Consider the following 144,179-nt stretch of genomic DNA (forward strand, 5'->3'; position numbering starts at 1 on the left):
CTTTAAAAAATCACTGAGTTTCTTACAAAGTCAGTTACTTATCCTGTGCTCTGTTTACAAACATTTAAAAGGTAAAGTTTGAAATATGAACCCCCTATCCCTCTTCTTCCCCCCCTCCCCCCATAAACCTCTTCAGGAAAAGATTTTCTAAATGAAAGGCACTCCCCTAGAGAAGAATTCGTGTGTCTCGCAGCATATCCTATCTTTATTTAGGACTCTAAATGAACTAAGTGGAAGATAATTCCAGAACCAGATGTTTTGCCAAACGCTCCCTGCTGCCATACCCCTCCTATTTTAAAGTAGAGGGCTTTCATCATTTTACCAGTCAGTCCAAAGATCCACTACCGCCTTTGAGCTTGCAGAAGATGCATTATCTTGTGTGCCTGAAATTTCATGTGTTTAAAATGCCACACCTACTTCAGACGCAACTCTGCACTGCAATAAGCTGACATGGCAACTCTATTCCAAGCATGTCAGTTTTGATGTGTTGTCACTTTTAAGAACCAGTGTGGAACAATATCTCACTTTACATAGGATACAAACTAGTCCTCAAATCACCAAGACTTTTGGTTACTAGTGATTTGGGCTTGATTTAAACTAACATCATTTATGTATCCTTTTGCCAGTCCCTGAGCCGTCCACTCCCTACATAGTTACTCGCTATTTAAAATGAAAAAGTGAACAACAATATTACTAGTATATGAATTTTGTAACTGTTTTGTATTATAGTCTGCATTTTGTTTGATCTTTCATCACATAGGCTAATAACTTCCATGGGTTGGGAGCCTGAGGCACTACATACAATAGTGGCCAAAGTGGATAGGGAAGACCTGGTATGGCTAGAGCATGAACAGGTGCAAGACCGATGTGTCACAAAGTCTGGTTAATCAAATAGCTATCTGCATATATCATAGTTGTTAGTATACTTACTGCTATTCAAATAGTAATAAAGATATTTTTACAGACCTAGTCAACAAATGGATGGACTGATAGGACGTATCCTTCCTCAGCACTAGCACTGACTTTACCCTCTTGTTTGTTTTTGCCAGTGTGTGTTCCTAGCTCTCTCTCTCCCTACTTACAGTTAAGGTTAGGACAGAAATGTCTTTTATTTGCCTGTAAAGCAGGATGCTGTATAAATAACTGAATCAAACAGCTGGAATAGTTAGTTGTCTTTATACTTAGTACAATGCAAAACCAAGTAAACTTAAATATATTGAACAAGATAGTGGGCCTGTCTATACATGTGGACCTCAGTTGTGCAGAGGAAATAATGAGTATTTAAGGGGGGGGAAAGCCATCAACACAAACCCCTTAACTTACAGAAGCAAATCATAGCCTGTCTGCCCCAGCGTGGAACACTTAAGCATTTCAGACCAAAGTCCCACAAGATGTCACTGCAACCTAATATGGCAAATGACTGACTGCGAGGACCTGGCGCAAGTGGCAGCAATTACAAATCAACTCCAGCTCTGCAAGGCTGTGAGGCCAGGAGGCTCGCGATGGATGAGTGTCACCCCCTGCACTCAGTGACGGCCCAGCACTGCCTTGCGCTGTACAATTCTTGTGGGGGCCCGGCCCCAGGCTGTGCTACCTCGCCCTGACCTTGCAGGCCCAGAGGGTGGTGAAGGCAGGTCCCGGCATTAGCCTGCTGTGACCCAGCACGGCCCAGTGCTGTGAAGACTCCCTGGCCGAGTGGGGGCAGGGCCAGTGTGTCGATGTGGCCCTGATGCTAGCACACCTTGGCCATTATGGTCTCAGCCTCAGGGGAGGAGCCCCTCCCCTGCCGGAAAAGGAGACTGGGCGGGGCAGGGACCAGGACCAGCCTTTGCGCTTGGTTACCTAGGCAACTAAAGAAACCTGCTGGGCACCAGTATGGCCCTCCGTGATTGGCTCCAGCAGTGAGGGCGGAGGCGGGAGCTCGTTGGCCGACGAGGCTGCTGATTGGCTGCGGCGGAGCGCCTTCCTGTCGGCTGTGATTGGTGTGTGGAAGCTTTCGGGGGGGGCTCGGCTGAGCTGGAGGCGGGAAGGCTCGAAGAAACTGACGCGCGGGTGGAGTTGCCCCCGGCTCTCTGAGGTAACCGGCCCGGGCAGTTGGGGCGGCCTCCCACCACACCCTGGACACTGGCCGGGAGGCGTGGCCAGCTACCGGCGGGGAGGGGGGCTGCATTCAAAATGGAGGCGGGGCGGGCGTTCGCTGTGAGGGGGCTGTGGGAGACCGACTTCCTTCCCCCGGGGGGGAGCTATGGGAATCCCCCCTTCCTCCGGCCTGGGGAGAGCTCACGGCGATGGGCCCCTTGTGCGGGTTGGGGGGACGTATGTAGCGCCCCAGCAATAGCTCCCCTGGGTGGGGGGGGTGTCGTATGGGGGAGACCCCTGGGTACATCTCCCCTCTGGTCAGGGACCTGGGGGAGACCCCTGTCATCTTCCTGTTGCTGGGTTGAGGAGTGTGTAGGAGGGTCTCTCTCCACCCCTATTTGCCCTTTTTTTAAGTGGGGGAAAGTGTGCGAAGAAAATAAAGAATAGAAAAAAAAACCAACCCCCCCCCCAAACAGACGTGTTATTCCTCCCCCCCACCCCACCTATGTCACGGACACAAAACTTTTCACTGGCGCGTCAATATCGATACAAAACTTCTTACTGTTTGTAAATAGCAAAAACAAAAATATCAGCAGAGACTGGGGCTAAATAAGCTGGGGACCAGCGTCCTGATAGGTTCGTTCCCCTTCCTGCGTCCCTCTCCCTGAATTTGTCTATTTAGAGCTAAAGCTCTTCTGATAGGGACCTTGTTTTCTCGCATAAAGCAAGTTTAGCAAACTTTGGGCACAATACAAATAATTGTTTTTGCTTCAGAGGGACCCAATGCCTTTCTGAGTATATCTGAGGGAAATTTTTCTAAACCTGGGACAGGTGACTGTCCCTTTTTCGGGGGCCAGGGTAGGTTAGGTTGTAATTTGAGGGTAACGGTCCTCTCTTTTTTTGGTAGGTAGAGTCCTTCCTGCGAGATTGTTTATGATGGTGCTGCGTATACCAATCGTTATGATGGCCTTTTGATGGTGGTCCACTGAGACTGTGACCTTTCAGTTAGGGAATTCATCAGTGAAAGGGATGTTGCTAAATTTGGTCCCAAATTTTAACTTTTTGTAAAAAGAAGTTTTTTGTATAACCTATGACCTGTGGGAATTGTTTTCTCAACCTTAAAAAAATATAGTGAAGAGTTATTTTTCAACAAGCTACTCTATATTTCCCCTCAGTGTTTGAAATCCAAACATTGCAGCTTTTGAGCATGAAACTGACTATATACCATTTTCAACTTTTACTTTTCATTGTCCAAAGTGAGAGATGTGCAAAAAGTTATCACTGTAAATAGTGACAGGTAAATTATATTTTCTCTTTTAATAATTACATTATTAATAACCTAGATAAGAAATGTTTATTTAAAACATTTGATTTTTAAACTTATAGCGTCCCTTTTAATGTTTATAAATTGCTATAACTATGGAAAATCTTATCTGGAAACCATTCTCAGCCATATCACCACAGGATGCACTGTCTTGGTGTTCTAGCTAACTAGTAAAACTGAGGAACTGATTGCTTGTGATTATTAAAGATCCTGAAGTGTTATTCACAGGAGTTGGGGTGCTAAACCAATATCCTGGCCAAAGTCCAGTTGGAGTGATTTTATTCCAAAAGGTAATACATATAGTATGTTAGTAATTATTATTATATCACTTAAATTACTGAAAAGTCATCAGATGGTAATAACTTGCTGTCATTACTAAGGTGGGCTAAATTTGAACTGGTGACCTATAGGTGTAAAGCACTATATTCCCACCATAGCCAATATCCTGAACCACCTAGTCCCCAAATCACCTTAACAGTTTATACTCAGTTTTATCTGGTGCCTTATATTGTTTGCAGATTTCTGATAGCTGCTGAGGTAGAACTGATTTGTCAACATTTTTCGTTTTTATTGCAGACATAAATTTGAAATAAATAAGGGAAAAGAAACCTGACAATGTCTTTGGTCGTGTCAGAATATACCATTGGTGGGGTGAAGATTGTCTTTCCTTGCAAGGCTTACCCTTCACAGCTTGCTATGATGAATGCAGTAAGTAGACTTGTCATTAAAATCTATTGGTTTAATAGTTTATGTAGTGTTATAATTTTGAACCTGTAGTAAATTAAAAGTTTAAAAGGGAATTTTAGATATGAATTCAGAACCTCCAGTATCTCCAGTGTTTCCATTACAATACAAGCAACAACATCCCGTATTTGCATATATGTGAGGGAGAGCTCAGTTATATTTTTGGAGTATTAGGGTGAATACACACTCCTAAACGTTTATACTAAATATCTTGTTAAATAGGTGTGCACGTGCCTATTTAACTAGAGATTATGTATTAAAATCATTATTTGATATTGCAAATGCAGAAGGAGAAGGCTTCAGCAAAATGCCTGCTATCTTTTGATCAAAAGATACAGTACCAACCCAGTAAGTTTTCATTTTATTGATGGAATAGATGTTTTATCTTCCACATATTACATTTAAAACTTAAATTATGACAAGGAAGTATTTAATGGCCTGCCATCATTCTTTGCTCCTATGACATTAAGGATAAACAGATTCTGACTTGGGCCTGATCTACAGTAAAAGGTTAGGTTGACCCAGCTACATCGCTCAGCAGTGTGAAAACTCTACATCCCTTAGCAACGTAGTTAAGATGACCTAACCTCGGTGTAGATAGTGCTAGATTGACAGAAGAATTCTTCATTTACGTAGCTACCGCCTCTCAGGGAGGTGGATTACTTATGCCAATGGGAGAATCCCTCTCATTGGCAGAGGTTGTGTCTACAATGAAGCACTATAGCTGCAGCGTTTCACTGTGTAGACAAGCCATTGATCAGGTGTTGCTGCTATATGGGAAAGTAGTCGACAATCCCATCTGAGTCACTACTGAACCTATGTTCCAGAATAGTGAGAGGTGTTGCAAATGTCTGTAGTTAAGAGAAAACCAAGACCTAATGACCACTTGTGGTCCTGTGAGATTTTTTTTTTTTTTTTTCAAAAGTATGAACTTTTGAGGACCTCATCGAATTCCATTTAGGAAATTACTTTCAGCTTGCCTTTAAAAAAAATAATCCCTGTGGTGTCATCTGGAGATGTTCTTCATTTTCTTTCTTAGTTACTGTCTTGTTGCTGACACAGAAGATTACTGCACTTCGCTGATGGGAGTGTGATAAATATATATTTACACTCCTTCCCCTCCCAAAGAGACAACATGAACGTTTACTTGTTAATTCTTCTGAGCTATTAACTTTTTATTTTTTCTTTACAGATTGTTAAGGGGTTAAATTCCAGGCAACATTGTTTGTTGGAGAGCCCCACAGGAAGTGGTAAAAGTTTGGCGTTACTTTGTTCTGTATTATCATGGCAGCAGTCTCTGCATGGTAAGTTATCTCACAATGCCTATATGCCCAGTTTCAATTAGCAAGGATTGTCTGCATTAATAAATAAATTAGGTCTGTGGATAACCTCAGAAATCTAGTTTCAGGAATGGACCCAAATCTCCTTGTCAGTCCTTATGCCAATGGTTGGTGCCAGCTTTATGGACAATCAAGATAGTAGACCTAATCAGCGTTATTTTCATATTAAAATGGATATGGCTTTGAATGTTATATTAAGGTGGCAATATAAGTATCAGGATAGTTAAAGAAAATGTTTTTGGTTATCTGAAATTGTGAACTGGAAAATGTGTGTGTTCCAGCTCTGTAAATTATTGTAATTGTTTTTAACTATTATTCTTTATTGAGTTTTCATAGTATGCTTAGTCTATACAATACATAGAGGAAGATGGAGTCCCTAACCAAAAGGCTTATAATCTAAGTAAAATACACAATACAGACTACACCCATAATTTACTAACGGACCAGATCAAAGTGCAAGCCCAAATTAGTACATAGTAATATTAATAAGTCTCCCTCTGTTTACTGTTTGAAAGACTTTGTGCTGCCTTCACTGGGGAAAACTGAGTTTACATGTGTTTTCTTTATGTAGTGGAGATAATGTCCTTATTTCTGGCTAGGACTCAAAACCTGCTAAATTAGGGAATTTTTCAGTTTTTCTTATACTAGCGTACAACCTTGTATACTATGGGTCAGTATGGCTTGTATACCCATTCAGAGGAACTGTGATGGATCTTATCTATATATGTGCATCTTTTTCCTTCCTGTATAATGCTTACTCTATTGATTAAGATTGTGGTTAGTATTAACTCAAAGGGCCTGTTGTACTTTTTTTGTAGCTGAATGGGTAGGGTTTCTGTAAATGACTTCCATATATCTGTTTTGTAAAGTTGTGCAACTGTCGTGGGCCCAGTGACTACAAGCTATAGCTCCGACAAAATCTACTGTTATCTGATTTTTTCCTACAGTACAGAGAGAGTCTATTTCTGCAATATGGCTCTGTTGTTATGCTTTTATAACAGAAGATGAATGACTTTCTCCTGTCCTGTTTTTAGAGAAGTCACTGGATGAGTTCTCATGTGAAAAGGAGTGCAAAAAACCAGAGACTTCATTGCCGTGTCACTGTAGATGCCATTCGCAGGCTGTGGCTAATGACGCTACTGCAGATGTGAGCCGAGGTGCTTCTTGTTCTTTCACTACTTGTAAAGCAGCAACCTCCGTAAAAAGTGAAACACCATCAACAGACAAAGGTAACTTTCTGTTTTTGTGGGGGGAGGGGGGTGGACATCTCCTATGGATATTCAAGTTTTGGGTTCTCATGTCTCCTATGATTGCTAATGCCACACAAGTCAATAACTTATCAAGAGTGCTTCATCATGCTTTCACCCTCCATCTTTTTTCTGGGTCATTAATGGCTCCTGGCTTTAAAGTTCCCCCTTTCTTCCAAGTTTCCAAATCAAAAATATGTCATAGGATAGCCCTACAGGTGAGCGTGTTTATGGTCTCTTATGCTCAGTAGTGGTTGCAAGTGTTCTCCTGCATTGCTTCTTACTAGTTTGAAGTTCAGGAGCCTATAGTCAGCTCCCCATCAGGTCGCTAGCACTGCACTATAGTCCAGTCTACCAAAAGAAACCTTGACGCAGAAACGAGTACCTTTATAGTTTTTACTACCTGTTGAATATTAAGTTCTGGAATTTGGAATGCAGGGGAAGTAGATAATTGGTAGTTTGTGTTCTGGGAACACCCTCATTTGAATCCTCCTCTTCTTTTCCCTTTGTGATTCACAGGACCACTAGTTCTGGAAATTTCAGTGGAGGAGTACTACTGTGCTTTTGCAATGAAGTATTTTACCCATGGCTCTTGCTATTGAGTGTTACCCACTACATCCATGTGATCTTGCCAGTTTTTCTCAGTAGCAAGTACCAGGGTCATTGTATAAATACATGCTATTTTTTTTTTTCTTTTGGTCCTGGCCTTCGGTGTAAAAGTCAGCTTTAAATTGCACTTCTCCCTGAAAGTGTTTTGCCCATTGTTGTAAAAGGATACACTTAAGATTGCTTTAAGTGAAAGAGTGGCCAGGAGGGGGGAATTTTTCTGATTATTTTTCTCATTTTGTTTTCTTTATGCATTTGACAGCACTCTTACGTGGTCAATTGGCAGCATTTTTCTCTGTTATTACTTGGCACAGGGAGTAGAAGAGCATTGAGAAAATATGAAGATGTGATTTGTAAAACCATAAATTGGCAGGGGACTAGAACAAGTGTAGTACCTGAAAATACTTTTTCCTTTTAAAAAAAAAAACAAAAACAAAACTAGATTTCAAGTTGGTGGTATCCCTTTAAATAATAATAATAAACAAACCTGACTGACACAGATGAGAGATTTATTGGAATAAGGTTGCCATCCCTGGTTTCTCATATAATTTCTGTGCTAAGTACACAAGTAACAAACTCTTAGATAAAATCTCAGGAAAAACTTCCGAAGTGTAAGAACAGTAGGACAATTGAACAGACTGCCTAAGGAGATTACTTGGCAACAGGGAGTAGAAGAGCATTGAGAAAATATGAAGATGTGATTTGTAAAACCATAAATTGGCAGGGGACTAGAACAAGTGTAGTACCTGAAAATACTTTTTCCTTTTAAAAAAAAACAAAAAAAAACAAAACTAGATTTCAAGTTGGTGGTATCCCTTTAAATAATAATAATAAACCTGACTGACACAGATGAGAGATTTATTGGAATAAGGTTGCCATCCCTGGTTTCTCATATAATTTCTGTGCCAAGTACACAAGTAACAAACTCTTAGATAAAATCTCAGGAAAAACTTCCGAAGTGTAAGAACAGTAGGACAATTGAACAGACTGCCTAAGGAGATTGTGGAAGCTCCTTCGTTGGAGGTTTTCAAAAGGAGGCTGGACAGCCATCTGTCTTGGATGGTTTAGACACAACAAATCCTGCATCTTGGCAGGGGGTTAGACTAGATGACCCGTGCGGTCCCTTCTAACACTGGTTCTGTGATTCTATCTACATTTGGTAGTTTGTGAGACTACATCGTTGTAAATCAGGTTGTATAGGGAATACTGGGAAACAAGTTTAGAGGAAACAGACTTGTACATAAATTAAATAAAGGATCAGTGTAATTTTTCTGTAATTCGATATTTCCTTGATTGAAGGTTTTTTTTCTATTGCAGTCTAATCTTTCTTCATGCCCAATTCTACAATGAAGCCACATTCCTCTGTTACTGATGGCAATCTGTTGCCGTTTCAATGATTTTGCTGTTACAGTTCAGCATTATGATTTTAGTCATAGGTGCCAACGCCACGAAAAAAAATAGTGGGTGCTTAGCACCCACCAGCCATCCGCTGATCAGCTGTTTGGAGGCAGGCAGGCAGGCAGGAGGCGCTGTGGGGAGGACAGAGTAGGGGTGGAAAGAGGCGGGCGGGTCCTTAGAGGAAACGGTGGAGCGGGTGTGGAGCCTCGCAGCAGAGGAGGGAGGAGCCCCAATCTGGAAAGAAGAAAGTCAGTGCCTATGATTTTTAGTAGAAGGATGTGACCTATGAACAGGATATAATCATTGCTGTTTCAAAGTAAAAATTTCTTCTGGTTAGCCACAATAGCAGGGACAATGACAGAAGATCAATGGAAAGTTAAGAGATACGTTTAGATATAAGAAACTTTAAAGCTTCATCTGCTGTGACAGACCCTTTAAAAATATTGTAAGGATTAAATAGCTGGTCTTGTGAAGTGCTGAGTGCCCCCAATTCCCATTCAGTTCAGCACCCTGCCAGTTTAGAACCCTTACTGTTTGTTCTTCTAACAAGATTCACTACCAAATTAAACAAAAACCCTTTGTTTTATCATCATAGTTCTATATTTAATATCATTTGTTGAGAAAACATAACTCACAGTTGACTAATTCCTGACATTGATAGATAAAATTTATCTTTTTCTGGTTAAGGTTTATAGATGGCACAAAAGATCAGTACCCTGGTAGGTATGTTCCCTCAGCAAAAAAATAAACCAGACACATTCTTTTTAAATGTGAGGTTAATATGATTGTCATTTTAAAATGGTGTGGGTTATTTTAAACTACAGAACTCCCCCTATATATATATATATATATATATATATATATATATATATAATTATAAACTTATATAATTTTTTAAAAGTCAATCATTTTTATTACTTGTTTAATAATTTACATCTTCAAAGCATTTTGCCAACAATTTAATTTAAAATATATTTATTCCTTATCAATATAGCCAAAATCAATTTTAGAAGGGAAACTAATAGCTAGTGCAGTGCTTGTTATGTTTCTTCTGTTAGGAGGCCTCCCTTAGCCCAACCATTTTTTCCATGTCACATAGTAGTAAAATACTAAATTAATGATTCTTCCTATATAAATTTGACTGCATTGTAATAAGGGAAGATGGGGTCTAGAAATGTCTACCAGTATTATAGTCCACCTTGAGTCTAAACTATTTTTTCTGAATAAGTTTTATGAGTGGAAATGTTATTTACATTTATTTAATATACTTTTAGTAATGAATACTCCTGCTACAGAACATAATGCAAAAGTCACACTGTCTTCAAAATTATCTGCAAAGAAATGGGCATCTTTACATGCAGATGAAAATGACGACTTTCAAGTAGACAGGAAAAGGATACGTTTATTAGAAACTGAGCAGCAGGTGAGTAAAGTTTATTGGCAATAAAATAATCCAGGCATAGCTGAACAAGGTTGTCAAATATCAATATTTCAGTGCTAGAATTAGAGATTACTTGGTCATGTCACAGCCATAAATTAGATTATTACTTTTTTTCTTCATTTTTACTATTACTTGTTACAAAGGAATCCATTGTTGTATTCGATTTTCACAATAACTTGTCATGCAGATAAATTACTTGGTGCATGCTAGTACATGGAGAATTTAAACACTCTGTCTCTCTGAAACCTACTCACCAACAGTTGCTCTTAAACGTTAAGTCAAAGAAAAGAATGCTTAGGCATGAAAATGCCCTTCCACATATGTGCTAAAAATCTAATATACATTATAATGCCTCTTGATATCCTGCCAAATTCTTATCACTAGCTTTTTACATGGGATGAAATTTCTCTAAAGTTTTTGTTTCATTGTCAATATTGGTATTACAAGTGCCTTAATTTTTTTTATATTACTGAGGTGCACTCTAGTCATCATTGTATTGTGTTTTAATATTGTATCAGAGAACTGCTTTTAACTTTTTTGAAGAGTAATTATCTCCGGGTAGATTTTTTCCTTGCCATTCATATTATGGATGTTTCTGTTGTGTGTCTGTACAGTAATTATACTAGTTTTATCAAAACATATAACAATGGGAAATAATACAAGAAGATATTCAGTAGATGAGACCTAATCACTGATATCTATGTCATTAATAACTAAAGAAAAACTAAGTAGCGGTGGAGGATTCTATTTATTTCATATACTATTCATTTTTCTGCTGGCAATTTCAGCAATAGAACCAGCTGCTGCATTTATAAATTATACAATATCTTTTTTTGCCTATTGGTTGCAAATTTTGTTGGCAATTTAGGATATTTGAAGCTCACCTTATCCCCCACCATTCTCTTCTGTAGTCATTTCTTCCTTTGCCATGGATGTCTTTCTAGTCTGGCGTAATGTATCATAGAAACTTGTAATAATTTATATAATAATTTTCAGTAACTTTCATTTGTAACACGACCTCCTCTTCTTGGCCCCCATCCTGCATTGGAATCTGCTACTACAGGTACCTATGCCCAGATACCTGTTTAAATCAGTAGGACTTAGGCCACAATCTTACAAAGAGGTGTAGATCCTAATTCTGCAAGAAATGTGTCCGGTTTCTATGATTAACAAGTACATTAACATAAACATACATTTTCATCTTTGAAACTAGATGTAAATTTTGCTTACCAAAGTCGTTGTGTGACTGGGGAAGGTGGTGGTGGTGGTATAGTTTTATTTCACTAACTGTTTTGTCCAAGGAAGGCTCAATAAAATATCACTCCAAAATGATAGAAATTGTTCATATTCATTTATTGCTTTTATTTAACAAAACAAAATGATTTTTTTTAAAAAAGGTGTTATTAAGCTGTATATTTGTCTTGATAACCAAGATGTATAAATGTTATAGTAACTTTTCTTAAATTATTAATTTTTGGTTAGCTTACGTTAGATGTGGTTAAACTGATGTGTATTAACAATGCACTGAGTTTCTGAAACAGGCACAGAATGAAGAAAAAATTAAAATTATTACAGTAACGTTTGACCACTAGTTTAGCTCTGATTTAATGCCACACCTTTGCCTGTTGTCCATTTGAGTGTTGCATGTTTTCCTAACAGGTAAGAAAACGTCATTGTTTTGCAAAAGGAGTGCAGTTTGTCGATGCTTTGGAAGTTTATCAACAGCGAAGAAATGGGGAACTGACTGTTCACTCAGAAAAAATTGCTGCTTTCTCTCCAAAAACAGTAAGTAGCATGGGTCTTGTAGGACATTTATTAGTTCAAGAAACAAAGACAAATTTTGTTGCTATAAAGAAATTGTGCATGAAAGGCCAGTTTAGAAGATGATTTTCAGAAAGCATCCTGCTGCATCAGGATCTGGTATCTTGAAGTTATTTTGCTGACTCATCCCATGATACAGTCTAGAAAGGACTGGAGGGACAGTCTTCTGGTAAAAGTCTGCAACTCTGGAATGCCCTTTCCTCTCACTTTTAGTCTGAGTACTTCTGTGGAATCCTTTTGGGCAAGACTGAAGACTTTTTTGTGTCACTTTTTGTTTGTGTGCTGGAGGTAGGATGTTTCTGTCTTGTCTTGCTTTTATCTGAAAAAGTAGCACACTTAAAAACATAAGAAATTGCCATGTTGGGTCAGACCAATGGTCCATCTTGCCCAGTATCCTGTCTTCCAACAGTAACTGGTGCCAGATGCTTCAGAAGGAGTGAACAGAACAGCTCAGTTTATTGAGCGATCCATCCCCTGTCGTCCAGTCCCAGCTTCTAGCAATCAAAGGTTTAAGGACATCCAGAAAATGGGGTTGCGCCCCTGACCACCTTAGCTAATAGCCATTGATGGACCTATGTTCCATTAACTTATCTAATTCTTTTTTGAACCCTGTTATACTTTTGGCCTTAACAATATCCCCTGGCAATGGGTTCCATAGGTAGACTGTGCATTGTGTGAAGAAGTACTTCTTTATGTTTGTTTTAAACCTGCTGCCTGTTAATTTGATTGGATGCCCAATGGTTCATGTGTTGAGTAAAGGTGTAAATAACACTTCCTTGTTTACTTTCTCCACAACATTCATTACTTTATAGACCCCTATCATATACCCCCTCAGTCATCTCTTTTCCAAGATGAACAGTCCCAATCTCTCTTTAATCTCTCCTCATATGGAAGTTGCTCCATACCCCTAATCATTTTTGTTGCTCTTTTCCATACCTTTTCCAATTCTCTGTCTCGTGGCATTATGAAATTTTCTGTCTTATTATCTATCCCTTTCCTAATGGTTCCTAACATTGTTAGCTTTTTTGATTGTTGCTGCACATTGAACAGACGTTTTCAAAGAAATATCAATGATGTCTCCAAGATCTCTCTTCTTTAAGTGGTAACAGCAAATTTAGATCACATAATTTTGTTTGTATAGTTGGGATTATGTTTTCCAAAGTCCATTGCTTTGCATTTATCAACACTGACTTTCATCTCCCATTTTGTTGCCCAGTCACCCAGTTTTGTGAGATCCCTTTGTAACTATTCGTGGTCTGCTTTGGACTTAACTATCCTGAGTAATTTTGTATCATCTGCAAACTTTGCCAACGTGCTGGTTACCCCTTTTTACAGATCATTTATGAATATGTTGAACAGCACTGATCCCAGCACAGATCCTTGGGGCACTATGAAAACTGGCTGTTTATTCCTACGCTTTGTTTCCTATCTCTGAACCAGTTACTGATCCATGAGAGAACATTCACTCTTACTCCTTCACTCCTTGCTTTGTTTAAGAGCCTTTGTTGAGGGATCTTGTTGAAAGCTTTCTGAAAGTTCAATTACACTGTATCACCCTTATCCGTGTTTATTGACAGCCTGAAAGAATTCTGATGGATTGGTGTGGCATGATTTCCCTTTACAGAGCTGTGTAGGCTCTTCCCCCAACAAATCATGTTCATCTGTTTGTCTGATAATTGTTGTGTGTCTGATAAAACTTGTTTTGTAAAGGGGCACAGGTACCTAAAAAGTTAAAATGGATTACTATTTTCTAACATTGTTACAAATTGTCACTTTTCCTAGCAGAACTTGCAAGAAAATGCAAGTTTCTTAAAGGAAGCAGACTCAGAAATATGCAGTGGTATTTGCAGAATTCCCCACTGGAAATCTGTTGCAGTTTTTGGTGTTTGAGTTTTCTTCACTTTATTCGGAGGGAGGTGGTGCAGGGTAGGGAAGTAACAACAACGTTGTTCAAGCTAAACCAAAATAAAAGGAATATGAGACATATTCCTAAAGACAGTCCTACAGGGCTGATGCAGGAAAGTTGGATCACGTCAATGATATATGAGGCTACTTAACGGCCTTTTTAAAACTTCCCAAGGACACTCTCTTTCTCATTTGTTTTGTGGACTTTTAAGTAATTCCCAAGTAATATACATCTCCAGGTAATCCAGCACTAGAATAAAATATAGTCATTTGCATTGCATAGTGTATTAAAATCCGATAAAAGAATCAGTCCGTCTTTGGAAACACCCCTGAGCTGATGACCAGCTCCAGTTTTTTCTGTCTGATACACACTCTGACCCTTTGTATACATCTTTCTGAACACTGACTTAAATTTTTTTTTTTATTTTAACTGTACACTTCTGGGTCCAGTTTGCATCTGCCTTTTTGAACTACAAAACAACCCAAAAGTTGTAATACTAATTTAAAATACTGGTAGTTAATTATTTTCTTTTTTTACAAAAGAGAACCAGTACTCTTGTTCATTTTTAATGGGCAGTAATATTATGGTTTTGGAAAGCTTCAGAGGTTTTCAAGTGGCACTTTTAAATGCCTCATGCCACTGAAATTCAGTTGGCATTGTGAAATCTGAAGGCCAGCAGAGTGTGCTGTTGGTTTTCAAATAAAAATCTTTTCTTGCTTTATTGACCTTCACATTTGAAGGAGACAGTGTTGTGGATTTGCATAAAAAAATTGAAAGATGGGTTAGGGTTAGGGTTCTAGAATTTTTTATAAGTAGTGACAGTAACTAAGAATTTGTAGTGTTTGAGAAGCATTTTGCAACTCGTTTTTAAGGTAATTTACTACTTATTTTAAAATAATTTTAAAAAACCACACTGAATAAGAGAATTATCTATTATCTTTCACATCAGAAGGACATCTATATTACTTTTGGGTTAACATTTGAGCAGTGCATTATAATATGCCATCTATAGGCCTCGTCTTGCAAATGCTTACAGAAATAATGCTTACTACCTGAATAACTTTGTTGACGTATGGAAGGCTACTCGAGCAATAATAATGAAGCCGAGAAACTTTGGGCCCATGTTTGTGGCTATGGTTTCCAGATTTGGTAACAATTTGCGTAGTCTTACTCTTGGGAGTTGATGAGGTGTGATACATTATGCCTATAGTCTTTTGGGGTGGTGCAAAAGCTAGTATTGGATTACAAATTTGGCACCTCCTAAAGTCAGGAAAAGTAAGATCATCTAAAACAAGACAGAGGATGTGTTTGGGATTAACAGTGAAGGGGGAAAATTCATGGGTGCAAAGCTTGAAGACCTATTTGGACACATCTTATGTAATATAAAAAGAAACCATAAAGACTTCAGTAAATGTATTTTGGCATGGTAAATGTGAAAAACTTTCTCTCATTGTACTTTTCTGGGAATGTCATTGGCACTGGGAGCAAATACTGTAATTTTTGTGTTCTATTCCTGAAAGAACAAAGATGCACCCTATGAAGTTGGTCTCATTAAGTCTTTTGAAATTCTTAAGTTTGCAAGACACAGGGGTCTCAGATTTTAAAGTCTCTGTTTAACTTCTGTTTAAGTAATTGTTGGTTTTAAAATAATTTATAATCTAGTTCACAATTGTCACCTTGAATAAAGAGTTTGATTAATTTAGTTCAGGACTATGGAAGGCAAGAAAAAAATGGTGAACTAAGTTAGATAATGAATGGGTGCACAATAGCAGCATTATTAACTAATTAAGTATTAAAATGCCAAGCTTTAAAAAATAAAATTAATATGGAAAATGAGGCATCCATATCAGGTGATGGGGTTTTTAGAGGACACAAAAGGGTGAAATGCTCTCTAGTAGAAGGATTCCAAAAATTTGAGAATTATGTAATTGTGTTGTAGCACATCATATTTCTGGATAAATGTATCAACTTTTCCTCCACATTTCTTACGGTTCTTCTAGAAATCAAAAGCGAAAAAAACAAATTCTGAAGCTGCTTCGAAGTCTGTATGTGGGCTCAAAGTTTGAGACTATATGTATATTTTGAAATCTAGGGTGCAGCTCTGTACTACTTCAGAAATAGAGTCCTTTATGGTTGTTTAAAACAGATGATATTTGAATTTGCCACTATATCTGACTAGACTTCCAGTATAGTTTTATCTTTCAATTTAACAGATATCTAATTTCCTTGTTGCTTTTGTGGGAAGGGCTGTAGTTGTGGAAATTTGCAGGATTGAGGGTATGTGGAACAATTTCTCTTCCTCGTTTATATAATTGTGCTAAAAATAATTAATGGTATAAGTAGTAGCTATCAGCTGTGAATGAGAAGTTGCAATCTATTTTTAGAGAGATATTTGTGTTAATGGTAACAGTAGTGATAGATACTATAATGAATAGGAAGAGGGTGGTCTCTTCAAAAATATTGGCATAAAAATAACAGAATGTTTTATGATGGCAAGAAAAGGAAGTGTAAACTATTCCTTGATAAACAGTATTATTTATTTAGAGAATAAATAATATTACACGATGCCTTACAATAGGTAGAATGTACCACACAAATGATGATATCTCTGCTCCAAAGAGCTAAAAATATAAAGGCATATGCAAGTAAAGTACATAGCAAACAAATTGACAAATGGTCATTATAGCATCTTCTGAAATAGCTACAGATGTTGGTAAAGAAACATCTGCATCAAATATTATAATAAAAGCACATGGAAACTGAGAACATTTCTTCCATAACTATCGGTGTATACAGATCACAATTGCTTGGGAAGATGCTGATGATTGTTCCACCAAGTAGCAACACACATACACTTACCCTTTTATTTCCTTACATTCAGGCAATAAGGGATACCATTCAAACCCCCAGGGCACTGTAAGGCTAAAAACACAGTTGAGAACCTCTGATCATATAAGAGTGAGATTATCAAGCAGTAAACCCCTTTTGCCCTTATGATCTTTCAAGTTATACATGTGGATTAATTAATGTGAAGTCTGCAGAAATTTAATTAACTCCTTTTTTGAACAGCCAGTTAAGATGCTCCTTGAATCACAGATGTTTTGCAGTACAGAATTCTGTGAAAACTGCTTAATGTAATTGATTGGGTGGTTAATGAAATGTTGAAAATGTTTCAAAACAAGTTAGGATAGGGGTGTGTGTGTGTGTGTGTGTGTTTTGTTTGAAAGATGATTTGCCTAATGAGAATCTAAATCTCAAATCTGGTTGGCTAACAAGACCATGTGGCTTATTTTCACTACATAAAATATATTTTTAATTAACCTGCATTTGGCAGGCTGCTAATCACACACAATTCAGAATCCTGGGTATTTTAGTAGACTAGAATATCTGACCTGTGGCTGAAAAATGGTTATTTATGTATATTCTTGTTACACAGTCCTCCAGGTAACTGAGCAGAGCCAGAAGAATTTAGAAATGTAGTAGACGAAACAGACAGAATGGTTAGATCACTCTTTCTCCTCCCTGCCACTTGGCATTTACAGGGGAACTAACATGGGAGGCCAGATTTCCTTTCAGCCTCAGCTCAGGCATAGTGGTCAGTTAGCATATCTAGGATTTTTAAGTACAGGTAACCAATATGTTTGGTGAACAGTAAGTAAGGTTATGTCTACACTGCAGTTAAACACCCACGGCTGGCCTGGGTCAGCTAACTCAGGCTCGCTGAGCTAACGGGCTGTTTAATTGCAGTGTAGAGGTTCAGGTCCAGACCTGCAGCTTGAACCCAAATATCTACAGCCCTTTAGCCCGAGCCCCATGAACCTGAGTTAGCAGACACAGGCCAGCTGTGGGTTTTTATTTGCAGTGTAAACATACTCTAAATGTCACTTGGCTGTATCAGGCTTTTCATTATATTAGGCTACTAGACAACATTTTCCTGGCATTGTTTCATAAACAAAAAATACCATGGTAACTTTTAAAGCTCTTTGAGTCTAATATGTTTCCTTTCTTTTCTCATTCTGAGAATAGCAGGGTGGGGAGATGAGGCAGTCCTCTCTCTGAGCATCCGTATTTATTTCCTCTCTGTTTTATACTCATTGACTGCTGGGCTGGCCTTAAGCACAAACAACTGTCGTTGGAGTTCCATGCAAAATCTCAGCGATGTGCAGCCCAATTTCCTCCACCTCTTACGCTTTCTGGTAACAAGGCCAGATGGGAAATCAACTCACTGCCCAGTTCCTTCTTCCATCAGAGAAACTAGAGGGGGAATTCACTGTCCTATGTTTCTCTGTGTCTACCCCATTGAGAGTTTGAGAGCTTATTCTTGCTGCAGATTTTTAGGCCAGCTCTACTTGACCATAATAATGATACATATTAGTGTATTTATGTAGCTCTGGGATAGAAAGACACTTCTTATGATGGTGGGTGAATTTTATTCCCGTTTTCAGATGAATAAACTGAGGTAAAGGGTAGAGTACACGATTTATCAAAGACTACAAGGACGCATGTGGCAATCAGCAATAGAACTCAGTCTTCCTTATTCCTAGTACCTTGCTTTAATAAATAGCTGTGCAGTCTCCCAATGGCCCTATCTCAGGTCACTATTATTCTAGCTATGGCTGACACTTAGAAGCCTCTCAATATCACAGTCCAACAAAGTGACTATTGAGCAATGCAAGATACTCACCGTTCTTAGGAATTGAATGCATAGTCTCAGAAAGACTTTTAGCATCTGCTAGCACAAGAATCTATCCTGCAGAAATTGGAATTGGTCTTGATTCTCCTAAAGGGGAGTGCAGAGCACTATAAATTGGCCAGTTTACCTAAATAAATAATTTCCCTTTTTAATATGTGATTTTTGAATGTTGAAATGGTAAGGGATTCCCAGAAGTTCAATAACATGGCTTTGATCACAGTCTTTGGAAAAAAACATTTTGGCTCCTGGAGGACGTAGTTACTCTGAAGAGTTTCCATTTGCATAGCTCTGGTTCCCCCACACCATTCGATCTAGCAGAGGAGTTGTAAAATATATTCTTTCTCTATTATTAAAGGGAAAATTAAGGTAATTTCCTAAATATAATAGTTTCCCTTGATCCCACTGAAAAGGTCTTGAGAAAAATCACTAGAGTATCCTCCAGTTACATTCTCACCTTTTTCTGCCTTTTTTGTTGAAGTACACTTCAGTCGGCAGTGAATCTAAAACATGCTTTGCTGGCCAGAAATAGACCCAAAAGTGAGAGGTGCTCTAATGGTCTAGATAGATTCTTCATTCTCATCGGCTTTCAACCATGTCTTGAAACTCCTCTGCAGAGAGAGAATTTCATGTACTTGCTGTTTTTTATCTACATAATGGGTTTTATTGAAATCGCATCATTAAACAGGATACATTATGCGCTTTGCTTTGTATTCTGATGAAGATGTGTCCTAGAATAGAACCATGCCATGTAGCACTTTATAATACTTTTGCATATTTGTGGAATGGTGTGATCTCTCAAAGCAACATTAGAACAGTTTTTTTTTTAAATGTATATTTAGTAAATAAACTAATCTGCTTTTCTTTTACTTTTTTGAACCCCAGCTGAAGAGGGAGCAGAATGATTTTTTTTTTTTTAAAGGACATTGGTTTATTTTTAAAAGTGGAAGGGCATGAAGTTATTTACCAACTACGGCCTTTTATTTATTTTTTTAAATGCAGGGGAATATTTTAAGGGGGAATTTATGTTTGATAGCAATAGGCAGTTCTGGAATAGTAAGGCCTCATCTACATTTAAAAGTTTTCTGCTTTAACTTTGCCAGCGTAGTTAAATAGACAATATCCCCCCAATGTGCACACAAATCAGTATAAAAGTGCTTATGCTGATATAGTTTATTTCATTTTACCAAAGTGGAATAAGCTAGATCAGCATAGAACTTCTTATACTAGTAGCATCTGCATTAGGGCTTTTACTGGATAACTGTTGGTAAAAAAAAAACAACAAAGCAACACAAAAACTATTGACATAGTCATGCCTGTAAAACTTGTTAAATGTAGACAAGGCCTAAGATTTTAATTTCACTTCTGGGTGAATCTAGTACAATTTTAGACCCTGTTCCTGTAACTGTCACTGCATAGGTCTCCCAGGATGGAGCTAGTTGCAGGAGCAAGACTTAAGTTTAACATAAGAATTTCAGTCATATTTTAATTTTTGGTGATGGGGGGAGTTCTCTCTTTATTAATAAAGAAATTTAATACAACTCTAAAACATTTATAAACTTAAGCAACTGTGCCATTAATTTAGAATCTTAAAATGTCATGTATTACATGAAGAAATGTATAGATGAAAAGAACTGATATTTATTATTTATTTTTGTTGTTGCACTTAAAGATCCGAACCAGGATTGAGACTCTATTGTAATAGGAACTGTAAAGACACATAGTAAGAGAAGCCTTACAATCTAAATATTCAAGCCATTGAAGGCCTTAAAAACTAAATATACAAGAAAAAGGTGTAGGATTCAACAGACAAGCAGAGTGATCAGGATGATGGTTGGCAAACATCCTATTAGTTCCATGATTTCTTTGAAATATCGTCTTTCTCCTCTCTTGGTCCACTTACGGAACTCTTGTTGCAGCTGTGTGGGGTGCCTCTCATCAACTAGCCATAGGGGTTTTTAGTGATTGGAATCATAGAATATCAGGGTTGGAAGGGACCTCAGGAGGTTATCTAGTCCAGCCCCCTGCTCAAAGCAGGACCAATCCCCAGTTTTTGCCCCAGATCACTAAATGGCCCCCTCAAGGATTGAACTCACAACCCTAGGTTTAATAGGCCAATGCTCAAACCACTGAGCTATCCCTCTGTGTCAAAACTGAAGGTTATTTTTAGCATTGGGTAAGTGCTAATTCTGGACTGAAAATTTATTTATTTGTGATGGTGTTAATGCAAGAATACATACCATATACTTATTCACCACTCACTTTCTTAAACAAATTTTCAACGGTCATTTTTGGTGAGACATCCACAAAACAACGTAAGTATGTGCTGCCTTTGATAGGCATGGAGGAGCAGTTAACGAATAAACACTCTTCCCTATGCATTGCTGATGTAGATGATATTAGTGTAAAATAAAGTTAATATAAAGAGCTATATTAATTTCAACACCTTTTTGTCAATGCTCAAAAATAAGGAGTTTATTCATGCAAGTAGTTTTCCTTAATGTTGACTACGTGTGTGCCTTGATTGGAGGATAAACACCTAATGTTTCCAGATGACAAAGAAGTTTTCTTACGTTATTTAATAGCTTAGTAAAAACCGTGGAAAGTTTTTAAAATTATTTATTTTTATATATGTTTTAAAATTTGGACAGTGTCTTTTTAGAATAAGTGTTTCTCACAGAGTAATTTTTCTTAACCAGTGGGATAATGAAACTTTCTACATTTAATCTCAGTGTTTTATCCTATTTGATCATTCCTGCATGCAAGGAAATTTTTTAACTTAATGAGCTGTAATTTTCTTGCCAAATAATCCCTTTTTGTGGCCTAACAGAGAGGGAATAGATTGTCTGTTGCTTAGAATTTTTTAAGTAGGTACTTGTGTTTCCATTCTAAGAGTTGTTTGAAAGCAAGATATGCTTTCTTCTGGTCTTGTTTGTTGATGCAGTGTTTTGTTAAGATGGGAGGATGTTACAAATCTGACAAGGCTTACCTGCTGTTATAATAGTTTCATTTTATAGCTGATACTTGTGGGATAAGTCCAAAATTTTCAAATTTAGGTGTCTAATTCTAATCACCTAATTAAAAGTAGCTTTTCAGAGTTGCTGAACACAGGAGCTCTCACTGACGCCTACTGGAGCTGTGGGAGCTCTGAGAAACGTGCTATTTTTTTTTAAAAAATGCCTGAAAATAGATTTTTAGTGCCTATAACATAGTCTTAAAAATGTTGGACTTAGTGTACATCTCAGAATAATTTTTGTTACATTATCTCAGTTGTTACATTCATTTTAAGACTTGATCCAGTTTGTAACATAGCCCTACTCCTGCAAACCTTACTCATGTGCTTAATTTTACTCACATGAGCTGTCCCAGTGTGGCTAATGAGGCTACTTGCCTGCGTATTTGCAGGATTGGGGCTTTATAATGTACAGTGTAGTATGGTTATAGGTAGAATCAATATAATCTACACATTTTACTGAGAACTCTGTTCCTTTTAAAATTGCTCTCGGTTGTATTGTACAAACAAAACTCTATCTAATAAGAGCAGATGTCCTAAATTCAACTCCTTTCTTTTTTCCTTTTAATAATTACCATAATATTGCAACATCATACTCCCATCTCCAAAAAGCTCCTCAACATGGTACTGAAAACTCTGGCCCACTGATTTACTTGGGGCCACCAGTATTAAAACCTATTCTAATAAAAAGAAAAGGAGTACTTGTGGCACCTTAGTACTCCTTTTCTTTTTGCAAATACAGACTAACATGGCTGCTACTCTGAAACCTATTGAGCCTTCATTCTAATGGTTTTTATGTCAGGCATTGAAAACAATTTGGCCACTTGTATTGACAGGGCCAAATTGTTTTCAATTACATTTGAGGAAGAAGTGTGTGACAGCTGATTTAAGGCATGGCACAGACTGTGGTGTAGTGCATTAGATCTTCTTATGCACTGTGTAATTGCTTTGAAATTCATACCTAGTTAAGGTGCTGCCTTTCCCATTGTTTGAAAAAGAGATATTATTTTTGTATATTGAGAGAAGTATCGGTGCCTATCTGCCATTGCTTGTTGCCGAGGTAATTTTATAAATATCCCAATGATAATGTTCTTGATTTTTTTTTTAAACAGATTATCTGATGTTTATATACCAGGAGCATCTAGTAGTGGTCCCAGCCAGGATCATAGCCCCACTATTGTAGGCACAGTCGAACACACATGAAGGGAGTCTCTGTCCTGAAGAGTTCAGTCTAGGCAAATGACATACAAAGGGTATAGAGATATGGCAATAAAACATACCATTTATATACACATTTCCTTTAATTTTTTTTATAAATATTCATCTATCCCCATCTGTCCCTAAATTTAACTATAATTCATTAGCTAATTTCATATAAGCTTTATATTTAGAGGAGGTTCTTGAGAAGGGATTTGAAGAAGGAGAGGGTGTAATGGTCTTACAGATCACTCTAGGGAGGGCATTCCATGCATAAGTGGCATTTTGGAAGAGAGGCATGGGGATCTTTGTAAGAGAAGTTGATAAACATGTGGGTGACACTGGCATTGTTGGCAAAATGTGGGAGGCCAGGCTGGGGAGTTGCAAAAAGAGACAACTGCAGAGAAGTAGGGTGGAGCAGAGTAGTGAAGGTGGTGTTTTGATAGTTAAATAATCTCTAAGGGCAGGTCTACGCTACAGGGTTAAGTTGACCTAAATTACTCAACTCCAGCTACGTGAATAACATAGCTGGAGTTGATGTAGCTTAGGTCGACCTTTTGCCGTGTCTACACCGCGTTGGGTCAACAGAAGTGTTTCTCCTGTCAACTTACCTTATGCTTCTCATTCCAGTAGAGTACCGGAGTCGACGGGAGAGTGATCGGCAGTCGATTTAGCGGGTCTTCACTAGATGCGCTAAATCGACCCCCGGTGGATAGATCGCTGCAGCATCGATCCACTGTAAGTGTAGACAAGCCCAAAGTATTAGGGTGTGTTCTGTCTTCTGTGACTGATCCTGATTATTGTATGCCAATAAAAGTCTCCAAGGCTGAGACTTAAAGAAGGCCTAAACTAAGGCCATGTCTACACTAGTGATCGCACAGTTGTACCGATGCAGCTGCACCACTGGAAGATCGCTCATGTAGCCGCTCTATGCTAACAGCAGAGAGCTCTATGTCAACATAATAAAACCACCTCAATGAGCGGCAGTAGCTGTGTCGGCGGGAGAAGCTCTCCCGCAGACATGGCACTGTGCACGCTACCACTTATGCTGGCAAAACTTATGACGCTCAGGGGGGTGTTTTTTCATGCCGCTGAGCGACATAAGTTTTGCCAACATAAGTGGTAGTATAGATATGGCCTAAATTTGTAGCGTTTCTGTTGGATTCTGTTGGAATTGTGGCTATGCAGCCATGCAATATTTTGTATCTTTGTTTTAGGGATCTTTCCTCTGGGGCAGTACTCTATCACAGTGCTCTTTAATTTCCTTTTTTCATGGAACATTCTCAGCATTTTTCTTTTGCAAGATGGAGTAAGGTAGGGAAAAGGGAAATTTCCTATTCCTTTAATTAGTGGCACCTCACAAAATTCTGTATATAATTACGTATCTGGTTTCCAAGCAACCTAACATCTCTTTAAACATAAATACATAAAAATTAAACAAACGATCAACAAAACCCACAAAATCCATACAAATGAAAGCTGAAATTCCGCTAATTTTCAGTTGTGGTGGTGTTGCTCCTGTGTCTGCATGATGATTGTAAACTAGAGGTAGTCTGACAGCAACAGGAAAGGCATAGCATGTTATGAATTAGAGTGCAGAGATAGGAGCAAAGGTGGGAGTTGAATTTACAGTCGTAACCAGGATAAGTGAAATGTTCCAGGGCAGCCTAGCCTATGTTATACATAATAATGAACCCTCTTAAAATGGAAAAATGTGGTGGTAGCTGCAGAGTGCTTGTCTGCAGTTTTGTAACATTCTTTTTAGACTTTTGTAATTTATTACAACTTTTGGTAATCTTCTCTTTCTCCCTGACTGTGGCTGAGGCTATAGCTACACTAAAGCACTTACAGTGGCACAGCCGCACCCAGGCAAGCTGTCTAGTGTAGCTGAAGAGAGAGCTCTCCTATTGACTTAGCTACCATTGCTCATTAGGAGTAGATTAAATATATCTTCCGCTGACATACAGGTTGAACCTCTTTAGTCTGGCACCCTCAGAACCTCAGCGGTGCTGAACCAGAGAATTTGCCGAACCATGGGAGGTCAATACAGTATTGTAGTGAGCGTGTCTCTTTTTATTTTTATTTCACTGAGGCGAATAAACAGAACAACATACCGATGTGCCCTTTTCCAGTTTCTACAACAATTCCACCTTTTGCTGTGTCAATATTGACACATGCTTATGCTTAGCAGCATTACCAACACTTCCACTGTTTGCTGGTCTCTTAGAAGACGTATTTAGGGTTAAATTAGAGCTAATTAACAGGACAGAACACTGAGAGCCAGGACTGGCGGCTGTAAACAAACTTTGCCTGACCATGCGAAACTTGGCCCCACCCATGATAAGCAGACATTCGGCTAACTAAAATCATGCCGGACCATGGATGTTTTGGACCAGAGAGTGTCGGACTAGAGAGGTTCAACCTGTAGCGTTGTCCACACTGGGGCTTAGGTCGGTGTAACTTATTCACACCTCTGAGCGATACAAGTTATACCAACATAAGTAGGAGTGTAGACAAAGCCTTAGTGATTAAACTGTGTGGTGGTCAGAGGTGCCCTGATTACAAGACTAGCCAAAACCCAAGTTGTATAGAGGAGTCAGTGGGGTTTTATATATGTGACCCAGAAATATGGAGTACCATCTTTTTAATTTAACTGTAATGAAAACACAGACAATATTTCCTCATACAAAATCCTTTTAAATTTAGGAATTAATTCATGGAAAAACTCGTGTTAAGAAACAACTGGAGTTAGTTATGGGCATAATGTAATGTAACAATGTGTGTAAGTGGGGAGGTGGAAGAATTAACCAAAAGGAGGTGGCATAATGGAAAACATTCTGTTGGAAGACAGTTTGGTTCAATAGATAAGACACAAACATGGGAATCAGGAAACTTGAGTTTTATTCTCAGCTTTTGCTGCATGCCTTTGGGAAAATTGCTTTAAGGAAGACCTTTCCACTGTCCATAAGGGGGAAGGTATTCTTAGTTCCAATAGTAATGCATGATTTTTCTGTTCTTTTTTAATCTTTATAACAATTAGTGAGTTGTAATGCTAGTGAAGGTGCTGGATTGACTTCACTGGAGATGGTGTTTATTGACAGAGTGACTGCAGCAAGGGTGCTGGCAGTTCCAGCTCAGCATCAGTGCACCTCTGCTTTAATGTGCAAGGCCACTTTTGGGCAGAAAATAGAGTTTTGCCCATACACTTCTCAGTAACTTTGTCACAGCTGTGGGTTTAAAAGGCTTGGCTGGCTAGTCACTTTCTTTTTCATTACAAGAAAACAAAACATAACATGATATATCAAATTGCTTAATACTCACTGCTGTGGTGGTGCTGGCCAACTGAAACATACTGTGAGGAGAAAAAGGCAGCTGTCAACTCTAAATGCAAGCCAGAAATGCTTTTGCTTTGGATAGCAAGACTTGATACACTCTTAATAATAACTACTGTTAAAAGTATATAGAAACATATGTATTAAGCAGCTTGTGACAATCTTTCTTTTCCTAAAAGAAAACAAAATTAATGATAACTTGTAGTTTTTTGCATTATGTGATGACACAAAGGACAAGAGGAGAGCAAAACACAGGAGGGAAAACTATCAGTACAGAATCTGAACTGCCCTCCTCTCAGTCTACAGCTATCCAGACTAAAATGGGCCTCTACATTTTTATTAGAGCTGTTGATTAATCGCAGTTAACTCCAACGATTACCTAAACAATATTAACTGTTGTTTAAAAAATTAATCACGGCTAATCGCACTGTTAAATAATAGAATACCAATTGAAATTTATTAAAATTTTTTGGATTTTTTTCTACATTTTCAAATATATTGATTTCTATTACAACACAGAATACACAGTGTACAGTGCTCACTTTTTATTACTATTTTTGACTACAAATATTTCCACTCAAAAAATGATAAAAGAAATAGTATTTTTCAATTCACTGCGTAGAAGTACTGTAGTGCAATCTCTTTATCGTGAAAGTGTAACTTACAAATGTAGATTTTTTTTTTGTTACATAACTGCACTCAAAAACAAAACATGTAAAACTTCAGAGCCTACAAGTCCACTCAGTCCTACTTTTTGTTCAGCCAATTGCTAAGACAAAGAAGTTTGTTTACATTTACAGGAGATACTACTGACTGCTTCTTATTTACAGTGCCACCTGAAAGTGAGAACAGGTGTTCGCATGGCACTTTTGTAGCCAACGTTGCAAGGTATTTACGTGCCAGATATGCTAAACATTCATATGTCCCTTCATGATTCGGCCACCATTCCAGAGGACATGCTTCCATGCTGGTGCTTAAAAAAATAATGCGTTAATTAAATTTGTGACTGAACTCCTTAGGGGTGAATTGTATGTCTCCTGTTCTGTTTTACCCACATTCTGCCATATATTTCATGTTATAGCAGTCTCGGATGATGACCCAGGATGTAAAATGCTTTTACAGCACATTTGACAAAACGCAAAGAAGGTTTGAGATTTCTAAGGATAGCTACAACACTCGACCGAAGGTTTAAGAATCTGAAGTGCCTTCCAAAATCCAAGAGGGACAAGGTGTGGAGAATGCTTTCAGAAGTCTTAAAAGAGCAACACTCCAATGCGGAAACTACAGAATCCGAATCACCAAAAAGAAAATCAACCTTCTGCTGATGGCATCTGACTCATGATGATGAAAATGAACATGCGTCGGTCCGCTCTACTTTGGATCGTTATCGAGCAGGACTTGTCATCAGCATGGATGCATGTCCCCTGGAATGGTGGTTGAAGCATGAAGGGACATATGAATCTTTAGCGCATCAGGCACGTAAATATCTTGCGATGTCTGCTATAACAGTGCCATGCGAATGCCTGTTGTCACTTTCAGATGACATTGTAAACAAGAAGTAGGCAGCATTATCTCCTGAAAATTGTAACCGAACTTGTTTGTCTGAGTGATTGGCTGAAGTAGGACTGAGTGGACTTGTAGGTTCTAAAGTTTTACATTGTTTTATTTTGAATGCAATTATTTTTTGTACATAATTCTACATTTGTAAGTTAAACGTTCATTATAAAAAGATTACAGTACTTGCATTAGGTGAATTGAAATATACTATTTTTTGTTTTTTACAGTGCAAATATTTGTAATAAAAATAAATATAAAGTGAGCACTGTACACTTTGTATTCTGTGTTGTAATTGAAATTAATATATTTGAAAATGTAGAAAACATCCAAAAATATTTAAGTAAATGGTATTCTATTATTGTTTAACAGTGCGATTAATCGTGATTAATTTTTTTAATCGCGATTAATTTTTTTTTAATGGCTTGACAGCCCTAATTTTTATAAGCCTTGTTGGACATTAACACAAGGTAAACGCATCCTCTTGTGATACTAGTAGTGTTTTGATTAAATGAACTCTATTCAAGGGACACCATCATAGGACCTAATCACATCAGCCACACCATAAGAGGCTCGTTCACCTGCACATCTACCAATGTGATATATGCCAGCATGTACCAACAATGCCCCTCTGCCATGTACATTGGCCAAACCGGACAATCTCTATGCAAAAGAATAAATGGACACAAATCAGACATCAAGAATTATAACATTCAACAACCAGTTGGAGAACACTTCAATCTCTCTGGTCACTCAATTTCAGACCTAAAAGTTGCAATTCTCCAACTAAAAAACTTCAAAAACAGACTCCATCGAGAAATTGCAGAATTGGAATTAATTTGCAAACTGGACACCATTAAATTAGGCTTGAATAAAGACTGGGAGTGGATGGGTCATTACACAAAGTAAAAACTATTTCCCCATGCTAATTTTTTCCCCTACTGTTACTCACACCTTCTTGTCAACTCTTTGAAATGGGCCATCCTGATTATCACTACAAAAGGTTTTTTTTCCTCCTGCTGATAATAGCCCACCTTAATTAGTTGGTCTCATTACAGTTGGTATGGCAACACCCATTTTTTCATGTTCTGTGTGTGTGTGTATATGTATATGTGTGTGTGTGTATATATATCTATATATATCTTCCTACTGTATTTTCCACTGCATGCATCCGATGAAATGGGTTTTAGCCCACGAAAGCTTATGCCCAGATAAATTTTTTAGTCTCTAAGGTGCCACAAGTACTCCTCCTTTTTTTTTTTTTTTTTTTAGGTTACAATATTTAAGTCACATTTGAGGAAAATATATTACACTTTATATTCTTGTTTCTCTCATTTATATTCCAAATTCTTTATATATATAGTATTAAAGAAGTATAGTGTATATACACATAGTATAGTATACACTAAGTATAGTATCTACACATATATACATCTTTTTAAGACTGACATTTTATTTGTCAATAACTCTGATGTGTTGATCTTTATTTTCGTTTATTTCAGGAAAATAGATACAAACAGTATACTGTGGTGCTACCCTCATAGTCATGATTAATTAAACCATTCAGTTTTATACTATTTACTGTGTTTAGCTTTTGAGCCCCATTTATTGCCTATGAGAGAACTAGTGAGAAGCACCTTCCAGTGCTATATCAAGGGAATGTCTGTAGACATAATGAAGGCCGGGCCCTTCCTGTCCAAAGCAATTGACTGTCTTTAGCCTCTGAGCCTGGGAACCCATGTTTGTTCTTGAACTGGGGATTCTTGCAAAACAGTGCAGTTCTAGTATAAATCTAGATGAGAAATTATACCCTTGTTGTACTCTCTTGGTTAATTATGCAGAAGCATTGGCTTTGAGAAACTGGGGCAGCTGTGTTAAGGAATCCCCATTTACACTAGGTAAAAAAGTAAACAGTAAATGGAGAGTAGTGTAACAAACACTTGCGGTATCAAAAAACAACTGTGAAAAGAATCTGTCTTAATGTGCTAGCCCACTGCAGTTTAACATATTGCTTACAACCTTCACAATAGAGTTTGAGTGACTTCAGTTACACATTCCAGGAGACTGGCAGTCTGTTACAATCAGAGTCCAGACTCTAAAGCAGGCTAATTTACGGCAATGGGATGAAGAAAGTTGTGGATTTGTATTACACACTCTCACCTGACACCGTATCTGATCCCTCACCCGCTGATTGACATCTTGAATGAGCTCTTTGAAGCAAGTTCCAGCTTAATTAAAACGTTTGCTTGGTTAGCAGTGATCTGTGAAAGCCTGTGATAAATATTGAATCGGGTTCACCTGCTGGTTACTGTGAGTGGATAAACAGCTGCTTTGTGCAGTTTAATCAAGAGACTGTAGCAGCAGAATACTACTCCTTTTAAAAGAGTTTTAAAAAAGAATAGCTGAAAAGCTCTAGTAATGTCACTTCTGATATCTTACTAGGGTGTGATTGTGTGAGATTTCACACAAAAGGTATTCACCACTGTATCATTCAGATGGCTTTGTACCCAATGAAATATAGAAGAAGATATCAAGAAGTCCCCTTATCTCTGTGCTTCAAAGATCATAGCCTCAGTGTTTGTTTAACCTTATTTTACACTTAACTCTCTCAGTGTATTTGACTCTTCTTTTATTATTCATAGAATCTCAGAAATGCAGGGCTGAAAGGGACTTTAAGAGGTCAACAAGTCCAGCCCCCTGCACTGAGTCAGGACCAAATAAACCTAGACTATCCCTGACAGGTGTTTAGCCACCATGTTCTTAAAAACCTCCATTGATGGTGATTCCACAGCCTCCCTTGGAAGCCTCTTTCAGAAATTAACTACCCTTAATAGTAAGAGAGCGTTTCCTAATATCTGACCTAAATCTTCCTTGCTGCAGATTAAGCCCATTATTTCCTGTCCTGTCTTCAGTGAGCATGGAGAACAGTTGATCCCCGTCCTCTTTATAACAACCCTTAACATTAATTTTAAGACTATCATCCAGTCTTTTTTTCTCAAGACTAAATGTTCCCAGTGTTTTTAACTTTTCCTCCTAGGTCAGGTTTTGATATTTGTTGCTCTCCTCTGGACTCTCTCCAGTTTGTCCACATTTTTCCTAATGTGTGGCACCCAGAATTGAATACAATACTCCAAGCTGAGGTTTCACCAGTGCTGAGTAGAGTGGGACAATTACCTCTCAGGTCTTGCATATGACACTCCTGTTAATACACTGCAGAATATTACCCTTGCCTTTTTTTTTTTTTTTTTGCAACTCTTGACTCATATTTGGTTTGTGGTCCACTATAACCCCCAGATCCTTTACAGAAGTACTACCACCTAGCCAGTTATTCTCCATTTTGTAGTTGTGCATTTGATTTCTCCTTAAGTGTAGTACTTTACACTTATCTTTATTGAATTTCATCTTGTTGAATTCAGACCAATTCTCCAGTTTGTCACAGTCATTTTGAATTCTAATCCAGCCCTCTAAAGTGTTTGCAACCCCTTTCAGCTTGGTGTCATCTTCAAATTTTATAAACACACTCTCCACTCTATTATCTAAGTCATTAATGAAAAAATTGACTAGTACTGGATCCAGCACTGACCCCTACAGGACGCCTTCATTTCTTTGGACAAAGGAAAAGCAAGCCCCAGAAATAATTTTTTTGTTGTAGGAAAATGGGGCACATAAAAAGGCATTGCTCCACAAAAAAGTCTCAAACTCTCAGAAGTGGGACTGTAACTCTGGGAAAGCCAGGCTTTGCAGTGTTAGGGAAACTTGGACTAGCCCGGGAAACTGCTTTCTGGACACCAAGAGAGATGGGAGGTCAGTCGGGTTTCAAATGTCACTTTTCCTGAGGGAGAGATCCAGATTCTAGTCTCAGCCTGTGCAAAGAGAACTTGGGGAATGTACTGTTTTTTTTACAGGAAACAAACCAGACACAAGGGAGAAAAGCCCAATGAGATGCTCTGAGTAACGGGGATTCCTTGAGTGTGGGTGACAGAGAAAGGGTAGAACTTGTTTCACGGGTTCTGGAAGCTCAGGACATGCTGATAACCAAACCCCTGATGTGAGCACCAAACACCTTGACAAACTACACAACCAGATGAAACCACTCAGGCAGAAACTGGATGATAGGATACATGCAGCCCAGAGTGACTGGCTGAGCAGCAAGAATGAAGCAAGCAAGTAGAGATCATCCTTGGAAAGATGAGGAGGCTTCTATAAGCCAAAGGCACCTGTGTTTTGGATTTAAAAATCCTACTTCAGGAATAAGGCCACCAGGAGCTGGTCCACATCACTGCTAGTGGGCATAATTGGGCCAGGATACTTTGTGGCACAAATACAAAGGAAAAGGCAAGGTGGAAGCTGCAGTTGGAGAAGGTGGCCCCTGATAATGAGACATCTAAGAACCACATTATGTGCAAGAACAAACACAAGATCATGATCACAGATGTGGAAGAGCACCTGTATCACAAAGAACAACAGCGGCTGGAGTTGGGGTTAACTTGCAGGAAGCTTGGGGAAGCTTCCACCCATCCATATGACCAAAGAGCTGAGCTACAAACTCATGTTGGAGAACTTAAAAGACAGCTGGCCCAGAAAGAGGAGGAAGTGCAAGCAGCCGTGACTAAGATGGAAGAGGAAGAAAGCTAGAAGAACATGGCCCAGAAAAAATATCTGTAAACTGGAATCTCAGATTAGTGAACATCAAGGACACCTTGAGCGAGTACATAGGAACAAAGCAAAAACTCAGACGCAGGAGCTGAGGAAAAAGCTGAAGGTACTGGGAATGGAGCTAGAAGACACAGTAGACTCCACTGCTGCATAGTGGGAACTCACATTAAAGTGGGAACAGAAAATGGCTTTCGTAAAGAAGACCCTGAATGATGAGGCAAAGACCCATGAGGCACAACCCAGGCGATGAGAGAGAGGCAGTTACGAGCTATGAAGGAGCTGACAGAACAGCTGGAACACACCAAATGAGTGAAAGCAGGCTCTGGAGAGTGAGCAGGCAGAGAGCTGTTCAGTGAGGTGAAGGTACTTCAGCAGGGCAAAGAGGACTCTGAGTTCAAGTTCAAGAAAGTAGAAGTCCGGCGCCAAGATCTGCAAGTAAATAAGTTGACTGTAAGAGAGTGTGGATGGAGCTGGCTAGGAAAGTTACCAGACATCAGTGCAAGGTCACAGGCCTTCTGAGCTGATCAGAAAGCACGTCACTCAAGTCAGTGACAGGCTGAGTCACAGCCTCAGGATTCTCAGGAGAGGTTGCAGGAGGAGAAGTGCCAGAAGCTAAGCCTCAGCACTAAGCTAAGGCAGATGGAGGAAGAGAACAGCTCCCAAGAGCAGCAAAAAGAGAGCAGGAGACCATGAGATCAACCTCCTGTGTACGAGTCACTCAGTTCTAGCAATGGAGGAGCAAACCTGTGGAGAAGAGAAGGTAGTGAAAGGACACGGTGTGTCTGGGAGGGTGGAGGGGGATATTACTCACCTAATAACATGGGTGGAAGAAGAATGCAAATGGGTACAATTAAATGAAATCCTAAAAGCCTCAGGCAAGACTGTGCAGACCTTTATAATTGAAACCCTGAGAGGAAGCTGGATATTGTTTTGGACTTTCTCAGTGTAAGTGTATATGTATCTGACATTTGCATTATTTATCATCTAAGTATGGATGTGGAAAGGTGGTTTATTTTGAGTCCCTCTACCTAGGAACAAAGGAATTGTCAAACTGGATCAGACTCATAGTCATCCTGTCCAGTATCATGTGTCTAACAGTGGTTAGCACCAGATGCTTCTAAGGAAGGTGCAAGAAACCTGCAAGAGGTAGATGTTGGATAATTCCCTCCCATCCCCTGAAAGTCTCATCCTACCTCCTAATAGTTCGAAATTGATTTAAGCCCTGAAGCCTGAGGATTTTACATCTCCTGCAAAACATTTTTAAGCATTAACTACTATAATTTTGGAAATTTTTGTTATCCATATAAATGTCCAGTCCCTGAGAATCTTGCTAAATTCTACAGTGAAAACGATAAAATTTAACCTTAGATGGCGTAAAACAGTTGGTAGCTCAACTATTTTTTTAGCTAAGTGTGGATGGAGCCAAACTGTGTTATAACCAGTTATTTTAAAACTTCCTTCCTTAAACAAGTATTTTCTACCAGGATTAAATCACTTGGTATTTTTAAACCAGTTATCAGAGTTTGGCTCTCTGGACCAACAGTAACACAGATGGAGTACAATCATATTTAACGTCTCTGGGTAAACTTGGGTGTTTTCATAGTGTGGAACAGGGCCTTATGGATAAATTAGATATTGCCCTTAATCTTTCCTTAAAAAAATGTAAGATTCCTCTAATTCTAAATAGTCTAATGAGAGTTATAAAATGATAATGTAGATAAAGTTGTTCTAACTATTTAACTTGTTTTTACCAGTTACTATCTTTGTGTGTATCTAGGAATTCTTTCAATAAAAAAGATTTAAAACCCAAAAAAGGTACTATATAATTTGGGAAATGCAGGAGAAAGATATTTATTGAGCACGTGTGGTGTACCAGACTGTTCAGATGCAAGAGATGTGCTCTCTGTCCCAGGGAGTTTACAAGCAAAATAAAATAATAGACCATACAATTTATAACAAACTCAAGAGCATTGTTGTAGCAGCAATATAAATATAACAAAAACTCATTTGAACCCTTTCTTCAACTTCCTGCCAAAACAGAGAAAAACATGGGCCTTGTGGTTAACAAACTTGGGCCCTGAAGGTTAACAAATTTGGGCGTTAGTAAAATAAGTTTTAGTATTCAAGTTAACTTTCTTTCCTCACTATTTCTCAGTTGCCCTGAAAGGAATATGACAGATACTTTTGTTGTAGCTTAGCAAGCTCCTCTCCTTCCTGAAATGCAGATTTATAATTTTTACTGCAGTAGTCCCCAACTATACCGTAATTACCTCTTACAGTGAAAAGTAACTAGGGCTCTTTTTCCTCTTTCTACAGTAATGGGAGACTACAATGTAATAAATTATGCTAAGTCACAACTACAATGATATAAATAGCTTATGGTACAGAAATGCAGAACCCAAAGTGTCACTTATGAAAATGTTAAAAATCTCAGCTATTTCCAACTTTTTTGTTTTAAGAAAATCTCTGCAGAAATTTCCATGACTGAGTATTGCGAGATGTAGGGTAGCATGAAGGAGAAGTTGCTGCTTTAACCATCCTGTTGCCTTAATTATTCCTTCTTTGTGTTGTTTGATTTCCAGAGATATTTGTCAGTTTGGGACTGATTTTACTGTGGTTTAATCATAAAATGGAAATTTCTTTACATTATGGTCTACCAGAAATCTAGTCTGCTGAAGTCCCAAACCAGAACTTTTTTAAGGAAGGTAAATCCTATGATGACATTTAGATTCTCTTTATTTTTAAAGGCTTGTTTGGGTCCTCTGCAACAGAAATATAAATATTTATTGCTGAGGATCCCAAAATAATTTATTTTTAAATATAAAATGTGTGTGTGTGCGCTTGCATGCACACAGGCAATGCATCCTCCAGAAATTTTTCCCGAAACTTACCTTCCTCAACGAAAGTTAATTTTGAGGGCCTGAACAAGTAGAACAGTAGTATCCTTTTTCAATTGTTAAGCTTAGAGGGGCGAAATTTTTTTTGACTAAAAAATGTTTTTAGAAAATAAAAGTAAAAATAAACCACATTAAACCATGGAATTATGTGGCTATATGCACCTGGGTCATAAATTAATTGTACTCAAGCAAGGTTGGGGAATAGCTTGCCTAAAACAGACAATCCTCTTTACTGATTGATCTGTATGCTGTTTACTTTAACCCACTTGTCACGCAACTCATGGAAACCCGAAGCTCAATTGTTTTATGAAGTGCTTCCTCATGTGTCAATGCCTAACCTCTAGGCACTTTCAATTAACTTTCAGTTTTAATATATTTGAAAGATCTTTCCCAAAAAATTTCTAACGGAGAAAGAGCATTTGAAAGTGTGAAGCTCCAGTTTAATGCAAATAAAGGGCTCACCTTCTCAAATAAGAGCCTTCTTAATGTGTGGGTTTTTTTGTTGTTGGTTAGTTGTTATACAGGCACCTTTTTAAAGTGGGGGTTTTTTTCTTTGCTGATGGCGTCTGTGGCTTTCAGAAATGTTATGACTGCTGCAAAGCAGTTATATACTTTTACTGGTTACTATAAAATCAGCCTGAGTTTACAGCTTTCCTGATTTTTTTGTTTGTTTTGTTAGTAAAAGGTAACATTTTAAAGTTGCAGTAGTGAGTGAAGTGCTTCTGAAAGCCAGTATTATGCCAATTTCAATCCTTTTAAGAAAAACGTGGAGGTCACCTGTAAAATATTGTAATTTATATACACCCCACACATATGCAGGCATTATGGTTTTAATTTTAGCTTTTTAATAAAAAGTTTCTTTGAAATTTATTTTTTCCACAAAGATACAGTAGAAAGAATTATCACTGTTGGTGTTGTACATAAAGAATTTGAATTGCATTTTCCAATCATCTTGACTGTATAAGTAGAGTGTAAGACAGCAAATATTACTGTACTTTGGGAAATTTTTGTTGTACTGGTCTAGATTTCTCTAAAATTTACATTTAGTAAAGTAAACGTTTAGGCCTCACGTTATCCTCCCATAAAGGATTAATGGTATTGCATCATCTCTGAGGGAAAAATATGAATTCAAATGAAAGGGGATAGATATGAGCAAAAAGGCCTGCACAGTCAGCAAAAGTAAACTGATTCTACAGCTTATTTACATTAATTCTCTTAGTATGTTAATAAATATCATTATTTCAAAGATCAAAATAGAATATAGATCAAAATATCATGATATAATTTGCATTCCAATTTTCTGAGAGTATAAACTGTCGGATATTGCCGCATATGTAACATACACCACATGTCAGCTGTTTCCTGCTTCAGTGCTGACAAGAGCCCCATTCATAACTCTCTTCTTTTTATCCTTTCAGTGAATAAGTAATTATTCAATATAGAAGGCAGGATATTTGGAACTGGCTATTTAATGTGGCAGCACACCGTAATGAAATCTGCTGTTACTGGCAACCTGAGAGGGGAATGTAACAATTCCAGCATGGCTGTAACTTTATCTGCTTTGACGGCCTGTTTATTTGGCACATCAGTGAACCTTTTATCCCAGTGAGTGACAGCTCCAGAAGGGTCACATTTACATCCATTCTATCATGTATTGTAATATTTAATGGCGGACAACGCTGAGTGGGACTCAGGGTAATTCGAACTTGCTTTTCCACAGAGTAGAGGCTAAGAGACAGCTTGATCCCCAGTATTGTGGTGTAACACATGCCATGACTTAGCGTTTGTTTATGAAGGATAATCAATTAAAAGCAGGGGAAAAAACTTTCAGCTGTCAAGTACAGTTTGTTGCTACCTGCGCCATCAAACTAAAAACCAAGTGCAAACTATTTTACGCTCTTAAGACATGCTGATCAGTTTTTCACTATTGCATGTGCTTGTACAGACAAGATACTCTTCTTAGAGATATCTTAACATTTTCTTTGTATCCTCTACCTACATCCTAATTATGAGTCTTCCCAATAGTTCATGTTGTGGAAGAGATTGAGGAGGATGAATTTCTCTGTGACAAAGTAATTAGAGTGGGGAAAAAAACCCAGTTGTCCTGCTATTCCAAATATTTTTCCTGGATTCAGTTCTGCTAGTTAAGAATTATGAAACTGTTAAGGCGAAATGAGAGTATTCACTAGAATTGACTAATGGCATAACACCATGATGAGTGTATTACTAATGGAGTATATGCTTTGAAGCCAATTTAGTGAAATTTGATTTGCAGATGAAACAATATTAAAACAAAGTTTTCAGTATTAGTTTTAATGTGGTTGCCCAGTCAGGTCTTGATCCTAAGGTGCTGCAGACGCGTGTCCTGATCCAGCAAAGCTCTTAAGCACATGCTTAAATTTATGTATGTGAGAAGTCTCTCTGACTTCAGTTGCACTATTCACATGCTTAAGTGCTTTACTGGATTGAGGCCAGAGTGCTCAGCACCTTATAGGATCAAGCCCTCAATGGAAAAGTAATTTCCTTTAGCTGGCAGTCAGTATATAAGTACTTGTTCAAATTAAGAAACATAATAAACAATCCTTTTCCCCCACATTAATGTTCCTCACTTTTTCTTCATTTGTCTGCTATGAAACAAAGGCTGCCATCTGGTTTGAAGACAGCATGTGTCTCTTGTATAACACGCTTTTACTCAGTCCTTAAGGCCTGGGAACTCCTAACGCTAGGTGTCCTGCATAACTTGCTACTAAACTTTCCTGGCTTTTTTCATTGTAATAATTTGTCACAGGTAAATTAGAGGTAATTGGCCATGCTTGATGACAGAAAATAAACCTAAAGTAGAAAAACTTTCCTCGTGCATTGTAAAAATTAGTTTAAAATTCTTTTTCTTTTCTGGCACAAAGGAATAAACAAATTAAAGTGTCATGTACACACTAACGTTATTTTACTGGCATAGCACTTGAGTTTAACCACAGTCTGGTTTGTGTAAATCCTGGAGAGACAGTGAACAGTACCAGTAAACCTTTCTATATGTAAAATTACTAGATGGTATAACCAAGGATATGTATCAACTTTGGTACTAAATTTCATATGTTTATTTCAATGGCACCATTTTAATTTCCATCAAAGCAATGGCATATTAACCTGGACATATTATACTGACTGGCAAAGAATATATAAAGAAAAGAGCAAATGGAGAATTTGGTAATCACTTAAGTTTTTTTACTCGAAAGGTATTCTCTTTTCTATGATAACTTTTTTAGAAATTATTTTGAGATTTTGTAATGTTTTGTGTATACTTTTAACTTGAGTCCACTATTCAAAGTTTGATAGATTAATTAATGGGAAGTTTTGAACTACCCTAGAGGAAAACTCTCAGTGGTCAATATGGAGATTTGGTATATGCAGTTTGCAGTGGTAATGTCCTCATAAACTTTCCTTGTTTTGGTTACAGTCTCCTGGCCTCTGTACACAGTGTTCCTGTTCTTCTGCAAAAGAAAATGGTAAAAATGTTAGTTATGCAAAGAGGAAGGAAAATGGAGGAAAGCCACACATCCCCAAAATATTTTTTGGAACTCGAACACACAAGCAAATAGCTCAGATTACTAGAGAGCTGCAGAGGACAGTATACTCCAGTGTCCGTATGACAATTCTTTCTAGCCGGGATCATACCTGTGTTCATCCAGTGGTATCGAGAAGTAGTAACAGGAATGAAAAATGTGCAGACTTGCTGGAAGGAAAAAATGTGAGTAGTTTTGTTTCAGAAAATGAGCATTCATTAAAAAATATTAATGAAAGATTTAGCTGCCTGAGCGGCTGGATTGAGTAACATTCTAACTTCTTAATGGCACGCTGGTTGGAAGCCCTTTTGTAACTTCTAATTCATTTTGTATTAGACCATTAATCTTCAGTAAATCTTGGTTCACAGCATCAAAACTTAAAAGGCATAATAGATGATGACAATATATGATTATAGCTTTAGTTTGGGAGCTTAATTATAATTGCAATAACCTTTGCTTTCTCAAAACTTATTTCTTTTTTAAAAAGTGAAATATGCTGATGATGATTAAATAATCCATTCAGGCCTGATTTCTCTCTGCTTAGTGTTTTATTTTATTTTATTGAGTGTATCTGGGCATTGAAGATGATTAGAATGCATGGGGGTAAAATTATTGTAGTAATTCTCTAGTTGGAACAAACTGTTTACTAATTCAAAATTAAGAGGATAGGGACTTAATTACCTGTGTTATGTAAGTAGTAATTTAGAGCCTTTCTCGTGTGGATAACCCACCACAAATCTGGAACAAATAATCTGCTAATGATGATAGCAGAGATACATTGTGCTTGTTCACACTATGATATAAGTGTTCTTGATAACATAATTTGTTCATTGTCATCTTGGTTAACCAAATTTAGGATTTGTGCTCGCCATTTCAGAGTTGTTTTAAGACTATCTTGTTTCCTTTCCACTTTTGCAGCCTGCACTTAAAATAAATAAATAAAACTAAACTGCAAAAGCACAGCAGAATTTATTTATGTACAGGTAATCTGCAAAGCCTAACAAAATTACCCATTTTTTTGCTTCTTCATAGTGTATAAGCCTGAAATGAATGTTCCAAAAAGTAGTGTGTATCTGCTTGTTTTCACATTTAAAATTCCTTGTTTATGCTGGAGGACAACAAATAGTTGGCTTGGCTGCACGTCGGATTGAACAAGACTAAATTTTAAGAAATTGAGGGGGATGGAATTTTTATATCACTGTTTAACACCGTTTTGTTTTATAACACTTATTTTAATTCAAGCTGCTGACAAATACTTAAGAGAAAAGCTATTTGTGCAGGTTTCAATCCTTCCCTTAGTTCCTGTTCCTTCAGTTGTGAGCTGAAAAACTCTTATTCCAGTTTTCTAGTCCTTCAAGAAGTCCTGCAACAAAATGTTGATACTGATAGTTATAAGGCAAGTAGAACATTTTTTCCAGCTGCCTCTATTCCCTGTAAGGAAGCTAAAAATGGCACATACACTTTTTTCTTTTCTTTGCTGGTCACTTTTAAAATATATCAGCACCACACATACATTGATCATAAACGTAGGAAGATTAGTTGGGAGTCATTATATGCCAAAAATATTGTGTGTCTAAAAACTTAAAGGTTTTAATAATTGTGAGTATGTTCATCCAGTAAAAGGTTTTTGCTGGTTTCCACTGTACATCTCAGACTTTAGAAAACTATTGAGGCTGATAGGAACAGCTTTTGTTGTCTCCACTGGCAAATTGTATGGTCGTACTGTACCTAGTTTCTGTTTTGTCCTCTTGTTGGGGCTTCAGGTTTATTTTGTATTCATCAAGTATAAGTGAGCATTTGCTTTTTATGCTCCCAAGCGCTAAGGGTAAGTTGTAGTGGTAATGAGAGCCAATTACACTGTCACTTTAGGTGTCTATGTTAACCAAGACTATATTACAGAAGTGAGCTGATAAACAGATAACTGACAATTTGTGAGCGAAAAGGCACTAAGTGTGATAACATTTCAACTGACAATCTGCCCCTTAGGGTTGTGTTACACTGTTAAAAACGGTATGGGCTTTCCTGTTCATGTTATCAATCTTCATATGACTAGGCAGCCTTAATTGCCTCTAGACTAAAGTATATATTTCCAGGGATTTATTCTCTTCTTGGTGGTTTTGTTTGCTTAAAAGTTCATCAAAGAAAAGATAGGATTCACAGTAACTAATTTTACAGTAAAAAAAAAAAAAAAAAATACCACCTGTACTCAGACTGACTAGAACAGAGAAATAATAGTTGTTTAGTTATACCTCAGGGACACTAGTGTTAACCAGTATTTAAAATTTCAAAATTCTCCACTCCTCCCTGTAATTCCAGTGTATCAGCTCCAACCCATAAATTTAAGATTTGCCTGTCCAATCTCTCCCCTACCCCTCCAGGAAAAAAAAAACAAATAAACCCAAACCAACCTTGGAATGATGTGCTTTAACACACCTGAACACCAGTGGAAGGACTGCTGTCAAAGTCATGAGCAGAACAACTATTGTTTGCTTTTATTGTTGAACACAACACCCTCCTGGGCTGTTAGCACAGAGAAGACATACAAATGAACAAGCTCAGGTGGATTCTAATGTGATTTAAATTCACTAGACATTTCTGTTTGGTAATTTGATGATGTAAGAAAGTTGATATACTGCTGGGTGGATGTGAATGTGCCATATTATTTTATTCTCTATCCTTCCCGGTTGAATTAACCATATGTATTTGGATTTATTAATTAATTGCTCATGATTTAGAATCCATCCCACCCTCTTCCACTGCCAGGTTGCTATTTGTAAAACAGATTAAAAATTTCTTTGGGTTCACTGGGGAAATACTCTGAAATGTACCTTACAGATTTATGTATGATAGGTTATAGATTCTGTCATATTTGCCTGCTTTGTTTCTGCCATTATATTTGTTGTTGTTATAGTCCAAAAGATAACAAGCACTTTTAAAAATACCTCAGTGATCGAGGTGAAGTAAAAGATTACAAAATAAGGGGGTTTTTTTTTGTTTTGTTTTTTGTCTTACAAAAAATGTAAGTTCACGTACATCATTGTTCCTAGTACAATATTTTGTTTTCAAACTCTCACATATTTCCTTTTAGAGTGGGTCCTGTGTTTACTACCATGGTGTGCATAAAATTAGTGAACATCATGCTCTACAGTTTGCGCGTAAGAAGTGTCAGGCTTGGGACATAGAAGATCTAGTAAGCCTGGGAAAGAAGCTACGTGCATGTGCCTATTTTGCAGCTCGAGAACTCATGGTGGGGGCAGATATTGTATTTTGTCCTTACAACTACCTGCTGGACCCACAAATAAGAGAGAGTGTAAGTATATTTGTAAGTAGGGCTTGGTCTAAAGTAGGAACTTATGTATAATTACGTCGCTCAGGAAAATCCGCACCCCTGTGCGACATAGTTATGCCGACCTAACCCTTGGCATAGCATGCTATGCTGACAGAAGGGTTTCTCCCATCGACCTTGCTACCGCCTGTTGGGAAAGTGGATATCTATGCTGATGGGAGAAACTCGCCCGTCGGCCTAAGTAGTGTCTTTACTACGTATTATAGTGGTGCCGCTGCAGTGTTGTAAGAGGAGACAAGCCCTAGATTTTGTTTGTTGCACGGACTGAAGTTAAAGTGAGATGAATAAAGAAAGTGATAAAGGCACATGGTCAACTTAAAACTGCATTCCTGTCTGAATGCTTGCTAGTTTACAAGTAACATCTAAATTAAAGAGATTAAAGAATATTTTTCTTTTCTTTTGCAATTTCCTTATTTTGTACATATGACAGTACCTCTGGTAATAGTCAGTTTCACTGTTTTTTCCATTGTAGCTAATCAGTTGTGTGGATTTTTCACACAACAACAGAAGGGAAACTTCTAGGATGGCATAACTACAAGAAGTGGGCATGGGGGCTTAGGGAAGGTATAAAAAGTGAAAATACTTTTATTTAATTTTAAAATAAATAAATAAATAAATATTTCAATCACATTTCAATCTGGCTGTACTTTTTGCTATTAATTATACAGTACCATAAAAGTACATTTTACAAACTCTGCTCCCATAGTATTTACAGGTAAGGACCAAATTCTGTCATTTATGCTGGCACCAGGTTTCAGTTTTGTGAAAAACCTAGCTAGTTCCTATGCTGCAGAAATTCTGTCAAGCTCTGAAAAAATCACTTTTCATTGCTTGCACAAGTGACACAATTTGGACAGATTTTTTTTTAAACATGAACCTACTTGCTGTTGTTTACTCATTTTACTGGACAATTGTTGTCTTTTGCAGATGGAGATTAACCTAAAAGACCAAGTAGTCATTTTAGATGAAGCTCATAATATTGAAGATTGTGCACGGGAGTCAGCCAGTTATAGTGTTACAGAAACACAGCTGAGATTTGCTCGAGAAGAACTTGATACCATGGTCGTCAACAACATCAGACGGAAGGACCATGATCCCCTGCGGGCTGTGTGCTACAGTCTGACGAAGTAAGGCTTTTTAAAAAAACAAAACCTACTGTTTATAGTCCTTTTTTCATATCATGTACTGGAAGATACGCTGCATAATTGACAAGAAGACTTACAGATATACCTCAAACACTATAGTCCACAAGCCAGACCTCTTGTTTTTCTGATTTTGGGCACCCAAAAAGGATTTGCAGCATTTATGAAAATTAATTGTCTAATGGATCACGGGAATATTTTCAAAAGTTCCATTTCCAGAAGTAACTTAAGCTCCTAAGCACCTAACTCACTTTTTTTCAAAATGGGATTTAGGTTCCTAGGTCATTCAGGTGCTTTTGAAAATTTTACTCCAAGACGTTGGGCAAATCCATCTAAATTTTCTGTGCATTTCCCCATCAGGCCAATCACAGGGATTTTGTGAGAATTAATGTTTGTAAAATGCTTTGTGAGCCTTCTATGGAAGATGTTGTATCAGTACAAAATAGTGTTAAGTCAGCATTAGAGAAACTTATGTTCCCAGAGGAAATCTTCCACGCTGAAGGTAGAGAAAAATTCTATGCAAACAGTGTTTCAAGTGTTGAGAGTAGACATTCTCTGTTGGTTTAGTAAAAGACAATTGGGGTTTGCTTTAACTAAAGGCAGCGCAGGTAGCAACGCCGATAGTTAGGGCTACACAACACTTTTTTCATTTGCCTGTAATTTTGCCAAGCACAAACAGTTTGGGCTGATAAAATTGCCCATGCAGGATGTCTGCCTAAGGCTGATTTTTTTTTTTTTTTTTTTTAAGTTTCACCTAATATAACTCAGCCATTTCTGAGAACCAGGTCAGGGAGAAATGTTCTTTTTCCATGGTTTAAAAAAAAAAAATCTTACAACTGTTTTGCTGAGAAGTGCCTCCATGCTTTAGAACAAGAACTTGAAATTTGGCAAGTGGGGTCACCTTGGTGTCAAGCATCCCTGTGAAAATTTGCCCAAATCTGGCCAAGTTATAAGGCTCTGAAAAATTGCAGTGTGCACATGCTCAGTAGAGACATGTTAGTGTTTGGCAGCTAAATTCTCCAAAGATTCCGTCTGCACTGAGCATGTGCTACTCTCTCTCAGCTTCTTTTATGGTGAGACTCTGCTTGTTTTGGCCCCACAGACCAACTAGGCATGTTCTCTCCCTTGGCTGCAGGAGCTACGTAGGACTTTCCCTGCAGTTGTTCTTTCCAGTAGCCACTGTGAAGCCATGCACAGGAACTGATAGCAGGGAGAATCCTGTTTTCTCAGTGCTCTCCCTGCTGGTGCCCATGTGTTGTGGAGGGGGAGGAGGCAGCAACCTGACTTGAATGCACAGGGGTGAGGAAGAGGGGCAAGGCATAAGGAATAGGAGCCAGAGGTGGGGGTGGGGTTATGAGCAAGAACTGGCAAGGAGGAACAAGGACAGAAGATAGAGGAGGGGAGAGGAAATAAGAAGCCGGGGGGGAGGGAGGGAGAGGGGGAGGGCGAATGACAGGGGCCATGGTGTGGAGAAGATCAGAATGGGTGAAGAAGAACATGGACAAGAGTTGGGGGCAAGACAAGGAGATAGAGCAGGCGGACAAGGGCACAAGCTGAGTGGGAGGGGGACCGGGGTAGGAGGTGAACAGGGTGGGTATAGAAGCAGAAGAGGGCAGGGAGAGGTTGGGAGAACAGTGGCAGAGGGGTCTATAGCCACTAGAACCTGGAACTGAACCCATTATTGCTGAGTCTTAACATTCCTTTGCTCTCTAGTAGATAGCTGTGAAACCCTCTGGTAAAATGTGTCTCTCTGTTTCCATCTCCTTCTTGTGCCAGGTCCTCAGAGAAGTAATAGCCTTCTTCCGTTACCAGTTACTCCATTAGCTTAAGTGGTAGTGGATAGTGTTGTGGATCTAAAGATCCCAACCCTGCTGATGTTGTGGAGGATGCACATTCTTGTTGTGGTCAGGGGTGAAAGTAACGTCAAAGACTTACCGGTCCAGGGGCCGGGCCTCGGGCAGAAGGGGCGGGGCAGAGGGCAGTCAGGTCCTGCAGCTGGCAGTGGCCTGCACTGCCTGGGGCTCCAGTGGTGATTTAAATGGTCCGGGGCTCTGGCCACTGCCACAGTAACAATAGTGGCTGTCGGAGCCCCGGACTCTTTTAAATTGCCAGCCCCGGGGCAGCAGTTCCTTTTGCGCCCCCCCCCCCCCCCAATAGCTGCCAGCGGGAGGGGGGACAGTAATGTTAAAAAAGCCACGGCAGCGCTTTAAAGTCAAGCGGGTAGGGGCCGGAGCCTGCAGCTACTTTTTACAGGTCTGCCATACCGCCCCGTACCGGCTTCCTTTCACCCCTGCATGTGGTTCTACACGATGCAATTGTGTTTTTTCAATGTTTAAGTTTTTTTAAAACGTAGGTATTTTTGGTTAAAATTTCCTACATTAAAAGAATGCGAAGGTTTCAGAGTCGAGCACTTGAGTTAGGAAATGCCAGAATTCAGGTTGCCTATGCAATACTGGGTTGTTTTTTTCCCTGCAGGGCCTGTCTGTTAGTGCACAGGATGGATGGATGGGACTGAATCATGGTTGTGTAGTGAATGAAGCTCATGCCTGTAGGACCTCTGCCTCATTTGTTGCAGAATTTGGAAGGTTTATGGTGAATGAAGCAGGGAACTGCAGGAAGAGAAAGCATAATTTTGTGGTTAAGGCAGTTTAATGCCACCACAGAGCTGATTGGAAACTGGAATTCCCATTCTATGGGAAATTCTGAAATGTTAAGAATAAAACTCATTCTGAAATGGAACAAACAATTGAAATTTCTTGCAATTGAAAAATTCCAAAGTTTTGTTTTGAAAAATATAGAAATAATATTTCTTTTTGACCTTTCTAAGTGTTTCCAAGGCTCCCAGATTTGCCTGGATAATTTGGGCTTTTTGAGGAGCCTGAGAACTAGGCCGCCAGCAGCCCAGACTCCCAGCAGTCTACCTGCCTGAGAGCTGGGCAGTTTATGCAATCTAGAACGTAAGAACGGCCATACTGGGGCAGACCAATAGTCTATCTAGCCCAGTATCCTCTCTTCCGACAGTAGCCAAAGCCAGATGCTTCAGAGTGAATGAACAGAACAGGGCATTTTATCAAGTGATTTATCCCAGTCGTCCTGTCCCAGCTTCTGGCAATCAGAGGGATAGGGACACCCAGGGTATGGGCTGCATTCCTAACAATCTTGGCTAATAGCCATTGATGTTTCTTTCCTTCATGAACACATCAAATTCTTTTTTGAAGCCAGTTATATTTTTGGCCTTCGCAACATCCCCTGGAAGTAAGTTCCACAGGTTTATTGTGCATTGTGTGAAGAAGTACTTCCTTATGTTTGTTTTAAACCTGTTGCCGATTAATGTAATTGGATGACCCCTGGTGAAGATGTAAATAATACTTCCTTATTCACTTTCTCTACTCCCTTTTTATAAACCTCCACCACCCGCCACCATTTCATTCTCCTTTGTATTTTGACTGTACAGTGCTGTATATAGTAGCTGCTAACTGGTACCCAACTGTGCATGTCCAAATATTCCAATTAAGTGATTGCCTCCTTCATCAGAAAGCTATCTGAATAGTGGAATAACAATAAGAAATAACAAAAGTGGCTTTGTTTATATTAACTGAGCTTATCTTAATTACATTAGGGACAAGCATTTTGTTATAATATTGGTCTAGGAAGTGTTGCTCATTTAGGAAGTCCTTGTTTTTATTAGAGATTAGGTACACCTTCAACTTCACCCTCTTTTCTTCTCCATTTGGTGCCAAGGGTTAACATTTGTGTGCCACTGAGACAGAATAATTTCCCTGTGGCTACTAATTCTCCTTTGATGGGTCTTTCAAATGTTAAACTTCTTAGCAGCAGAGGAGAGCAACAAGGCTGGAGATTTGACCGCCTCCGGCCTTTTAACCTTATCAGAAAAACTCAAGTTGATTCTCTTGTCAATTCTGCCAACCGTAGGGAAAGCAGCGGGTGGAAAGCAAGAGACTGGGTGTAAATGACCAATAATTAGTATTATCTTTTTGCACAAACTGGCAGGTCTGAGCCCGTTAAGTGAGTAACCAGCAAAATTCTACGTCCGTTTAAAAAAAGTCTCCTATGTTTGATTCTAGAAAGTACTTAAGCACATGTTTTAGTGCCCTTTCCTACACCTGAATGGGTTTGCCAGTTCCCCTAGTGGAAACACAGCTTATACTAGCAAAAGGGTTCTTGCATCCAGTCTTTCTTCCTCTGTGGCTGGAATGAAGGGATGTGGTTTAATTAGGCTGATTTAACTTATCTTGGAAATACTTAGCATGTATGGTGCAGGTTGTCACTCTTTCCTTAATCATACCAATTACAGGGGTAATGAATGGTCTGTAAAGCATAATAGCTTAAAATAAGGTTTGGTGCAAGGCTACACAAATGTTTCCTATGCATTCCTGACCAATTAAAGAAACAAGTTATATTTTTATGCCCTTTTTAAATAAAGTTAAAAAATAATATATGGAGCGGGGGGGAAATGTCAACACTAAGGGACAGAGTTTTCTCGACATCCACCAGCATACATCAGAAGTAGCTCTCATTAAAGTCAGTGCAGTTCGATGGTGTAAAACTAGCAGAAGGGAGAACAGAATCAGACCCTACAGGCAGAGCCCTCAACCTTTTCATTAAAGATATTAAATTAAAATAATTATTAATAATATCACAGGAGTATGGTGCAATTTGTGAAGTTCATTCAATTTAGCTTCCTGAAAATTGTCATACAAGATCATTGAAATTAATGCAGGAATTATTTAAAATTTTTATTACTCTCTTCATTTGTAGTTGGCTACAGGAAAGCTCTGGTCAACTTAAAGAAAGGGGATATGAAACCTCCTGTAAAGTTTGGAGTGGAAAGGAAATGCTCACCATTTTGCACAATATGGGAATAACAAATGCTACATTTCCTATCCTGCAGGTAGAGTTTTATGTTACAGACATTATTATAAAAATGCATAATATTATTTGGTTTCATGTTTTAAAATACACTTACACTACTTGTACTCTTTTAAATCCAGTCTAGTTTCTCAAAGCTGTTGTACAAAAGTGTGCATGATGAAAATCAAATGTAAATCCACAGAAACTAGTACAGTCACACCTGTGTAAAAGAAGTGTGAGTGGCGAATCAAGTTTTAAATCTACTAGAGTAATTTATTTTCAAAGTAGCAGACACTGAGCTTATTACAATGGTCTTATAATTACTTTATTTCTGTTCTATAAAAGAATAACAGTGATCAGATTATTATTCAAAAAATGTGACAATGGAATGACTCTTAGTTCTATCTTTACTGACCAGCTGCATTCAGATTGACTAACAAATCATATTTACTGCATGCTTCAGCCAGTCCTTTCTTTCTGTACAGTACCAATCACATTGAAAGCACTGAGTTAAGTACTAAGATTTTTATCTTCAGTCTAACTTCTCTAGCTGTATTGAGAGAAGTTGTTTTAAAATACTGTGGTGAATACTTGATTTGTATGCATTTGTTTTGGGAATATTTTTAGGATGATATTAATGAGGAGTTTGCATGTTGCAGAAACATTTTGCTGCTGTCCTTGAAAAAGAAGAAAAAGTATCGAATCTTCATGGAGGAGATGAGCTTATTGAGGTTCCTATTGTGAGCCCTGCCACTCAGATTATGCTAAAAGGGCTATTCATGGTTCTACTATATCTTTTTAAAGATAACAACAGGTTGGTGGAAATATATAGGCTGAATTATGGACTTTTTTTCTTTCTCCTTTTTACCAGATATATTTAAATTGCAAGTGAGTGTATTTTTGTAAACATCTGATTGTTTATATGAAGATGGAAAGATGGCAAGTATAAATATTTTCCCCAAGACATTTGGGTAGTTTTGGTATGCATGATAAAGAAAAAATGAGCATTTGTAGGAGCCAAGCAGAGTGGAGGCATGCATAGTACAAACATGTTCCTGCTTCTTTGCCAAGCTGTCTCTTTCTCAACTATTCAGCACCTCTGCTATTTATTTCAGTGTCAGGTTTCTCCTGAGCAAAACCTACCGATTAAACAGGATTGTGCCAAAAAAATTTCTCATGTGGGTAAACATCCAATAAGTAGTAGGTTGATATCACCAAATTAATTTTCTTTTTTATATAACTAAAATGTTGAGAGTGGTTTCTCTAAAGGTCAGACTAGAATATTTTCTTGGCATGTTGCCTAACTCCAGTCTGCACTTTAGATCACTTTAATGTTAATTTAAAATAATTAAACTACTCTTTTGATACCTTCACTCTTAAAGCCAACTGTAGCTATTAAATATTTTGTTTTAGAACTAATTCTGTAATACATGGCTTAGCAATTATAGAGGCTCTTTATGTTTCTTAAATGGAAAGTCATATAACTTTTGAACCTTATATCTTAAATCATATTCTCTGTTTCTAGTGTAGAGTACGTTCTTCCGTATATTGAATGCACAGTTGCCAGCTCATTTTATTATAGGCAGAGTTTGGTACACCATTAGGCTGGATGTTTAAGGTGGAACCACACTGTGTCAACACTGGTTTTGGTTTTTCAGAGTTTAATGCTGAACCCACATGACAGATTTATGAAATATACATTTAACAAACACAAGTGCAGGTTACGTCTATTTACCAGTTATATTAATTTACTTCTATATAGATTTGCAGATGACTACAGAGTTGCTTTGCAACAAACATATGTTTGGACAAATGAAAAGCAACTTGATATTCCAGATAAAAATGCTTTCTTTGCACAACCAAAACATCAGAGGAGTTCACGGCAGAAAACAGCAGTCCATACGCTTAACTTTTGGTGCTTGAATCCAGCTGTGGTAAGCTAAGTACAAAGTGAGCCAGAAACTCCTTACTGACCCTCATTTGATCACAAATACAAATATTATAGTTTGTACTGATTTTACTAATTTGTTTTTTTAATTTTCCTTAGGCCTTTTCAGATTTAAGTGGTAATGTCAGGACAATTGTTCTCACGTCTGGTACGCTCTCTCCAATGGACTCATTTTCTTCAGAACTTGGTGTGAAGTTTACTATCCAACTTGAGGCAAATCATGTTATTCGTAACTCTCAGGTAAATGTTTGCAACATTGCTTTCACTCCTGAAACTTTAATATTCATTATAAAATAAGCAATAAATGGCAAGTTAAAATGAAGACCATATAAACTTGTTCTATTTCTATAACTCAAAATGGAAAGAGTAAAATAGACATTTACTTGCATTGAGAAAGTTGTCAACTAAGTGTTTAAATGAAACTATGGTTGATACATAATAATCTTAAATAAAAGTAGTAATAGTAAGTAAATATTATTTCACCAGTACAGCTAAAAAGTAAACACTACTGGTAACAGCACCTATCACTTTATTGTGACTTGCTACACTCCTTTCTCTCTCTCTCGATTTTATATTCTTGTTCCTTAGCATTAATCTGTTCAGAAATAATCTTAGTATTTTATTTACTTTAGTTTTTACATTTCCCTATTAATTTGGTATAAATATGTATATAACATTGAAATATTAATACAACAGGTTTGGGTTGGCACCATTGGGGCAGGCCCCAAGGGTCGGAAGCTGCATGCCACATTCCAGCATACAGAGACCTTTGAATTCCAGGATGAAGTGGGAGCACTTCTGCTTTCTGTGTGTCAAACTGTTGACCAGGGGGTCTTATGCTTTTTGCCATCTTATAAAGTAAGGAAATTTTAATTCATATTCTTCTCTCTTTTAAAAACCCTACTTAAAGATTCGCTCTCTAACTTTTTATCCCTATACATAAACATAGAGACAACAGCAGTGTCCATGTTGGAGTTGCTCGGATCCTGTAGTTGTTTGGTTACAAGTTTGTTTTTTGTGCAAGGTATGTTTTGTTTCATTATAGGAATAATAGGAAAAGGCGTACTAGTCGCACCTTAGAGACTGGTGCCACTAGTACTCCTTTTCTTTTTGCGAATACAGACTAACACGGCTGCTACTCTAAAAGGAATAATAGGAATATTGTTGTTTTGATCACAGTCATCCAGAAAAGACTGGTTTGGTCCTCAGTGCAAGTGTGCTTATGTGCATTTGGCATGTGGTAGAAAAGGATCTCAGTATGAAAATAAATCTTGGATAGAAAGTGTCACAGTTCAGGGCAACTTCGCCCATATTCCCCCTCCATGGTCTAGCAAGGGCACCTACTCTTAGGCTTCCAGCTCCCCAGCTGTCTCCTTTCTTTGGCAGACACACCTCTTTCTTCTTCCAGACCAAGGTATTTCCAGACTGCACAATTTCCTGCCTGTACTGTGAATTCCCCAGTACGATAGTGTATACCAGTCCTTTCAAGGTGGTGGTGCCTCTTGGGACATGTTACAACCTGAGTGAATTTGCCCAATTCTGCCTGGAGGCTGTGTTCCCCCTCACCCATGGAATTACATACAACCCCTGGCCCACAGTGGTACATACACTTAATACAGTAAGATTTAACTTAATTCAGTGAGGTTTGTTCAGGGTATTGGAGGAAAGATGTTGCAGAAAGATATGATGTTCAGTGTTTTTCCTTGAACAGTCTAGGTTTTTAAAACCAGTTTTAAAAAAACTCTTACCATTCAATTGCCTATCATCAAAGGCAACTTTGTCATGTACATTGACTCAGCAATTAAGATGCCTTTTGCATTATCTTTATATGCTGTTTGTATATAATATACAGCCATTTCATTTCTCCTTCTTTTGATTATTGTTTCATTTCACTTTGCTATGGATTTTAGCAGTATTTTATTGAATCAAGTGGAAATTGGACAAAGCCCACTGTCCCAAGGGATCAATTTTCTTTATTTCAAAGCATGTATTACTAAATTTTATTGTTGATAGGAGGGTGTATCATATGGCTAAGACTATACCTCAGTGATAAAAAATGAAAGTTTGTATTCTTTTCCCATAGTTTTTATTGTTGTACAGAACTCAAATTTGAGGAACAGTATAAATGTGCAATGTAATTAGGAGTACAGGTCTGTTTGTTTCATCCAACTGTAACTGTGGTTGGATTGCGGTAAACAATTTAGTAAAATCAACAGTGGTTTAATGTAAACCTTTTAAAAATCAAACGTGGTATCACTGGAAAAACTGCACCATTTGGAGCCGCTGATTCAGTTCCAGATTTCTGACCGTTTTGCTGATGTCAGATGTCCCACAAGGAAGAGTAATTTAAAACCTGAAGGAATGGATAAAAAGAAAATGTCCTTTTGTGTCATCAGTGCAGTTACTAGAAATAACCATTAGGTGACCACATTAGACCATACAATGTAGAATTGGTAGAAAAAGGCAGACTACGAACTATAATCCATCATTCTAATTCACAAAACCACATGTATAAATGTGCAAGACTAGCAAGCTGAAAATAAATCTTAAATTGTCTTCTAATTTTATATCTAAAATTGAATCCCAGGCATTATTTCAGTTCGTGATGTATTTATGTAGAGCAATAGTTGTGACAGTGGTGCTGTATATGTTGTGTGGAAGTTGTTTTGTGTGTATGAACAAAAGATATTTGCTAAAAGATTTCTTTTTTGAGGGTAAAACTTATCTCAATTGAAAATGCTTAGAGACCTTGAGATCAGAGTAAGATCTGGCATATTTAGTAAGAATGAAAGAAACTGCTGATCAGCTCAGGTTGTCCCCTCCCACTTAAAAAATCTCAATTGGCCTTATGCTTCACTGAAAGGACTACTGACAAAAAAACATTAACTGCATGTCTACACTGCAATAAAACACCTGTGGCTGATCCAGGTCAGCTGACTTGGGCTCAGGCTGCAGGGCTATAAAATTGCAGTGTAGATATTTGGGCTCAGGCTGAAGCCTAATCCCTGGGACCCTTGGGATCTCAGAACCTGGGCTCCTGCCTGAGCACAAATGTCTACACTGCAGTTTTAGAGCCTCACAGTCCAAGCCCTGTGAGCCCAAGTCAGATGACCCAGGCCAGACATGGGTGTTTTGTTTGCAGTGTATACATACCCTACGTGTTTTTTCTTTGTGGAGGCACTTCCATGGACTTAGTGAAGGTATCGATAAATATAAATTTCAGAATTACTTAAAACTCCAAAATACAGACAGACACCTACAGAAGTATTAAATATAAATACGATGTTAGTATAATCATATGGGCCAGATTTTAAATGGAAAAGTCAGGAAATGTAATAGTTTCCCACGGCAACTTGAATTCAACTACTTAAACATATCTAGTATTTTGTTATACTATATGTGGGTTCAACTTTTAGGACTTTATAAACAAAAATATGCAATAAAGGCCTTACAGTTACTATGGAACAAGTGATTTTTCTAACTTTTGCACATTTAGTATCATCATCATCCATGGAGCGTGGAGCTCCAGATACACACTCGTATCTATTTATATATGTTTTGATTTATTAAGAAGTGCCTACCAATATCTCCAGGCACACGGACCAAATTTTTCCAACTGAGGGGCTTAAAGTGAGGCACTGACATAAAAGTAGCCTGATTTTTATAAATTGAAGTCACGAAGGAACCACTGAGCTAGAACATTCCACCCAGCCAATAGCAGAGCTTCTGTGTGAGCTGTGGAGGCTCAGTGGCTCTAAAAATGATAAGTCTAGACAAACTAAAAATTCACCAACAAAACTAAAATTAGAACTGAACATCTTATCACATCACTCAGAGACTCTCCCCTCCTGGTCTAACTTCATCAAGCTAAAATTCTAAATAAATAAATCCGTATTACAGTACACTTGGATTCTAAAACTCAAGCCCATCAAACCAGTAAGAGAGAAAAATGTTCCCCTCTCACTCCAGAGTATAACCTGGGACTGAAATAAGAATTGTGTTAGCCCTCAGAAAAACTAACCTATTCCAATAGGGAATGTGAGATCCCACAACAATGATTTAGCAAGAAAACATTACCTTAGAATTTATTCAGATAATATGAATCCTACCTAAATGTAAATGATGCAATCAAAGTTTTCAGAACATAAGATTTACTATACCAGATACAGTCCTTGAAACATAGAATCTTGCCTCTGAAAATCCTGATAGAGAACCTCTGAATACAAATTGGCAAATTGGCAATTACGCAATGCTGTACATGATGATGGAGAGAAATTTCTTCTTACTCCTGTGATAACAAGTTTACAAAATCTAAGATTTTTTTCCCATTTTTTGACCATATTAATTTCCCAGTCCTACAAGACAGCCCAATGCAGAAGGAAAGAAATAGCATAAAAAGGGGCAGCAGTAGAGAAATATGGGAAATGTAATTTTAAAATATCCTTATTAGTCAACAGAATACTGCATCAGGAAGTCCTCAGGTTAACATAGGAAAGCAAAGGTTAAGACATAGTCCCCAACACCAGGGATCTCTTGAGCCAGGCTGCTGTAGGAACCATCTTGGTTTTCCTTTCTCTGTCCCTCCCTTTGTCAGGCCCAGGTGAGAGGTGCTGTCTCTCTGCGAGTCCAGTTTGTGGCATGAACACCTGTCACTGTATCCCTTTGTTCTCCAGTGCAAGGCCCTTGCTCTCTTTCCCTATTGAGAGGTGAGGAAAAATCTCCTCTTGGCCATTGGTAGCTAGGTGTGACTGTCCCAGCCGTTGGTGTTTCCACTGTCTCTTCTGGATCTTCCATTCACATGTGGAGGCCCTATTCAGTTCATTAGTGACTGTGGTCTCCAGCCAGGCAGCTATGTGAGTCCAACATCTTGTCCTTTCCCTTCATATTCTGTGCACAGTAGTACAAAGTACAGAGGGGAAACTGAGGTACACTGTGGAATAATACAAATATTACCAAAATTCCCCTATTTGTCACAAACATCACCTCATTTTTTCCCCAGTGGATAAACTAGTGACCAGATTCAAACAAGCACACTCTTAACCTCATGTTTTGGAATACCTCTGAAGTTTAAGGCATTGTGGTGATTTGCTAAATACATGTGCATGTCTCTCGTTTATGAAACCTGATAACCTGCTTGTTAGTTCTCAAAGGGAGAAGCATCAGGAGTTGCTACTTCATAAATGGAATTAAATTAATTTCCCATAAAAGCACGTTATGTATTTCATTTAAATTGACATGAAGTGCTACAGATCAGTGTAGCACTTCTAGCACTTTAAATGTTTTCTTCCTTATTTATATAAAGAGAAGGTGCCAGGTTGAAACTAGCCTCTGAATATTAGAGTTTATAAAATATCTGTGTATTGCCTATTTTGGGGAGAGCTCTGATGCTATGATTTAACACTCAGGCATAAGTGTAAAGAATGGATGTTGTAATAGTAGTTATTGGATTTGGGAGACGAAGGAACCATGCTACTTGATGCAGTTTGTATCCGTGAACAATGTCAAGTGACTAGAGCCAGGAAATAAGGAGTAATCTATTATCAGTACCTGTGTGTTGCACCTTTGTTACATGGTGTCAGAAATAAAAACCATATGTGGCAAAAGTGGAGCAAATGAAACCACCTGAATCCCCCAGTCTGGAAAGAAATAATTAGGAATCAGCTATAATGTAAGTAATACTTAGCCTTCTAAAGTACATTTCTCTCTGAAGATTTCAAGTTACTTTACAAACATTAATGAATGTGTCCTTCCAAAACCATGTGAAAATAGAAAAGCGTTATCCCCATTTTACTGCTGTGGAAATTGAGGTGCCAAGAAATACAGTGACATACTCCAGATCACATAAAAAGTCTAGCAGAAAAGAAACGCCCCAGACTTCTTGTGCCCTGACCTTAAGAACAAGTAGCAGCAAGTTTGAAAATGTTGATGTGCTAATAAGTAGATGCCAGTCAAAGACTGCATTAAAGTAACCATATTGAGAGGAAGCTGGCTGCTGCTGATAAAACATCTCAGGTGAAATTTATGTGACCAATGCTCATTTGCTATAGAAACTAGCATCGTGGTTATTTACTGCTTCCAGTGCTAACAGGTGTAAAAAGCATCCATTAAAGGCCTCAATTTTTCTGTCAGTTGCAAGTTTCAATTTAGGTAGACTTTCCTTTGGGAGAAATCAGAGTCTCTTGCATGTTTCTCCTACTTCCATTGGATTGGAATGGTGATTTGCCCACATTCCACTGAAGACTGGCCCTTAAAAATAGATGTTTAGAATCTATATCAGAGTTTCTCAGTGAACAGTCTGTCGACTGGTGCCAGTCCCTGAGATCTCCCTGACAGTTTAGGAAGGCAGTAAGCGGGTCCCTGATATCAAAAAGGTAGAGAAACACTGATCTGTAGGACATTACCCCACCATACTATAAGGATTTTAATGTATATAAAATTTTGACCCCAAACTACTTTATAGTAACCCATTTTAAAAAAAAGTTTTTGACAAGATATTTTCCCAAGATCCAGTAATATCAGCTGTATTTTCTCTCTCCCTTTCCGTATACTTTGTCATATTAAGTGGACTAATAAAAGAACAGATAGAGTAGTTACACATTTTATTATTCAGTTTGCTAAGCTTGATTCATTCTTTAACTTTTGTTGTATCGTATTGTATCATAACATCCTTGTAAAAGGAGCTTATAGTATCCCACTAAAAATGCTTTCTCCTTATACATCTTATATGAATAATTTCTGTAAATTACTGTTGTCAATCACCAGTAATACTTTGAAAATTCTATATATATAATTCGTTATTCCAGATTATTCCTCCTTACGATAGATTTTTGCATAGAGAAGGTAAATATAAATATATTAAAGGAACAAACACTTTTTCATTCCTAAAGGTACCACTGTGATATGATGATAGAACACTATGCTTGCACAGAAAGTATGCTATTGGTCTAACAAAACATTGAGAATATATAAATCGGTATATATTTTCACACAATTGAAATATTTCAAACATATGTGAGATTTTAGTGTTTGGTCAGTTGTGAACAATGAGAAGTAGGGATTTCATGATGGGTATTCGTTGTTCAGAATGCAGCCTATATATTTACAATGAAAAATTAAATTGAAATATATTTGTCAACTGTGCCTTTTTCTACTAACTATGATTTCATAAATTCTGGATGTTCATACTCCATGCTGGAAGAGCTCTTTTTGAATGAAGTCCCAATGAAGCAATTATGTGCAAGATATAGCAACATCTATGGCAGAAGTACAATGACCTCATTCAGTGGAAATGTCCTCCTGTTCATCTAAAGGAGTGACATCCTTTTGTATTAAAAAAATGTACCCTTCTCAGCCTTTAGACACACATACATTCAAAAACATAATTTCAAACATAATTGCATTGAGAATGTCAACTTGACACTAAGCTGGTCTCCAGCCCCCCAAGTTCTCTTATTCCTGCCCCTGCTGCACCCTGTGATGCAGGGATACCTGGGAGGCTTTGGGGGGAGTTTTGGGGCTGGTCCCCACTCACCGCCCTGACAGTGCATGCTGCCTGGGCATTTCTGCACACGCAGGCCCATGGAGGTCAAGCAAGAGATGGTGGAGTGGGGACCAAGCAACTGCCTGCTGGGAAGATGAACAACAAAGCTCCTGGCTCAGCATGGCTATGGGAGGGATGTCTCCCAAATCCTGGCAGCTGGGAGCCGCCTCCTGCCTGTCAGCTTTGCTCCCTGCTCTGGGTAAGCTCTGCACAGCAGCGAGGAGGATCTGGAGCTGCTGCCATGGAAGACGATGAGGAAGTTTTGGGGCTGGCTCCCACATGCCACCCTGACAGTGCACACTGTTCAGGCGCCCCTGCATATGCAGCCCCGAGGGCAGAAAGCAGAATGGGGACCAGGCGGCTGCCCTGCAGGGAGGGGGAGTGACCAGCATGTTGGGGGTCATCCCTCCCCTGGCCATGCGGAGCTAGGAGTTCTGCTGCTCTCCCTCCCTGCAGGGCAGCCACTTAGTCCCTGCTCCACTCTCTGGCCCTTGCTCATGGGCCCCCGCTGCCCACCATGGGGCTGTGTATGAAGGATTGCTCGGGCTGCATGCACTAATGGTGTGGTGAGCGGGAACCAGCCCCAAAACCTCCCTCCAGCCTTCTGTAGCGGTGGCTCCGGCTCCAGCTCCTTCTTGCTGTGGGGAGGTTTTGGTGCTGCATTCCTGGGTGCCCCTGCAAACGCAGCCCAGGAGGGCAGGGAAAGCCTGGAAGCAAGGTCCACAGGGTGGAGGGGCACCCAGCGGCTGCCTTGCAGGGAAGGGGAGCAGTGGACCTCTTGGCTCAGCACGTCCAGTGGAGGGATGACCCCCAACATCCTGGCAGCTAGGAACCACCTCCCGCCTGTCAGCTTTGCTCCCTGCTCTGGGCAAGCTCCTCACAGCAGCAAAGAAGAGACAGAGCAGGAGCTGCTGCCTCCATGAGAGGAGCAGGAACAGGCGGTGCCCTTCTCCAGGCACTAATGCCGCTGCGCTGCCTGCCTGCCATGCTGCTTATGTGCCATTGGGAAGCTGGGGATACATCCGGAGGACTTCTGGGACCTGAGTCAAGCCAGGGCCATGTGCACACAAGAAAGCAATAGGGCTTGGACCGTACGTCCCAGCTTAACACTGACTCAGACCCTAGGTCAGAGCCCTAGGCTAGCACAATAGGTGTGTGGACGCAAGGGGGATTAGGCTTGAGCCTGGGCTCAAGCCCAGGCTTTCATTGCTGTGTAGAACCCTTAGAGCTCTTCAGGAGACTTAAGCTGATGCATTTGCTTCTTGAGAGAGACAGAGCTGAGTTGACTTTTGGGACGTACCACTTGCACTTACTTCAATGACATTTTGCCAGCTCTCTCTTCAGAGAATTGCTGCTATTTCTAATCTCTGAATTTTAAAATCTTCAGAACTTTTCTTTGAATTTTTGCAGTGGCACTTTTAAAATTTTATCAAAGCAGCTGCTAAATTAGGTCTTGTCCATCATTTCTGTGCAGATGACTTCTTGAAAGTTGCTACAGCCCTGCTATTTCTACATGGTATAAGTTAACTAAATATAATATGAACAGAGAAAAAGTAATTGTAGGGAGGTTTGATTTTTTTTACCCTATTCAAATAGTATTTCAATAAATAAAAACAAGCCTTTTCTTAGTAATACCACTATTTAAAAAAATCGCTGCATATTACATATGCCAGATATCTGAGATTAATAACCCAGTATAGTTAAATATACATATGAGATGGAAACAATGCATCTCACACACACAAATATCTCATAGCTTCGCATCCTGCTCTTATATTGAACCTGCAGTAATGTACAGACAATCAAAATTCTGTCACTTTTACTTTGAAAGTAAATTAGGATAAATTTTACAGTTATTAAAATGCAAGTCAAGACACAATTTTTGAAGGTTAATACATTACTGGAAAACAAACTGATGATATTATGGAACAAAAATGCATTTATGTTAAAATCAGTAGCAACTCTAGCAAAAACACTCTATAAAAGAGAATATCAGAAAGTGAAAAGATTACTCAGAAATATAAGATGCTTTTAAACAAGATTAAGATAAGGGCCATTAGAGTTCATGTCGCCGACCTGTCTGCATTAAGATATATCTTGCCTAGTGCCAGCATCTGAGATGATTCATTCAATATGTGTCATATCAAAGTCAAAGTACCCGGCAAGGAGAAGAATGCTAATGCTTATAAATTTTAGTGATGATCCATCATGATGAGTTAACTGACCTTTCTTTGGGATCTATTTACAATAAATTGTAATATTTTAGTCCTTTCTATGAGCCCCTGTTGATTTCCTTTGACTGTTGATTCATAACTTTTTAAATAAAATTTAAAAATAAGATAATTGTTCAAAGTGTTTTGAGTTTCTCAGTTTACAAGCTTCACCAATATAAAGAAAATTATTAATCAGTTGAGTATGATACATAGTTTTCTTCGTTTTCCTCTTTCTTCATTTCCTCCTTTACCTTTCAAAAGGCAAATGTCTTCCATTGATTCAGACTTTAATCATATTTCCTCTCCATGTGATATTCAGGACCTTTTTCAATATGTTTTAACTTTTCAGTTGGTCTGGCAAAGTTCTGCTTGACAGTCGTAGGGTGATGGTGTGTACTATACAGTATTCTGTACCAAATAGCTGTATATAGTGTGTAGACAAGATTTCAGCGATGTCATGGGTTCTAATCTAAAATGATATAAAATAGTTTAGGGTGTTTTTTTCTTGTGAGTCTCTTAGAAATTGTTGAACTTGATTCAGGCTTTAAAACTATTTTATCTAAAACCTATTATGCATTTACATCCATAATTGCTGTTTTTTAAACTGTAATTTTCACAGCAGTTGTATTATTGTGTATTGCAATACAAAATTGATAATTCTTTGAAGTTCATTCTGTAACTATGGTGCCATATCAAATCATTTTGCTTTGACAGATCAATAGCAAAAGCAGTAATGACATGACACAAGTAGAACAGATAATATCTGAAAAGCCACCAATCCTTTGTTATATTGCATTCACATGAGACCTTTTAGCCATATATAATTTCCAGCAATTGATCCATTTTTTGTTGTGGGGTGTATTTTTAAAATGGAAAAGAATGGAGAAGGCTTGCGACTTGTTCATGTTTATCAAAACAGTTTTAAAATATCATCCACTCTACTCCGCTCTGATTAGGCCTCAACTGGAGTATTGTGTCCAGTTCTGGGCACCACATTTCAGGAAGAAGGGGGACAAATTGGAGAGAGTCCAGAGAAGAGCAACAAAAATGATTAAAGGTCTAGAAAACGTGACCTATGAGGAAAGGATGAAAAAATTGGGTTTGTTTAGTCTGGAACAGAGAAGACTGAGGCGGGACATGATAACAGCTTTCAAGTATGTAAAAGGTCATTACAAGGAGGAGGAAGGAAAAATTGTTTTTCTTAAACTCTGAGGATAGGACAAGAAGCAATGGGCTAAAATTGCAGCAAGATTGGACATTAGGAAAAATGTGTCAGGGTAATTAAGCAAGGAATAAATTGCCTAGGGAGGTTGTGAAATCTCCATCATTGGAGATTTTTAAGAGCAGGTTAGACAAACACCTGTCAGGAATGGTCTAGATAATTAGACCTGCCTCTCAAGGTCCCTTACAGTTCTATGATTTTATGATCATATGTTTGTCAACTGCTAGACAGCGTGACATGGAGTTGTCTGGAGATCCAGACCTCCTAATATATAATGTACTGACTCAGGTTAATAATTTGAAAAATAATTTTACTTTCGCAACACTAACAACTACAATATAAAGACAAAAATAAAATATCTGGCATAAACTGGGCCCTACATCCCTTCAGTTCCTGGAGTACCTTTCTCTCCCACAGCCTGCCCTAGACTGAGATCTTTCTGCTAAGGCTTGACATTATATCCTAAAGAAGGTTCTCATCATATCTTAATCTTAAAGGAGCAGACCTTTCCCTGCTGGAGTTCACCTAGCCCTTCACCAGGCATTACAATTGGGAAAAAAAAGGAAAATACATTGAAATAATGATTGTCAATATTTACAATAGGTAAAGTAAAGGGAGGAAAAAAGAAACCGACTAATGCTACTTCTAGGATATAGGTAACTAATGAACTCTGGTTCCACCAGGGAGAAGCCTAGAAGGTTACAGAATTCTGAGCCCAGCTCAGTTCTTGAAATAGTAATGTCCTTAACCAGATGAATTTAATAAACACACTTTTAGGTCACCATCACAGGTGGAATTGAACTTGAGATCAAGCTATAAAGATAAAAATATCGTTACATGCAATTCACAGGTGGTATGGCTTTTTCTGAAAGTTCAATACCACCTCAGGCTCCAAATGCAATTTCCAGATACAAGACCTGGAACTTGTACACAGGGAAGGGTAAGAGATACAGTAACTCTGAGAATGCATTCATTCCCTTATAGGTAGTTCATTGAACAAGGTTTACAAATGTACAACTCACCAGTATTCTGGAAATTTGACTTATTAATTTGTTGATTAAAACTTTTAAAAAGGAGTCAATACTAGTCTGCAACAAGGTTTTGGAATAGTCAGTTTTCTGAATCTTGGCTAATTGTCTGACAGATTATTTAAAAGAGGATTTTTTTGTTAATACCTGTCCTGAATTCTATCCTTTTTCTTTTTGTGGCTTATTGCAAAACCAAGTGATCTTAGAAGCAGAATCAAGCTGCAGCAATATCTTTACTTCACACGTTGGCCTTGAATGTTGATTTAAATCTGAGATTTCTTGCTGATGCAGTGCATCTCAACATGAAACTCCCTCTGTAAAGAAGTGGAGATTTTAGTTTTTGATCAAAACAAAAGTCTGTCATGATAGGTGTATCATAGGCTTTCTTTGAATTGTTATAATTCAGTAGAAATGTGTACTGAATCTAGAGAGAGAGGAATGGACTTTCAGTGTCCTCAGTTATAGACAGCTGATATAGATCTCATAGCTTGGTTGTGGGCAGTGTTCATTTAGGGAAAATAGCTTAAAATAGGAAGATAAAGCAAAGTATGAAAGAATTTAGGAAAATGTATTGGCTTACAAAGTGGTAATTGTATGCACTTGCATGAGAACAGATATCCAACAGTTTTCTGTTGGGAATAATCAAAGAGTAGAGTTTTGCAGAAAAGTTTTTAAAAATCTTAATTGATTTTGCAAGGCAGGCCAGCTATTCACTAATGAATACTTCTACAGAAGTTGAACCTTATGAACTAAATCTTTCTCTTCTGGGACACATTCAGTTCAAAAATGAAACTTTAAAAGTTCTCTCTTTTGTGCGGCTGGGAGTGTGAAATTGTTTCAGTACTTTGCCATTAGACATCCGTGCAATCTTGTTCTGTAAGTCATTTAAGTGTAAGTTTTTGCACTTAAATGTTGTGGAGAGGCAAAGGTTGTACAACTTTAAATACTGTGTTCTTGTTAAGAAAAATTTGATTTCTGCTGCTGCTGTCAGTAGTTGCATCTAATGTTTTCGAACAGTGGTGTGCAAACTATGGCCCGGGGGCCACATCTGGCCCTCCAGATGTTTTAATCTGGCCCTTGAGCTCCCGCCGGGAAGTGGGGTCTGGGGCTTGCCCCGCTCTTGCACTCCAGCTGGGGAGCGGGGTCGGGGTCTGGGTCTTGCCCCACTCCACACAGCTCCTGGAAGCAGGGGCATGTCCCCCCTCCGGCTCCTATGAGGCGGGGCAGCCAGGGGGCTCCCCATGCTGCCCCTGCACCAAGTGCTGCCCCTGCAGCTCCTATTGGCCAGGAACCGCAGCCAGTGGGAGCTGCAGGGGTGGCGCCGGCAGACAGGGCAGTGCATAGAGCCCCCTGACTGAACCTCCCATAGGAGCTGGAGTGGGGACATGCTGCTGTTTCTGGGAGCTGCTTGAGGTAAGCACTGCCCAGAGCCTGCCCCCCTGAACCCCTCCTGCGCCCCAGCCCTGATCCCCCTCCTGCCGGCCAAACCCCTCAGTCCCAGCCCAGCACACACACACACCACCCCCCGTAACCCCAACCCTTCATCCCCAGCCCCACCCCAGAGCCCGCACCCCCAGCTGGAGGCCTCCTGCCCTCCATCCCCCAATTTCGTGAGCATTCATGGCCCGCCATACAATTTCCATACCCAGATGTGGCCCTCAGGCCAATCAGTTTGCCCACCCCTGTTTTAGAACCTAGTAAGAAAACATTTGAATATATAGAAGAAAGTTTTCATAGTTTTTCTTGTGGCTATCAAGGTTTCCACTAAATGGTTTTGGAAAGATGTCTCTCTGTCTGGTGCCAGAGTCCAGACTTGGATCATTTTTTATGTCCGATGCAGACTTGGCTTCATTACCTTTTACACCTTTATGAGTCTGATGCATAAACCATTTCCCTTAAGGTACATTTTGCATCCACTGCTGATTTCAAAATAATGAGCACAATCTAAACTATTTTCTCTGCTGTCTTTAGTCATTACATTCTGGGGGTGATGTTGCATGTAAAACCAGTACATCGGGAATTTGGAATTATTAGGATAAGTATCTCATTCTGACTGTATATAATGTTCACTTTATTAGAGACCCCCAAACTTATGGAGGATGATGGTGGTTTGTTTTTTAGACCATAATGTTGTCATGGTAACATGAGGTCACAGAATTGGATCGTTTCAAAATGTCCACTAAACTTTACAAAACCATATTAGGTTTTGTATATCCATTGTAAGTAGGTTCTGGGGTGGTATCTCATTGAGGTTTACTTGGAACGGACTTCAGAAGTAGTTCTATGTTTAAATTTCTATAACAGGATCATAAATCTCTAGTACAAAGCGGAGGACCTCTTAGCTTGCTCTTTTATTTTCTTTGTTGAATAACTTAAACTTTTTCTCCCTTTTGCTTCTTTTTCTGTAAGTACTGTATGTGTTACAAACTTTTGGAGTTTTTAAAATTTTCTATGGCCTGATCCTGCAAACACTGGATAAGCAGCATTCATGGAAATGGTGATTTTCGTATCTTGCCAGAAATATTGATTAATCAAAGTGAAAAACATTGCTTTAGTTCAGCAGCACTGTCTATTGTAACCATGACTTATTTAAAACTTGCTATTGCTCAATTTTTTTTAACTTCTGGCTGTGTGTAACTTTCATTTAGTGTATGGAATAAATGGTCTAAGGGGATTGTTAACTGAACCTGGAACCTTTCACCTCTTGATCACTAGCTCAACTCCAGTACAAGTTTTGTAGTGACCAAAATAAGTTAACCATTGGGTGCTGAAGAGCTGTCTAATGTGAAATAAATTAGATCGTTTCAATCCAGTCACTAGATAACCGATCCCCACATCTTGAATTGGCACTACTCTGCACTCAAGTAAGCAGTCTTGGGAGAGGCATTCAAGATTGTGTGGGCATAGACTGGTTTATCCTTTACTAACAGAGGTCAGGGTTGAGTCACATTAATAGGGTAGTGGGGGAGAAGCATGCGTTGCTAATCTCTGTACTGTACCTGCTGTGTGCATAATGGACTTCGGGTATATTTTATCTGGCACTTCTACAGGTACTTATTTTGCTTTAAAACAAATACTGAATTTAAATTTTCAGGTACACCTTTACATGATAGATTCTCAGAAGCTCTTAATTCAGATTTTGAGTTTAAGACCTTTAGAACTTATCCTAGTATGTATGTGTCATAGCTCTCATAGTCCTGTTTCATGAGAACTGGGAAGAGTGGGTGATGATGATGTGTGCTTAGATATTATTTTAGTTCCTTTCATTCGTGAAGGATCAAGCAGCTGTGTAGTGACTGTTTAGGTTTATGGTATCAGAAGGGTAGCCGCGTTAGTCTGGATCTGTAAAAGCAGCAAAGAGTCCTGTGGCATCTTATAGACTAACAGACATACTGGAGCATAAGCTTTCGTGAGTGAATACCCATTTCTGACGAAGTGGGTATTCACCCACGAAAGCTTATGCTCCAGTACGTCTGTTAGTCTGTAAGGTGCCACAGGACTCTTTGCTGTTTAGGTATATGTCAATCATTAAATTCTTGGCAGTAGTATACACCCCTTGACAAACTGCCTTGGAGATGTTAATTAGTTTTATTAAGAGAGGGAGTGGTGGCCAAAAGAATGGGGCTATCCCTTGCTACTTCCAAAAGACCAGGAGAACCTTTAAATTCAATCTAAGCTGTCACCAGGGAGAAGTAGAAGTTACCTCAATTTAACCTTGGACAGTGTTGCACTCCTCTGGTATTTCACTGCAGTATCTGCATTTGATATGAGCGCAAGTCCTTCAACGTACTGTCTGCTGGTCCAGAGGGAAATGTGCTACCAATTGGGCCATCTCAGGGTACTGCAGGTGAGTTAAGAATACAGTTTTGGTATTAATTCTGAATGTCTGGCTCTTCCTGGTTTAAGAGGGACCTTTTATTTTACTGGGGTTCGTGAGAGTTTTTAGTAAAAATAATTTTTTTGAGAGAGAGGCAGCAGTTGCATGGTGGATGGTACATTTTTCTATTTCTTCTGAAATTTATCTATTAATAAAAATGAAAGGTGATGACTAGATTTCCATCAGAGGCACTCCCACAAACAACTGGTGTACACATAGTTCTTGTAAATAAATTTAAGAAATCTAACAGGCTTTGTTTTCTTCCTGACTGTGACAAAAATAAAGAAGATTAAAAACCTTCTGACAACTTTTACTTATTTAATGAATTAGGTCTATAAATTTACAAAAGATGGTAGTCTGTTTCGCTAGGCCTATTAAAAGCATTAAGATTTGAGCACTAGCTGTTAAAATGAGTAAATGGCAATATTACAAAGTTAAACAAATGCCAAAAAACATTTTCCAGAATACTGGGATTGTAACAATACCATTAATGAGGGCAAAGAGGTTTTAATGCAATTTTCACATTCTAAAGTTTCAAAAAGAGGTTTTGAGTTAGTACATTATTAATGTGCTGAACATCTGGAACTGTGTAAGAGCCATAGACATTGAGCAAGTGCAGGGTTTCCCTACTAGGTCTGATGCTGACTGATTTCCTCCCTAGTGAGATGCTTGTTTTAAGAAGTTTGAGACAGTAAAATGACAATATCCAGATAAGAGATAAACATTCCACAGTGTCTCTTTGTGAGATGTAAGGAAATAAATGAGAAACCCTTAAGTTTGTGGAGTCAGAAGGTGAATTTTGGAAATTAAATATGAAAATTAGATTAATTTACACCTCAGGTCATAGTACTTGCTGTCACACTGGAACTTTCAGGTTTTGTTTTGGGACCTAATAATTACTTACTGAAATTATGGGTAATGTAGGTTGGATTACATGCTGGATGGCTTTTTCCTTTTGCATTTTAAAAGAAAAAAAATTTTTTTCCTGTTCCTGTGTAAACATCTATTTATTTGCTGATGTTTACTCATTAAACACTTTTGGGGACAATCCTGCAAACTCTAAAGCATGCAAGTGACTCCACTCATATTATTATTGCCATTGACTTAAATGGGAGTATTTGCATGAGTCACTTTATTCACATGTTTAAGTGTTTGCAGGTTGGGATACCTTTGTTTGCAACTTGCATGTTTTATTACAGAATATTTTTCCCTTTTAGGTGATGTATGAAAATGCTGGGAAAAGTCAAGGTTACATAGTTTTATGTATAATTTTCATTTATCTGTATAGTCTGTTACTATCTCTAATGACCTAGCCAATGAAATGTGATTGTTTTAAATGTCATAATTATGGCTAATATCCAAAATTGAAGAACATCAGGCAATGGGACAGAAAATTATCAAGTGGAGTGTGAGCTAGCTAGGCTTCTAAATAGGCTGGTACAATAGAGATATGTTTGTAAATAAATACTGGTGTTCACTTTCTACATAGCGTTTACTCAATATTCTTGAGGGTAGGATTCTCTTCCTGTGGAAGTAGAGCCTTAATTTGTTTGAGCCAAACATCTGCAATTACATTAAGTACAAAAGAAACCTTAAAAAAGAAAAAGAAAAAAGGTGTGGGAACATTATGCTGTCATATTTGCTAACCAAAATTCTGTATAAATATCTATACAAAAGCCGAGAGAAATGATGGAAGAGTAACTAAACTAAACGTAGGAAGTGCCATGTGTCTCTTGACCGGCCCTGAGGACCTGATCCAACGTCAGCTGAAGTCACTGGATTCTTTCCAGTGACTTCAGAGTGCTTGGTTAGGTCCTATGATACCAAGATGACCCCTTTCTGGCCAACGCTGATTGAAAAGGAGGGTCTTTTGCCAGTTTCAAAAGCTGTATCTTTTGCCTTATTCTATTTAGAAGCATAATAAAACTAGTAAAGTTATTTTAATTTGATACTTTATGCCTGGCACAAGAGATGTTGTTTTGAGGACAAAAAAGGGGACCAAAGAAGCCAGATTTTTAGTGACTTTAGGCACAAATATAGATTTTTTTTTTTTAATGTAGAGATGGAATTTGTTACTAGTTGTCCATTGTTTTTCAAGACTACTCATTGGTGGATTTCTCTCTGATCTTTATCTCAGCTTCTGCTTATTCCATGCATGGTTTCATGTCCATAAATTGTATATAACATCTTTACTTTCACTGTTTTTACCTTCAATTTTTTCTCATTTAACAGTTTCAGGCGCTGCGATATAACTACCTTGCTTCAGGACATTGCACCCATTTCACAGAACAATTTTCAGAGTTACTCTGCAACACTCGCTGACTTTAACTCCTGCAAGACAGGGTAGCCTTTACACATTTGTGATTCCTGAAACTTAAAGAAAGCTGGAGTTTCAGCTTTTCTCTTTCACTTGGACGTAGTTGAAGAGTATGGTGAAAAATGATTTCAGTTAGCCATCTGCTGTGTGTGATAGGAGCTGTACCTTCAGCCATCTTTTCACAACTGCACCTGAGGTGAGGGGGGGAAAAGGGAAAAGCAAGCCTGAATGATATTAAATCCAGTATGGTGGACTGGAGACAGGAATTAGTGAACATGTATGTTACTTGCACACACACAGCTGCATTAAACAACGAGTCTTCTGTAACTAGAAATACAATCTCTGTCCTCACATAGTCTGTTGTAAGCCCTCTACTTTAATGCCATCTGCTCATTCAAGTCATTCCACCAATCTTCAATTTAGGAAGGAAATGACAGTTAACATCCTTGTAAAATCAATTTCTGTACCATCCAGGAGGCCCACAGCAACCATATTTCATTTGGCTCAGAAAGGCAAAACAAGTTCAGAATAGCACTTCAGATGAATAACTGAAATGCTGTTAAGTACACAACCGTAAAAAATAACTTAAATTTTTTAAAGCTGATATCTGGTTTGTTGTATAGAATAGTTATTATTTCTTCACTTGCCTCAGATCATTTTTTAATCTGTCAAGTTGATTTCTTTGCTTGGTTGGTTACTACTAATGGCTAGCACAGGTATTGGCCATCCAGGTTTCATACTGAGAAAGCAGTTGCAAAAAAGTGATCCTAATCCATTGGTTGATATCAGGTATTTTATTTAACCCTTTTGCTGTCAATCCCTACAAAAACATCTCTTGAAAAGTGACTGAGTTTCAGCAGAATATTTGTATTTGTTATGGCCTGGCTGTAATAAGTAGGCCTTAATTTAATCCCTTTCTTTACTGGTAGAAATAATGAGAGAATTCCAAAAAGCTTCTGAGGATTCCAAACGATATGAAAATCTTTTGAGGGAATGGTAAACTAAAAATGTTCAAGGAGAACGGGGTTAACTACCTTTTTCCTTTTTGGGAATCCTGTAGCAGAAATAGAAATCTGAAGCTCTGATGGCATGCAAACCTGCTTATCTGGAGGAGTGGTGCAGACGCCTGGGCTAGTTTAGAAAAGGCAATACAGTTTGGGTTGGAGGATCAGTCGCCCATCAGGAGCTTGTATGCTCTGCTTGTAGTTCCTCTTTCCTTCCAAAACCTGGGTGTTTTGTGGATCCTGACTTCTTCCCCAGTCCAAGACATTTTAGTTGTTTATGGGAGATGAGATGTACCTCAAATGTCTTGGACTGGGGCAGAGATCAGTCACAGAAAGGAAATAATCAGGTAGCAAACTTTCCATTTCTCCCACTGGAGTATAGCAACAGAAGCCATATTAGGTAAGAAGCTTCTCAATATAGCTTCTTCCTTTTGTGAGAAGAGACGGTAAGACACTCATTTGTTCACAGTATCAGAACACACACAATTTTTCATCACTTGCGACAACACTAGTCACTGGATAAAAAAGCCAACGCTTCTCAAGAACTTTTGTCCTTACACGATTACACGAGCTACCTTTTTGTAGGAAGTATTCTTTGTCTTGCTGTGACCACTTCTATGTCTCTCTTGCTCTCTCTTTTTAATTACCTTGATGTTATCTCTCAGGTTCCATGTAATTTCAGTTTTATTCTTTATTTGTGACTACAATGAAAGTAAAACAGTCTATAACATTTGTCAGTTTACCCTTTTTTGGTTCTTTATGCAAACTGTTTTATTTTTAATGCACTCATCAACATGGTATCGAAGCATTATATAAAAAAATTCTATATATCTGAAGATACTCATTTCTCTCCTCCCTACCTAAAGCCACCTTCATAAATGAGCTTGGTGCATCTTTTAATGAGAAATGTTGTCACCATGTCACTTTATCTGGGGAAGATCATCTTGAAAACATGAGTCTTGCACTGGACCTTATAAATACCAAGAGATGAACTCATCCTGATCTTCAGTGGTGGAGTATTCTATAGCCAAGGTTCTGAACTCTGAGGGCTGTTAGTTGAAACATCCTCCATTAACTCAGCCACTGCAGTTGAATATGGAAGAAGAGGTGGTCTTTCAATTCCCTATTAAGGCTTACCTGGCTCTTTAGAGATAATTACCAGGAGCTTGAAATGGATCTGGAGTGCAATAGTCGAACAAGCTTTTAGTAGTAATCAGTGTAGTGCTGACCATATAAAGCAACACTCAGATGGGTCACTTACCTTATAACTCTGAATCCTTGAAGGGAACTTCTTTTAAAAATAGAGTGAAGTTCTGTACTGTGTCATTCCCCCAGCTACTGTAATAATGGTAGTAAAGTTTAATCATTAATTCATAGGAGAGCTTTTTCTTGAGCACATTTAGACTTAAACTTTGCAAGCTTTTAAGTGATCTGAAAAAGTATTATTGGACAAAATGTTTTTGTCTTCATTGCAGTCTTAACCTGGGCTCAAATGCTGTTTCTGATAACATGTTCTGGGTTCACACATCTACCTGCCTCTATTTGTGACACACAGCAAGGCAGACACCGCGCCCTAAGGCATAGGGCAGACTCTGAACGAGCTTATCCTCCCTGTTGCTAACCCAAGTAACTACAGTGAAAACATGCAGCCACGGCCTGTCACAACAATCAATACATGATGATCCTCCAATTTCTTCCCACAAGCCCTCAGACATCCATGTCTGAATACTGTCTTGCCATTTCTCTGTGCTCTGACCCCTGACCAGAAGTGGTTTACCAACATATGCCACGGCTCAGCATCCTTGGTCCCAGCCAACTGCTTACCTGTTTGCGGTTTCTTCAGCCTCATTCATCTCCTGTGTTTGATACAGCAGAAGAATATCCAATACGAAGTCTGTATATCAGTGTGCAGCCACCTTACTGAAGGATGACACCAGAATCTTGGTGCATTTTTGAGCCAAAGCGAGCAAAAATCATGACTTTAATTCTTCAAAGAATGCCATTGTACAGTTCAATGGCATGTCTCAGCAGCTGCTAGCTGATCATGGGATCATGCGGTCAGGACAGCAGTGCAGGGAGAAGATATAGGGACTCGAGCTCTCATGCTCCCTTACCTCTCCCCCCAAAAAAAACCCACTAAGAAGATAGCCAGTCCAAAAAGGAAGAGGACCTCATCCTGGAAAGGATCTTTGGCCTCAAATTTCAAGATCTCTTCCTTGATCTAGGCCAGGCAGAGCACAGCAGGATGGAGAGGCCCCACACAGAACCAGGATGGGCACAACATCTGAGCTGGGTAAAATGGGAATAACCATCTTTATTATCATTACGAAGATTATTACAGAACACTTGAGTTTTAACTTGTGGGCCTAGCTGCTACTTCAGTTGTGGGCAGATGCAGCGACATTGCACTTAGCCAGAATCCTTCCCTTCACTTCTCCCACCTATGCTACTTAAAATGACAGATGAGCAGAGAAAAAATGTGGAAACTGGCAGCTGACAGAGGCTGAATGCAGTAGCATTTTTAATAAGAAAACATTAATACAAAAATAAAAAGCTTTATGACCATAGCCAAGTCATTAATTTTTTTGTATTTGCTCAGTAAAAATTCCAGGTGGTCTCTGAGGTTGGTAAGGCAAGCCTCCTTTTACCTCTGTAACTGGCAAGCCATTTACAGTCATGTATTAGTTCATCTGTCACAAGGTGCAGAAAGATTTCCTTTGCATAGCTTGAAGGCTTCCTCCCTGAGGCCTGGAATAACTGGTCCTTTTTCCTTCTGGTACCTGCAGAAGCGGAACATCTTGTAAGGTCGCAGCAGCCTGAAAAGGGTTTAACGTAATCACCAATGCTGTTCTGTCTCCCAGGACCTGTACACTACTCAGCCTCCCATGCCTACCTTCCTTGCCCAAAAATAAATCTTTGATAGAGTTTGAAGTTAAAATTAACTCACTGTTTCTTTTCCTGGGAATACTCCTTTGCGCAGCTTCAGAACAGGCAGAAGTTTGCTGGGCAAGAGAATCAGCAAAGAGAACAGCATTCTTTTGAGAGACGTTATTTTTTTATTTGTGGCTGGGTATGTGAATTATAAAATTATAACATATTCACAAACTTTTCTTCCCTCTGTCAGGACCAAGTGCAGCAGTATCAGACTTGTTGAGGGGTGGGACAGAAGCCTAGAAGATCTGAGTGTCAGTAGTAAAAGGTTTCAGACTTTGAGGTCAAACTGATGCAAGTCCAGGGATGACTAGCTATCATCTCGCATTCAGTATTGAGAGGTCGACTCCTGTTTCTGATTGGCCTGTGATGTCAGCCTCCATTGTCCACTTGTTACATTTTCAAGCAAACACCTTTGTTTTTAATCCCATGCTGTTCCTCATGCTTGGGGGGAGCTCCCCATAAACAACTGTAAAGATGCCTCATTAACCTCCTTCAAATTCTTCCTTAAAACTCTCCTTTGCCATGATGCATAAGAAGAACTTGACAAGGATTGTCACTGGTGTACTGAGACCACCGCCTAACATGTCGACCAATATTGTCTCATTGTTTCCTTGAACTCCCCTATCAATTTGTCTTTATCCATCTGTTGTCTTATTTTATGTTTAGATGGTAAGTTCTCCAGGGCAGGGACTTTTTTGTTCTGTTTGCACAGCACCTAGCACACTGGGCTTTTGGTCTGCCACTAGGGCTGCAAGTGCTACAGTAATATAAATAATAAAGGATCCCAAAGTTTGGTCTTAAGAGATAAAAAGTCCGTATTAGACCACAGTTGCTATGTAACGAGAAGAGCATCTGCAACACCACAGGAATAATTGTGGTGACTCTGTGATAACTATTACATAAGTGTAACCCTGCATAAAGGAGGTCTCTACTTTTCTCTATCTCTATAGTTCATTCTAAAATGTGTTCATTTGTAGCTTAAATCTCCTCATATTCTGTTAAAGACTTGGGTTTGTAAACGATTTTTAAGAGGATTTTAAATTCACTTTTAACTCATCTTCCCCATTTTTTTTGTAGAGTTGTAACAGTGTAGGATATCTGCATGTAAGCAGCAGTCTCCTTATACAGCTGTCTATTACAACAGTCCTTGTCATATATATCTACTTTACTGTAGTTGGGAACCCAGCAAAATTCCATTCTGAACATTCAAGAACACATTTTTGTAATACCCTAAATGCTTTCCATTCTGGGGTGGTGCTACAATGAGAAGTAAGTGTATTTAGATTATATATAATTGATATGTGACTTACTAGCTGTCTATAAAGATGATTTTATCCTTTATATTTAGTGTTTGAGTCAGGATATGAGTTTAATCACTGTCACCGTATTTTCTGTGAAAAAATATTTTTACAGTGTATTGTCATTGTAACAGGGCTCGACTCACCACTGCGGCACCTCCTGCTGGCCGTCCTGGGAATTAGCTCTGGTTCGCCCGTGTGCCTTCATCTAATGGCATCTTACAACCGTCACTTCTGCCATGAGCCATTGTCACTCTCAGGACCTCAGGGTCCTCTTCTGGACACAGCCCTCCGGCTGTGCCCCACTCGGTTCTCTCCCCCCCCCCCACCTTCTGCGGGACGCCAGCAGTCCTCTGTCCAGCCACTTGTCTCAGTGGCAGGCTGCAGTCTAGGGTCTAGTCACCTGTGTCAGTGACAACTGGGGCCCAAGGGGGGTGGGGACCAGCAGTCATGCACTGCATCACCTCCAACCCCTGCCGTCTGTTTTCTTGGGCCACTTCCCCGCAGCCGTAGCACCTTCTCCGCCCTTGTATCAGGACCTCAGTCTGGCAGTGGTCACTCGTGCTCCCCTGACCCCACCCAGCACTGATTGGACCATGGTGCTGTCTCTTCTCCCTCCTTCAGGGCAACCAGTCCTCCCTCCTCAACCTCCAAGGAGTGACTGAAGCTACTCTGTTCAGCAGCCCTTCTTATATGGCCCAACCTGGCCCTGATGGCTGACTCTCTAAACCTTCTCCTGATTGGCTGTCTGTCCAAGCCCTTTTCTAATTGGCTGCTTTAACCCCTCTTCTGCCAGTGTGTGGCAGACGCCGCACCATAGTCATCTATTATAAAACTGGAGTGTGCAGCTGCTCCCAAGAATGTGAAAATGAGAGCTAAGCCATGGGTGTGGAGGAGCCACGGTAGTCCTGACATAATGAATATGTACTGCACTTGGGCAGTTGATATGTGGGCCAGCTGCTAGAATTCCCTGGGGCAGCCACTGACAGCAGTTAAAATCTGTGTTTAATTTGCATAATGCTAATATGGTGCTGTTGGCTCTCGGGAGACTTTGAGGTATGGTTTGGGTGCTAGCCTATCCTTATGCCATACATTGGAAAGGGGGGTGGGTACCTTTTACAGCTTATCGAACAGTTACAATGATCAGCAGGAGCTTGCAATTTCTAAAGTGCCTGTGGCACTTGCTTTTTACATGGGGCAGATACTTTCTAACAACATCTGCATGGCACATAAAGGAGAATCTACAGCGACAGTCAGTGGCAGATTATTAGACATAATGTCTAAAAAATTACATGCTATACTGGTAGATGAGTTTTTTTCACCTGAATTTCACACCCTGCATAGCAATGTAGTTTAATATTTTATTACACTGTTAGTTTAAATGTCTTGAAACATACAGCATCAGAAATATAAAGTAAAAATCCATTATTGTTTCTCACTTCTTGGTTCTGGCTTGTTAAATTGCAGCAAGCTGAATTGGAGCATCTTGCTTAACAAGTGGTCTGATTAGCACATTTTACTTGCACGTTGTTCTTACTATTTAAGCAGGAATTGCATGGGAAATGAGGTTTGTCACAGTCAAGACATTTGCCATGCTCATTTTTTGAACGAGTCTAAGTAGTAAATAATAATATTTTGCGATCCTTACATTTTTCTCCTCAAGTGCTTTCTACTGAAAAGAAAGGAATAAAAACAAGAATTAGCAATAAATAAGAGTGCAACCTAGAAACATTTCTTTGTTAAATAAAAGTGCTGTATACGTCTTGCCTCGGTTGCTTTGACCTTACCATTGTTCTGTACCACTGCAGCCTACAGAGTGCCCGCTCCCTTTGGCATTTCTTAAAGGTTCACTGCCTGATGTGATTTGAGATGTGAAAAATCAATGTACCAGTAGACTGATCACAATCTTACGATGTTTATATTCAAACTCCTGTCTTTGAGGTTTATTATTAATGCATTAATGAACAAAGGTAAGATGTCAGCTAAAGCAGATAAATTTGCAATGTTAAACAATTTACTGCAGTATTGATAGCTTTCCGTGACCTTGTAAATGTACATAGGTTGCATTGTGTCAACATTCATACAACTCAATGGACAGGTGTCGCACACCCCAAATGCAATTAATATTAATTTTCATCCTATAGACTGTCCCTAGTTTCTTATAACTGTACAAATCGCTATCTGAGAGCCTAGGACAGAGGCGAAGGATTGCATTAGCATATAGATTAGACTGATTTTCCCCCCTTAGTATTCTATCCAGGTCATGTTTGAGACGGAATGAAAAGGTTTGCACTGTTTCAGCCCATACTGTGCTGTTCTGTGGGAAGGAGGGGGAGGGGAACCCTTCAGTTTTACTTTACACTATCTGTAAATTCATATATAAAATCCTAATTTGTGTGTGTCCGTGTAGTAAACACTAACAACCTTAACGAAGAGTCTAAGAGCATCTGTTGTCACCTTGATGGATGTAACTCCCCCACAAAAGAGAAAACAGCGCTGAGAATACATATTTAAGCAGCATATTGTGCGTGAGCACATATAACAGCACATAAAAAATTGGGATTGCTGTACATATTGAAAATCATATATTGGGGTGTCTTGGTAAATTTTTTTTGTTCTACTTTAATGTGAAGATAATAGGCCTTTGAAATCCATTCCTAAAACTAAGCTCCAAATCAGGTGGGAAGTAGTTCATATTTACATTAAAATTTAGTCAGTGATATAGTATATTCAGTGCATTCTAATGCAGATGGCAAAAATTCACAAAATCATCTTTTGTAAATTGTTTAAATTTTTATATAAATATAAAGAGTTGCAAGAAAACAGATTTTTCATACTCAACACTTGTATAATTTTGATCATATTAATACAGTGGGTAAACTCAAAGGAGTTAAATAAATCGACAGTTAATGAATGACTGTCCAGAATAATGTTGCCTTGTTCTTTGACTGTATTATAGTTCTTTTTGCTTGGTAGACAAAAGGGAGAAAACATGGGCTTCTTTTTCTTACTGTGTTCAGAGAAAGAATATTTGCTAGTGGTTAGATCAGGACTTGGAGTCAGGATTCCTAGGTTCCATTCCCGGCTCTGCTGCTGGCTTACTGAGTGACCTTGACCAGCTCTCAATCTCTCATGCTTCAGCTTTACCTGTTTGTAAAAGAAGTTTGTTGTGAGGCTTAATGTTTGTGAATTGCTTCAAAATTCTTGCATTGAAAGTCATGAGGAACAGTACAAAGTATTTTACTATATCTGTTTACTATAGGAGATGGATCTTACACCAAGATAGGGAGTGGGGGGGTTATTAATATCAATATTTACAGATAATTTCAGTATAAAGAAAAAACATCACCATTTTCCATACCTTATCAGTTCTTTATATGACTGTTGAAAGCAACCAAAATATCATCATTCCACACTCCAAACAAAGGAAGACCCCAACTGGATTCTGATTCTGTACAATTGGTAAGTGGCACTTTCTCCGATGAAGTGAGTTGTAGTTCACGAAAGCTTATGCTCAAATAAATTTGTTAGTCTTTAAGGTGCCACAAGTACTCCTTTACTTTCTCTTGTGTAGATTCAGAGTTTACTAGGCTTCTCTTAAGTATATTGTCCAACAAAACAGTTCATCTATCCAACTTCGCACAGATATCTTTGCTCACAGCGTCTATGGAAGCAAAAATCTTATTTAATGTCTTCAAAGCAATGATTTAGGATGACTAAATGGTGATTTTTGCTGGACCAGTATAAAATTTCAGTGTCTTGAATTTGAAACGCCTTATAATTTCATCTACTTCCTTCCTTCTAGGTGTGATCACGAGGTTCAAGTCTGGTCAGAGAAATAATTTTTCAGAATCAGATATTCTCAAATCACTGCTATTCCTCTTCAGATTTCCTACCTTGCAGGAATGTAGTAGTATCTCTTGACATGAACAGTGTAGGATCCTAGTGTATGTTAAATATGACTGCTGAAAAAAATCATACAAAATAGATAAGGACTGGTAATTCCTTTCCTGCTACATGTGTATGTTTTGGGCCCTTTATTTAACTCTTTAAAGGCTTTAGGCCAGATTCTTAAGTGGTAAAAATCAGCACAGTTCCATTGAAATTCATGGACTTGCACCAGTGTGCACCATCCGAGAGTCTGGCCTTCAGTTTTCTCTCCTTAACTAAGTTATTGTACATTGTGAGATGGGTAACACTTTTTTTGTTGTTGTCCCTGTTGTAATTCATGCTTTAATCTCTAAGAGATCCTATCTGATCTCACTTTTTAAAATAGTATTGTTAGATACATTGGTCTTGTCTACAATGCCCTGCAGGTATGTAGACATAGTGTTTGTTAACTTTGGCAGATTGTTTTAAGTTAGTAAGACTAGTTCCTTAGTGTCTTCTACTTTACTGATTGCTATTGACTGAAGTGCATGCTACTAATATCGATATCATTGGTGAAGGATCATCATTTGCGTTGGCTTACTTGTAGAAAGTCTTTCTCGCTTTGCATTTCAGTATTTTAACATTGGTTGCATTCTGTAACTTGGGCCCAGAACTATCCTAACTTATGTTTGCTGATTAACCCCACCCCCACACACCAGAAGCTTTTAACCAGCTTTGAGAGGCTAGTCTGATATTTTCCTTTTAAACTGTATTAACTTTCCTTCACGTTACCCAGTTAGAGTTGACCACTACACAAAACTCTTGGTGTTCAGGGATTGAAAATGGGAGTTTTTTACATTGAGTTCTGTCTCTGACTTACTATATGATAGGCAAATTGCTTAACCTTGTTTTTTCTTCTTCAATTTCCCATTCTGTAAATGGGGGTAATCATAACCACCTTTATAAAGTGCTTTGAGATCTACAGATCAAAAGTGTTATATAAATACTTAGTTACATTATTTTTTCTGTTAACAAGATAAGGAGACTAAAAGACAGATCCTGCTATTACTCTTCTACTATTGGAATCAGTTCCCCATGACACACATCCAGCTACTTCAATTTACGGTGTCAGCTGCACAGCATTCTCAGGCTTGGTTGGCCCAAGGCCTAGGACTACGAGCCTGTTTTGAATCAGTTTTCCCACATGGCACTGTGCTTCACTGCTAATGTGCCACTAAGCCAATCTTGTCTGTCTCTCTCATTTTTTTTTTTTTTGTTTGTTTGCTCTGGAAAAAAGAGGTCAAGGGATGATTGAAATTGGTTTTTTGACAACGGGTGAGGAAGAGGACAGCAGTGTGGAATGCTAACCTTGTTACAGAATATATATTTTAAGTCACATTTGATTTGGAAACAACTTCTAAATAGTCCTTTTAAAAATACTTTCACTGACAGCATTCTTTGTAAAAGAGATTGTTGTCTCATTAGCAAGCAAAACAGTATAGCTAGCCCAAGGTAAATGTTTATACACACAAGTACTACTGTAGCACAGAAAGCTGTTGTCTTAGTCGACTTTAGAACCACAAAAGAACCAGATTGCTTAGAAATAACCGTGATAGCTTTAAATGATTCAGTGTTTCAAAGGTTTGCCAATTTGTTTTGAGAAAAATATGTAAATTGTTTTGGGAAAAAGTACAGATTTTGCATAAATGGCTACTTTTAACAGTGGAAACAACATATTAACAGTGTTGTTCTGGAGTCTTTAGCGTGCAAAACATTTCATTTTTCATTACTGTTGTCGCCATTCATATTTTCCATTATTTAAGGGGCTTATTGAAAAATTGATGGTTTGTTGGTACCAGAGAGACATCCTGTAGGTTGCAGTGTTGATTTATGGCACATGGAACACAGTTCAGTGCTTCAGTTTCCTGCTGGTGAGCGGCACTTTGTCATTGTCCCTAAAGAAAAATCATACCAGTGAAATCCCTTGTGTTTCCCCCAAGTTGAGTGATGCATACTCTTTCTTCAAAAATGATGATGAATTATTCACCTTTTATTGTGCTAGGGTGTGCACATAGTGATCCTAACCTTGTTCATAGTACAGAGCTTTTCACCATATACAGGGTTTAGTTTAATTATGTAGTTGTGTTGCATTTTTTTTTGAACACACTATATGTGCCAAGCCTGTGTGGGCCAGCCCAGATTTTACTCCAAGTTTCCTAGAGTATGCAGATGTCTCTCATGTAGGTCTTGGTCATAATGTTGTATGGGGAGAATATCTGGTAGTGTTTTCTTGCAGAAAATTGTTTCCTGAGAAATATAGGTACAGTATTTCAAAACTGAAAAAGATTTTCTTTTTCAAATGAGTTCTTGAAGTTTATAGATCTCTGTCTACTGTGAGGAGGTTTGTCTTTAAGGTGATTCTCTGTTTTTGCAATAGGGTGCAAAAGGTCTAAATGCATCAGTCTCTTGGGATAGCACTTAATAGTATGGATTTCCTGTTGAGAGTAGCTTTCTCTTGGGATGTGCTTAAAGAAAGCAGGACAAGAGGGCAGAAGATTCCGCAATAGAGGCCCACCTGTTAAGAATATTAAAAGCTTGTATGATCTTTCTTCATAACACTGGAAGAAATTTAAAATGTCAGAAGGAATGTGAGATTTGGATAAAGGTCTATGTTCAGCTTCTTGAATCCCATCTATAAACTGATGACATCTCACAAATAAAGTCTAACTTCCTTTTTAGGAAAGAAAAAATTAAGTGTTTGATATCCACTTATTTTTTAAAATCTTGTCTGTCGGTACCAGCCTGAGTGATCTTAAAATCATTTTATTTTTAACTATTTTCACTTTAAATGTATAGACCTTCACTGTATAGGCATGAGTTATTTTCTTACTGTTCATTAATTTAGGGGATCTTTCAATTCATTTTAATTCTCCAAATTTAAAGTACCAGTAAGTAGTCAGGGGAGGCAGTTTGGCACAGGCCAGACCATCCTAATCTAAGCTCTTTTTCAGGTCCTCTGTAAGCTTGAAAGTTTGTCTTTCTCATCAACCGAAATTGGTCCAGTAAAAGATATTACCTTGCCCACCTTGTCTCTCACATTTTAATTGTCAGATCTAACAACGAGAATAAACTTTTATTTAGGAAATAATTAAAAAGTAGAAATGCAAAACAAGATAAACAATGTTATAAAAATTCAAGATGAAACTCACATGTAAAAGATGCACAAGTGCCCACCCTTTGAAATATTATACGTACAATATTTGTGGTATAGGTGACATAAATTGGTTGCTGCTTTTAGTTTTAAAGAATATTTTCTGCAGATATTTTTAACAGATATGTGTTTGGAAGGGGAATAAAAACTAAAATACACCTACTTTATTAAATATTGTATAGTGTCTTCCATAGTATTTATCTTCATAGATATTGAAAGGTAGGGGGCTGCAGCAGCATGACCACTCCCAGTGCAAATTTAATGGCCTTTCCCACTTCCTTCTGCACTGGCTGCTAATGGGCTCAACTTCCCAGGTGGCAGGAGGACCTCTTCACCCCACATAGGAAATCATAAGACATAAATTGGTCCAAATGCCTTCCACTCCTCTCCTACACAGTCCCACTTCTATCAGCCTCATTGTCGCAGTTCTCTGTGTTCTTCTGTATGCTCCCATTCAGTGTCCTCCTTCCATTCTTGCCTTTGTTCCATTTTTATTGCTCCTGTTACTAATTACTTCTTGCAATTCCCTCCTGATCCCAATCCTCCCCCCAAATTAAAAAAAAAAGTGGTACTAAGAGATGGGTCCTTCATCACCTGAAGATTTTGTTTCTGCATTGTTGTACTCTCCTTCTGTCCTTTGAGTTTTTCTGTCTTTTTAAAATTGTAACCTCTATGGGATGATGTGTTTCTACTGCACCTATCACAAATGGTGTGCTGACCTTAACTGGCCCTTTGGGAGCTACATCAATATTAATAACTAACAACAATTGGATTTTTCATGGTATAGATTTCTAGTGATTTTGGTGTGTTATATACATTGGGTTCTAAATCTTTTAATAGACAAGCTTGGCAAATTAGTATTTTTGGAAGCTTTGAGCATGAGTATTACTAGCGCAGTGTCCTGCCATGACTTTTTGAAGAAATCATATTTAGTATCAGTCTATAGTATTAGTGTTGAGAGTTTTATATAAAAAGTAGGTGGACCCTGATCAGACATATTCTTCAATAGATCCTTGAAGACATTTGTATTTAATACCACTAATGTTTAAGGAGTAGGCCCAGTATATCTATCAGTGACCGCCTGCATGTTGGGATTGTATCCAAAACACACACCTGAGTAAAAATACCTAAAAGAAAGAACAGAGAAACAGGTCTTCCTCCTAATGCTGTTTTGCTTTACCAGTGTCTCATTCCTTCTGTAACTTCCCTCAAGGAGTTCCTTAAGAGAAATACTAAAAATAATCTTTGCAAAAAATGACAAAGTGGGTGCTACGTTCATTCTTAATTCAAAGCTAGAACATATAGCCATGCAGTTAACCACTGCGGAGGACTGATTAGGGCCTGAGGCCAGTAGGAGAGTGGTCTGGACAAAAAGATACAGCTGCAGATAAATAGGTGATTCAGCAAACTTCATCATCATGGAAGTTTATTAAAGGAGATGTAATACCAATGGAACTAGACGCTGTATAAAAATGTCAGTATTCTGAGATCATCAGAGGATTACTTTCATGGAAAATATGATCTTCACTATTTTAAGATCCTGTCTGCTTAGGCTGCGTATAGATCTCTTCTGAGAGGAAGGGAAAAGGCAGCTGATGTAGCTGCAGTTATGATCATGCTACGACATATGAGCAACCTGGACTAGTTCTTGCAGACGGTCCAAATGGTGAGAGACATCCTGTAGTAAGAAAAGAAAACTGCATTTGTGAGAAATAAAACATACTTTATGGTTATCCCTGTGAAGAAAAAATATTAATTTGTATTTTAAAAAAATTGGTTGAAATTATTGTTAAAAGGCTTTGCATTTGTAGAAAGTGTAATGTTTTTATAATTATACCAAATGCTTCTGCAAGAGCTGGCCACGGTATTTTACATACAATTAGTAGTTATAACGACTGATGTGGAAGACTTCCAATGGGATAGTAGTTGGTTAGTGGAATGTAGAACTCGTACGTCAGCAGTTCAAATCTTTTTATTAGATGTTGGTCTGTCCCGTTCTTTGAGAACAGGAGCCTATTCTACAAAACTCACCACCACAGTTGGCAGTTGGTACCCTTACTGGAAGTTTTATTAGGGGAGCCAAAAATTGAATCACCATGGAGACCAAACTACCTTCTCGCCCAAAGTTATGGTTTCTCAGATTAGGGATCAGCACTTTGGGAAAACTTTCGCTGCTGTAGCCCATGCTGTGCCACTTCAGTGAATGAAAAGACATCAGTTTCTAGGGCTAACTAGGCATCTTTCACAAATATTAAATTTATATATGAAAAAACATTATATAATGTTCACCAAGGTAAGTCTGCTTCACTTGCTGAGCTCATGGCAAACACATACCTCCTTACTCGGCAAAACTAAAACTACCATTGATTTTAATTGCAGCTTTGCTGGAGTCAGAAAGGAGTGCTGGATAGGCACCACTTTAGTTAAAATGAACTTTTAAATTGATCTCTCCAATGGTGATTGCCTCATTCCGTGGCCTAGGCAAGTGGATATATCAGTCTCTTCGTGAACTGGTATTATAGAATTTAAAGTGGAATCGAGGTTTATGGCTAATGTTTTGGGATCTGGACTGATAAAAACACAACAAAGAGATCAATAAAAAAGAAGAGCTGTCAGACAAACACAGAAATGTGAATGTGTAATTTCCCATCTGACAGAAAAAGGCAATGTACAAAATGTAGTTAAATATAACCTAGTACGAAATTTAAAGCAAAGCTATTAAAAATATTCCACCTCTCGTACGGTCTGATTTTTGTTGTTTTTGTTAAATAACTAATGTGCTTATCACATGTTCTAGGCAAAATCAAGCAACTTTTAATGTTCTGAATGTTAGTAAAAAGCAACAAAATTATCACAAAGTTAAGTTTTAATAATTTTGGTGGTTTTTTTTTTTTACTATATCATAAAAATAATTAGATTTCTGTTCCCGAATTACTTCAAAAAATCTATATCAGTAGCAGTCATCTTGTCCCTTATGATTTTTTTTATGATGTTTATAATGAGTTCTTGTAATTGAAATGTTGGAATGATTTATTAGATTTATGCTTGAAATTAGTATCCCCAAATATTTTTATTTTTATGTGGTTATCTGGAAGAGTTTTATGTGCAACTCAGCCAAATGTGAATAGAGCACTAACTTGAAAGGTGAAAAACAACAGTGTGGAATTAAACTTTTTTTTTTTTTTTAAAGTGGACTGTGGTCTGGTTGTGTTCCCTCCTCGCCAATAAGATTTCCAGGCAGCTGGAATTGCCCTTGCATGCGTTTTCCTTGGTCTGTTGCTTGTGGTTTATTTCATGAACCTGTAGAATTTATGGCCATCTTCACAATTTATAAATTATGAAAGGGCTTGAAGAGCACAAATTCAAGTTGACAGCCTCTCTTGTCTCTCCATGAATTTCATAATCATTGATGAAATACTTGTGCACCCTATACTTGTACAGAGGGATGCAGCTGGGCACAGTTTCTGTACACCTGCAGTTCTTTAAAATGTTTCTGGTACTGTGAGGTTAAAAGACTCTTCCAAAATTGGAGGGCAGCGGGGAGTGGGAGAAATAAGTTTATAATAGTCTTGAGACAGTTTGTAACTTCCCAAGTGTGGAACCAAAATTATATACTTAAACTTTCAATAAATTAAAAATTCACTGTGATCCTCTTCATGTGTCAGAGCCTTGAGGCATTCTTTTTTTCCCTTTGTTTGATACCCCTGATCTCCAGGTCCTTTTGTCACAGCTGAATGCAGACTGGATGTTAGGACTCCTTTTGGAAACAATCAGTGTAATCAGTTATAGGGAGTGACATAAATTAATCTTTGTCCCACACTTCGCCGGAAACCCCTGCCCTTGCTGTCCATAACTAAAAATAGAACCCAGAACTAAAAATAGAACCCAGAACTGCAGCATGGCAGTGTAGAGTATTGCCACTTGGCCACTATTTTTTAACTAAAAGATTTTTCAAATGTATTTAAAATTTATAATTACATGATAAATATAATTTAAGGCCCTGTAATTAAAGGGAAATATTTCAAAATATGGAACTTTAGCTGTTTTTAAAAGTTACTCCAAAACTCCTCCCGACCCCCTCCCATTTATATAACCTGTAAATGAAATTATATTGATGAACTGATTCTGAAGAAGTTATAGAATACAATATTATAAGAATATTGTGCATTTTTGTGTCTATCTCTTATATGTTGACGGATGGGCTGGTATGAGCCCCTTTTTGAACAAGTGGTTGTTCTTGCTGTCCCAAATACACTGTATCCATTTGAGTTTCACCAAAATTGGGGTTTTTTGAAGCTTGGCTGCCAAGCCACTGGGTTGGGTGCATCTGTATTTTCCGTTTCTGAAGTTTTATGCTGACTCTGTGTAGAACTTCTGTTTGACCCTTCAAACACGTTTCCAGCCCACTGGAGACACACTTTGATTTTGAAGCAATGCTTATTCAAAAAGAAAATTCTGGTAGCAAACACATGAAGAGCTCTGCATGGGAAAAGGCTTTTAGATCAATGTTAGTCCCTTGAGGATCTCTGACTTTTTGCACTAACAATGGTGCCGATACTGTGATTTTTATTAAGCAAAGCCTAATGGCTGTTTCTCCACACCTTATTTCCAAGTAACAATTAAATTGATTCAGAGATGCTAGACTGGTAAGTTTGATAAAATGGACTTTGTAGCTTTTCAAAACCCTCCCTGTACAAATAAGGGGAAGAAAATGTGGAAGTTCCAAAGGGGTAGGTCTTTTATGTATAATTGCAAGCTTTCAATGGGGTACAGGATATTTGTCTAAGATTAGTGGTTACATAGGCAGTGGGAGAATAGGTTCATGGGCAGTCATTGGGTAATTAAAGAAAGCACCTCAAGATCCACTTGTTTTAGAAGATTATGATATAGTATCTAAATACCATGATGACAAGCCCATTACAAATGAGAAGGATGCACTACTTCATTGCTGTAGTTTGCAGTGTAATAAAAGCCAATGGTTATTTAACTGCTGATTAGTTCCAAAGCTATTATCTGAATCCTTCCTGCACCATCAGATGTCTCTTGGGAATGAACAAGGCTCCATCATCCTTTCTCTGTGCATATTCTCTATGTTGTTAAATTCCACAAATGTTCCCTCTCTAAATGCTGCTAGATGCCCATTTAAAACCAGCATGAAAATATTAAGAGCATATTCGATGTAAGGGATTTCTGAGTAACAGGCCCTCGGAGTGGGGCATATAAAGGAGAACAATTAACTGATAGTTTTGTGTTCTCCTTTAGACTCCTCACCTCATTCCCAAGGACCTATTCCTCATAAATCAATCAACCAGGGGATAGTGCAAAGAAAGTGACTGTTTTCCCATAGTCTTCTGCGCAGTATGATTGCTGCAGTTTAACTTGTCAGCTTCCCTTTGCTTAAGATTTTGGAAATTACACTCATGTAGCGTTAGCAAATCTTTGGCTTTGTTGCATGGAATAGGAACCCCCTTGCCTGCCCCTGAGATTGGAAAAGCGAAAAAAGGAATCTGGGAAAGGAACATATCTATGAAGTAGGATATGAGGACCACAGCTGGAGGCTGCGGAGAGAAATGGTAAAAGATGCAGAGGAAACCTCTTCTCTCATATTTCACAAGATATTGGAAAGCTTCAGCGGCCGTCTAAAAAACAAGAAACAGCAGAATTGGGAGACAAGCCTAGATACTAAAAACACAGCTCCTGGGGAAGAACTTGCAACTGTTTTAAAATTACAAGGGGAAAAAAAATCAAATAAACATCCATCAGCTTCTGGGAAGATGGCAGATTCTACTTGCCTAACAAGATTTTCTCCTTTCTTGGAGGAAAACCTCATTTCATTTATAGAACCATTAGAGAGTCCATATTTAAAGGGTTTAATAAAACATATATAGACTGCCTTGCCCTGCAAAAACTATTATTCCCCTGGGTAGAGAAAGTGACTGACTGTGGGCATTAATGGCCTCCTCCTGTGGTTTCTGGCATTATACCCCACTCTTATTTGTGTTTTTCCAACCCAAAGTGCTATTGTTTTTCATTATAACCCTGCACTTGAGTTCACAGTTCCTATGAAGCATGGATGTGTGTGATATTTTATTTATTTTTATTTATAGGTATCTCTATAGCACTCATTATTGTGTCTGTGTGTATAGTGTGAGTGCGTATCATGTTTATAAAAGCATTTGCATACCTTTTCTATATACGAGAAAGATCCTGTATATGGCAAATACCATTAAAATGGAATAAGTACATTTTATATGAAATTGTTTTAAGCTTGCCAAATATTAATTATATTCATAATCTGCATTTTTACATACAGAAGGTAGACTTGCTGGTGTCGTGGCAGATATTAACTGTCAGTTAAAAGACAAACCTGAAGTCATCAAGGGCCAGTAGGGGCTCTGACTGTATTCCTCAAAGGGGAGAGGTAGACAATGCTGCTTACATTACTGTGTAATCCATAAAAGTGGAAAGAACTTTGGCTTTGCAGATGGTTTCTGATGGATCTGGATGAAAGATGTTCTAATACACTCTTTGCCGATAGTGAGTGGAAGTTATTTCTTTTTAAAATGAGAAGAATACAGTAGGATTGACTGGGTGAATTTCAGATTTTTAAAAAATCTGTGGAGATTTATACAGTGTCTACAGTTTATATAGATAAAATCTTTGAAAGTGGGACCTATTTATTGTTGATAGAGTGTGAAATTTTGAAGCAACCCAGTGAGAGGTTGATTACCCTGCTGCATATTAATTCTCCTTATTATCATGTGGGTTTTGCATTAACAAGAAGTTGAATCATTCTGTTTGTAAACTTTCTGATCCAGAGTTTCTAGTTGTTAATTTGTGAACTGGAATCAGTGTTTTACATATTATAAAAGCAAAACCTACCTGCTTACTACAGGATAATGGATAAAATGTACCCATTTTGTTCTCTAGACATGTATACTGTCATGCAGTCTGAAATTTCTGACTGAACTCCTTGGGGGGAGAATTGTATATCCCCTGCTCTGTTTTACCCGCATCCATAGATCATAGAGGTCCTCTTGAGGTCCCTTCCAACCCTGATATTCTATGATTTAAGAATCTGAAGTGCCTTCCAAAATCTGAGAGGGACAAGGTATGGAGCATGCTTTCAGAAGTCTTAAAAGAGCAACATTCTGATGCGGAAACTATAGAACCCAAACCACCACAAAGAAAATCAAACTTCTGCTGGTGGCAACTGACTCAGATAATGAAAATGAACATGCGTTGGTCTGCACCGCTTTGGATTGTTATCAAGCAGAAGCCATCATCAGCATGGTCACATGTCCTCTGGAATGATGGTTGAAGCATGAAGGGACATATGAATCTTTAAGTGCATCTGGCATGTAACTATCTTGCGATGCTGGCTACAATGTTGCCATGAGAACGCCTGTTCTCACTTTCATGTGACATAAACAAGAAGCGGGCAGCATTATCTCCTGCAAATGTAGAAACAAACTTGTTTGTTTTCGTGATTGGCTGAACAAGAAGTAGGACTGAGTGAACTTGCAGGCTCTAAAATTTTCATTGTTTTATTTTTGAATGCAGGTTTTTTTGTACATAATTCTACATTTGTAAGTTCAACTTTCATGATAAAGAGATTGCATTGCAGTACTTGTATTAGGTGAATTGAAAAATACTATTTTTTATTTTTTTACAGTACAAATACTTGTAATCAAAAACAAATATAAAGTGAGCACTGTACACTTTGTATTGTAATTGAAATTAATATACTTGAAAATGTAGAAAACATCCAAAAATATTTAAATAAATGGTATTCTGTTATTAACAGTGCAATTAATCATGATTGATTTTTTTAGAACTATATGAAAAAATGTGATTGTGAGCTTTTTTGTGCATTTCATATGCCTTCACTAAATAAAATTTACTCAAACTGAATTGCATCCACTGTGTTTATTCCTTTAAGAATCCATCAGTACAACACCTGTCACAAGATATTTCATTTCTTTTTTGAGAATTGCAAGGCATAAGTATATAAAGTTGCAGCAGTGGAGAGCATCAATGTTTGGATTTTGAAATGCAGTTGCTTACATTCAAATTGCACAAATTTCCAGAGTGTCAAGTTATGACTAATATTTACAAATACTGAATAGTATGCATTTTATAAAGTTGTGATTGGTATTTTTATTGTGCATTTTATTGGGGACATGTTTAGTATGTTTTAGAGCCTTTTGAAAAATTAGGTGACTGAATATTCACTATGGCACTCTTAGATTTTTTTTTTTTTGTATGTTTGTTTGTTTAGTTGCTGGATAAATTAAAAGATCGCTGGATGCACACTGGTTTATGGAGAAACTTGGAGCTGGTTAAGACAGTCATTGCAGAGCCTAAAGGAGGAGACAAGGCTGACTTTGATGCACTGCTCCAATTATACTATGATGCAATAAAATATAAAGGAGGAAAAGGTAATTGGATGGCTGAGGATGTCTGAATGAATTTTTAACTCACGTTAAGTAATTAATGTAGACTTTTCAGGTAGAAAGTGTGGCTGATATTTTAAAGGTCAGACTAAGATGGTGTTGTACAGTTTATTTTACTATGATATGATATTTTTGGATTTGAGGAGTTGTGCCTGATTGTTTGTACGTAATGTATTCATATCTTCCACACAAAAAACTTTGTTAAAATAACATTAAGGATGCATAGTCAAGCACTATGAAGTTAGGAAATGCCAGTATTAACCTTTATGCCCCCTTGTGCATACAATACGATACAATCTTTAATTACATTATCACATACTCCTGTTCACAGGAGCCCTGCTCTTTGAGTGATTGTGCACATGTACGTTCTACCGTAGTTGTGCGTGCACCCAATGCACTCAAGTCAGAGACTTTATCCAGCCTTGACCTCAGGTATCTGCAGGCCTGGCTTTGCTCAGTATATCATCCAAGCAGATGCTCTCTGGACATGCTGATTTGCATACCTGCAAGAGTGCTTCAGTCCATGAGTTGATGGATAGATCCCCAGAATGTCTGCAAAGGTGTTCCTTTCTTACCACCAGAGTTAACAAGTACTCTTGTAACAGATGTGTCCTCCAGGGGCTAGGATGCCAGTCTGGGGCAACTTCAGGCTAAGGCACTTGGCACGTCACAGGAGACTTCTCTCCACATGAATGTATTGGAGCCGTGAACTATTCATTGGGGCTGTGAAAGTTTTATTACCACCATAAGTAATCAGGTGGTTCAAGTTCTTATCAACAACACCACTTCTATGTTTTCTCTCAACAAGAAGGAAGGTGCAGGGTTGATTTAGCTTTTCCAAACGGTGATCCATTTGTGGAACTTCTGAAAGAGCACTTTCTTACCAACAGAAGTTGGTCCAATAAAAGATATAACCTCAACCACCCTGTCTAATTTTTGCTAAAGGCATTTCACCTCTCAGGGATGAGAATTCCGTTGCAAATTCTCTGAGCAGACACTTCAGAGACCATCGTGAGTGGTCAGTAAAGGAGGAGATTTTGCAAGAGATTTTTCTCTCAGTAGGGATACCAAGTAATAGATCTCTTTGCAACATATCTGAACCACAAATGCAGGAAATTCTGCTCCAGGGCAGGCCACAGCCTGGGTTCCATGACACATGCTTTTCTTCTTCTCTCGTCGTCTGCTGTATCCATTCCCTCCAGATCCTCCAATTCCAAGGCTAATCAGGAAATGAGGAAGAGACCTCTTAGCACCTGGTTGGCCAAGGCAGTACAGGTACACGGACCTACATCAGCTCTCAATTCAACTGCCCATAGCTCTGCCTATAGTTGAGGATCCCTTCTTGCAGAACCAGGGCAAAGCACTGCACCCCAGCCTACAATCTCTCCACTTTATGGCTTGGATGATTTCTGGTACATCAATGTAGAGAAAGTCTGCTCTCAGGATGTCCATTCCATTTTGATAAACAGCAGAAAGGAATCCACTTGAGCCCCTTATGCAACAAAATGGAAGAGATTTTCAGTCTGCACCAAATCTCATCAGCTGTCACCAATTTGCACAGAGATCAGACATGTATCAGACTACCTGCTGCATCTGAAATCTTCTGCCTCTCAGTTCAGTGAGATTCCATTTAGCAGCCATTTCTACATTATACCCACCAATGGAAGGATTTTCCATCTTTTCACAATCTTTGGTAACCAAGTTTTTTAAATGACTTATTCATGTTTACCCTATTGTCTCTGAACCAGTACCTCCATGGGACATGAATTCGGTATTGTCACTTCTAATGGGTTTTTCTTTTGAACTATTGGAAACCGCTTCCTTACCATTGCTGTCAATGAAAGTAGTATTTTTGGTAGCAATTACTTCTGCGAGGAGGGCATCAGAGCTCAAACTCTTTTAGCTGACCCTCCTTACATGATATTTCAGAAGGACAAGGTCTCTTCTAGGTCACTCCCTAAGTTTGTGCCTAAGGTTGTCTCGGCATTCCACCTAAACCAGATTGTACATCTCCCAATATTCTTTCCAAAGCCCCACTCTAACAAGGCTGAGGAAAAGCTCCATATTCTAGGTGTTTGAAGGGCTCTGTCCTTCTACCTGGACTGCACAATCAGATCATCTCCAGGCCTTTTTGTAGCCTATGATGAAAGGGCAACCTGTTACAGCCCAACACATATCACGTTGGATTTCTGACTGTATCGAGTTCTGCTATGATCGAGTAAAGGCCGCCTCCTCCTCCTCCTCCTCCATTCTACTAGGGCTCATTCCGCTTCATCAGCCTTTTGAAGTAACATACCTATAGTATGCATTTATAAAGCTGCAATATGGTTGTCAAACCAGACACAATTTCTCAAGCTGATGCAAACTTCAGCAGGTTGGTGCTGCAGTCTTCTTTTCAAGTAAACTAGAGTCCCGCCACCTGCAAGGAAACTGCTGGTCAGTCACCCGCTACGGAATGTATATGTGCACAATCGCTCAAAAGAAAATAAAAAAGATTACCTGTACAGTAACTTGTTTTTCAAGATGTGTTGTGCACATGTGTGTTCCACAACCCCCCATTTCCCCCACTACTTTGGATATTCATTAGAAGGAATGGAAAAGGAGGCAGCACCCACACCCCTTTATACCTTTCGCTGTGTGCATGAGGATAGCAGGGATGTATGCCTCGGCTGCTGGTACTTCTGGCAAAAGTCTGACTCTAGTACATTGAGTGCACATACACCTACTATGTATATGCACACAGCACATCTCAAAGAACAACACTTGAATGTACTGGTAAGTAACCATTTCTACCTCCCCTTCTACCTGCTGACCCCTTGCCTAGCCAGTCCCAGTCTCTCCCTGTGGGTTGCCATGGCGTATCCTAGCCTCAACCGCCAGGCTTCTAGTCTCAGTCTACCTCCAAGGCTCCTAATTTGATCTCAGTTTTCCTCTTCCTGGGATCTTCATCCTGATATCCACCCCAAACTCCTCGTCCTATCTCCCCTAGGCTCTTTCCCAATCCTAAGCATCCCCACTGGCTCCTCATCCACTCTGTCTCCAATTTCCCCTTTCCACTCCTGCTTCCAGGCTCCCTGTCCCAATCCACTCCCTCCACTGCCACCTCCTCCTTTCAGGTCTGGGTCCTGTCCCCTTTGCATTCAAGTAACTTCCTCTTCCCCACTGAGAAGATTCTGCTGTCATTCCTGAAGAGTTCAACCCCTGACCTGACAGCAAGAGTCTCCTAATTTAACGGCAACAGTGGTCTCTCAGATAACTGGATCCTTAAGTATTTTTACAGTAGACTTTCTGTCCAGTATAGACTCCAGATGTGTACAGCAAAGGTAATATTTACCCTGTTAATTTCTGAGCAAAGCCATCATTTTGCAAAGCACAGAAACATATTTACAGTGCATTGTCTTACAAACTTAACCTGACACGTTTTATTAAAAAATACTCTAAATATCAGTTCAGTCAATACAGCATAATAGTAAGAAAGAGAACAAGAGAATACCATTATTGAAATGATAAATTTAAAGCACTGTTGCTGTAGGTAGGTACAGTTTTTCCCCTATGATGCACTTCTATATTATATAGTGCCTCTTGCAAACATAATATGAAAATGGCAAATTCAGCTCATCAATATTATTTGTCTAAATTATATTAGCTACCATAATGCTTCTGTAAAAAATCATGTATTTTTATTTCAGCTCACTTTTTTCAAACTGATACACACTGCATTATGCTGTTTTAACTTGAGTCTTGTCAAAGAATACCATAAAACTGCCTTCTGATAATTGATGATTTATTCCCAGAATGATTGCTAATTCTTCTTTGCTTTGTTCAAGATGGAGCACTTCTGATAGCAGTATGCAGAGGTAAAGTTAGTGAAGGCTTGGATTTCTCTGATGACAATGCCCGTGCTGTTATAACTATTGGTATTCCATTTCCAAATGTGAAAGACCTTCAGGTAGGATATCAACACTTAACTAAAAGATTTGTAACTTAAATTTGTTATGTCTAAAATACTTCATCATGTACGGAATACTGTATTACCAAATTTTGTTCAGGACTCTCACCTGACCTCATTTTGAATTCTTCAGCATGCTTTCTACATGGTAAAATTGAGAGGCTATGTGGCTTCTATTTTTAGATTTTAACACTTGTTAATACTACATACTACAATAAATTTATTTTAAGCCATTGTTTAAACAAAGATAGTCATGGTGTTTTTACATTCAAAGTGCCCACTGGCTCCATTTTTACCAGCTACGGTACAGTTTTCCCCCATTATTTCAAAGGCTATGTCTGTTGCACAGATAAAGACTCCTCCTTGATTTATCTGATATAGCAGGATATGTGGTAGCTAAGATCCAGTATAATTGATGGGGAAAAGATTATTTTTTAATCTATTTGAGGTTGTTTCCTAAGAAAATAAATAACAGATACAAATTAAAGTAAGAATGTTAAGATGGGTAAAATAGGTTGAGAGGTAAATATATAAATATAACCTAGAGATGAAAGATTTTCATACATTCTTTCATTGTTGGTCGCTGCATGTCTCCTCTTCAATCCCCATTGCCTCCTTCAACATCACTATGTGTGTGTAGCACTCTTCATTTAGCCTGGGAGTAGAATAGTAAATCTTTTTACCAAAGCTAATGTTGATACTTAGCTTGCTTCTTTAAGTTGTGAAATTATTACATGAAATGATCTCTCCTGGAAATTGAGAACACTGCTTTTTTTTGATGATTCAGCTTCAGCTGATTTGAGGCATAGATCTTGAAGTGGCTTCTGAATGAAGTCGTAGGCCTAAATTAACTAAATTTCTGGGTCAGTTTGTATCTTTGAATTGACCAAAGTGTCAACCCCTTACATTGCTGAGAAGTTATTCATGTGAGTATACTCACTGATTTTGGTGGGACTGCTTTTGTCAGTAACTGCTCATCAGTGGGAGTAAAGGGTTCATGTTTAGGTCCATTATGTTTTGTAAAGGGATTAAAAATAATAGAGTATGAAAGAAAGGTGTAATGAATAATCTGAGAGAGACTGACTTGCAATGTATGTACCCAAATAAAAAGAGTACCCATTAGATGTGTAACTAATACAGACTTTTTTTTTTTGGTCCTTTGCAACCCTGATTGTTATTTCAGTCCTTCCTGGATTGCGGGGTAGTCAGTGGGAAGATTACGTATTCATGAAGAAGAGGAACCTGACATACTGGGGAAACTCTGGTATACAGACAGGAGCTGTGGAAGCTTTGCCACATAATTGTCTTAGTCCTCATTTGCAATGCTTGTGTTGGTATAGTTTTGGTCCTCTGTTAATCAAATTCAGTGAGAGATTTGGTTCTGAGGGCTTGTCTATACTTCCGGCTAAATTGGCACTGCTGCCATCGATGCAGTGGTGTCGATTTAGTGGGTCTGGTGAAGACAAGCTAAGTCGATAGCAGCGCACTCTCCCATCGAGGTCTGTACTCCACCTCCCTGAGAGGCAGAAGATAAGTCAGCGGGAGAGCATCTCCCGTCGACATAGCGCAGTGTAGACACCACTGTAAGTCAACCTAAGTTACATCAACTTCAGTTACGTAACTTGAAGTAGTGTACCTTAAAAGTCAATTTACAGCTTAAGTATAGACCAGCCCTGAGGGCTTGGTAAGTCGTTTCCCTCTTCTAACTGGTGGCATATTTCATGACTCTCAGCCACTCTCCTGAAATAAGCAGAAATGAGGAAACTCAATTAATAGACTAATTGAAAACCTGAATAAACACATCTTACAGCATGTGGTAAAAGTTGACATGCTTGAGACATATTTCTAGTGGGAATGAATTCCAAAAACAAGGGAATGCTATGGAGAGTGCCATATCTTTGACATAAAATTCTACAAATTATCTCATATCTATTCTATAGAGTTATTCTTTCTTTGTACAGCATCCAGCAGAATGGGGACCTGGTCCATAACTGAGGCTCCTAGGTGTTACAGAAGCACAGAAAATTATAATAATTGATTAGTTAGACTTCAGAATACATCAGCTTAAATTTAGTCTTCATAATTTTAATTCCCTTTCCCTTCAACTATACCTCTTGTCAACTTGCTTTATCCAGTCTCTAAGGTGCCACAAGTACTCCTTTTCTTTTCGCGAATACAGACTAACACGGCTGCTACTCTGAAACCTGTCATAAAACTCTGACACATCCTCCAGTAAAAAATGTCATGGGTTGCCTCATGAGCAAGATAAATCAGAAAATTGCTTTACTAAATGATACGAATAGATTCGTATAATCTAATTGAGGAATAAAGAAAATACAGATCAGAGTTCCCATAAGTAAAAGTTTCCCAAAGTGTCTGAAGCCATTTATTTCACTGTTCAGTTAAGCAAGTGCTGCCAATCTTAATATTGAAAATCTAAGCACAATATTTCAGTGAACAGAATATGTGACTGCTGTTTCTTTTTTCATATGACCCTTTTGTAACGGAAGAAATCGGTGTGTTTTCCTTACATGCAATATATCTTGCTGTTGACATTTGTTAGTTTTAATTATTTAGGGGTATTTACCACTTTTCAACTCACAACATTGGAAGTATTTTTCTTTTACTGCTGTAATTGCTTTATGGGTTTACACCCATATGATTATGATATGATTATGGTTTATGATTTACACCCAAAGATGTATTGCTACACAGAGTAGAATTTGCTCTTTGTTTACTAGTAACAAACAGACCAATGGAAGAAGTGTTCAGTGTGATGAAAAGTGTTTGAAGTGAAGAGAGAAGTCAAGAGTGTAGGCAACAGCAAAGCTGTTCTTGTGCTCAAAGTGAATGTCAATGACACACGTTCACTGTTTCATGATAAACTCCTTTAGCACAATAACTTACTAGAAAATATCCACCAGTTCCAAGAAATGTGCATGTTTTGCTGTTGATTTCGAAGCTGGCAGTAGCAACAGCTGGCCACATTTAAAAGTGTACTTTTGTCTTCAATATGACTGTTTCACAACCCTAAAAAATATTGCCACCAAAGTGTCCGTTTTTATTTTGTAAATATGGCACCATAATAAGTTAACACTGTTTGGAAGTGGATGCAAATCCTCTAAAATGAGGCAATTGTTTAAATACAAAATCAATGTCATCCTCCAAGTACATTTTTCAATGAGCATCCTCTTCCATAAAATCAAGACTAAGAGATACAACAATACAGTGGAAAAGATTAGCATTTATGTGTCTGGTTAATCTCTGGGCACATATGGATACTAAGTAATGAGCTAAGAAGAAAGTCTTTGTAAAAAATAAAACATTTTGGTCCCTACAATATATAAATCCAGAGGGTCATCCTTATCAGTATAATCCAAAATAAATAGGGATTTTCCCCCTTTCGGAATCTGAGTATACAAAGAGTATTAACGTTAAAATATATCCATGTTTGCATTAAATGTTTTATACATAACTGACTTGAATTCTTTGAGTTACTAATTAGAGGTAACTATCTCTACTAAGTGTAGAATTCCAGAGTTTCCATCCGTATGATAAAGGGAGGCTGGTTGATCTAGTCAGGAATATAGAGGTTGCAGTACCAAATAAACATAAGAACCCGCATGATTCAAATTTATTTGTAACACTGTTTATTAGTGTTCTCTGTGTGCCAACTAAACAGTCATCCAACTGTTGGTTCCTTTTCTTTCCCAGTGATAATAGCCACCACCATTACTACTACATAACTTTGTAAGGTGCTTTATAAAATAAACTCATAATGCTGTACAGAGCTAACAACCAAAATGAAATATCACATAATAAACAAATAGTAGAGCTGCCAGACACTGGTTATAAGTAAGCCAAATCAAACAAACAAGTAATAAGTTTGGACTTGATAACCCAAACTGACTTAGCTTCTTTAGTTTTTGGGATGCATTCTGCATTTTAAGTGCATCATCAAAGATTTCTTTGTTGTCCAAAATGCATGTGTAGGTACTGCCTGGGTAAAAAAAAAACCCATGCATCCTATAAGGACTAGTAAGATTATATTAGTTTAAGGTGCCTGCTAGTGCAATGTTCTTTCAGTGTTTATAGCTTAATCTTTTTTTTTTTTTAAATCACTTATTACTCATCCATAATATTTTCCTCCTGGTTAAAAGATTGGCACACAGTGTTTTAAACTCAAAATGTACATATACTAAAAAGTCTTGTTCCTCATTTTAAAGTTAGAGGGGTAATTAGAGGTAATAAACTAGAGGTAATAAATGTTTTATTTTAGAGACCTTTATATATTAAAATAAAATTTTGCAACACTTATTCTGTAATGTGGTTGGAACCCTCCCACATTGACCCTGCAGTAGGTGATCTCCAAAAGTGGGTGATTTTTATATTCTAAATGGTATTGTGTGAAACACTAAACTCAAAGAGGTGAGTCAAGGATAAATTATATATATATATAATTATAATTTAATACATCAGCCAGATTTGAAATAAAATCTAGAGCCAGACAATACAAATCATTACTGTTCACTAAATACCAAACATCAATATTATGTTGAGATATTTTCTAGTTTTAAAAGTTAGATTTAAGAAAACTAAATTTTTAAGCAAGGATAAAAACACTAGCTGCCCATTGCAAGTAGGTTGAACCTCTGAGTATATATATTTAGATGTGCCTCTGCACAAAGCACCACAGTGATCAATTCTAGATGAGAGAAGGGCATGCACCAGTCTCTTAGCATCAGATCTGAAGAGTTGGCTGATGCATGGCAATGCTCCTAAGATAATACTGGGAAAGCTAGTTATTATTGTAGACATGTTGAGCAGAAGGCAACTTAGGTTCAAAGTGATGTCTAGTTAGCACTACTTCTGTGTAAATTTAATTGAGGAATTCTTTACTTTGTCCCTAGCTTTAAGTTTGTCAGATATTTCAGAAAGTTCTGGATCAGCCTCACTTATGTTACTCCTTTTGCCAGTAGAGCTCAGATTGTCACCTTTATGGTGGCAGTTCTTCTCCCTGAAGAAGATTTGTTTGTGGCCTTATGGGAGTGCATGCATGGCTGCAAAATAATTCTCAAGTATACTATAGTGCAGGAAAGAAATTAGGCACTCCAGTTGTTATAATGAACTTGTCTGATGATAATGAAGGGCAGGTGCCAAAATCACAATTCTCACTTGGAACTGCAATACGTATTTTGGAAAGATTAAACACTTAGTATTACTGACTGAGATTAAATAAATTTAACATAAAACAGATACTTAGATGCATATACCCCCTTTTCCAGACCTGTTGAATTTATACAGAATAATACACACGCACAATATAGTAATATAAAAGAGAAGTTAGTTTGCTTACAAAAATTCTGACTGCTATTGATTTGGATTAACAGATGCAAACTGTGGTTTGCTACCACAGTCTTCGTGGATCAATATACATAACTCCAAAACTAGAAAGGATGTTTTTAGCATATTTTCATACTTTTCTTTTAATGCTTTTAAATTCTGCTGAGTTAATTTTAAATGATCAAAACACTGTCATCGCTAGTACCTACAGGTTCATAAAACATGTATGTATTACCTACAAAATGTATATGAAAATTGGAGTGCCAAGCAATGCTGATCTCTATAATACATTCATGACTTTAAGCAGTATTGTGTACGATAGAGGTTCTTAGGTAAGTGCATAGACAGTTGGGCCAAATTAAGCCTTAACCCATTGCCATAAATGTTTGAGCTTTGCTGGCTATGTTACTGCATTTTACATTAGCAGTTAGCATCCAAAAATCACAAGTCCTATTGCCAAGAGGTTAAATAATACTTGGTCTGCAGAGAAATTGCCATCCTGCTTATGATGCAGATTCATTTTATGGTTGTACTCATTTAATCAGGCTTAAGTCCTTTTTTTCCTTTATTGACTGGGGCAGCAGGTGTCCTACTATGGCATTTGAGACCACGCATTCAACTGTTCCTAACATGAAACACTGAAAACGGTGTATGACAAAGACAATTAGGAAAAATATAGTTTGTACTGATCCCAGAGATAAAAATCCTGGATTCTCTCTTCTTCTTAGTGTTTGCCATAAGTAATACATTGCAATGGCTTTCCTTTAGGCCAGTTTACCTAAATCTTTGTGATCAGTTTGCATCAGAATTGGATTAAGGCACTGTTTTCTTTGGATACTGCTAATTTAAGAATTAGATTTTTTTTTTAGGCAGGTAAATGCATTACTGCTTGAGTCAGAAGCTAATTTACTTTCTCGAATAGCTGATTTATATGATGTACTGAATCATGAAAACTTGAGTTTCATGCAGATCAGTCTGATATTTAGTCCAGTTGTTGGAGGGATATAGGAGGGGTGTGGGAATTATTCTATCCTCTGAAAGAGATTAATAATACATTCCACTCTCACATGGTTATTCTTACGTGTCATTTAAATATTTTGTGTGTCATTTAAAAACTCGGAGCTAAAATGAGAGCATGTTTTAAAGCAGTTAGGAGCTAGAATACGATGCTTTATATTATAAATTAATATAGCAGATATGTGTGTAAGTATATAGAAAATCTCTGATTGCTCAGATAGACAGCCTACATATTCTCATGTAGAGCCAGACTTTGCCACCCTTCTCTGTATTGAGTAGTACTTTATTATGCAATAACCCTACTCAGAGTTGTTTTGGCTACCAATACGTTTCTGGGTGAAATTTAAAGGTACTGGTTTTAACCTTTAATGCCCTAACTTGTTTGGGCCTTGGTTACCTGAGAGGTCACCTTTTCCACCCCATGTCATTTGACTTTGGGGAAGCCCTCAAACTGGAACTCTCTATAGTAAATGAGAGGATGCTCCTGGCAGGTTATTCTCCTGGACAGGTCCTCTACTATGGAATTCATTTCTCTTCTTAGTCCAGCAGAGCCCAGATTTTTTTTTTTACATGCAGGGGATGCTTCCTTGCTTGAAGGTATTGAGGGAAGCTCAAAGTTCACAAGTGGAGTTTAGGAATGTGGTCCTATGATATAGTTGGGTAGCTTTTCTGTAGATTTTGTGGTAGAGTGTATTAATTGGAAAACTGATGAGCTAAAAAGTATTGGAAATTATAAAACTTTCTAAGTGTGTTTCAGATTTCAGGAGGTAATTTTAGCAGATAATTCATAATAAATATAATAAAGATATAGGTCACAAAAGTATATTGCTATTTAACTATCTGGTGATAGAACAGAGACTTTAGACAATTAGAAATATGCTGAAGACAGAAGATACTGAAATTAATTCTGACTTCCTTTTTAAAAAAGGAAATGCAAGTGTTGAACATTTGTTAAGCAAATCCCTAAAGCATATCACCCAATGATTTTCACTGTCACCAAAAAATGTCACTGGTGCTTTATGGAAATACAGTTGCAAGTCAGGTTATTAGACGGTTAATAAAAGGCCTCTTCAGGCTCAATTCTACAAACCCTTACGCTTGCACATAGATCCTACTTCCCTGAGTGATCCCATTAGTTTCACTAATGCTGTGTGCAAGCGTAAGGGTTGTAGGATTGAGTCCTTAGAGACCAATGTTTTAAACTGGCAGTTTGATGTTGGCTCATCTCCACTGCTAATATAACTTGTCTCTGATCAACCTGCTTTCTAAACATGTTTTATGATTTGTAATTTGATGCTAATGCTAGTGAACTGTATTATTAAAGAATATAAATAATGTGACTGAGAAGGCTGTGTCATCCCAAATACATGTTGTTTGATGCTAAAATAATTTTCATTACCTTTTGTTGTATGTTTGGAATTGTAATCTTATGGATCCAATCCTACAGTCTTTACTCAGGTAAAAGTCCCATTGTAAAGTATGTGGTATACTGCTAAATGTAATTTTCTCCATATCATTGGAGAAAATATAAGGTGCTACTTCAGGTAGTTAAGGATGAGAGGAAAAAGGTTTTCAAATAATATTTTCAGTCCACTTAAATAATGGAAGAGATTTTAAATTGTAGTTCATATTATGTACTTAATCTGTTTGTTCAAAAACAAGATCCCGTTTAGGATATTTATTTATTTATTTTGACTTTTTTTTTCCCATTTGGCCCAATCCAGAGTTCTAGGCACATATTGCCTTAAATGCACTGGTTTAACAGTCTAAACCTACCTACCTTCATGTTATGGGAATAAAGATAAATTAAGACTTGGAAGTATACTGGACTGCAATAAAAGAAAAATAAGATGTTTAGAAAAAGGAGACCACAGGACCAATTCTGTATGATTGAAAATGCCTTCATACTGTTTAAGAATCAGGTTGCTACAGCAAAAATAAAAAGAGAAATGTTAAAGTACTACGTAAAGCTATGGTACTTTCAGTGGTAGAGTTTGGCTCTAAAGAAGCAGGAAAATATGTTTCAGAGCCAAAAATGACTTATTTGGCTGTGACCAGGATTTCCTCTGCCTACCTCAGGGACCTGAAAATAGAGGTAGGAAAATTTGATTTTGGAGCTAAGTGTGACTTGTTTAGTTCAAGTCATAATTTACTGTTCTTTCTTCGGGGACCTGAAAATAAAGAAACTTGCTACAAAATGTTGATAATGGGCAACTCTGATAGTGCAAGCATTAACCTAACTTTCCCAGAGAGGATTTCTCGACTTCCACTTCCCAGATGCTTTTTTAAACGTTCTACAGTAGAGCATACTTTATAATTGTATAACAGTTAAGTGAGACCTTTATTCAGCCAAAATATGTAGGAAGAACATTCAAACCCTTTTATGTGAATAGATGTAAAAAGAAAATAAACTTGATAAGACTACATTTTCTGTGCATTGATATTATTCAAAAACTGGAAGAGGGTTTGCCTTTTAACGAGACTCTTTTACATATTTCCTTTAGTCAGCTGCTATGATTTGAATATAAACTATGAAGGGAAATCCTCTTCTTATTGTTTCCAGGAGTGTAATCTGTGAGCTATGATGGAACACATCATTTGAATTGCATTTTTCATTGCTATGTATTCAGTATTTTAATGGTGTAAAAAAAATCAGTTGTACAACTGGGGTTTCTTCACTTCTATGATGAAGAATCAGCAAATCAAAACCGGTGACTGAAATTTCCAGTTAACAAACAACAACTTTTCTTAATATTTAAACTTATTTCCATCCGTGTCTCCACATTTTTTAGCTTATAGTTTTTTCCCTATTGTTCCTTGTACAGGGAAAGAGAAATTTACACTAGTTAAATGGTGACTGAAATACATCTTTATTCTGAATGAAAATGAAGCTTCTGTTCTACATGACGCTATTGGTTCATTTTTCCTGCACTAGTGTAGACTATTTACCACTTAATGGAAGCAGTTATGGTCCTCATTTACCTATGAGTTTCACACATGATTCAATTAAAAAAATCAGTTAATAAAAAGCAGATACTGTGAGCCAGGCAAATACTAATATTAAATAGCTAAGTCCTAGAATTAGGAAATTTTCATTTTTAATCCATCATGTTTTGGGAAAAGTAAATGGTCATTTTAAAAAACAGGCGAATTGATACATAGTTAGAATTTTGGGGGAGATTTTGTTGCAAAGATTTTTGGCATTATTTGAATACTATACAATGAAGTTTAAAGCTTCTCTTTAAAAAGAAACTGGACATTTTATTATTGCTCTACAGTTTTGATAGTTCAAAGCAGTTTGAATGTTTCTGAACAATTTTGCTTTAAAAGGGAAATTATCAACTTGAAAATTATGTTACTGACTTAAAATGGTATATCTACTATAATTACAAGAAACACCTTATGTTCAGTATAACTGAAAAAAACCCTGAAAAATTACTTTTTTTGCTTACACTAAGTGCTATCAAATGCAAAAGCGTGGTCAGTTTCATTGTTTCATCTGTACAGTCACTTTCTCCCTTGCTGAAAAGGGGCTACCACTAACGGGATCATAAAAAACCCTTATAAAAATTTTAAAGGGAAAACAAACATGAGATACTATTCAAAGGGTGCTCTTACAGAAGCTGGTTTTAAAAAAATATTAAGTCATCTGATCTAAAGAAAGGGCCAGGGAATAAGGATATGAGTGCTATCCATCTAGAAACTTATATGCCCCCCTCATTTCCATCACCATAAGAGAATATTTAGTAATAAATTGAATAAAATACTTTCTTAAAATAGTAAAGATTGTGATGAATAGATTTGATTGTTTGTAGAGGATTGCAGTGTACAACATTATATCAGTAAGCCCCCAAATTTACAGTAACAGTGATCAGGGGACATATTTTGAAATTTCAAGAGGGATGAGTTCAAATTATGAGTATTAAAAGTTACTAATGATGTGTGTGTGACGTTTTCAAGGTGATTGGCATTGTGATTGTCTTGCAACCAGGTACCATAAATTATTTCAGCTTGTTATTGTAAAGTATAGTAACAATGGCAGTGGTTACTGAGGACTGTGGTATGCAAAAATCTCATCTTGTCAAGGTGGTTGGGAGGATATTTCCCTTGTTTTCAATTTTTTTCTCTTTGGAGGAAAAGAAGTTAAGGTTTAGCCCACCAGATATAGAATACCAGATGTATACAAAATTTTAGCTTTGGCATGTGAGCCGCTTTTTGTGGAGAATGTAGCCAAAAAGGAGTGTTGAAACTAAATTCAGAGTACTTTTTGGTTTTGTCTCTAAAATTTTAAAAGCCATTCAACAAGTGTAAGCTGTGCTTGCTGACAATTTTGCATATTACCCTGAAGCAGAAAGCAATTTTAAAGAGAGACTATACACCATTTTCCTTAAAGAATTTTTTTTGTAAATACTGAAAAATAACTCCTCTCCCACCATTATTCCCAGTGCTAAATATGCTGCAAAACATTTTTATGTAAATAAAAAATTATAGATAGTAGAGTCTGGATTTTTGGTAACTATCTGCAAAATTTTGTAAAATACAGAATTCCTCTGGTTTAGAAAGATAACATTTGAATTCAGATTATCAGACAAGGCTAGTGAATGGCATTTCTCTTCTGTTGGTGCAACAGTAATGTCAATATGTTGGCACAGATTAAGAAAGTCATCCCTAAATATATTCCTCAGTTAAGCCTTTGGATAAATAATAGAGCAAATCAAAACTTTCCTTTTACCTTTAATAGTTTACTTTTCTGATCCATGAAAAATTCCAAAGTGATATTCTTGTGTTTATCTTGTCCTTAGCAAGTAGTGTTGACCTTTACGTTTTTACTTTACTGTCAAAGAATGTTGAAGGCTTTAAAAGTGAAGCTATCACCTTGGGGATTTGTAAGGATGACTGACACTTACCACTTCACCTTAGACGCAGTGGCACTGAGCGTATGCAGCAGCGTTGTACCTCAAGGGAACCTGTTTGATTTTTTTCACTTCTGCTTCACTGGAAATGGATTGAATTTTCTCTTCAGAGGAGAGTTTTGGTTGTATTAGATTTTAATCAAGTCACTTGTTCACAGTCCCTCCAAGCCTACAAGACTGAGATGAGTAGATGGGCCTGGGGTGAATGTGCTAGATGATTTGTCAAACCGTAAAACTTCAAGATCTCTGAGATGCCACATGCTGTAGTTGACAATACTAAAAGTGTTCAGTGGCTATAACATTATATAAACCTTTCCTACAGTCTTTGTCACTGGGATTAAGAGTGAGAATACTTGGGAATGAATGAAGTGCTTCAAGTGAAAAGGTACTTTGTGGATCAAAAATAAGAGAAATATGTGTCTTCACATGTAGTTGTTAATACTGTTCTGGCACAGAAAGATACATAGAGAAATGATAAGATGCAGATGATAACAGTTGTCTACAGGTGCTCCCTCATATTTAGAGTTTTGAATTATGGGATTAATCTATCAAATTGCCTCAGTGATTATTTTCTCTACAGCCTCTCTTCCCTGTTGTGACTATCTCATTCTATTTCCATTCTGCCAATTTCCTTGATTTTTGACTAGTTTTGATTCCATCTCCATTACAGGAGACATTGGCCCCCAAGTACTACTCTATTCAAATCCCATGAACTCCAGAGCCCAGTCATTTTTGAGTTGTACTGTGTGGAAGAAGCAGTCTGCAAAACGCAAGAGATTTGAATGATGTGGTGCTGTGTTCTGGAGCTGCAGATATAACCACAGAGATGAGAACTGTCCCTTTCTTCTTGATTACTGTTACAGAAAGAAAACTTAAACTGTGTGTGTTGGAGAGGTTGAGATTTGCATGGTGGGGACTGGGAGGTCCCTGACGTTCTGAGTGGCAGTCAAAAAAAGGGAGTTGCTTACTTCAAATATTTTGGAGTTCAGATAGCTTTGCACTATTTGTGCTGTCTTTTATTTCACATTCATGCCCATACATTAGGGTGGATAATTTTTGTGGGCCTTTTAAACCTTTAAAAATAAATTAGATTTAAAAACTGCTAGTGTCAACTTGTGAAATATTTATGCTCTTGTAGTAAGATTAGTTTATAGCCTCAGTAAGCTTCAGCCACTAGAAGCGATATGATTGCACGCAGTTGAGCCTGTCTGATTTATCCAGCCCAAAGCAATGCTACGGAATATTGTGGGTGGTGACAGAGAGAGACACAGCACACATTCTATAGATAACCAAGCAATACAAAGACCTGATCGTATCGAAAGATAATATTGATCCTTAGCATATCTTTTAACGCTATACGCATATGAAGATTTTTTTTAAACAGAAAAATGTGGCAACTGTGTGTGAAAGTGAAGTAGAATGATCTATATTAAGTAATCTGGATTTTATCTTTAGCACTCTGCAAGGTGTTCATTGGTATGATTATAAAATAAGCTTTTCTACAGCATACACAGAAACTGGTTTGACAAGTTACTGGTGATAGGCATTTGCATATTTCAAACCTTTGTTTGCCCATGAAATGACTGCACCAGTTTAAAGTAGTGTCCTACTGTTAATATCTCAGTCTTATGGGTTAATACATTGAGATTGTGTGTTTAGATACGGCTTTTAGTGAGCCTACTGAGGAGTGAAACGTGTTCTGTGAAGTACCCTGGTCTTTACATGTTCACTATTTAGTCTTAAATCTCACAGATGTTGTTACTTCTTTTGAAGGAAAAAAATGTTAAATGCTACACTGTTTAATGCTACTTCTACTTAAAAAATTTTCAAACAAAAAAGAAAAAAAGGGATATGATGTCTTTCACTTTCCTACATTCGCAAATTTTTATGGTTACTTGGCACTCATCAAGAGGGTGACTAGATGGCAAGTATGTTCTGAACAAGTATGAAGAAAGACTAACTGGACACATGAGATTTTAAGAAGATAGATTTAAGACCATATTTTTTTTAATATGTTTTTTGTTTTTTAAATCTGCAGTGGATGGATGTAGGGGAGGGAGTATGTATGTGTGTACCCATATAAACGCACAAATATATTGGTAGAGTGTCAATATTTGTTTAGCCTTATCCAAACTGGAATCATCCTATCTCTAGCCTCTTTAGCCGTGACTCTCACAGCACCACCAAGTGGTAGTATAAAGAAGGCGGTAGGTTTCTGGTCAGGGTTTTCATCAGTGCTGCCTTCCGTGTTTACATTTGTGTCATTACAATGCTGAGCTGTTGTCTTGTCTTCAGTGTTCCTTCTGTTGTGTATCAGTTTGTAATTTAAAAGGGAAGATAGAGAACAGTTGGAAAAATAGTTTCTGAAGTGCTGTTATAGCTAAGAGTGAGCCTGACTTTTTAACTTTTGGCAGAGACCCAGTTTTGGTTTTTTTTCCATTTTAGCAAAATATAGCACTGCAGTTGGTTAAATAAAATACTGCCTCTACAAATCTTGAAAATATGCCAGATAAAATAAAATACAACCATACTGATTTTGTCTATTAAAGTTACTCAGCATACAAGACCTTGTACTTTAGTTTAGCCATTGAAATTTATATTGTGATATTTATACTGATACATGTGTTTATGGTATGCTGATATTGAACAGTAAACACTCCTAATGCACATTCTCTCTCTTCCAGTTTGGTTTTGCTATAAACTGTTTAGGTCTAAGGCCCTATCCTTGGCTGAAGATAAAACCATTTTGCATGAGTGTCTGGTGGACAATGTGTTTATTTTTACTGAAGAAGAGTTTTCTTAATAGTTTTAATCAGTAGTTTTAACAGATTAGTAGTTCTTCTTATTTATGGGTTGAACTCTGTCCTAAAAAGCTTATCATGAGTGAATAAGACAGCGTAATATTTCTCATATATATTGTTTATGTGACGGTATCTTAAACTTCTAGTGTCATATGCACTTATAGTCACCCCAGTTTTATATGAAACTGCCATAAAGGGAACCTTTTTTTATTTACTGAACATTAAACTGAAAGTACACAATTTAAAGGATAAAATGTTGCTGTGGCTAGATCATCTCACCGTTGTTTTTCTCCAGAAGCTATTAATTCATAATAAGCTGCTATTTGCATGCCCTAATGTTATATATTAAAATGTTTGGGGGTTTGTTAAATTAAATAAATGTGCTGCTCTCTGACACAGTGCAAGTTAAGGCACTATCCAGGTTTCTGCATGTAACTCTGTAAATAAACCTCCACTCTGACCTGCCACCCCCTAGCTACTCTCCTAAGCATCACCTCAGCACATGGGCAATAATGTAGTAGTTTAATGCTTTTTTCACCATGGGCTATCCAGGCTATTATTTCTTGTATCACCTGAATCAAAGATGAATCCAGGTCTTCACAGGTGAAGCATTGTCATTTCACCTAAACCATTCCCCATCACCCTTCAACACCATCCCCAAAAGAGCTTGTCTAGTAAAATGCTTTTTAACTTTCTATATGATTAGCCTTCTGCTTTAGGAAAACCTTGTAAAATACATTTGAATTATAATATAATCTGCCTCAAAATCTCTCCAAATCACAGTAAGCAAAGTTTGTTTATGTAATTTAGTTTTTGTTGAAACTCAGGGTATTTCCCAGTTAAACTTTCCATAATGGGGGAAAGTCTGTCTAATTAAGCATTAAAAGAAAGAGTAGTTAACAGGTATAATGTTGTTAGACTTCAGCTAATGTGACTGTGACCATGACCTCCCAGATAGATCAAAGACTAATCTTTGTGACAGCTGCAAGATGGCAGAGCTTGCCATAGGCCTTCTGCTGCTGCTTGCTGAAACTATTTGTCTGTAAAGCATGCCTGATAGCTAAGAGTATATTTTTAAGGATGAACAGGTAAAAGTAAAAGGCTGTCTTTTGACATTTTAACTAATCCCTTCTAGCCTGTGGTTTACTGCACATTTAGGATATTTGCTAGCAGGAGAGACTGGCTTTTTCACATATGCATCATGTCATTTCGAATTGGGTGTTGATTTGATGCCTGATAATGCAGAGTTATACAATGAAATAGATTCTGATTGGATTAAAATGACATGCACTGGCCTTTTACCTTTACTAGACTTACTATGAATCCTTAACCCTCAGCAATCTAAATAGTCACTTCATGCTGAAACCTGATCTTTAGAGTGAGAGAAACAGAATACTTTGTTTTTTGTCATCCATTATTCATATAATGGAGAGGTTAATATCTCTTACATTAATATATGGACCTCAGTATTTGTTATCTGATGTGACAATGTTTTTGCTAACTCTATTTATATGAATATACCTCTGTGTGTAGTTGTGACATTGCCTGCAATAATCGTAATTGGTGTAAAACAGAATGACAAGTTATTCTAATATTGCTTTACTAAGACTTTCAAAGTAGCAAGAAACTATAGAAATGATAAATGTGTTAATGCTGACAAAAGGCTTTGTGAAGAAATCCTATTGAGAAATTTATCATGAGATTCAGAGAACTATGAAATACTTTCAGAAGAACTTTGTGACTACTTCATATTATAAAATATTGTTAGCTTTACCCACTTCTTAGATTTTCCTAAATTTTATTCTCCACCTCAAATCCTTTAAAAGTACTGTCTTTGGTTATTCTAACTGCAGGTACATGTATGGTAATACAGAGATATGTGTAATTACAGTTTAAAGTTTTTTGTGAAGAATTATATTAATGTTTACAAACTATTTAGGGGGAAAAGATTTCTGTGTGCTTCAAAAATAACAAAGGAAACCTTATGCACCAGTCAATAAATTCTGAGTGACTGGAACAAATATTAAATCTGTGAAATCAAACTGAATTTACTTTCTGGCTGTAAAGATTGAATTTGTAAATTTGACAGGCTGTTTCAAAGGGCATAAGTACACAAAATAAAATTTCTTACCCAAATTCAAGTTGAAAGTTACCTGTCAGATGTGGTTAGAAGTCTGCTGTTTTCTCTCCTGAAGCGTGTCCTTTCAGATGTCAGTTTAAAAAGGTTAATACTGTGCAAAAGAGCAGTGAAAAGAACCTTTCTTGTGTAGTTTTGTCTTTTTTTAAACCAATACATTTTGAAAATATATATTGGAGCTGGATATATTTTCCAAATAAGAGATCATTCTTCACATTCTCAGAATGGACCTTTAACAAGCACTATCCCCTTGTTTGAAATGGGACGGCAAGGGGTTTCTCTTGCAATTGTTATCAGCACTGCTCCTTGACTAGCGAGGAGAGGTTCCATTTACCTGGAGAAGCTGGCTTCTTCCTCCAGGAGGCATACCAGTCCTTACTGACCCTGGCCCTGGAGACCCTAGCCCTCTTCTCTAGCTGGCAACATACTACACAGCTGCTCCAGCAGTCCAGGGTTTATGTAAAAAAAATGCCTTTGAATTCAGGTTATAGAGCAGAAATTTATTATTTATTTCATTTACTTTCTCCTTTTCTTTTTTAAAAAAACATCTTAGTGCTTCAGAAGTGTTCCCTCCTTTGCCCACACCCCAAATATTACATTTACTTTCCATGTGTGCGGTGGTGTTTTAGACTTATTGGTCCCAGAATATTAGAGAGACAAGGTGGGTGAGGTAATATCTTTTATTGGACCAACTTCTGTTGGTGAGAGAGACAAGCATTCGAGCTTAGGTAGAGCTCTTCTTCAAGTCGGTTCTCTCAAAAGCTTGTCTCTCTCTCCAACAGAAGTTGGTCCAGTAAAAGATATTGCCTCACCCACCTTGTCTCTGTAATATCCTGAGACTGACACCGTTACAACTACACTACATACCGTTTCTTTTCTGCAGTTCTGCCAGGTGTTAAGGGAATTACTCCCAATATTAAACCATTGCACATGTCTGTCAGTTCTATATTCCTTGACAGAAACTAGCTGTGTTTGATACAAGTAGGTGTGTTCCAGTAGCCTGGTAAGCTTGGCTGGTATGTGGTTTTAGCAGCTGGAGTACTCTGCTGCCTGCTGTAAGGAATGAAATGCGGATGGTGTTGTATAGCGTGGTAGGAGTCATAGTGCCTTTCAGTCTTAGACTACTTCTTGAAAATGATGGAAATGACCAAATTTAGTGATTATGCATCCTTTGCCAACAGGCCACTGAGGTCTGGATAAACATATGATCACTGTACTGTGAGTGATAAGCTATTACTGAGTGAACCACATATTACGTATGAGTAAAATGAGCAGAGTGAAGAACATGAATTATACCTGAAAAACAGAAACATTATTTAGAATTTTATTAGAGAACAATCAGTCAAGTAAGTTTTGGATATTGTAGTGTTTTAGATCATTCATAGTTAAGTAGATACAATTTCTATTTGTGGACATAAAAGCTCAGAGTGATTACACAAATCCTTTGCAAAGTTCAACTGAAACAATGTTCAGTATTGTAAACTTTATGTAGACTATATACAAATTCTTACTGCCTTTTATTAGAACTGTTGATAAACTAATCTGTAATTTCTCAAAGACTGGAAAATAGGGTCCTAAACTCAAACTGTATTTTTTAGAAATTACAGCATCAACACTTACTGTACAACTGAAATATATAAACACTGATGAGTCTATACAGTAAAACACATGTCCAAAATTATCTCCACTTTGCACATTCCAAAAAATTGTGATAAAACTTTCAATTATGGATTTTCTGATATTTTTGCAAAATGAGAGCTAGAAGCTTAGCATTACAATATTATTTTGATTATATTTAGTGAACGGTGGTTCTTATGCAAATGACACTAATGTTAGCTATTACCAGGCACACAGCTCTGCCTTTAGTCTGAGACAGCGCTAGTCTAATCTTAAGCAAAGAATGGTCATTATCCTTAATTGCTTAGTAGTGGTGTGATGTGAACAAATGGGTCTGAGACGGGACCACCAAACTCATTTTCACTTGTGGTTTAAGCAGGGCTTGGAAGAAGTTTCCTCTAGAAAAGAAAAGATTTTTTTTTTTAACATGGTTTTCTACCTAACAGCCTCCTCCCTCACTCTCTCATACCCAGTTGATTAACCAATTTGTTCTGTTTTTCATTTTATTATATAATTTTGCAAAAGGAAATATTTTAAAATAATATTTTGACTTTATTTTTAGGTTGAGTTAAAGAGGAAATACAATGACCAGCACTCAAAGACAAGAGGCCTTTTACCAGGTAGCCAATGGTATGAAATTCAAGCTTATAGAGCTCTCAACCAGGCACTGGGCAGGTGAGAGGAACTGAATATTATTTAAATATTTTCATTTTTAAACTCCTTTCTTGAGTATGATCAATCCCTCATTCTTAGGACTGGAGGTATTTTTGCATGCCATCTTCATGTTATCCTTGGAATTGTTTAAGATACAGATATTCAGATTTCTGCTTTCTTCAGATAGGCATCAGTAAAATCTAACTGTAAGGGGTTGCCATAAACATTTCAAGCAAATACTAATTAGGAAACTGTATTGCCCTTTTAAATCCAGGAACTCTTTCATATTTTATATGGACCAAATGTCTTGTAACAACTAACACGGGTAAAACTGGACTGACATCTTGCAAATCAAGTGGCAAGATATTTGGCAAGCTGATGTTTGTGCTGAACAAGGATTGGGGAGTGAAAATGTAACCAAGCTGTTGTCTTCAGTACTGTTTTAAAGCGATTGCTGTCACTGAGACTTTCTGAAAGAGTAGTGTTTGTTGCAACTAAATGAGGTCAAATTTGAGGGGAGGTCTACACTTGCAGTGGCATGTAGAGTACAGACACTAAACCCACAGCTAGAATGGGTATAAATAGCAGTGTAGACAGTGAGGCACTGCTTCAGCGAGTGGAGACCTGCTAGTATATATTGGCCTTCTACATGCCCAAGCACCACATCCACACTGCTGTTTTTAGCAGTAGAGTGTCCTGCTGCCAGAACCTTTCTGGGACTGCAGTGAAAGACTCCAGCAGCTGGGAAAGGCTCTGGTGGTGGGAGGAGGGGGAGTGGGGAGGCAGCAGGGAAAGGCTCCAACAGTGGAAGCTGGCAGAGCCTTTCCCCACTGGGGGGAGTCTTTCCTGCAGAGGGGAATGGCTCCAGCAGCAGGAAAGCAGCAGGACACGACACTGCCAAAATTAGCAGTGTAGATGTGGAGGCATAGCTTGGGTGAATAGAGAGCCTATGTAGTATTGTACTCACATACATACCCCCACCCTTCAGACATGTCTTTACTCTTCTTGCCTAAGCTATGCCTCATGGGCTATACTGCTGTTTATACTCATGCTGTGGGGCTCTGCAGGTATGTACTCTACACGCCACTGAGAGAAGTGTGCAGTGCAGAAGTACCCTAAATTTGACTTACTACAGCACGTGAGGGATATATATAATGGGTGGGAAAGGGATTGGGGGAATCTGATGGAGAATAGTAAAAGATCATGATATATATCTAACAATGAGTATGTATCTTGTTAATTTCCTTTTGGGGAGTGAGTAATTTAAAAATAAAAAATGTTAGTTACAGGAGGGTGCAAGAATAGTGATCAGAAATGGAACACTTACTGAAGGAAGTGAGTTTGAGAAGGAGAGTTTGGTTGTGTAGTATACAGGACATGTCTGTCTGTCTAGAAATTTTTCATTTAAAATATGTTGCTAATGAAAGGTCTTCATTGTATGACGGACCATTTAAATGGAAAAAGAAAAGGAGGACTTGTGGCACCTTAGAGACTAACAAATTTATTTGAGCATAAGCCGATGAAGTGAGCTGTAGCTCATGAAAGCTTATGCTCAACTAAATTGGTTAGTCTCTAAGGTGCCACAAGTCCTCCTTTTCTTTTTGCGGATACAGACTAACACTGCTGCTACTCTGAAACCTGTCATTTAAGTGGATGCACTTTTAACCTGAGCTGAAAGGGAAAGACAGACTCCCCTACTGGTGTATTTGGAAAAGGCTCAGTTGCATGCAAGGGAGAATAATTCTGGTTTATATTCTAATTTGACCCAGATTTTATTATATTGAGCCTTGGAAAAGAAAAGCCAGTATATTTCCGTGCATTTATAAAAAGAGAATATAAATCAAAATATAGTATATGCTGACAGTCCTAGAAAGTGGTTGCTGCAGATAGGCAAGCTTCTTTCTGTAAAAGCATCCTGTAGGGATTGAAGTGAGCAGAAGCATGCTAGTTTTGAATCTGGCACTTTTCTGTTAATTTAGTGCTGTTACCGTATGAAGTAACATAAGTCCATGAAATGTAATAACAACCTTTGGGAATATACCAGATGGTGTGCATGACCAGGTGACAACTGTGCGATGAACTTCTTGCAGTGCTGCTTTACTAAAAGTGTGGGATATGTTTCCAGTGGGTATAATTCATTTAAATGGCAAGTTAAAACAGCACTTATTAAAGCAGTAAAAAATGAAAAGCTCGGAAGGAATCTTTTGCCTTGAATTGTTTTGTTAGTTTTTTCTTTCATGGGAGGCTTTAAAGATGTTCAAGAAAAATTTCTTTGCTGAGCTAGTTATGTTGCTGGGAATTAGAAGATCTGGATTCTAATCTCATCTCTAGACACAGTGATGTTGTGTATCCAATCAGACTTCTTTTTGCCTTAGTTTTCCTTAATTTGTAAAATGAGGATAATAATGCTTAGGTATCTCTCATGGGATTGTGTGCTCCAGTTCATTTATTTTTGTATAGTTCTATGAAAACCCTTGTCTGAAAGACACTGTAGAAGGTCAATGTATTATAAAAATAATTGATTCATATAAAGTGGCACTTCAGGATTGTTACAGAAAGCCACCCTTTAACAAACTTTTAATTACAAAGTCAACACCATCATTACCTTGAATCTTGATTTTTTCTTTGTATAGAACCTTACTTTATTAAAGCCTAGCCAGAAAATACTAAAACAGTTGCATCGTTTTATAAATCTTTGTACAACCACACTCAGCGCATTCCCAGATCTTGCTCCTACGCTCTTCTCTACTCTCCTTTCAGTATTTATCCTATGTTTCTCACAACAGTAGATTGCCAAACAAATAACATGTCTGTTGTAATTATTAGACATCCAGCGCTCAGTTTATGAAATAACGTGTGACCTCCTAGTTTGTGTCATCAAATGGTCACTCTTGTGATTCTGTGAATTGTGTGAAAAGCAGTTTCAATGCTTAACTGTCTTCTGATATAGTTTTTACATTCCTTCTCTCACAGATATCTGTTTTGCTGGAGCTCAAGAAAGCACATCTGACACATCTTTTGTGCTTCCAACAGTATGCAAAAGAGAAATAGTTTTCAGTTTTAGATGCTATTTTATTTAATTATAATTCTCTTTCATTGTTCTCCTGTAGGTGTATTCGTCACAAAAAGGATTGGGGTGCTCTTATGTTAGTTGATGACCGCTTCAGGAGTAACCCTAATAAATACATAACTGGTAAGATACTCAGATTCTCCTGGGAAAGATCCTAGTATTAGGATATTGTGTTGGGAAATCTAGGCTTCAAGAGGTGATTTCCCAAAGAAATCTGTTATGTGGGGGAGGCTATAACAAAATATATCCATTAAACTCGTTGGTTCTGTTGTTGTGCAGCTAGAATTCTGAGCAACTGTAAAACCCTGCTTCTGGGTGTCAACAGGCTTAAAATGCACTGAAACACACAAATTTCAGAGTAACAGCCATGTTAGTCTGTATTCGCAAAAAGAAAAGGAGTACTTGTGGCACCTTAGAGACTAACCAATTTATTTGAGCATAAGCTTTCGTGAGCTACAGCTCACTTCAAAGCTTATGCTCAAATAAATTGGTTAGTCTCTAAGGTGCCACAAGTACTCCTTTTCTTTTTGAAACACACAAAGTAGTCATTCTGTTATTTTAATTTAATTCCCATTCAGAACATGCTAGTAGTAAGATTTGTTGAAGAAACTTCAATTTACAGAATTTGACTGACATTTTTAAAATAAAATTTAAAACATATATATAAGAACTATTAGCCATTGTATGGTAAATATAAAAATAAAGGTACTGACTTTCATTCACTTTCATTCATTTGTATGAGTAGTTTTGCACCCAGAGTGAACTGCAGGGGCTAATGTTAGCAGTTAGAGGTTTAACCAGGTGGTTTGTAGACATGAACAGGTAGAGGCACCACCATTCCTTTCATAGCATCATTGAACATTTGTTTGTGCTGTCATGATCAGTACAGTTTCCTCATGTTTAATAAAATTAATGCAGCTAAAACAAAAATAAGGCTTACATGACACTAGTCAAGGAGAAATTTCTTAGGAATAGATTGCATAGCTTTGTTGCCCCTTCTCCATTTATAAACAACCACAGTAAAAGGATAATGTAAAGGAGATAATGCTCATGTCCAGTCAGCAGGTGGAGCTCAGATTCTGCCATATAAGCAGTTTTCTGACATGTTGTTTTGTATTAGGCAAATGCTTAGATAACTGAAGAGAGGAAACAAAAGGGAGAAAGCAGAGTATTGTAATTTACACACTCACACTAAAAGAGTTTGTGAAGATGGTAAGAGTATTTTTTTCAAAGAATAAAAGCTAATATACCTTTTCTAATATAGAGTATTTTTAAGGGATTAAAAAATGTATTTTTAATGTTTATGAAAATTAATTTTCTCAGTCTTCAGTTTTCCAGATTCATCAAAACATTTGTTTGTTTAAGATTTCTGATATACAATAATTATAAAAATTAATATTGGTTCATGTGCGTATGATATTTTTGGAAGTATTAAGTGATTGTGATTCTGTCAGAAAAAATCTGACACACATTGTTTTCTAAATCTGCAAAACATGCAAACTATTTAAATACTGCTAGATTTTGTCATGAAACAGCTGTAATAAACATACAGTCTATACATAAATTCCTCTTGTAATCATTCATGATCTTTAAATTAATAGCACAGGAAGGAAAGCAAGAGAAACATTACACAGATATCAAAGGACAACAGTAGTAACATTTTGGAAGGCTGCAGCATTGCTGCTGTCCTTAACAGTAGATACCAGTTTAAATTTAATTTAGGTGAAAAATGAGAAGATGGGGTAAAGAATTTTTTAAACCAAATGATAACACCATCTGTACTCTAGTTTTTGAAAAAAATTCATAGAAAGCTATAAACAAATCATGCCTTCAATCCTGTAAACAATCTCATGCTTAACTTTACTCACAGGAGTAGTTCCACTGAACTATTTCCATGAGCAAAGCTAAATCTGACTATTTCCATGTGTGAAGCTAAATGTGTAAATATTTGCAGGACCAGGGCCCAATTTAGTAACTTGAAATAGCTACTGTATATAATCTAGATAAAGTAAGTTTGGTTGTAGTGTACCAATTTTTTTTCATTAGGATTATCCAAATGGATTCGTCAACAAATCCAGCACCATGAGAACTTTAGTACTGCACTCGATTCGTTGGATGCATTTGCTAAAAAAAATCAAGTGGGCGCCAGTTCTTCAACCCAGTGTAATAGTGAATCTCTGCTCATACATTCAAGTTCAAAAGATCTGTCACCAACTTCGTCATATGAGGCATCTATTCATCTATCACCAGATGTTCCTGTTGAAAGTAAGGTGCAGAATTTGGTCCTGGAAGCTCATTCACCCACAGCAATCAACACAGTTAATTCTACAGCATCCAGTCAATCAAGTAACAGCATGGGAACAAAGAAAAGTATGCTTATTTCCCATGTTAAAACTTCATTAACCGTTCTCATAACTGATATTTTTGCGTAGCCTGTAAAATCGTGCATCTTTTTTTGAAAGAGACAGACGTTTAAAAAAAAAAATTATGAAGTGCTGTGCTGTAAAATGGCCACCTCTCACAAATGTATATAAGCTTTGCTCAGGAGATTACACGATTAGTTGTCATCCCATCTGGTTGTCTTACAACTAGCAACTTTGATAAGTTTATAGTGCAATTTCAAAAATGTTTAACTCTGACATTATTTTGGTTCTGTAATGAAAAATATGAAGATAATCTGAAGATAATTTACAGTACGTTTACATCTACTAATATTGGCATTGTACAAAAAAATAGTTGAATTCACATATTGTCATTTTTTAAATTTTACTTACTCGCATCTTACTTGGAGTTGAGTCTGAGCTACAACCGTGGCTCCAGATTGTTTCCAAAGTTTAGAGAATTATACTTCACATGTACTCCCTACCTCTAATAGTTTGGCTAAATCAATACTATGCATGCAAAGAACATCAACATTCTGAGAAATGTGAATCTAAATCTGAATTTAGTGGCTTAAGCTCATCTCTGGTCCTAACCATTTATGACAGATAAGAGAATTTGCACATAGAGAACACAATAACTTAAAGTGACCCTTATCCTACAAGGGTCAATCACACACTTTAACTTTATGCATGTGAGTTGTCCCACTTAAGTCAATGCATAATTATTTGATGAAATCCTTTATACAGGATTTCATTTCACACAATAACAACAATTCTGTAAACTTAATAAAATGTGCTAAGTGTATTGTAAAATAAGGACAAAAACTAAATCAATTACTATTGTACACTTTTGTGATTTTCACAGATGGTCAGAATTTTGGTGTAGAAAATCATTCTCACCAAACAGTGTGGAGAGAAAAACAGATGGATTCCAAACCAAAAAGTCCTGCCATCAAAAAAGAAAGAGAGAAAAGGAATAGTTGGACTAACGCTGACCTTATGAAACAATACTTCAGCAACAAGCCAGTGACTTCAACACCTCTGCCTGTGAATGAAAAGAAATCCATCTCCAAAACCATGTGCAAACAAAAAAGGAGTACTATTGAATCTAGTCAGCCTGTTGTTAATGGATGCCAGTGCCAGTCGTCATTGCTAACGGAACATACACCGAGTGGACCGGCATTACAACTGGAAACAACTAGTTCCTCAATAAAAAAGGGTGAGGCTGCAGCTACTGAAGAACATCCTGCTTCACAGCAACTCTGCACTAGTGGAGTCATAGATCAATGCATTGAGTTATCTCCAGTAAGAGGAAAAATTGAACTTTCAACGTTAAATGTAGCCATAGAAGCAGAAGCTGAGGATGACAGTATCTATTTTACACCTGAACTTTATGATGATATAGAATCAGAGGAACAGCAAATTGAACCATTAATTCAGACTTGTAATAATACTGTGAATCAGAATGAACATGGAGCTTGCATTGTAGCTGAAGATCTTTTTGAAATCAGTACTTCAAAAGCAGTAAGCTCAACTAAAGAAATAAAAAGTAATGATAACATGAACACAGAGTTAGCTATAATAGTGCAAAATGACAAGATTAAGGGTAATACAGTTAGTGATGCTGAAAGTATTACTAGAGTAGGAGAAGAGGAACAGAAAATTTATCAGGAAATGGACACCAGAAAAAAGAAAAGTAAACTTTCCAGATCACGAAACAAAGGTGTGTCTTCCTTCTCATTGAGCAATACTAGTCCATAGCTACCATGTTTTACAGGAAATTTAGAAATTAACTTCATTATGAATCACTTATATTTCTGGTAGGCTTTTTTATTGACTACGTAACCTCACTAGTAGAGAAATGGTGGAATTGTACTTTCATTTTATCTCTGTTATCAGATTTGATTTTTTTTTTTATTTTGCATATGCAAATAATACTGCTCTGCTGTTTTCTTCAGACTTCATTAAGATTCTTCTTCACAATGTATGGCTGAAGAGCCAAACAAGACCCAGGGAATCATAAATTGTAGACCCAATAGTACTGTACCTGAAACTATAGGGTGAGGACAAGGTTGATCAGTTGTCGATTTGAATTCATCTGGTGTTGAGCACTAGCAAGCAATTGCTGTTTAGCCCCCAATAAAAATAAAACTTGAAGCAGATACAATTCTGTGCATTTATGTTAGATTTAAAAAAATTAATATGCAGAATAGGCACATTCCTTGCGCACCAGGTAATTTACAAGAGCAACCCGAGATTCCCAAATTAGGGGAGCCATTTTCCATTCCTTCAAGTCTTTCCTCACAAAAAGAACATATCTGCAGATGAGTAGTATTGAGAAGACAGCTTGAAAGTTGATGGTAGTAATAACATTATTACATATTCTTCCTTTGTTTCATGTGTAAATAGAAAGTTGAGGTAAGCTAATATCACTGACATCTCTTCAAAATTTACTGCTTTGATGATCTTTTTATTTCAAACATTTTTGTTGATTACATTGGGCTAAATTTTGGTCCTACTGACTTCAGTGGGACCAGAGTTTGGGCCATTATTACATAGTGAAAACCAGAGCAAAGAGAGTTAATGTTACAAAATAAAGCAATAACTTCTATTAAACATTTAAAGAACACAAAATTTGGAATAATTATTTCCAGGGCTTCACATGTATCCCAGGTTAACATGGTGAATTAACAATTTGACATTGAAGATTAATGCAGAAGGAAGGATTTTGCTGCTATGAAACATTGTGACACATATGGTTGAGAAAACTAGTTTTTGTTCCTCTTTTTATATTAATGAAGTACATTTTGGGGAAAAAATCCTGGGACAATGTAAAGTATTTTTGTGGACATTTATGTATTAGTCACGCGAGTTCAGTTGGAATTGCACATGTGATGTTTTCTTTAAAAATCAGACTAAATAATGTACATTTTCTTGCATCAAGTATTGTGAATTAAACAGCTTCTTTTCTTTCTATATTAAATATTGCTTTAAAAAGATGAGCTCTTACATTTGCAAGTATGGTAAAAGATGGATAGAATATTAAATCTCTTTTGCATCGGACCCTTCCTCTCCTGAATTTTTGTCTTGTCTTGTTTTGTTTTGATTATAAACTCTTTGACGCATGAAACTGGTCTTATCTATGTTCAAGCATTGTGTTAATTTACAGTTACTATATCAATATATAATATCGCAATATATAATAACATTGACTTAGGACAAGTGCCACCTATTGAAGTAACCTCACCATTCCCATTAGCTACTGAGTTTTCCTTGGAGTTTCCCATCCAAATATTCACGAGACCCATCCTAAATCCTGACTGTTACACACTTGCTTTCAAGAACTGATGGGATCATAGAACTAGATAGTCTTGCTGACTTTTTTTAAATGCAAAAACTATAAATTCACTCCTACATGCGTGCGCGCGCACACACAAGCTTCTTGTTCTCGTGTATATAAACATCAATGGTTGAAAAGCATTTTATTTTTAAATTTTATCAGAGATTTGTGTTGACTCAAAACAGCAAAAGTAAATTGGTTACTTAGCTGTCTACTTAAATTTTTTGTCATGTAAATTTTTTTTTGTCCTAAGTTAAAACTAACCTAAAACTGTGTTTGGACTTCTCAAGTCAGTGAAATCTAAATTATAGAAAGTATCCTATTATTTTGAAACAATAATTAATATTAATTTATTTTGTGCATAAAATAATAATCGAATCCCGAATTTATTAAAGGACTGAATGTGCAAAGAGCATGCAAACGAAGAACCAAGAAAGCTGCTAGTAGGGGAAATGGCTTCATCTGTGAAAGAAAGGTACCATATAAAGACTAGATTGAATGAAGTTATTGAATGTGGTAGTGGCAACTGTTGATAACATATAAGAAAAATATATATACTACGTTTTTCCTGTGAGGTGAAATAATGTACAATGTGCATGGTTCTGTATGGTTTATTAGTTGATTAATATAATTATTGTAATTTAAATTTTCAATAAGTAATATAGAGACACTTATTTCTGGATTGAAAAATTGCCCAAGAGATCTACATTTGTAGAAATGAGTGCTGAGTGCCCTATTAGCATCAGTGGGACTAGAGGATATTCAGCACTTTGCAGGATCAAGCCCATAGTTTGTAACAGATGTCTCCTTTCACAATTGCACTCTTTACTATTTTTGATTAGTGTGTAATTTTTAAGGCAGGGTTTTCAAAAAAGCCTAAAATCCTAATTCCTTTGAAGCTTAATGGGAGTTCAGCACCTAACTGCCTTAGGATCCTTTGAAAAATTCCCGACTAAGTATTTTGTAGCATGTAGCCAGATTGCCTCTGTGATATTATGTGATTTTGTAAGTTGAGAATGGTCAGTACTTGGGTGGAAAACCTCCAAGGAAACCCTGTCTGTTACAAGACGTTGTATTGGTGATTAAGCAGACAATTCTCTTCCTTTATATAGTATTAAACTAGTACCCCACCAGCATGGTGCAAGGGAACATTTTGATAGTGTGAAGTCCTTTTTTGTCTGAGACTTAAAACTAAGTCACTAAGTGCTTGTGGTCATTAAATATCACTGGCCATTTTCTTGAGAGAGAGGGTATTAGTCCAAATGTCTCAGATGATAGAACTCATGTAAACTCTAAATATCAGTAATTTGTAAAGTAATTCTGGGTTCTTCTGGAACAAACGATGTTCTTTAAATATATTATCAACTAGCAGTTTTGTTACTGCCGTAGATTATAAAACACAGACACTGCATCTCTGATTCCAGAAGCCAATAAAGGAGCAACATGATGTGGAGTAACCCTTGGGGCTGGTCTAGTACAACATGCAGTCTTACCTGTAAAAATGTATTGTTTGTTATATTTTCTTCATAAATTGTAGTCTGCTATTTGTTAAAATGAACGGTTTACCCACGACTGGTAAATTAATCTTTTAAAGTACTAGTGAGAGCGTTGATTGTAATTTTGAGCCATAAAATTAACTTGTGATGTCATTCTACTGTTCTCCATTACTATTTTTTTTTTTAAATTCCAGGGCTGCAGGCTGCAGCCCTTATCACAGGAATATAGGTGATCAAGTCTATGGCGCTACCTATATAAGTAAGGGGTGCAGGATTGGGCCCTAAATGCTTTACAAAACCATACTTTATGGTGTGCTCTAATTTCATGAAATATTAATCTATTCAAATACATGGAGCTATTCAGGTTAAAATATAAAATAAAACTCCAATATACGAGAAAACTACATTGATGCTTTACATTTCACTATAATTTAGAGAAAAACATCTAGATAACAAATTTTGTACATTTCTTTGAATAATACACTTTATAATCTGGCACTCAAAGTTGTGTTTGGAGACTATGATGCCAAGTCTATTGTTTTGTCTTATTTGGTCTGCTGCTCAACCTCTTTTTTTGGAGACTACAGTATTATAAAATATCTCATATATAATATATGCAAATTAGGCTAGTCATTTTATTATTTCGTATGATACATATTTTACCAATTAATGTAAATTTAAAAGCAATTAAATATTGATTCAAATGTATTTGTGCTTCTAATATTATTTATTTAGATTTGAAGCAATAATTTTCATTAGTATCTTACTTGATAGGTTTTTATTTTTAAATAATTATGACCTACATATTTAGACATTAAATGTTTAATACATTAATTTATGTATTGCCTTCTTATATTGTGGAAGGAAACACACAGCCAACCTTGCAGGTCAGGACTGTATTGTATTGTCTGTGGAGCTGAAATATTACCAAAAGCAGAGGGTAAGACCCGTTCCAGCTCATTTTCACTTTGCTTTTAGGGCTGGAGGGGTTGTACAATTTTTTTTTACCTTGCACCTCTGAATACTGAAAGTACGTTTTAGAATCATCATTAGTTAACCAGAAGGATAAGGTAATTAGTAAATTAATTATTTCTTTAAGACAGATTTTAGATTTACTGCATTTCTTTTCACTGAAGTTATTACAGTAAAGCAGCTGCTTCGTTTTCACCTGAAGTCTCATTCCAGACGACAGACCCTCTTAGAATGCGTGGAACTGTGGTCTCTGAGTGACAAATAGCATTTTTTATTATTGGTCTCACTGGCCTTTCCCTAAATTTAGAGACAGGCTGGTGAATTACCATAAAAGTGGTGGCTAATGGAAGCAGTCTTACTGTTGCTCTGCCTGTTTATGATAGTGTTTTAAACCTCAACATACTAACCTGGCTTGCAGCACAGCTGGCATCTATTTCAGTGGAGTATGCCAGCTAACTGGATAGCGCAGTCTGTGACAGTTGGTTCTGGCAGCATCCCCAGATTAGAGAGAGCAAGGGGCAGGGGTGTGTTTTACCGCCCAACCCTGCCATACTTGGGAGATATGTCCTTTCCCTCGGTTAGGTGTTGTCACTATGTGGGATGACCAGGGCTACATGAGATGTGGTGGTATTTTGGCAGAGTAATTTGAAAAAGACCAAAAATATATTTTTGATCAAAATAACAAAGTTCATACATGCCTTCCTGCATAACATGATCTTACTGTCATTCTTCTTCCTTCCTGCCCACTGCTTAATTTTGTATATTTTTTAACCCTGACTTGTTGTGTCATGTCAAACCTGGATTATAAAGTCTTTATTTGACTGTGACTTAACTTGTTCTTGTGAGACATCTAACCCTCTTTTGGACTCCCAAACCTTTATGGTAATGATAATGGTCTTGCTTTCTGACATTTTAGAATCATGCTACTAGACCACATATACTAGTGGCATAGCTAGGGATGTTAGCATCAACATTCATTGATGAAGACATGGCCATAGGACACCATAGTATGGTTAAATGCAGAGGCTACAACTTTATTAAAATTCTTAACCAACAGGGACCATTCCTCCCAGCTACACGTTTGGGCTGTTCCAGTGCAAATTTCAACTTGGCACCAGTGGCCCCAGGTTCTACAAACCTGAGGGGAGCTATGAAGGCCATGCCCCCTTAACACACTCAGGACTGCTCAGGGAGCCTGGTTGTCAGTCAGAGTCCTAATCCACTCCCCACCTACAAACAGGAGATAGGAGAAATGAGATGAGGGGAGCCGCATGCAGCACGAGATGTGGAAACATGCCCCTGCATTGTGCACATGTTATACTCTGGGCCCACGCCCAGTAAGCCCCTTGGGTTACAGGGCCTTCCCATCTGACTCTTTCTAACTCACCAGCCATACTGGAACCCACGGAAGTTGCAAAATGTAATTTAATCCCCAAAATGGACCTCAGAGATACTGGATGGAGGTGAAGAACCCACACAGCAGTTTGCCAGTTTTGCAATATGGGAAAAATTCCTTCCAGATCTCCAGATGAAGTCTGGCAATGAGCCTCTACCCTGGCATCTAAGGAGATCTCGCCCATTAGATGGGGAGAATATGGCTATGCCTATACTCTGAGCTAGGGCTGTGATTCCCTGCTCACATACACATATTCACGCTAGTTTTCAGTGAGTGTAGTGTAGCCACTGTAGCACGGGCAATGGCAAGACTGTGCCAAGTACCTACTCACCAGTTTCAGGCAGGTTTGTACTCAACATGGCTAAGCCGTGCCTTCCTTGCCACTTCCCCTGCTACAGTGCTATTTATACTCAGGATTGCTCAAGGAGAGCTACTGAGTACACAAGCAGGGAATCACACCCCTCCCTCCTAGTGGAGATGTAGCCTCAGAGTAGGGCTTGAATGGAACCAAACTGGCAGCTTGGCAGCAGAAAGCAAAAGAGCTCAGAATGGCTACTCCCAGCAATAAAAGTAAGGAGAAGCTATCCTCCACAGCAAGTGAGGGCTAGGCACATGGCCCCTCCTAGCTCCCCTATCCAATACCAGTTGCAGTAGGCAGGTCAGAATCCATTTCCTGGCCACCAAATGGGATAGCTTTCTTCCTCCCGTCATGGAAGGGGCTGTGGAGGAATGAGAAAGGAGCAGCACCCTCTCCCATACACTTATTCTTCAGGGATGGGAAGGGGGAACCAAGAAGAGCACATAGAGCACTTCCCCAGCTGCTCCTACTTGGTGATCTCCAGGTGCCTTCCTTAACCCAGGGCTAGGGGAAGTGAGGGGTGTCCATAAAGTTAAACCTGGCTTGCAAGATGAGCATTATTCTATGAATACAGAAAAGCAGGCCAAAAGTAATAAAGGATCCTCCACTTTCAGAACCACCTGCTTTTGGGGCTTGTCACAGGCTGGCTGGCCCTTTCAGGAGAATCAGGCTCAGCCTTGCCTGCGATGTAGCAATTATCCTTGATGCAATCTTGATTTGGTATCTTAGCATAAAGAAAAGGAGTACTTGTGGCACCTTAGAGACTAACCAATTTATTTGAGCATGAGCTTTCGTGAGCTACAGAAGTGAGCTGTAGCTCACGAAAGCTCATGCTCAAATAAATTTGGTTAGTCTCTACGGTGCTACAAGTACTCCTTTTCTTTTTGCCAATACAGACTAACACGGCTGTTACTCTGAAACCTATCTTAGCATAGTGACTCCAGCTGTGAAAGGATCAGGGAGGACTGCTTAGAGAGAGGGGTGGAAGAAAACCCAGGAGTGAGGAGCAAGGAGAGTTCTTTCTCCCTAGGAAGAGGCTGGTGAAGGCAGGCTGGAGGGACCCACAGAGAGCAAGTTAGGTTCCTGTGGGAGGTGCTGACAAAGCGCCTGTGAGAAGTAGGAAGGTCCCCAGGAGAAGCTGCCACCATCCCCAGGCAGGAGAAGCAGTGAAGAAACCTGCTAAGAAGGATGATGTCCAGGGAAAAAGCCTTGGGAAGCAGTGTTCAGACAAAGCAGCAAAGAAGGAACTCTGCAGTCTCCAGGAATAGTGGTCAAGCATGGGGAACTTCATCACAGCCTGAGAGGGGTAGAAGGATCTTTTGTTTGGATGTTGGCGTAGATTCTTTAGTTGGACTTTTGTTACCCTGGAAGGGAACAGAACTGGAAAAGGGAGCTGAGCCATGGAAGACATAGCCAGAGAGAGGCCATCACAGGGCCAAAGAAATGGCTAACGGGCGCTGGAGATGCCAATTCTTACACCAGGCGTGCTATGGCGGCAAGTGGAACACTTAGAGGGCTACATAGCCTAATGTCACGAATAAATTCCTGACCTTTCATCTGTTTCTTAAACATTAAATCATCTGTTCTTGTGCCTTTGGCAATTGATATATAGTGAAGTGGAAGCGTGGTACAGGAAATGAAACCATTCTGAAGCTCTGTGGTACTTTAGCATTGGTGGGCACCAAGGTGTCTATTGGAAGCAATAGGTTTTATACTGTTTAGATTAGACTCCTGGTGTCAGTTGATTGATGGATGTGTAAAATCTGTCCTATTTTGATGAAAATTTAACATAAATGCAATTTATGGAAAATAGATTCAAACTCAGGTTAATATTTATACGAGAAAAAAACCCACTCATTGACAAGTAGATTTGGGATACATTAGAAAAATAAAATAAGGCCCCTGTCCAAAGCCCACTTAAATCAATGGAGGTCTTTTCATTGACTTCAAGATATGTTAGATCATGGCCTAAATTACCATCTTGTAAATGTGGAAAGTTTGCAATGCATTCAAACTGTATTGTATTTGAAACTGTATATATAAAAAGAATACCTTAACCTCTACTTTTTTAATTTTAGGAACTTTGAAAAAAGCTTTCTGCAGTAATGCAGAACTGCAAATAGTCCAGAAACTCTTCAGAAATACAAATTTAAGAGCTACAGAATCTCTTAGCAGTTGCATGTGTGAATTAGGTGCCATTTCAGAGGATGATAATGTGGTGTTGATCATCACAGATGATGCAAGTCTTAGTCATCTTAAAGAAACTTTGAAGGTTTATCAGACTCAAGTGAAGTGTGAAGGTGAATCTCTCTGATGGCTAATTAATACTCCATAGTGGTTGCCAAATCCTTATTCATTAAGAGCTCACTTCATGTCAAGACTTATCATGTGAGACATCCCCCCTCCACCTCCCCACATTCATGGATTTTGAATTAAGTGCTGATGAGATTCATGGGCTCTTCCTTTGAGTTTGTTGGCAAGTGGATCCTTTAACATTTGTTTCTCCCAGGCTGTATGCCTAGTAGCCATTGCATTGAGCCAGGAGTGGTTGAAATACAAGTACTTATTGCTGATACACCTTTCATAGTGCTCCAAAAGGATAAGATCCACCCAGTTTTCTCCTTGTAATGGCATCTGAATTCCATCTCAACCAGTCCATCAGCACCTCATTCTTCTTCACCAGGCATTGCAATTTACCAGGGAAAGCAAGACTACATAAATTAGATGTCAGGTGGTATTGCAGCATTATTACCTGGATAATAAAAAAATCTTTTAGCAAATGTATAAAGTTATTTTGGCATTTGGGGACAAGTCCAATGAGGAATCAATCTTTGCTTTAATATAATCTTAATTGGTTAAACTTTATTCAACTGTGTTGACCAAGCACGTATCCCAGTCCTGCAGGCCACTTCTGCTGCATCCAACCAAGCCAGCTTCCATGACGTTCTTGAGAAATGTGTCCTCTTTTGAAATCTGTACAGCTGCCACACCGGTTCTACTCTTTTGACTAGGCAGTTATGACTAATATTCTTTACAGGAAAGCAGTTATTTAAGAAAGGTGTCCTCACACCTCTTCTCGAGTGTAGTGACTGTTAATGCTAGGCAAACTCCCAGGACTCGGGAATCTGCAGAAGCAATTATGTGTGGTAAAAGGAAGGTTACTCACTTGTAGACGGAGTTCCACACTTAATTCATTGTTTGGTATAAGCAAGCATAACTCCATTGACTTCTGTTGAGAGGCATCTGTTTATACCAGCAGTGAATTTGACCTGTTGCCTTCTGATCCACACCAACCCATCTTCTCATCCTCAGTTCTTCATGTCATTCCATGGTATTCTGAATTGGTGGAAAGGAACTGAAGGCAGTTAGAGCCACAATCTCTTATTCCCTTACAGTGAATATTCAGATCCGTGAGTTGGCCATATGTATGGCCCCAGGCGTCAAGAGTGGGGATCTGCAGAGGTAATACACTTGGTGACATCTAGTTACAGGTAACTAGCCTTCCTTTTACTGCACATTTAGCTGATATATACCAAAAGCAAAGAAAAAAGGTTTTGTTACTATGTCGACTACTTTGTTACTAGATTGCATAGTCTATTAGATATGATTTTGTCAGATGATTCTAATTGAATGAATTATTCTTTTATTAAAATTACTAAATTACAAAGCTTTCCTCTTCATTACTTTTTCCTCTCTCATTTACTGACATACTAAAAACTGAATTTCCATTTGGATTTTTCACATGTGAAACATTTCACAAATCAAACTTGTAATATTACTTTCTTTTAAGATGCCTCTGGATGTATATATGAAAGGATTTTTTTCTTTCTTTTTGGAAGACTTGGACACAGGTTTATCTTTAAATGCTATCTGGAATGTGAAGGAATGTTCTCTGACCAGCTATTTGCAATGCAGAAACTGTGTCGTCCGGTCTATTTCTCCGTGTCCTTTTGATAGGGGCTGAAATTATTGATCTCAGTAACAATGCACAGTCATGGGTAAGTTAAATTGGTTTATATTGTGTATCAGAGGTAGCAAATGAGTTGTATGTATCAAACATATCTGAATGCCAGTTTTAAAGAGAGTGAAAATATGCTTTTAAATAGGGAAAATATAGGTTACTTAAGTCATGCTTCTACCAGATAGGTTTGAAATTATTTAAATGAGATTAGGTCAACTTAAATCAAGAAATTTTTCAGTGTCTGTAGCTAATTTGATAGACTGTCTATAGTTTTAATTTTATTATCAAAATATCCAGCATTTAACAATATTTCATATAAAGGGAGCACTGACTGATCTGGGAACAAAACAGAAGAGCGAAAGGTCATAAAACGTTGTTACAAGAGGAGGGAGAAAAATTGTTGTTCTTAACCTCTGAGGATAGGACAAAAAGCAATGGGCTTAAATTGCAGCAAGGGAGGTTTAGATTGGACATTAGGAAAAACTTCCTAACTGTCAGGGTGGTTAAGCACTGGAATAAATTGCCTATGGAGGCTGTGGAATCTCCATCATTGGAGGTTTTTAAGAACAGTTTAGACGATCACCTGTCAGGAATGGTCTAGATAATACTTAGTCCTGCCGTCATTGCAGGGGACTGGACTAAATGAACTCTCAAGGTCCCTTCTCGTTCTGATTCTGTGATATGCCAGTTTTTAGATTTCAAACATGAAATTTAATCTTACTCTGCAAAATTATATTTAGGCAGATGTCCATAATCTTTTATTTATATTTATAAAAATAAAATTGGTTAACTTTTGGCACTAATAATGACCCTAATCAGACTCTGTTGTATATGTGTGAGGACAGAGATGGCCTAAAAGAGTCAACAGCAAGGAATTTAATAGTGTCATATTTCCAACTGTACTAGCAAACTACATTGTCAGAGGATCTCCTTGAAAACCAGAAAATAAAGCCATGCACATTTTTATATAGTGCCCTTAACTCTAGTTCCTGGTTTAGAGTAAAGTCAAAGTGAGTGGTTCTATCCTGGATGAACTGTGCAGCTTGATCTCTCTAAAAGGTACCCTTAGGACGCTGATATCTTTCCTGAGCCTTTACTTAATCCTTACTTGGGCAGAACTCTCATTGACTTCAATGGGCTTTTTTTTAAGAACAAAAGCTTAGCGAAAACTGACTAGTGACCTTAGGATCTGGCTCATATGCATCATTGCCATCAGTTTAAACAATACATAATATGCTCTATTATGTCATATATTATAGTGAGAATGAAACATGTAATATAGAGATTTTGCAGCATTGTATTCCATAAATATTGGTAGCTAACTGTATTATTTTAGTTTTCAAATCATTTGGGGGTACACTGTATAAAAGATGCTGTGCATAATAAAACTGTTTTGTATGTTACTTTACCCAACAATATAAAATAGCTGTTCACTGTAAGTTATAATAAAATTAGTTCATGTTTTATCATGTTTAGATTTTTTAACAGTAATCTTTTTAGTGTATTTTTTAAAGTGATGGTTTTGTAACTTATGCTAGGAAATGTGAAGGACTGTGTGTACAAATGAAAGCACGTGTTTCATCCTGCTGTTGTTTTGTGTAAGAGTGTAGTTTGTTCAGCCAATGTCAACCATCTATATAGTACAATTGACAGCTTCTCAAGATTGATTCTTTTCCTATGCCACATGCATTATATATAGCTGTGGAATCAGTTGTCATTAGATTTATGTATTACATATTTTTATTAGTGTGCAGAATAAGCTAGCATTACAGTCTTAATCTACTTCCAGGTCTTAACCTCTCCCTTAACTGGAAACATACCCATTAATTAAAAAAAGGAGTACTTGTGGCACCTTAGAGACGAACAAATTTATTTGAGCATAAGCTTTCGTGAGCTACAGCTCACTTCAGTGCATCCGATGAAGTGAGCTGTAGCTCACGAAAACTTATGCTCAAATAAATTTGTTAGTCTCTAAGGTGCCATGAGTACTCCTTTTCTTGTTGAGAATACAGACTAACACGGCTGCTACTCTGATACCCATTAATTGATGTTTTAGTATTTTTACTCAACGTGGACCTATTTCTTTCCAAATAATGTTTCCTAATATATCTCAAACTATTTAGAAAGTACAGTAATAAAGTTCTTGACAAAAAGTACTGCTTTTCCTTTTTTTAGTTTTCCATACGGTTCAAGAAGGTGATAATTAACATGTAATCATCCTCTGCAGATTGTAATTGAATGAGACCACTTTAAGTATTACTTTATTCTGTGCATCAATATGCTGATATAGTACAATAGAGCACCCAATATATAAAGATTGTGCGAAGTGGTAGATCCTTATTTTCCTGAAAGAAAAAAGCTTGATTAGGCTTGTATAATGGAAGAGGTAACATTTTATGAAATCAAAGGGTGACTGTCTGTGGAGCAGAAGAATAGGAAGTGGAAAACAGAAAAAGGTGGTCTAGTAATTAGAAAATATCAGAGGGCACGTAGTTGGTTATAGCAAAAGGGCATTACAAAATCTGGTAACAAACTAGTTGGATATTGCCTGAGCAACTGGACTGCAAATGAGAGACAGGTCTGTTAATTCTTCTTCGAGCGGTGGTCCCTATGTGTTCCCCTATCACACTCCCCCATATGCCTGAGACTGGAGAATTCTAGCAAATAGTTTCCGTTGGTCCACACCTGTTCCTTTGTTCTCTTCATGCTCCATGCCAAGAGTTGGACATACTGGTAAAACTTTCTTCCCCTCTCCTGAGGGCATTCAGCCCAGAGGGGATCAAGAATCTTCTCCTACCAATCTCATCTGTTCAACTAGGGACCCCCTCCTTGGGACTGATGGTATCCAATGCCTTGGGGACAACTATAACCTGTTTTTTCACTCCTCATATTGGCCTTTTGGGGAGGCCATGGGACCTGGCATCCCCAGTCCATGCGATCTGGTAGGAGTCTTACCACCCCTCTCATCAGCTCCAAGAGGCCAACCAAAGCTTCCTGAACCTATGGAGAAGGAGGAGGATGAACCAGATCCATTCATGCTATCAGTACCAAGAAATATTTAATCTTCTTCTCCTAATGAGGCGGTTTCTCTAACCTTGCCATCTCCTCCAGATGACCACAGACCATTCCAAAACCTGCTTTGGAGAGTAGCAGAAGAGCTGTAGATCCCCTTAGAGGAGGTCCAGGTCTCACCACACAAGCTCCTGGACATCCTACAGCCTACAGGCTCTAGCTGAATGGCACTCCCAGTTTTAAGTGTAGAAGGCTGGAATGTCATTGCCTTGGTAATACTGTCCACGCTGCTGAGCTATTACAGCTGCTCAGTGCTTCTGTTCTTGGAGCTCTGGTGTTATCAGCACTAGCAGAATGCAGATTGCTAATTCGACAGACCTTGATGTTACTCTTAAAAAAAAAAAAGACCACAGGCACGGTTTGGTGACAAAGGCAAGCAGCTTGGTTTATTGCACTCAAGGCACAGTCCTAGCATCCCATAGGAGCTACAAGTACTGTACACTAACACGAGTGCCCTGTGGCACGGAGTGGCTCAGTCAGCAGCGGGAATTTCTACTGTCCCCTCGACCACACAAAGATGAGGTACCCCAAAATTTATAGACGGAGACAAACAACATATGTACCACCTTACGTGTTTCATGACATCTGCTTGTTAGCTCTCCTTGTAACTTTGCTCCAGATGTCTTAGGGCAAAACATTCCTGTTCATCACTTCTGTCAAACCATCTTATCTTGTGTTAGGTTAGGGTGTACCCGGGCTAATCTTTCGGAATGTCTTCACATACTTACCCAGGGCCTGGTACTGCTAAGGAGCGCCTGTGCTTTAGCAACACTAGCAGTACCTTTGCCAAGTTCATGTACTGGACGGTGAACTTGTAAGCATCTGCTTTAATACTCGCCTGACTTTGGTTCACCGCTGACTGTGGTTCAGGTCTTTCACCAGGCCCCGGGCTCCAGGCTCTCTCGTTCTATTACACCAGTCAACGAGGTCATATTGGAACTAGGAAGAACTCTTTGGCACTTGCCAGCTGCCTGTGTTCCTAACTCTAAGATGGCAGAAAAGCTGTTCTTTGTCATGGCTAACTGAGCAGAGTTCTTGTTCTCCCACCCTACCCCAAATTCCCTAGTCATCCAAGCAGCCATGGAAAGGTCCAGACAACACCACCCAAGGGCCACCCCGCAGATAGGGAGGCCAAGTGTTTAGACCTTATGAGGAGAAAAGTGTTTCCTTCTACCAACTTTAGACTACTTTAGACTTTCCAGCTACCAAACCCTCCTGGCAAAATATGATTTTTTTAAAATTATTCTAAGTTCCTGGACTGTAATGACAAGTTACCCCAGGATATATGGCTCAATTTCAAGCCCTTATTGATGAGGGTAAATTAGTGGCAAGAACCTCGTTACAAGCTGCAGTCAATGGAGCTGATACTGTTTTGAAATCTATGCAACTGCTATAAGGTTGGCTACACTCTTAGGGGCTCCCAGTGGAGCACTTTCCCTTTAATGAGATCAATCTTTTCCCCCAGAAGACAGACAAATCTTTGCATTCGCCAAAAAACTCCAGGACAACCACCTGCTCCCTAGGTATGTATACACAAGCCCCAAAGAGAGAGAATCATAAGCTATACCATGGAGTTTCTCTCCCCACCTCCTCGCAGCATCCTTTCCCTATCCCTCTTCAGGGACCACTATCATGATAAGATTCTCCTTCAGCAGGTAAAATTCCTCCTCCAACCTTGAGCCATAGAGTGTGTACCTCTTCAACATCAGGGAAAAGAGTTTTATTACAAACATTTTCTAGTCCCCAAAATGACAGGAAGGTTGAGACCCATCCTCCACCTGAACTATGCCTATCTTCTTATCCCGCTGCTTCCTTGAGAACTATGGAAGATTCGACAGGATCGAGCATAAGTCATTTATGTTACACCCAAATGGCCCAGGCAATTCTGGCTTCCGGGTCTCCAGCATATGTCAGTCTGGTTGCCCATAAGCATTCATCCTTTCCTGGATCTTTTGATTCAAGGGAATGGTAAGGTCATACATCCCAATCCAGAAGCTCTTCACCTCCTGGTATTTAGATGGGCACTGGAGCTAGAACGTTCCTGTTCCGAAACTATGCAAGCCATTCTTACTAATAGGAGTGTTGTGGGGGCACACCACTCACCAGAGGACTGGTGCCTCCTTCTGGTACTCTGGGGATTAGCTTGAGGCTGATGCAACCGCGCCCTGCCCCCCGCACCCCCAATGGTTTTCACACCATCACCCTGCTGGCCTGCAGCTCCTCCCACAGCCTCAGGAACTGCAGCATCCTCGTCGTGGCTCGGCCCTCCGACCACATCACTGTCCATTTTCCCCACCTTCCAGGAGAGGTTTAGCTACTCGATAGTCCTAGCAAGTCTTCCCACTCACTGCCTCTGTGCCACTTGCCCATGACTTGTAGGGGAACCCAGGCCCATCCTCTTCTCTGGGTTCCGGCCCAGGGACCCTCAGCTCAGCAGTCTGGGCCTTCTCTCTCTGTCCTCATTGCTCTATCCTACCACTGGTTCCCCTTTTCTTCCTGGGCCTGCCAATTCCCAAAGCCTCCTTCCCTCTTCCCAGGGAGTGACTGCAATCTGCAGTCTCCACTCACTCCTTCGTTTCTCCTGGGAGTGTCTGCCTTTTCCCAGCAGCCCCTTCTGCTTTCAGCTCCTGGGCTGCCTAATGGGTTAATTGGCCCATCTGGTTTGCATTAAACCCTGTAGGGTGAGTGTGAAGTTATCACCACATCACAAGCAGAAAAGACTCCATGAGAAAATGTTACCTAGCCAAGTGGAAGCATTTTTCTGTTTGGACCCAGCAGCTCTGTTTGCCTCCTGAGACTATGGGTATTCCTGATATTTTGGATTACTTCCTTATCCTCAAGATGATATTTCTTTCCCTTAGCTCAATATGAGTTCACCTGGCTGCAATCAGTGCATGTCACTGTCCATCAGATGGCTACTCTGTCTTTACTCACCCAATCACCTCCAGTTTCTTAAAGGGCTTAGTTAGAACTTTCCCACTAGTAATAAGACCAGCTCCTCAAAGGGACCTTAATTTAGTACTTTCACCAATATCAAGCCACCTTTCAAATCCCACCCCTCCAGCTACCTATTGAATGCTTCACCTGTCTGTGCAGGTTGGTCTCCTTGTTGCTGTCACCTCAGTCAGACAAGTAGGTGAACTGGGGTCCCTAACAGCAGACCCTCCTTATGCTACATTTCATAAAGACAAGGTCTACATTGACAGTCACCCCTAAAGTAGTTTTGGAATTTCACATAAATGAGCTTATCCACTTAATGGTCATATTCCCAAAGCCCCAGACGTCTAGCTTAGAGAAGAGACTTCATTTCCTCAAAATGAGATGAGGATCTCCAAGTGGATCTCTGGCTGAATCCTAATTTATAAACTTGAACACCTTCCTCCCGCACATGAGACAAGGGCTCACTGTATGAGAGCACAGACTGCATCAGTAGCATCATTCAAGACATAACTCTGCTTGACATTTGCAAGGCAGCAACATAGAGTTCCATCCACACATTCACAAGATATTATACCTTGGTCCAAGTCTCCTCCACTGGCGCATCCTTTGCGATGGTGGTTCTGCAAGCAGCCATATCACCTGCATCCTCACAGGCTTTTCCTCTTTGAGTACTGAACCCATAGTGGAATACATGTAGGGACCAGCACTTAAAGAAAGGAAAGTTATTTACCCTTTATAGCTGGAGTTTTTTGAGATGTGTGGTCCCTATGTCTATTCCACTAGCCATCCTCCCTTCTGCTTCAGTTTCTCTCTGATTTGTGGTAAGAGGAGGAACTGGAGAGGTGTTGGTCCATATCACCCCTTATATCCTCAGCATGGAGCAAGAGGAGAGCGAGGGTGCAGACGCAGGCCAACGGACACTACTTGCTAGAATTCTCCAGTCTCAGGAACATGGTGCACAGTATGATACAGATAAGGGCCAATGTATTTTTAAGAACTCTACATAGGGTAGGTTTTATTTGCAGCTAGAACATAATTCAGAAAATCAAGCCAGTACAATTTCTCTTTATAATCACTGATAATTCTGAAATAGCTGCAAGGCAATAGTTTTTAGATGTAATATCTATCTTTGGCATTGGTAAATGTGGTAAGGAATAGTATGATAGGCTATAAAAGAGCAACACAGGCTCCCAAAAAATGCCCACATCTGGTTTTCAATGAAGCATTTTGAAAGCTATGGGCATTCAACAAAGAGGCATCTAATCTCTTAATGCATATGTTTGTTTCAGAGAGCGACTCAGGAATGAACCTGATCATGTTTGATAGACTTGCAAAACAACTGTTAGAACTGCAGTATCATTTCTTTGGGTTTTGCACCTCATATGAGTATTTTAATGTTGTATGACAGTACCTATCTTTCTATAAGTGTAAGCAGTTGACCTGCATGATGATGATGTTGGGTGTCAGGGACGGAGATGCTATTTGTTTCTTTATAACATTAGTTGTTCAGGAACAAAAATAGGCTTAGGACAAATGATAGTAAAGGTAAATGTAGTTTTAATTTTAGCGTCATTTTACTTTAACCAAATATCTTTTTTTTTAATTGGGAATTCATATATTTATTTATTGTAGTTATAGAAAGAGTCAAAAGATTTTGAAAGGTTTATTGTATGCTACTAAACGGAAAATCAGTGCAAGCAAAAATGTTTTAGTGTGAAGAAGCTGGGACTCGGTTATTTTCAGCTTTTATGCATTTGCATGTTCTTGAATATGAAATTCTTGCTGTTGTTGAGCAATGTGATTGAAGAGATAAAAATCAACATCGAAGTTTAACACTGCAGACTGTTCCATGATTTTCATGTCTGTTGTCAATTTGAGATATCAGATGTCATCTTAAATTAAATGTCCTCCTCTCTTTATAAATTGGGAACCAAAGGATTTTTCATTTAATAAAAAGTGCATTGCTATGGCAAAACAAGTTTAAAATGTTTTCAATTGAATTAGGATCTGGAGTTCAGTTGTTCTATAATAAATAGCCTTCCAACGAGGGACTACCATATTTTTTTCATGAAGTTAGCTTGAATTTAAGTCTTAATTGAATGGTTACTCTAATGTAATTCATTTTTTTAACTTTATTGTTTAAACTAGACTTTAAGAAAGCATCCATTTATATTCAATGTGCAGTATGCTAATTCAGCTCCAATTTTTTTTGCGATTGTTGTGCTTGCTGTTGATCTAGAAACCTCCTTTGGTTTGTACAGGCTACAGGATGGTTTATGTGATATCAATACCACGTGAATGATCACAGTAACCATTTTTATTCTGAAAGTTCTCCAAAGAATTTTACATACTTCCATGTTCTCTTCTGTGTTAAAATGATAGAATGCTCATAGCTGAGAGCACTTTGAAACCTATAGGAAATGTTTTAGTGTTGCAAATTGAAAGCACTCATGGTGCTTTGAGATCCAGCCCAGCTAATGTAATAAATCTTCCCTTGCCCATTAAAAGTTAAACCAAGCTCTTTTGATGATAAAGATTTTTTAACTTATTAAGCAGTTGTTACTGTAACTGATTAGACAGTCAGCTGTTGAGACAGTAGCTTTTATATAACAGGATATTGTTTTGTTCATCATGTTACCACATTTGGCAAACTTTTATCTTAATGCGCCTTTCGGGAATACCAGTCTGACCTCAATCTGAGTAAAGCCTTAATAGTCGACGTGAGGGATGCTTGCAGGAGGTGGCGCGGTCATTTTCGCAGACTGTATATTTGTTATCGCATGTTAATCAGATTCATCATTCTGTTTAATAAAGATTTCATCTGCCACGCGAATGCATAATCGGCTACATCTGAGTGACTGCCTTTTGTCTTGAGCAGATTGCTAAAACTGTATTAAGCATCATTAGACAAAAATGATGACCTTATTAATTTGTCCTTTATGTGTTTTCTGGCAGATTGGACCTCATTATTATGCAAACACAGTACACAGAGCAGCACCAGAAGTAGCTCATTAATGTTTCTTTCCCGTAGTTTGCAACAGATTTTTATTGTGAAGTGTGCATAAAATAATTGCTAATTATGTGCATTAAATTGTACAGTGCCTTTCTTAATTACGATTTTTTTTAATGTTTTGAGAACATTGTAGAACACCATGAAGAAGCCACAGGGTAACAGTACTGAAGCAAGTAAGTCGTAGAAACTGAATTATTTTCCACACATATTTTATTGCCCCTTTTCCTGCCTGCAATTGTATGAAGAACAATTAGGACAACTATGGATTGTTTTGACTAATTCAACTGTAGCTTCTTATTTTAAAAGCCAGTGAGAATGAGTTGTCAAAAATTAATAAAAATATTCATCAACAAGTAAACACAGGTAGCATTAAAATGTTCACTTATGGAAGAAATAAAATCTTGTATCTGGCAGACATTTTTGATTCTTAAATTGTATTTATTGAATTAAAATGGCTTCATTATTTACACACCATCATATTTCAATAACAGTTTTAAATATTTCCTTTTGTGTTATATTTACCCACCTGTCTTTTGTATTTCCTATAATCTCTATTTATAGTATAATTCTTCTTAAAATATGTAAGTACAGAGGAAATTAAATGTTAGGATTTGGCATTCATCTATGGTTTGACAACTTTGTCCTAAGTGTATAATTGGTTTAAGCTGGTTGTGCTTCATACTTATCCATAGCGCATCTTCTGTAATCTGTCTGCCACTGTAGCTGATAAGACTTGACCACAACTGAAGTTTTTGCAGCACTAGAAATGAAATCCTGATCCATTAAAGGTTTGCATGGATTTAGCTTTATAATCTGGTTTAGAAATTGTGAGTAGACAGATCTAGAAGGAGACTAACATTATCAAAAAGATGCAATGAAAATCAGTAGATCAGCTTAAAGTTTCATAGTAAACATGGTTGACAGCATAACCTATGTAATATAATTCCTTTATTTCTGAAATAGGGAAAAGTAGTTTTGCTGTTGGTTGTTGGCCATTTTATCATTTTTAACATTCATTGCTATCAGAAGCAGATATATATAACAGAATTATTGGAATGGCAAGTCTACTTTTGTGGTACTTACCATAAAGCATGTTAGGTTATTGGTTTTACTGATTAGTGTTTCAAAGTAAGTCAGTATTAGTAATTTAAATATTGGAAGTCTGACCCTTATTTACTGATAAAAGTTTAAATAAACAGTAAAAAGAAAGGGACTACTAGTGGCACCTTAGAGTCTAACCAATTTATTTGAGCATAAGCTTTCGTGAGCTACAGCTCACTTCATCGGATGCATTTGGTGGTATTTTCTACTGAATGCATCCGATGAAGTGAGCTGTAGCTCACGAAAGCTTATGCTTATATAAATTTGTTAGTCTCTGCATCCGATGAAGTGAGCTGTAGCTCACGAAAGCTCATGCTCAAATAAATTGGTTAGTCTCTAAGGTGCCACAAGTCCTCCTTTTCTTTTTGCGAATACAGACTAACACGGCCGCTACTCTGAAACCTAAATAAACAGTGTATGGCAAGCTAATTGGAAACATGTTTATTCATCAAAGTGTACTTTTGTATTTTTATTAACAGGATGATTTTTGACTATGCTAATAGACAGATTTATTCTGAGCTATAGTGAGCAAACATATCTTTATTATACCAGCATCTCAGACACATTGATGATATCTACATAATTAATTATCTGATTGATATAATACATATGCATTTATTTGAATGGAAATGCTGTTGCAAAATTAATGATTCTTTGTATTAAAATGCCTTACTGTTAATAGGGTTTTGATAAACGCCTTGGAAATTTTCAGCAAGAACACTCTATAGCACTGACTCTCTTGTTTAATTTAAAAATTGTTTAAGAATTGTGCTGCAAAATTGAGTGTACTTTTAGTTGTTTTAAATCAGATCTACAATATTAAATGCAGTATGAGACATAAGTATGTAGTATGAATTTTAGTACCTAACTATAGAGGCTTTATACATATAAAATATGCAAGTGAATATGTGTGCACACTAGAACAATACAAACAACACACATAGTAACAAATCACTCAAACAAATGTGCATTGGTAAGCAATACTGTAAGTGCTGTAATCAGTTGTGGAGTAAGGCTAAATAGGACCTAGATCCACTAAAATTTCAGGCACACTACAATAATGTTGATACTTTACCCCAATCGATTTTTCCTCCCACGCCAGTACCCTTGCTTTTCTTCTCCTATGAGGCAGGTTAGCCATTCAGCAGCAATCAGCTGTGCTCTGCACTCGCCTCTGCTTGCTTTGCCTCTCATTGCCCTCCCAGTTGTCCCTTCTGCCTTAATCCACTCCTTTTTATCCCAAGATATAATTATATTTCATATAGAAACAGCATAATTCAACCTCGGGATTATATATCCCCCTCTCCCACTCATAAAACAATCAAACAACAGAGGAACAAGACCATCCCTGGCATTAGCAGATGTAACACAATTGAAGTCAGTGTAGTTGTGCTGCTCATACCAGGGCTGAGTTTAGCCCGAACTCAGAGACACAATCACTCATCTTTCTTCTGTTGATTACACTACATCTTCCAGAAGAGAGAAAACAGTTAGCAATAGCAAAATCTGCATGCACAGAGCTTTCTGTTGTTTTATTTTTATTTTATTTTCATGTTCAACTTTGTAAACCATTTCATTCATTCTGCCCTTCATTCTTTTGCAATTTAGTAATTCAAACGCATGGCAGGGTATATTTGTTGAGCTGGGCTTCAAGAGGACATAGGCCACACCCTTACAAGTGATTCCTGAGCACTTTTCTGAGGCTTAGTGATAGTTCCTGGGAAGTAGCACACTTAGGATCTTGGCCTAGCAGGCCATAGAATAGGAGGGCTCACATGAGCTTGGTTTGAGCTTTGGATGGTCATGCCCTGGACATTTTTAGAAGCTCTGTGTGTGAACTTCTAGGAAGGAGGGGCTGGGGATGATCTAAAGCTGTCCTCCCCCGTGCCCCTTCTCTCTTTGTCAACAGAGCTTCACGCTCTCCTTTACTGCAAGGCACTGAAGGGAGCAAATCTGAGTCAAGAAGGACCTGGGGGCAGCCTAACTTCCTCTGTGGAATGCGGAGGCAATATAACATGCTTCCTCCTCTTCAGGAGTCCATCTGCACTGGCTCCATTGGGTTACTGGGGAGAAGCCTGAGAGCAGATGCTTTGTGACTGCTCAGAACCAGTAACTCAGTCCTAAAGAGAAACGGCTTCTTTCACTCCACACCTTAACGTTTCCCTGTACCTCCTATGTATATAACTCTCAATATATCTCTTATTTTTGAGCCATTTTACAGAAAGATACAAATCCTATTTCAGTCTTCTATATGTGGGAAGCACCAAAAATAGGAGCTTTTTGATAGAAACACATTAGTTTTTTCAGTTCTTAGTAATCAAACAATATATGAGTATAATTTAGGTTATGTTGGTTTCTGGTGTTTTATGCAGATCTGAAACTTTGCATATCTATAAAAACAAGTAGCAGCAGAAAATCAATTGTTTTTGTAAATATTTTATTAACTTAAGAACACCAGAGCCATATTAGGTCAGACCAATGGTCCATCTAGGCCTGCATCTCAGGGAATGAACAGAACAGGGTAACAGCCTCTGGCAGTTGGAGATTTAGGGATACCCAAAGTAGTTTTCAAAACTTTTGGGCTGCTCTTTTGTTGTTGTTACTTTCCTAGAGTCATAGGGCTAGATTATGAAAGCCTGATTCGTGAGCACTAACGTGACCATCAAAGTCAACGGAACAACTGTAAGTAACTGCTAAGCAGGGTAAATAAAGGGCTTACAATATGGCCTATAAATCCTAGTGAGGGGAAATGACCTAAGGGTCAAGCTAGTCTATCTCTGGTCAATGCATGTCCACCTTGCATTTTCTAGTGCTTTGTCCAATCTGATTTTAAACGTTCTATGTGATAGATCTTCCATTCTTTCCATAATCTCTTAGATCTCATTGACAGGAAATGTTTCTTGGTAGTAATCTTAAGTGATATATCTATATATATAACAGCCTCATACATGTATCTATAATACGGTAAAGTGTATATGTATGTATGAGGTTGTTAAGAGGGTTAGTGAGAAGATATAGGCTGCAGTGTTTTCAATGTGTTGTTAACTCTCAAATTTATATCTCTGTCTCTTCTGATACAGAGAGTGCTGTTGATCATATAGGGAGGTTTGGGCCATGAATGAAAACTAGCTGGCTGAGGCTTATTGCAGATAAAAGTGGGGTGATAATGGTAGGTTGGGGAAGGCTACCAGATGTTCTGGAAAGGCTATCTCCCCCTTTGAGGATGTTTTCCTCCCATTTATTATCTGTGTTGGAATTCTGGCATTGTACTTGCTCCCCCGCTGCTGCTGGAGTATCATATAGCAGTAGTGTCCAGGAGATTATGACCATTTATGTCAGATGCGGCGCACACTGCAGTGATTCATGCCTTTGTCACCTCAATACTGGATTATTGCAATGAAGTAATCTGGAACAGGTTTACCTGCTCCCTGACTGAAATAGCCCAAGCCTGTTGACATGCAAAGCATGCTACAAAACACATCTATTTATACAGGCTGCTGCAGAAGTGCACCTGTGAGAGAAATCAGATGTGTGGGGAAGAGAGGAGTTTGGTGTTCTGCAGGTGATCTAATTTTGTTTTGGGAACTTATGGCAGTGGACACATTTTTTATTTTATAGTATCCAATTAATTAACCTTTCCTCAGAAATCAATTCCTCTAAACTTTGATTTACGTTTTAAACAGATTTCAGAGTAGCAGCCGTGTTAGTCTGTATTCGCAAAAAGAAAAGGAGTACTTGTGGCACCTTAGAGACTAACCAATTTATTTGAGCATAAGCTTTCGTGAGCTACAGCTCTCACGAAAGCTTATGCTCAAGTAAATTAGGTTTTAAACAGAGTTATGCTCAGTGGCCAAGATTTTAAAATATAGGAACCAAAGACTCCTAAAACCACAGATAAATCTCTAGTCTGATTTTCAAAAATGCTGAGCAAGAAACAGCTCCCAATGGCCTCAATGGCAATTGTTGGCTGTTTATCGCTGATAATCAAACCACCTCAGGCCTTGTCCAAAGCCCGCCAAAGTCAGTGGGAGCCTTTCTGTTGATTTCAGTGGACCTGACTTTAGGCCCTTATTTTGGAAATAATTTAACAAATAATCTGCAAGCTGATTTTAAAATCCTCAAATTTACACCCTGGCCCTACAATGAACTCTGTGAAGATGCAGCAGTCTGCAAATTACTGAAATTGAATATAACATTAAAAATCTGTGCTGTGTTGATTACATGATTTTTTTTTCTAATCAATCCAGTGCAAATTGCAAATTCAGTAACTCAACATACCATTCCAAATTCCCTTTCTGCAAATATTTCAGGCCTTAAATTATAATCACTTAGTTTATTTCCCTAATATTTTATGTATTATCTGATGTTCACGATGCACAAGCAGCCTTCATATTTGTACCATAAGACTTTGTAATAATATTGTTTCAATATCGGTATCTCTGGCAGTAGTTAGGTTGCTAAAGTTCTGTTTCTTAGTAATTCCTAGTTAAATCTTCGATATATATAGCTTGGTATATGAAGCATGACAGTCATTTAGAGAAAAAAACTTATTTGTTTTACAGTTTGACTGTTGTGGTCTGAAAAGCAAAATTCACATTTCCAAGAGTGCAGTCCAAATTAGTTGTACCGGCCACCATTTAAACTAATCTTTCATTGAGATTTTGAATTGAAAGAAGCAGAAAGTAAGAGCAACCAGTGCATAACAAGTTGCATTTAAAGCGTACAGGAACAGCTGCTGAGATTACAAATGCAACATTCTAATTGTTTTATATTCTAATGAGCAGTCATTGTTACAAGCCAGTATTTTATACTGATTCTGTTGCACACATAGTGCAGCTGCCACTGACCCCTCAGTCAGCACTAACAAAAAACCTCTTTGTTACCAGCATGGGAAATATCTGCTGTTGTGGGTGTGAATTCAAAACTGAGTAACATTCATCAACAGAAAAAAATTAAAAGGACCATTTATGGGAGACATATAAATGAATCACTGAGCTTTTGAAAGCCTTAAAATTATCACTTTTGCATAGGTTTTTTAATAATTGAATTGTAAATAAAAATGTAGCTCAGGATATCTGAATCCCATGGAACATTTTTTCCATAGAAATATCTGAGACTTCTAATAATTTTTTAAAATATTTTGAACTCATAAGTTTCTGTTCTGTTCTGCTACAATGTCATTTGTCATTCTGAGATTTTTAATTCATAAATTGAGTTTTCTTTCAAGTACTTTTATATTGAGTTTAGTAAGTAATAGCCATTTTTCCCACCTGAGGAGCCAAATGGTGGTAGAGGAATGAAAGAGCAAGTTATCGTTGTTGAGATGTTTCCTATTTCAAATACCTTTGGGTTCTGTAAGCCGTTTACCCTTTTGAGGACATTAGAATACAGTTCATTTGTATAACATAGATACAGTACCAAGCACTTATATAATTAAAGTCACTGTTGAATCTCTGTTTACTTGGGACTATCCTGTCCCTTAAATAACTTCCATGCTACACACATTTATAAGGCTGTGGAGAAAACCATCATCACCTCCACAAACAGGTAACTCTTATGTGGTAT

General features: G+C 38.0%; 1 protein-coding gene across 1 annotated transcript; it reads left to right on the forward strand.

Annotated features, from left to right (window-relative positions):
* Positions 1-1,975: 1,975 nt before the first annotated feature.
* On the forward strand, positions 1,976-120,016 carry BRIP1 (BRCA1 interacting DNA helicase 1). Its single transcript, XM_074974639.1, has 20 exons — positions 1,976-2,077; positions 3,980-4,111; positions 5,340-5,451; positions 6,522-6,716; positions 10,013-10,161; positions 11,839-11,964; positions 38,700-38,990; positions 41,894-42,115; positions 43,079-43,278; positions 48,073-48,205; positions 48,825-48,979; positions 49,928-50,099; positions 50,213-50,353; positions 50,810-50,971; positions 88,909-89,068; positions 92,911-93,032; positions 111,423-111,535; positions 114,625-114,707; positions 116,631-116,954; positions 117,831-120,016. The coding sequence occupies exons 2-20, from the start codon at positions 4,019-4,021 to the stop codon at positions 118,724-118,726; spliced, it is 3,849 nt and encodes a 1,282-aa protein (XP_074830740.1). The 5' UTR covers positions 1,976-2,077; positions 3,980-4,018; the 3' UTR covers positions 118,727-120,016.
* The last annotated feature ends 24,163 nt before the right edge of the window (positions 120,017-144,179 follow it).

Source organism: Natator depressus, chromosome 17 (genome assembly GCF_965152275.1).
Source record: "Natator depressus isolate rNatDep1 chromosome 17, rNatDep2.hap1, whole genome shotgun sequence".
NCBI classification, from domain to species: Eukaryota; Metazoa; Chordata; order Testudines; family Cheloniidae; genus Natator; species Natator depressus.

What these genes read in the sequence shown, in the direction of transcription:
- BRIP1 (XM_074974639.1), top strand. Translation starts at nt 4,019, where the DNA reads ATGTCTTTGGTCGTGTCAGAATATACCATTGGTGGGGTGAAGATTGTC. An exon ending in GTGTGCTACAGTCTGACGAA is followed by an intron (nt 43,279 to 48,072) that starts GTAAGGCTTTTT and finishes CTTCATTTGTAG; the next exon opens with TTGGCTACAGGAAAGCTCTG. An exon ending in ATGTTATTCGTAACTCTCAG is followed by an intron (nt 50,354 to 50,809) that starts GTAAATGTTTGC and finishes TTAATACAACAG; the next exon opens with GTTTGGGTTGGCACCATTGG.